General features: G+C 43.3%; 1 protein-coding gene across 2 annotated transcripts; it reads right to left on the bottom strand.

Annotated features, from left to right (window-relative positions):
- Positions 1-5,786: 5,786 nt before the first annotated feature.
- LOC126095714 (heat shock protein Hsp-12.2) lies at positions 5,787-112,567 on the bottom strand. 2 transcript variants are annotated; one of them, XM_049910464.1, is made up of 4 exons: positions 112,237-112,567; positions 54,865-54,951; positions 40,452-40,620; positions 5,787-6,230 (listed from the first exon to the last, which is right to left on the bottom strand). In XM_049910464.1, the coding sequence occupies exons 1-4, from the start codon at positions 112,419-112,421 to the stop codon at positions 6,036-6,038; spliced, it is 636 nt and encodes a 211-aa protein (XP_049766421.1). In that variant the 5' UTR covers positions 112,422-112,567; the 3' UTR covers positions 5,787-6,035. The 2 variants fall into 2 exon arrangements, with proteins under 2 accessions (XP_049766421.1, XP_049766422.1); XM_049910465.1 differs by lacking the exon at positions 54,865-54,951 and having other exon boundaries at positions 112,237-112,566.
- Between the last annotated feature and the right edge of the window lie 12,848 nt (positions 112,568-125,415).

The following is a 125,415-nucleotide window of genomic DNA, read 5'->3' as shown; positions in this document are numbered from 1 at the left end:
AACAATACCCTTGGCTGTGATCAACAGTTATGACTGAGAACAATGTACTGGGTTCTATACTTAAAAAGTCTTTGAGTGACTCACATATCTCAGAACCTACTCTGTGTGTTCAGACCTTTGTTAACACTTTTCAGGGAGCCACTGTGTTAAATGCTTTCTGGAAATATAGGGATATGTAGTCTACCTCTTTCCCTTCACCCATGATTTACAGGATTTTGTGCAAGTAAAGGAGAAGCTGAATTTTGTACAAACAATGCTTTCTAAATCCGTGCTGTATTGTGGACAGAAGTTTTTCTCTCGAAGAAATTTATTATGCTTAAACTTAGAATGTGCCTAAGACAATCTGATGTTAAGTGTATTGGTCTGTAATTTTGTGGATCTGTTATTTTATCCTTATATATGAGAGTCACCTGCGCATTTTTCCAGTCACTTGGGACTTTGGACTGGGTTAGAGATTTTTTGATAAGTGCAAGCTAAGTAAGGGGCCAATGCCTAAGATACTCCCTGTAAAATCAAAATAAAATTCCATCTGGACCTTGTGACTTGTATGATTTCAACTCTTTTGATTGTTTCTCAGTCCTAGAAATGCCTATTTCTATGTCCTCTATAGAAGAATCTGCATGATGGTCAAACAGTGATATGTCTGTATGATCTTCCAACATAAACAATTTTTTTAAAGGTGAGCTTTAAAACTTCAACTTCCCTTTTGGTGTCTTCTGTTATATACTAGATTGGTTGACTGGTGATTGCATAGATTCCTTTGACTCACTTAGCAATTTTATGTAGGAGCAGAATTTTCTTGGGTTCTGTACAGTTTTTGCATCATTCTTTTTGTAGACACATTAAGTTCTACTTACTTTTGACTGGCTACATTTCTGTAATTTTTTAAACAAAGAGTGCAACAATCTCTTGTTTGCACAGTATTTCCTGAATTTTAATATTAAACTGTGGTGGGCATTTTTCACCCTTAATCCACTTACTCAGTACATACTTCTTCAGAGAGAAATTTATGATCAATTTTAACTTTGCATGTAATTCCTGTACATTCATCATACTGGAACTAAATGATGTGCCTTCATTGTGAAATAGGATACCCACAACTTCTTATCTGCTCTTTCCAGGATAAAACCTCTCCTAGCTTCCTTGATGGGATTTATTAATTTTAGTAATCATCGTTGCTATGATATCATGATCATTAATCCCTGTCTCTGTATTGACACTATCAATAAGGTCAGACTCATCTGTAGTTACAAGTTCTAAAACATTTCCACTGTGTGTGTAGATTGTAAAACTAATTGCTGAAGGAAGTTTACAGAGAACATGTTCAAACTATTTTTTAGTCCACAGGCGTCCCAGTGTATACTTGATAGATTTAAGTTACCTCCAACTAACATTGCATGATAAAGATATTTCCAGACTACTGATAACAGACTTTCTTTGAATGATTCTACTGCTATTACAGCATAATTGGGTGGCCAGTAAAAACATTTGACAATTAACTTGTGATCACCTAGGCAAGTTACTTGCGTCCAGATAACTTTGCATGAAGATGGTATCTGCGTCCTCGGTGGCTCAGACGGATCGAGCGTCTGCCATGTAAGCAGAAGATCCTGGATTCAAGTCCCAAATGGGGCACACATTTTCAACTGTCCCCATTGATATTTACCAATCCCTGTAAGCAGCTAAAGGTCTGGATTTCGCTGTAACTTCAAATTCAATTTCATGTAACTCTGCAGTCAGTCTCACTTTTGACCTTGATAGACATAAGACTTCTTCTGTTTTGGTGGAAGTAAAGCTGTGAGGGAACATTGTGGTTCATGCTTGGATAGATCAGTCATTAGAGCACTTACCTGTGAAAGGGAAAGGTCCCAGGTTCAAGTTCTGGTTGAGCAAACAGTCTTCATCTGCCAGGAAGTTTCAAATCAGTGCACGCTTTGGTGCGGAGTGAAAATTCATTCTGTAATATTTTTGCTAATTCAACAAATACTCTTTCTCCTTTACAATAAATGTTCCATGCCTCTTTAAATATTTCAAAATCTTTTATCTCAGTTTTGAGTATAATTTGAGCATGACAGCTTTCCTGAAGCATTTGGGGACCTTGTTACAAATGTTTTGGAAATTTACTGTTAAAATCTTGGCATTCAATGTGTCTTTACTTTGTATGCAGTATGACTTCTGATGAGTGTTCCTCAGAGAACCTCACAGTATTGCCAAGTGCGAAAAAGTGTCTAAACTGTAAATCCAAAGGCCTGGGATTAAAACGTCAGTTTGTCCCAGGGTTTTTCTGACTCTTCTTACTTCTTTTACCTCTGGCAATGGTTTGTTGATATAAAAAATTCCAAATCGCAGCATGGACTACACTGAACTTTAGGTCATCATATACTGTCTGAGTAGAAAATGTTGTAGGAAGGTGATGTTATATCCTCTCCAATAAGACCACACATATGTACTGTGGTGTTCAAATAAACTTTTAATTTGAGCACAACCTCTTTATTAAATTTTTTGTGTTGCAGGCAAACAGTTCATAGTCTTCAGTTTAAAAAAATGATGCACCATGAAGGAATCTCATTGAGTTGAGTAGAATTTTCTTCAGTGACGGATCCCACTTTGAACTAAGCCCCAATGACCAATGAAGACATGCCTGGAGATGCCACTGACAGTGGTACGATACCAACCTCACTGTTGCCCGCAATAAGGCCCAACAACCAGGGCTGGTTGTCTCGAGTGCCATTTCTTTTCACAGCAGGACCCTTTTGGTTGTCATGCATGTCACCCCTACAGCACAGTGGTATATTGATGACATTCTATGCCCTGCTCTGTTGTCTTTCATGGCAAGCCATCCTGGCTTACATTTCAGTAACATGATGCCCACCCGAATACAACAAGAGTTTCTAGAGCTGTCTTTGAGCTTACCAAAACCCATCTTGGCCAGCAAGGTTGCTGGATTTCTCCTCAACTGAGAAGGTTTAGAACATTGTGGGCAGGGCACCCCAAAACGGCTTCGGATATCAAAGATCTAACATGCCAAGTAGACAGAATTTGAATTTGGCTCAATATCCCTCAGGAGGACATCTAACAGCTATCAGTCAATGCCAGACCAAATAACTGCTTGAATAAGGGCCAGAGGTGGACCATCACGTAATTGACTTGCTCAGATTGTGAAGCTCTTTCTCTTGAATAAATCATCCAATTTTTCTGAAATTTTAATAATTTGTTTGTCTATATATGTACATCACATCTTCTGATATCTGTCCCATTTGGATAATTCCATCATGGTGTATCTTTTTTTGCCTTAGAGTGAATACACTTCTCTCTCTCTCTCTCTCTCTCTCTCTCATCTCACTCCCCAACCCTTCTCTCTTTTTAATTCAAACTTAAGTGTGCTAATACAGTCAGTTGAAACTTAATAAAACTCATTAAATGGGTTTGAAGAGAAATCAGTTTCAATGTATAGCAAAGCTACAGCAGCACGTAATGACTAATTCACAGCAAAGTTTGCACTGTCATGAAACTTTCTCAGCAATTAGAATTTTGTGCAGAACCAGTACTTAACACATCGACTGTTGTGGGACCATCAGTGGACACAGTAGAGGTTCATGTCTGACACCTTGTTCTTGCCATCTGCCACATCCATCACTAAGTTTAGTAAAGTGCTGGAGTATTGTGCATTAGTTTGCTTCTCTGGATTGAGTTGATGTTGGTGAACAGAAAATCAGCTACAGTGTTTTGTTCAATGTGTTGCTCTTTGTATTTTGCAACTCTGCACTCCATCCAAAGATATATTGTACTGGACAGAGTGGAGCATCTGGCTGCCAGCAGGCACATGGCTTCAGACGTGAACCTCTGCTGTGTCTGCTGGGGGCTTTGTGGCAATATTCTTACTAATTGAGCTATCTAGACATGACTTGTGACCTACTTTCACAGCTTCAATTTTACTGGTACATCTCTCCCACTTTCTAAATTATGAATTCTTTTGCATACCTTGCTGGATATAGTCTGTATATCTTCAAACGTAGGAGACAGATACTAATAAAACTGAAGCTGTGAAGGATGGTCATCAGTCTGTTCTAGATAGCTCAGAAAGAACACTGCCCTTAAAAGACAAGGTTCTGGGTTTACATTCCCCTCACAAACACAAGTTTGATCTATTTGGTGCTGTTTATAACCTGAAGAAAATATTTATATTATATATTATAAAAGACAAGGCTGTCTTGGCAAAGCAACCATTTTAGTAGAACAGGTGATACATTAACGTAGTTATGCTCTGACTGAAGAACTAAATCCAGTTGCACCATACATTCAGTAAAACTTCACCTCCGTTTTGCACCAATTGCTAACAACCATCAGTGATAGTTCTGTTCTTCTAAGAATAAGCAGAATTAATCTGGTAAATATAACTGTCAATGTTACAATGTAGATGTAATTGCCTATGGATAGTTTGCTAATGTATTTTGTTACTCGTCCATCATATTTTGAGTTGATGCTAGTTGGGTGTGAAAAAGTGATCAAGGTAAAGAAACCATATTAAGAAGCTGGCTTCAAATGCTCATACAGCCTTCCTGGTTTACATTTTATATGGTTTCACCACTCAGCAAATCCAATCTCAGAGTGGGTCATTCACACATCATGTCTAATTTCTTCTCCAGCTGATTCACCACCCCATTTTCCAGTGATTATAGTGTCAAAATGGCACTGTACTATAATATATTTATCTCACTGAGTTCTAAGCTTCAATAAGTAATGATAATTAGATTTATATTTCAGTATTATTAAAGCCACATACTATTACAATATCCATTAGAAGTCTCTTCATGATAAAGTGGTAGATAAAATTAGAGCAGCATTGTTGTTTTTGTTGTAATTTATTGCATTTTTAACACTTAAAGTGCTAACACTTCATAAAAATATTAGTCAGTACTACACTTTAAATAAATGTGTACAAAACAAAGATGACTGGTGAGTATTTCAGTACATCTGCATTTCTAAAGTATGTAGCTAATACAAATCTGAAAACTTTTATTCTTGACTTTTTAGTGTCTTCAGGATAAAAAAAAGAAATAATTATGACAGGACCATTTTCATACAGACTCAGATAAGATTCACTTTAAAAACATGTTTTCTTTATTGTTAAAATATTTTATCAAATGCAAAAATATACTTCTTCTGTGTTTAATTTTTAGTGTTTATTTTTATGAATAATAAATATAAATTTTGTAAATTATATGAAACTTCCATTAAACTAACTAGGTATTTAATTACATTTCAGTGTTGACAATGTACTTATAAAACTCCTGAACTAAAAATGGTGATGTTTATAAATAATAACTTCGTCAATGGCCCTAACTCATTGTAAGAGCATGTAACACTTGTGACAGTGTAGTAGCAAATATGATCAAGCATGCACTAGACAGATAAAAAAAAATGGAAAAACAATGACTGAAAGAGGCACAGTCGTGTTTAACTTCACAATTATAATGAACATGTGAAGGTGAACACTATATCTGAATTATTTCTCATGATCTGAGTTGGTCTAGCTGCTTCATCCTGCCTCCCCTTTCCTCGTACAGCTTATACTCAACTGACGGCAGATACTGTGACATGTAAACATGGACAAAAATGGCGAAAAAGAATCAGTGTATTTTAAATATCTGACATCAAGTCTCAATATTCCTGTAGATTTTAAGCATATTAATATAAAGCAAATAATCATATATATTTTCAACTTCCACTTATTAATAAATTTGTGAGAAAAAAATGACAATCTGTAGGATGCAGTCAACCCACCATTTATGAAGTGTCAGGAATAATTGACTTTTATTTGAATATAGTACATCAATCAGTAGATAACATTTACATTGTAAAAATGAGACAAGCTGTTTTATTGTATAACCAGTAGCTATGGAAGATATAAAAGACACTTGTAGAATGAACTCAAATTGCAAAGTAATCTTGACGCAAGACTTGAAAGTGTCAGATGTGCTGCCCACTTAAATTTGCTGCCACTTAAAAACTGCTGCCCAGTGCCACATAGGACCTTATTGTTGAGCAATAGGGATCAGCTTTTCACCTTCTGCAAGTGCAGGAAGGGGTGCTTCAACAGTAAGCACACCATCCTTACTGAGTGATGACTTTATGCTCTCTGGGTTTGTGCCTTTTGGAAGCATAAATTCTCTGTTGTATTCCCTGTACACTGACTTGCTTTCAGTCTTCTCCTCGTGCTTGGCGTGAACCTGGAATAACAAAAAATAATGTTAATGTATTCCATTATATAATAATAGTAACACAGAGTTTGATTTGAGCTTTGTAATTTATAATTAACATCAAAAAGTTTCTGTGTGTAAAAGCGGGAAGGTGGAGGAGGGAGAGGTTGAATGCAACCCAAATGTTATAGTTAACTACAGCTATTGAGGGGAGGGGTGAGGTGGCTGTGGTTGGTAGGGCATTCCCTTCTCTGTTGAAGTATGTCATCAACTATATGTGTGTGTAGTTTATAGGGAAATGGACAGATAAATACCTCTTACTTTTGAAGCTGTAATCATGTGTAGAACAGGGCACAGGGTTCACATTATGTGGTATGGACTGATGAATGTTTTATGCAGGTTATAGGCATCAGCACAGACTAGGTACTATGCTATGGATCCTCTCCCTAAAAAGCCAGTTATCTCTGTGGCACAAAACACTAAAATGCTTGCCCAAATATTTGTGTAGTCTTAAAACAAAGATACGTTGTCAAGTGCTACAGAAGGTTGACAAAATGTGAAAATTTGCAAGTATTACTTATGAGATAGTTTTATCATTAACCAACTTCCATTCCACAAAGAACCATTTTGCACAGTGACTGTAGACTATTATAAGGAATTGACCACAGTCTCTGGCAGCTGGCTTCAGCTGGCAGAGCCTGTGGTTAAGTGTATATGAGTTGCATTTGTGTGAGTGTGTGTGTATGTTGTCCATTCTCGACAAAGGTCCTTTTGGCCTAAAGCCCACTCTCCGAGAGTCTTTTTGTTGTGCCTATCTGCAACTCGAGCATCTCTGCTATATGGTGAGTGGCAACTATCCTTTTCAATATTGTTAGTTATGTATATAGAAACTTCATCTATTTCAGGAATTATGAATCTCTAGTATTTTTGCCTGTTTTTGACACTGGTACTGGCAAGATATAGGTCTAAGGATTCCAAGATGTTCAAGAATGTTTTAACTAATTATATAAATGTGACAAAATCATGCAGGAGGCAGGCAACCATTATTATAATAATCAGTAGTACTCCATTCAGGCTGACTGGGTCACAGTGGTAAAAGTCAATCATCAGACTAGAAATGTCTTTATTGCTCATATGATGCATTTCAAAATCCAAAACTTATGCATGATGGATACATTTTGAAATGGATCATATGAGCAATAATGTCATTTCGTGCCTGATGTTTGACTTTCACCATTGCAATCCAGTCGTCCTGAATGTAGAACTACTGGCTGTTTTAATTTCAAGTTTGACATCATATAACAAATGAAAAAAGAAACTTTTTCATGTGATACAACTTCATATTAACAACTTTCGGATTTTTTTGTTTACTTGTACCATGAAACCTTAATTAATGCCAAATTTTATGATTCTAGGTCAATCAGAAGTACCCTATAGGTTTTGATGAGGGATATTGTGAGTATTAAAATATGTGACATAAATGGCCATGTCTTTCGATCGCATTGCCTTAGAAGTTTCATTATTTTACACTGCCAAGGGACTGTAGACCTCAGTATGTGACAAACTTCAACTTGATACATCTTCCTGAGAAAAAGGGTTTTTAACAGTCAGACAGATAGACAGAGTGGCAACAATCAGTTGCAATCCCATTGTTTTTTCTTTTTTGTATGTATTATTCTTGTCTGTACATTGGTAAAGTCGTATGGCATGTACTGGTGTGAGTTTGTTGGACTGTAACTCATTGAAATGCATAAAGATGGCTACTTATAGCTGATATCTGGATAGGCAAATGCAATAAAAGACCAGTGGGTTTGTGACTGATTGCTGTGTTCATAACCTTCCTTGTTATAGTTTTATCATTGGATGTACCGCAATGTTTGGTGAGTATCGTGAAAAATGCATTGCAGACAGAGAAACTGACAGGAATGACAATATTTGTGGACTATGGCCACATAATGGACATGGCTGCAGGCTATATCTGTGCTAACTGAGCCAGTACCAAGACGAAAGATATGAGGCGACTTCAGATTTGCCTTCCACTGAAAATTTTCTTTGCATGCTTTGACAAGCAGTAGAAGAAAATTACAATGACTAATGAAGTACTGTGGTTCTCATAAACTTCACCATTGTCATCTTCCATTTGATATCCACTGCTGAATAAAATCCTCATGCAGGCTTCTCCATGCCTTGTAGTTATCACTGACATGCATCCATGCTGCTCCTACATGTTTTTAAATGCCAGCTCAACTACTTTTATTTACCTTGTGGTCTCAGTCTTTTCTTATCCCTTTGACTCCAGCAAAGAACTAACTTGGTCCGTTGACCATCCATGCGCATACCCATAAAATATGTATCCCATCCACTGCCACTCCAATTTTATTTTGGTCACAGTTACATTTTCATCTCTAGTCTCTTTCACAATCTGATTGTTTTCCTGTTTCTGCTAGTAGTTCCAAACATGCTTTGCTCATTTGGTTCCATTATTTTATTTAAAAAAAGCTTGTAAATAGTCCATTGTGATGCACCCATGTCTATACACTGCTTATTTATATTAAAATCCAATTTTTTGTGGCAATATTTAATGAGTAATGTTATTTTATCCATGCTGGATCTAGTGAATCCTGTAGTCATTCAGGATTGACATTTAAAAATGCATCCTGTCACAAATACTTTTAAAAGGATTTATTTTAATCCCATTACTGCTTTCAGGCTTTCATAGTTTCAGCTGACTGGCTTTTCCAATTACATTACTGTATTTCCCACCACGACATCATCTGCTCCTACAATATGTTCCAGTAAATAGCATTTTGTCTCCTATAGATCCTTGGGATTTTTCAGGATGATGCACAAACGATTGCAGTGCAAACAGCACACACTTTCTAAACAAATCACACACATGCAAAATCTGTAGAAGTTTTTGAGAAATGCTTCAACCTTAAATGATTGTCATTAATACTAGTATTTTCACATAATGTGTTCTTTCTAAAATTCAGTGTTCAGTGTTCAGATAGTCTTAGGATCATTTCCTGTTATTTATTTTTTTTCCACTTCTACTAATGATTTGTAAATTGGGGAAAATTCCAAACTGTACCATGGTTTGGAGCACACATTAAATTGTAGATCCCTCTATGACTGGCTAGGTAGGCCTGCTCAAGTGTCTGAGGAGGAAATGGCGGACTACCTGCAACAGCATCTCCAGTAAAGTTCAGCAATGTTCAAAACAATATTCAATTGAGGACAGCTTTACATTAACTTTGCTATTTTCAAAGTCATAATATCTTTCGATGTACCAGGAGATGTAACTGAAAAAGGCACCCCATTATGCAGTAATATCTTGCAACTGCAACATATTACAACACCCCAATGATTTTTATTAATGTTGCCTGTGAATTGTAGTGTGGTAACAAAATAACTGCGTGCTACTTTCTGTCCTTGATAGTACTGCATGGCTATCTTACACTTAAACAAGAAGCATTAACTTTTTTACATCTTCTTGACAACGCTATCATTTGCGATCGAACACAAGTTCGATATGGGCAAGCACTGGGGAAGGAAACAGCAGTGGTCATTTCGAAGGAATGCAGCCAGTGTCAGCTTAATGTGATTTGGGTAAACCACAAGAAAATAACTTGGGAATTTGAGCCCTTTCCTTCATAACACGAGTCTGGTGTCGATTAATATGTCGTCCTCCTCTGATGCTTCTATTAAAAATTTCAGCGGAAAAGACTTTTTACTCAGGATGTTGCGTAAAACTGATTCCTGATTTAGTTTAATTCTTTGGATTTACCGTGGAATCAGCGCATTCCCTTGCACGATTGCCGCACGGAATAAACTTGTAAGCTGGGAGGAGTTGGAGGAGCGGCAACGGCGCCCTGCTGGGAATAGAACGAGGCAAAAATAGCGGCCAGCAACAAGAATGCCAAAGAAGCGGGCGGCGTGCTACCACAGGCTGCAGAACCTACTGCCTCCTATACCACCGTTGTAGGCCATACTCGACACCCAACGTCTGCGACATTTGGGGCGGGCGCACTGGCTAGATTGCTCCGTCGACCAAATTATCGAGTCAAAAATCGATGAACTTCGTGATTTCAGGTTTCTTTTCAAGGGGGCGTAACTATGTACAGTATTCGTGAAAACCAAGCTGACACGGCGCAGTGGCTGACGGGAGCGGCCGTAAATATTCTGCTTTTACGATCGCTCCCATCAGCCACTGCGCCGAGTGTCAACTTGGTTTGTGAGAGTACTGCAGTCAGTCAGTTGCCTGCTTGCAGCCGAGATTTCCAAACAGGCGTTCATGTGCATCCTGTTATAATACTCACGCAATAGCTACGCTCCGCCAAATGATTAACAGGAAAGCTCTCAGATGAGCTTTACAAAATATGGAACATAAAACAAGGAAATGGAATTTCAGTTGAGAGATTATTAAATAGACCATTCCACACGTTAGATTTCGATCGGAAAATACGCCGAGATAAGTTTTGCTAGTTTTATACTCGTAAAATGAGTGAAGAGAATTATGAAAAATCATCAATAATTGGTCTACACATTCAGTGTCGTGGCACACCGTGGAAACGCTCTGCGTTATCTATAGATAGATTGTTCATTCAATGGAAATGAAACATATTTGCTATAATTTTTATTAATATAATTAATTAATGACACTGCAAATCGTGTCTAAACAAACACAACACTTTCTGGTGAAGGATTGACATTAGTCTCGTAGATTGTTTTCTGCACTTTCAACAAAAATCTACATGTCATTAGCGATGATTTGCATCGTTCTGGGTGGATTAACAAAGACTCGTATTCCGATTGTTACAACGCGTCTGAACCGGGGTCGCATTTCACGTAGGCTAAGCATAGGGATCCGCACTGCGCAAGAGTCACCACCACAAAAATTAAAAATATATAACCGTAAAAAACATAGACGTCGTTATTGTGTACGGGCTCATTCAACTGAATTTTTCTGTAGACAGTTGATATGAATTACATCATCACCTCGCTTCAGGTTCCCAGTGGCGGCCGGTCAAGAGCATGGCACCTCAGGTGGCAAAAAGAATAAGTAAAGGAATTTTGGCAGTATGAAGTTAGTTCAATTTCGCAGAAAGCCTTTTTTTTTTTTTTTTTTTTTTTTTTTTTTTTTTTTTTTTTTTTTTAGTTCATGCCACCAGACAGTGATTCTGGAGTTCCTGAAGGTGGGGAAAACCATTTTCAGTTTCTTCGATATGAGATATTTTGGGAAACGTAGAAAATCTCGTAATTATGATCTGACAGGTTACTAATTCCTGACGGCATACTAAGGTCACGCGGCTATGGTGAACGCTTCAGCGGAAAATTAGAAAGACAAACAAATGTATTTACAAATACAAATATTTTTTATAAAATATATTTTTGTTGTAATACGAGGTTCATTCAGTATATAATGACCCACAGTTTTTTTTTCTCAGAACATATTTACTCTTAAGAGTTAGAGTTTTGTGATAATATCAGTCGATATTTCATTTGCGTGTATTGTTTTCTACATAGTCTACATTACGTTCTATGGCCTTACACTGGCGTTGTGTATGAACCTGTTTGTAAAAAATATTGTCCTGTGCTGTTCACTACATCCCTGACGGAAAGGCCTCTCCATTGTCTTCAAACTGCTCAAACAGTCCACATGAAATGGCTTTACTTTGAATAATCTGCCGTCTGTTGTCAGCAGTCGTGGAACCCACCTAGAGGACGCCGTTGAATGTCCTATCATTGCACACTGCTTCTTCTCATGATTCAACATGTCGGGAGGATAGGACATCCCGAACGTGGCCGATCAGGCAGCTACGTTTCTGTATTTCCTCACACTTTAACTCACTTTATCCATGGCACAATAGTACTGCTACCAACTGCATCATTACCATACAGTGCACACAAACGTTTATGGACGTTCACTCGGTTTCTTTTTCCGCAGATAGGGTTGCCAACTATCCCGTCTTTCCCTGGAATCTCTGTATTTTGGCTGTCTTTTTTGTCACATCTCGTGTCCTGTATTATTTCGAATTGATCCCGTATTTTTTTAAGTTTTGCAATGGAAATTAAAATAATTTATTTCCCATGACAATCCACGACTTTCCTTACAATGTCTGGTCCATTGGTGAACATGTAAAGTTTTCCCTTATTGGTGCAGTTGTTTAAGATTTTCCTAACTTTTTAGAACGCTCCGGCGTTAGTATAATGGAAACTTTTGATGCAGCCAAGACCCTGATTAATAAAACTGAGCAAAGAATGATTGACAGATATTTTGCTAGCGCCACAACTAAAGTTTCTAATAATTTAATTTGTTCCAGAATCAGAAAACGCATTGAAAACATATTTAGTCAAGAATTTCAAATTTGGGGATCAGTTTCCAATGCCAATAGAGGTCTGGAAGCATCTTTGCCTTTTTAAGTCCCTAGCTAAAATTTAAGCATCTTCAGAAAAAAATTGACTCAGATCAGATACGTAGATGAACAATGTCTGTATGATGAATTTTGTTATGTAAAGGATATTTTTTAAGCAAGGCGTATCCATGGTAGGCAATGCAAACAGAAGGTGGATTAACGATTTCTGTACCTTGAGAGCCAAATATGTTCAGGTTCCCAATTTGCTAAAAGCAGTTGTAATTTCGAGATACGATCAGAGGTTGCGGAAAAAAATAGCCACTATACTATCATTACTGCATCAAGTGCCCGCATCGCCGATGGGTCGCGTTCAATCTCGCGGTGGGCAATGGATTAATGTTTTGGCTCATTAGTGTTCGTTGAAACAGTATTTCAGCGACAGAAGGCATTACGAAACGAAAGCTGCTAGAATTGTTAAGACGAATGAAACCAACTATGTGCATGCCTTTGGCAACATTTTTAAATAAAATGTTTTTCTGTTCCTTGATTACCTCCCTCGCGTTGCGACCTAAGCGCAATCAGTCTGAACTGTAACATAATTAAACAAAAATATAAGTAGTATGTTTATCGAAAACTTGGAAGGTGCAGCTACAATGCTGCATAAGAGCAGCAAATGTAAAGCTTCACAGACACACGGTATGGGCCCCTATTCCCCTATTCGATTACGTTCATTTCAGGAAGAGCACCCATCCGAAGAATTACATGTTACACTCCTTAATTGCAGGAGAGCTTTTCTACCGAAAAAAAAGAACGCGAACGATTCTTCCGCCCTGGGCTCCCATTTCCAAAGAACGTGTTGAGGTCGGACCATTTCGAGGTTACTGTTTAATAAGTAATTTTGTGCGTAACGTGAACTGTTATAGGATGAGTCATGCTGTCACATGTAAGCGGATCTGTGTGGAAAACGAGCTTCATTCAGCCAAGAACGTCTGGAATTTCTGCCGAATGCCTCGTATTTCACGAATTATGATGTCCTTAGCAGTGTTAAACGAGTTTTTACTGCTTCGCGATAAGTATCTTTCGTCGGAGCAGGATTATTCTGAAACGGTGACGCGTATCCCAATTATTTAACAGAAATAATGATGTACAAGGCAACAGTAAACGGTCTGTACAAACGAATACGCAATGCATTCATGTTTCTCTAAAACGTTGCTACTCGTCGGTATAGCGCTGCGGTCGGCGATATGTGTATGTGCGCTGAGAACCTGTATCTACTGGGTACCCACGTAACGTTAAATATTCGTTCCTGTTTACGTTTATTACTATTTCTTTAAATGTCTCAGTTAATTGAAACACCTGCAGTGATTCGTTTTCTGTGCGCAAAAGCCGTGTAAGCGCTGGAAGTTCATCGAGAGGTTAGAGAATTGTACGAAAAAAAAAAAAAAAACATTTAGGCGGTCAGCGCACGACGACGATGTCTTAAAAGCGACTGTTCAGAAACAGTTGGGCAAATCAGGCAACAGATTTTTATGGGATGGAAAAAAAGTTGGTTGTTCGCTGTGATAAGTGCCTCAATATTGGAAGAAATTATGTTGAAAAGTAGATTAAGGTGCAGACGACCATGTAGTGATGAAGTCGCTTTTAGCAGTTCTGGTTGTTTAACATAAAAACAGACTCATTTTAAAGTACGCCTCGTACATTTTGCAGTATTCGCTAATAATATGAGCATCATACTTTTGATTGGTTCAGTGATCGAATGACTGCCATAGTAGATCGATCTCCCCTCCCCCCCCCTCTCTCTCTTTCTCTTTTTCTTTCTTTCTGATAAGAGAAATGCTAGCCGCATGAGCAAGTTTCTTGTCCACGACTCTTATCCCCATCTGTGTGTATTTGTAAATTACCTTTACCCATTCAGGACCCTGGAGCTATAATGGTAGGCTTAGACTAGCTACAATTTACGTACTGAAGTCAGACCTCGTACTTTCTAGTCCATGCACTAAAAGTGGAAATGGCTATCGTGACCACATTTTAATACAACATATTTCATTACATTCTTGATAAGTTCTAAGATACGACTTTTTGACGTATTTAGTGAAAGGGATTCAGTGATATTTTCTCCAGAATATTTACTGAAGTTTCGGAAGACAAACGAAGCAGTGTTATAAGTTGTCGTTACATCTTGTACATTGTTAAGTGTCTTCTAAGTCGTGTATCGAGTGCACATTACGAGAGATAGTCAATGTTTTTAATATCACCCCGAAAAATTAAGTTACGCAATTAATTTGTTTCGCTTATTTGCAAGCATGTCTGGAGTCCTGATAACTAATGAAATACCCGCGCCATAGTACCATACCAAGGCGATAGAGACGCCAAAACAAAATGGTGTAGGCCATAGATAATGTTGAATATCGTGTGGCGATTCGTCTGTCAGACCAATGCATATGGCTAAAGAAGTGGTCTGGGTAGGTCTGAGACAGCTGCAACAACAAATCTACCTTCTCCAGGACACTGCGCATTCAATCTTGTACATTGTTAAGTGTCTTCTAAGTCGTGTATCGAGTGCACATTACGAGAGATAGTCAATGTTTTTAATATCACCCCGAAAAATTAAGTTACGCAATTAATTTGTTTCGCTTACTTGCAAGCATGTCTGGAGTCCTGATAACTAATGAAATACCCGCGCCATAGTACCATACCAAGGCGATAGAGACGCCAAAACAAAATGGTGTAGGCCATAGATAATGATGAATATCGTGTGGCGATTCGTCTGTCAGACCAATGCATATGGCTAAAGAAGTGGTCTGGGTAGGTCTGAGACAGCTGCAACAACAAATCTACCTTCTCCAGGACACTGCGCATTCAAGCCGAAATTGCGAGTGTCCGTCCCGAATAGGTAATAATAATGACCTAAACAACAATGAAGATGCGTTAGGTCTTACAACGCTTGGGGTTTGTAAAATACACCGCGAGTGCGGACAGTCTTAAGTCGAACAAAAGTGAGCGCCGGAGCGAAACGCAGGACGGGGCATGAGAGGATTTATCGCCTAAGCTACCCTGAAAAATCTGCTCTGGCTGAGCATGCCTTTGGAAACGGTCCCCGGATCAAATTTTTCGACACCACTGTCGTGGCTCGCACTAACGGCTTCTGTGTCCGTGTAATTACAGAAGCCACTGAGACAAAAATCTCCAAACAGTCATCGGCCTACAGGTGACGTCGACCTATAGATCAGCGCGGCGTGGGATCCAGCGATCGGCGAACTTGAAGCTGCCACACCAAACGCCGAGTCAACGCAGGTCTTTACATGGCGATACCGTGAGCACCACTGACGTCACAGCCAGCAGCTAGAGTACACCGTCCGTCCAAAAAGTTCCGAAACTGCTTTTATTCCTTCCGTATAAGCGACATTAGCACAATATCTACGATGACAGTTTGAACTAACAACCGTAAACTACAGATGTATATTCGACTAATCAGTATGAGAAGCCCGCCCGGCTAGTCGCGCGATCTAACGCGCTGCTTCCCGATCGGGAAGGAGCGCCGGTCCCCGGCACGAATCCGCCCGTCGGATTAGTGTCGAGGTCCGGTGTGCCGGCCAGCCTGTGGATGGTTTTTAGGCCGTTTTCCATCTGCCTCGGCGAATGCGGGCTGGTTCCCCTATTCCGCCTCAGTTACCCTATGACGGCGATTGCTGCGCAAACACTGTCTCCACGGGCTGAACTGCGCATTAACCCTGGGTTCGGTGTGGGGCGGCGGTGAGGTGAGTGGACTGCTGCGGCCTGTTGTGGGCTTGTGAACCACCGAGGGCACGAAGCCTCTCCGTCGTTTCTAGGTCCCCAGTTCAATACACAAAGCTGTTGTGACACAAACTTGGAGGTATAAATAAAAGGAGTCGTCACGACGTCACAAACTTGAAGCCGACGTTCGCCATGTTAGTATCCCGAAATATTAGCTTCTGGTGGATGTGTTCTGATAAAAAATGCCAATTTGCATCATTTATAGTTGCTGTATTCGTTCTGACTTCAGTCTAAAGTGTAAAGGAATCACATTTAATTCGTAAGTGGAGTCGTTCAAGACATATTTTCTGCTTCATGCATGAATTTTAGTTGCGCTGTTTATTCATGCTGCAATGATTTAATTTCTGAAATTTGACTTTAGATTTCCTAATAGCGCTGTGGTTGAACGATATGAGAAGGAAATATTGGAAACCATCTTAGCATTTTTGGGAAGAGAACATCAGTTTCGTCATTCCGTATTAAGGGAAATGCTAAACTGCGAAAGCAGCCTTTACTTCGCTTCCTGGTTATTCAAAACGTGTAACAAAGAGACAGTTACGTTAACGAGGTCAAAAGCATCTTATTACTGGATCAAACATACCTTTAAGACCAGAAAAAGTTCTGAAAATGCTTTCCTAACACTGTCATTCACGAAAGCACTGTAATACTTTCTGTTTGAGACAACAGCTGCTTGGACACGACAGAAGTTGAGAACAAGAAGCAATTGTAAACAGTGGTCTGCTACTGTTTAGGAGTTACTAACATGGCGGCTCCGGCATCAAAGCAACATACAGGTTAAGTCTACAGCGCCACCTCCTCTTATTGTATCTACTTGGCCACAAATCGCAAGGAGCAACATCTCTTAATCAGGGGTTGAAGACATACTCCTGAATATGTTCAGGAAGGAGAAATTCCGATCTCTGCCGCATTCGGGCAACAAAAGAATTCAGTGGCGACAAATTAAAATTTGTACCAAGGCCGGGATTCGAACCTGGGTCTCCTTCTTGCTAGGCGAGGCGTTACGCGTCTGCCTTATCTTTACACAGTGGTTAGACACAGCTGCACGGACTGCCCAAACACTCCTCCCCCTCAGTCCAAATTCCCATTTGCCGCGCACTACCAAACTAGCGTCCCCTAGCCATTTTCTTTCTTATTGCTCGTCCATCACTGGAAGTCCCGCAGGAGGTCGGGCGAAGAGAACTCTCCACTGAATTATCATCTTAGCCTAAAGGTGTCTGTTCTTTCGGTCATATCCGAAAGAACAGACCCCGTTCATACGTATATATTCTCCTGAATGTTTCGAAGATCGAAAGTGTGGGGGCGAGGTATGTCCTCGCCTCTTGATCCCCGAACAAAAACAACGACGCGTGGACGCATGCCGCGAATTGATTGAAATGCAAAATGACAGTTCTTTCTGGAAAAAGTAATCACGGGTAACGATATTTTTTTGTTATCAATACGAGCCTACCACAAAGTGCCGAAATTCACATGAAGGTTCAACTATTTAACTACATAACCGACATTCAAGGCAATGTGACAGCGCGAATTGTACAACTTCCCGAAGAATGACTTCTCCGATAGTTTCACATGATTGTGTGAACATGTGCGTTGTACTCAAGTGAGGGGAGACTATGTAGAACTCATGAAGCATTAAGACTGTCATCTTAACTTTTCTGTATTTTTTATTAGCGCAGTCTCGAAACGTTTTGGTCTGATATTGGTACATAGGGGCGTACCAGCAGCCCATCTGCAGTCATTCCACTTAAGGAGTGCTTGATCGAAAGCTTGAGACATTTTAACCACTTGATGTGGCTGGAATACTGAAAACATTTTATTCAATAACAATCACTATTATCGATCGCCTGTAACGTACAAATAGAGGAGAATCGTTATATTGACATCGACTTTAAGCCACAAAGTAATTTTTAGTGCGGACATTCGCAGGATCCTCACATCGAAAGAGGCTTTTATACACAAAGTGTTTGATACTGCGGATGTACATAGATCTTCCTACGGGTATTGGCAGTCCGCGAAGACGCCTAACCCTTCCTTCTACGCTGGAGTTGCTTCCTGCCGCAGTTCCTCGTCCTTCAGCGTCGGCGGAAAGTGGGTCAGCAGCAGCAGGCTACCCCGCTAGAGTAAGCCTTCCCCTGGGAAATTGCTCGGCGGAAGGCGGCCGGTAATCTCCCTTAATGGGTCACTTGTTGCCACAGGGCGGTGACCCGGAGCGGCTGTTCTCGTCTGCAGGGCCGGCGCGTTGCAGGTAAGGCACGCAGCACAACCGGTTCCAACTCGTCCACACGCCCTATTCAGAAGTGCGCTCAACGAGAAGATCTGGTTTTTCAGTCTGTAAGCGGAAGGTGCCGCAGGCTCGGCGTCATTCATGTTTAACTGTGTTACTGCATCACACGTTGGTTTCCGCATAATGTTTCGTCGGGTTTCTGAAAAGTGGATATCCACACAAGTGACATGACAGTGATATGACGTGACAGTGCTGTGATGTGACAGTGATGTGATCCGTCCCGTCTTGGGCGATCTTGATGTCACATGGAGATCGATTCACACAAAATCACGATGTGACTCCACCAAGACCGCGATCGCCTTTATTGCTGTTGATGTCGGGGCGTACGCCAAAAATAGTGATGGAGGAGTTTTCGGCAATTCACAGAATGTTTCAGCAAACTACCGTACGAAATACAGCTACTCAACTTCCATGAGTTATTTAAGTTGTAGAAATACACTGCGTGACGCAAAAAGTGAAGTCCACAGAAGACGTGGTCGAATGTCAATGTAAAATCATACACGTACACACACTCGGAGGGTACGTAAATTATTTAAGTTGCAATTTCCTGTGACAGGTAGAACGGCCACCTGAGTACATGGGTGTTGTTCGTGTTTCATGCTGTTACCAGGCCTGCTAGGGTATATGAGGCGTCAGATGCTATCACTTTGAAGGACACGGAGATGCCGCGTACTCATTTGAGGCAGCGTTATCAGCACGTGGCACAATTTGAAAGCGGCCTTATTGTGGGTCTCCGTTTGGTCCGCTGTTCGAATCGTGCAATATCCAGATCTGTGGGCACACAGATATGAGAATGGCTCGACGCTGGACTGCATGGAAAGATGACGGTAGGTACCTGTATCTACATCTACATCTACATACATACTCCGCAATCCACCATACGGTGCTTGTCGGAGGGTACCTCGTACCACAACTAGCATCTTCTCTCCCTGTTCCACTCTCAAACAGAACGAGGGAAAAATGACTGCCTATATGCCTCTGTAAGAGCCCTAATCTGTCTTATCTTATCTTTGTGGTCTTTCTGCGAAATGTAAGTTGGCGGCAGTAAAATTGTACTGCAGTCAACCTCAAATGCTGGTTCTCTAAATTTCCTCAGTAGCGATTCACGAAAAGAACGCCTCCTTTCCTCTAGAGACTCCCACCCGAGTTCCTGAAGGATTTCCGTAACACTCGCGTGATGATCAAACCTACCGTAACAAATCTAGCAGCCCGCCTCTGAATTGCTTCTATGTCCTCCCTCAATCTGACCTGATAGGGATCCCAAACGCTCGAGCAGTACTCAAGAATAGGTCGTATTAGTGTTTTATAAGCGGTCTCCTTTACAGATGAACCACATCTTCCCAAAATTCTTCCAATGAACCGAAGACAACTATCTGCCTTCCCCACAACTGCCATTACATGCTTGTCCCACTTCATATCGCTGATCGTCAAACTCTTCGCATTTGCGCTTGCCGTCCAAGAACAAGTAAAGGACACCATTCATCACTCTGTGTCACCCCGCATCGTTGGGCGGAGAATAGCATCCGCCTGACTACGGAATTACCATCCCGTGCGTATCATGACGTTAACAACACAACACAAGCGGTCTTAGCGGTGTTACCCCTGGCGTCATAGAGTGGGGAACCATCGGCTATGACTTCAGGTCATGGCTAGTAGTGACTGAAGAGACACTGGCGGCACAACGGTAAGTCACAGACATCCTGCATCATCAAGTGTTACCTCTCATAAACAGTATCGTGGTGTCATTTTCCAACAGGACAATGCTAATTCGTACATGGCACTTGTCTGTATGAACTGTCTGCGTCATGTTGGGGTACTCCTGTGCCCCGCAAGATGCCCACATCTGTTCCCGATAAAAACAGAGTGGGACCAGCTCGGACGACAACTCCATCCCACTGTCGATATCCGGGATATCCAGGACCATTTACAACAGTTGTGGACCAGCTTGTCTCATAAAAGGATACAACGTCTTCCTCACATCCTTCCCAACCGAATCAATCCATGCATTCAGGTCAGAGGGGGTGCAACGTCAGTCTGACAAGAGAGCCCGAACTGCCGAGTACATTGTATCTTTTACTCGATTTTATAATCACTGGAGTGACATCACATTCCCTCTCAACCCACGAAGTTCAGTTTCGTTTCCACCTCCCCTTCTCGGTGCTTGACCTTTTTCGTCACGTAGTGTGTTTTGCTGTTAAAATCTACATTATTAGGCTTCGTTCACGGGGTAATTGAGATACAAGCGCCTCCTCATCTATCGTTTGATTCGTGCAGGAGGACGTGTGAACATACTTTCAGTATTATCGCTAAAAACGTGGATTTGACAGTAGGCGTTTCCAGTATTCCAGAAAACATTCAAATACTATAATTTTAGCTTTTTGATTACTGCATTATTTTATTAAAAATTCAAAACAAATACGAACAGTTATATTATACAGCAAGTGGACTTTAGGAGAGGTGGTTCACAGGCTATAAAAGTTACGTTTCCAAGGAGGGAACTTCACGACAAATTCATTTCGTTAAAGCGAAGTATTAGCAGGATACTTCAGTCCTGATGCTGGGTCTCTACCTTGGTAATGAAAGATGGGAAGGAAAAATAAGATAGAAATGTACTGAATGTATAAGATGAACAAGCATTAAAAATGTTGATCTTACTGAACACATCATGTAACAGGCACATATTCAATAAGTTTTTTGTCAGTCATGTTTGAGATGATAAATCGAACAACAAACCATAAAACGGAAAGCTTTACGAATTGGACGCCTGTAAAGAAAATCACGGTCATGGCGATAACATCAACCGCGAGAAATCCGATAATCACTTTAGGGTGACGGCTACAAGACAGCTGGCACCGGCTCGGTCACGCCCCGGCTGATTGCGAATACAACCAGTCAGGTTCCGGGAAGAATATTTCCAAGCTGGCCGGAGAAGCACGGATCGGTCACGGCAGTGATGTGTGTCTGAATCGATCCTACATGTTAACAGGTACGTGGGGAGGAATGGCCCATGACCTCACTGAAGAAGCTATCCCGCCAAGTGCCTTAAATGATGTAGGGAATTCACAGAAACGAAACATAGATCTACCTATACACCACTACTCCGAACGTCACTTTACCGTTTGGCAGAAGTTACTTCGGCTATCAGTGCCTCCCCCCATCCCCTTTGTTATTACATCTGCGAACGGCACGCGCTAAGAGAAACTAGTAAAAAGCCTTCGCTTAAGCTCTAATTTGAACCTTGCTTTTTTAGGATACAGCAAATCATTGCGTCATTTCGGCCAGTATTTTATCCAGAGCGAAACCAGTGTTCTGAACATGTTCTTCTCGTAACAGCTTAGATGATATCTTCTCTCCTGGCTACTGCTTGTCAGTCTGTGGCTCAGAGGTAAAGAGTAAGACAAGACGAGTGAAAACACCCCTCTTAATGACGGATTGCAGACTTGATCAATAAGACAACACTTCTCACGATTCAGGAACGGAGATGACACAATCCTCATTAATATTTATGGCGTGCGTCAGTTATTCGCTATCTACTGCAAACAGAAAGAAACAAAGAGGCAGAAACACAATAGGATCTCCGCCACTCCGCACAATATGTGAAAATACTTTTTCCTTGTTTTATCACTGTCGTCAGTATCAAAACAAAAAGCAATATCGAAACAACGACAAGATCGGTAAAGTTCTGGATTTGGACTTGGAAGGGACAGGGCTTATGCGAGTGATGCCAGAACAATACGCATTTCACCTTACCAGAAGATGAGCATTTAAGCAAGCGAAAGGCCTAAAAAATCTCTCATCCTTCGTTTAAAAAAAAAAAAAACGAAAAAAACTGTCCCCAATGCATAATATATTTCCACCTTTTGCTGAAAACGACGTGCATGAAAAAGTTTCTGAGATTCCTGTAAGTCACATCGACAGAGTGACGGGATGGCTCATTCAGCAAGGTCTCGGTCGATTTCTTCTGACATTGCTGAAACGAAGTAAGCATGTACTCCGCCTTTAATACCTTCGTTATAGACAGAACATTAATAGAAAAGTAATAAGGTCGGAAATTCGCTTCAGTGATAATGATCGACAGTTGAGGATTCGTTTGCAGAGAGGATTCACGAACTGCTTTACACGCTGTTATGCCTCGCTGTTTGCTAATTCAATGATGTGAAAACTTTGCAGCTTCTTTTATATTTCACAATAGTATTATTTTGCCAAAGGTGGCTCATCAATGCAATTCCCTTTCCGGAATGAGATTTTCACTCTGCAGCGGAGTGTGCGCTGATATGAAACTTCCTGGTAGATTAAAACTGTGTGCCGGACCAAGACTCGAACTCGGGACCTTTGCCTTTCGCGGGCAAGTGCTCTACCGACTGAGCTACCCAAGCACGACTCACGCCCCGTCCTCACAGCCTTACTTCTGCCAGTACCTCGTCTCCTACCTTCCAAACTTTGCAGAAGCTCTCCTGCGAACCCTGCAGAACTAGCACTCCTGAAAGAAAGGATATTGCGGAGACACGGCTTAACCAGAGCCTGGGGGATGTTTCCAGAATGAGATTTTCACTCTGCAGCGGAGTGTGCGCTGATATGAAACTTCGGTAGAGCACTTGCCCGCGAAAGGCAAAGGTCCCGAGTTCGAGTCTCGGTCCGGCACACAGTTTTAATCTGCCAGGAAGTTTCAATTCCTTTTATCGCTGGCTGTGGCCGACGCGATGATCGCGCGAATTACGTAAAATTGATAGAAAATTCAAAGTTTTCATGAAAAATCATAATTTCCAATAGGTCTCAACAGAAATGGATCAAACTTAGAAAAAGTCTTACAGTTCTGAAAACAGATGCAGAGGTACCCATTTTTCGCTTAGTTAACATGACAGGAGAATGTGCATCTAAACCATACTCCGCAAGTCATCCAACGGCATCTGCGACTGTAATTTGTTGAGCATCTCTGTACGGTTCTCGTGCCAAGAAAACGATCCCGTCACGAAACGTGCCGCCCTTCCCTGAGTCTCTTCTATCAATCCTAATCGGTAAGGATCTCAGATTGATGAACAATACTCAAGAATCCGTCGAACATGCAGCTTGTAATGCAGTTCCTTGGTGGAAGAGTCTCATTTCCTTAAGATCCTTCCTTTGGATCTCAGTCTGACATCTCCCTACTATTTGTTTTATATGGTCATTCCTCGTATGGTCACTCTGGGTAGATATCCCTAGATATTATCCAGCAATTTATTATCGATAGTGTAGTTGTGCAGTAGTGGATTTCTTTTCCCATGTATGCGCAATATGTTACATTTATTTACGTTCAGGGTCAGTTGCCACAGCGTCCATCAGTCATCAATTCTCTGCAGATCATTCTGGACGTCTTCTGGCATTGCTACCTACTCTTCGCGAAAAGTTGCTTTCTACCACCAATTTGTCTATTGTCCCCTTTTAGCTTCCTAATAGCCTTTGTAAATTTACATTTGGGTAGCGATTTTGAGTCCTGGCAACAGCATTTCACACAGTTTTATCGTTTTTTCCTATTAATGAATTTTTCAAGTATTGCACAGTTGCGTCGTCCCAGTTACAGTCCTGGCAGAGGTAGTTTCAGAGTATAAAAAAAAAAAGTTCATTCGAGATGAATGATACGAAGTTTTCTTAATGTTTGAACACGTCGATTGATCTACTCCGCTTTGTCATTTGTACCCTGCAGGTTCGGGCACGCTACTTTTGAGTGACAGCAAACGTATCACGGTGGTTATATCCTCAATCTTCCACGGTTTGGTGTGAGGGAGATCATTTATGAAGAAGGAAGAAAGGAAATGTTAACAACGCTTTCATTTTCACGTTAAGCACCAGGAACGGACACAATCGCGCAACTGAGGACAGATAGAAGCATATAAGCAATCACATTAATCTCAATTGCCTCGGAACTTAGCACATCTGAAAACATAGCACATCTCATCCTGTAATTATCATTCTTTCCCTGAAATGTTCACTTGTTTCTAGTATTTTCATAATGAACTACAATTAACTGCGTATGAATAAACTGATATCGGACGTAAAATCTTCTTTGCAAATAATCGCAATTGTTTGTACAATGAATTTTCACTCTGCAACGGAGTATGCACTGATTTAAAACTTCTTGGCAGATTAAAAATGTGTTCCCGACCGACGAGCGAACCTGGGATCTTTCCCTTTCGCCGGTGACTGCCCTATCGGCTGAGCTATCCAAGCACGTCTCACCATCCGACCTCGCAGGTTTCTTCCGCGAGTACCTCATCTCCTACGTTCACAGCAGTGTCCCGAATATTTTGTAGGTCTATTACTTCCTAAAGAAAGGAATTCCGTAATTGTATACTAGGTCACAGAACTCGGCGATGTCTGTTATCGATGAAACAACGAAAAAATGAAGCAATAAATGCGAGACCAAAAACCACACAAGCAGCAAAGACTATAATACAGTGTATCGTTGCTGATTTTATTGCCAGTTTTTCTTATTTTTGAAATTTTATTTCTGTATTTGTGTCTTAAATGGCTCGGAACCAACGAGAGAGATTTGAGCTGAATAAGAAATTGAGTATAGGAAGAAATGATGAGTGATGAGATGTATATTGATTGTTTTCTTGCTTTTGTGAAACGCCAGTTAAATTAGTTGTTGACAGGTCTAGAATTTTTTAGTGGCGACCCACACGCTGTATGCTGGCCTTCTGTGAGAACGCCACCGGTTCGCCACGCTTCAGCAGTTGTGTCCATCCGTTTAGTCAGCTGATTCACTGAGCGCGCTGACCCCAGGGCGACCCCATCTGCAGGAGAGATCGTGCGAACTACGGCCTTCCTAAGTGATACCTCACAATATGAACAGCAGAAAGACTTTTCGAACTCACCACCTCTCAAGTAGAGCCATCATTGAATGGAATGACTATAAGTAGTCGTTTTTGTGCAGTCACATATTACTGACTTTTTTTTCGCGCATTGTGATGTTGTGGAAAAAGTAACGAGGTCACTTTTCTCAGTTCTACAGAACCAACAAACTATCAGCACCCAAAATACACCAGAGAGGAGCGAGTGATGGCTTGACGTTGTTGTTACGTTATGGTTTTAAAATTGACCATTAGGCACGCGGGCTGCTGCGTCTACGTGCTTAATAGCAAGTTTACGCTCAACATATCGGACGCAGAAATAATGTGTAGTCGCTTCTTGCCTCGTCAATATGTTGCGTCTCTTCCGTCCACGACTACCACACAGTAACCTGCGAACCATTTCACCACACCACAGGCAGCTACAGTTCTGGCAACTAATTCCATCTCCCTATCCACTGGGGTCTCATACACAAGTGATTTTAGATATCCACATAGGAACTAATTAAGGGAATTCAAGTCAGGTGACCTTGAAGGCCATCAAATAGGACCTCTCCTTCCAATCCAGCGACCACGAAATACTCCCTAGTAATTAGTCTTGTCTATCTCGTTTTCTAGCACGAAAGAAAGAATGGAAATGAAAATAAATAGCATAGTACGTGTAAACTTGTACGCATGTCATTTGTAAATAAGCTGGAAAATAGTAATGCTAGACAAAGCGGTAGACAAGTTTACTCCAGTATCTCCCACCCCAGGTTCCACACCTAAAATTGTTCAGAGGAGCATTCTCTATGTCCTGTTGCATTTTTGCACGCTCTTACGGAAACACTCAGTATGTTAACTATCGGTCGTTGTGTGATGGCACTACGTAGTTTTGCTTGTGTGTGTTGCTGGCCGCTGTGGCCGAGCGGTTCTAGGCACTTCAGTCTGGAACCGCGCGACCGCTACGGGTCGCAGGTTCGAATCCTGCCTCGGGCATGGATGTGTGTGATGTCCTTTGGTTAGTTAGGTTCAAGTAGTTTTAAGTTCTAGGGACTGATGACCTCAGATGTTAAGTCCCATAGTGCTCAGAGCCATTTGAATCATTTTTATTTTTTGCTTGTGTGTGTGTGTGTGTGTTGCCGTATTGAGGTTGTTATCGGCGTGGCCGCGCCTACAAAGGGTTTAAATTTCCTTGAATAGCGCTTCCTCGTGGCATTTGTGTCTTAAAAATTACAGAATGTTCTCTTGTGGAAATACCCGCGGTTGTCGGAGATGTCACCCGATTGCATCCCCGTAAGTTGTTTGAAATACACTGAAGCACGAAATAAACTGGTATAGGCATGCTTATTCAAATACAGAGATATGTAAGCAGGCAGAATACGCAGCTGCGGTCGGCAGCGCCTATATAAGACAACGAGTGTCTGGCGCAGTTGTTAGGTCGGTTACAGCTGCTAAAATGGCAGATTATCAACATTTAAGTCAGTTTGAACGTGGTGTTATAGTTGGCGCACGAGTGATAGGACACAGCATCTCCGAGACAGCGATTAAGTGGCGATTTTTGCGTGTCGTCATTTCGCGAGTGTACCGCGAATATCAGGAATCCGCTAAAACATCAAATCTCCGACATTGCTGCGGCCGGAAAAAGATCCTTCAAGAAAGGGGCCAACGACGACTGAAGAGTATCGTTCAACGTGACAGAAGTGCACCCCTTCCGCAAATTGCCGCAGATTTCAATGCTGGGCCGTCAACGAGTGCTTGCGTGAGAAACATTCAATGAAAACTCATCGATACGGGCTTTCGGAGCCGAACGCCCATTCGTGTAACCTTAGTGATTGCATGACACAACGCTTTATACTTCACCTGGGGCCATCAACACCGACACTGAACTGCTGATGACTGGAAACATGTTGCCTTGTCGAGCGAGTCTCGTTTCAAATTGTATTGAGCGGATGGATGCGTACGGGTACGGATCCATGGACCCTGCATGTCAGCAGGGGACTGTTGGAGCTGTTTGAGGCTCTGGTGTGAGGAGAGTGCAGTTGGAGTGATACGGAAACCCCAATATGTCTAGATACGACTCTGACAGGTGACACATACGTAAGCATCCTGTCTGATCATCTGCACCTATCTATGTCTATTGTGCATTCCGACAGACTTGCGAAATTCCAGCAGGGCAATGCGACATCCTACACGTTCAGAACTGCTACAGAGTGGCTCCAGGAACACTCTTCTGAGTTTAAAAACTTCCGCTGGCCACCAAACTCCGTAGACACAAAGACACGAACATTATTGAGCATATCTGGGATGCCTTGCAAAGTGCTGTTCAGAAGAGATCTCCACCTCCTCGCAGTCTTACGGATTTATGGACACTTGGCTGCTGTGACTGGGTCCGGGGTCCGGAGTGACAAAGTAACACCACACCGGCTCCCGTCCCCGCTCACACCGTTGCCCGTGTCCCGCCACGTGGAGGCGGGCTCTATTTGTTTACATCCATTTGATATCTTTTTTTTTGTGCAGAATTAGAAAAACTTACAACTAACACAAAATCAAGTGAGATATTAATAAACAAAACGGAATTAAATATTTAGAAAGAAGGAAGGAAGAGAATTGAATAGAGAAGAGATAGGTATAATATTGCCCGTAACCTGGTTGTGGGCGGCGGCCCGGGTCTTGGAATGACCCTCAAGACGCTGGTCATCGCTCACCATGCTTTTAAGATCTACCATCCTAAAAACGAACTTAACTACTAGAGACTGGGGTACGTTAAAGCTAGAAAATAAGACCAATACCTCCATGTCCAGCCTGCTAAACTTTTTACGCTATACAATAGAGAGGTAACTGATTTTGTGCTTGGCTCAAAGTTGCTAATGAAAGGGTACTTGTGGGCCGGCCGCGGTGGTCTAGCGGTTCTGGCGCTGCAGTCCGGAACCGCGGGACTGCCACGGTCGCAGGTTCGAATCCTGCCTCGGGCATGGGTGTGTGTGATGTCCTTAGGTTAGTTAGGTTTAAGTGGTTCAAAGTTCTAGGGGACTTATGACCTAAGATGTTGAGTCCCATAGTGCTCAGAGCCATTTGAAAGGGTACTTGTGGTAAAAATAATAAAGGTAATGACGCTAACGGTTTGTGTTGAGCCTACAAGGCTGCTAGTAGAGTACATCAGGCGCGAGCACCTCCCGGCCCCGCCGACAACACGACCTGAACGGCGGTTTTCCCCAGGAAGTGCAAAATGGCTAAGCAGCCATGGCTAGAGGACAAATGTAAGGATGTGAAGGCTTATCTCACTAGGGGTAGGATAGATACTGCCTACAGGAAAATTAAAGAGACCTTTGGAGATAAGAGAACCACTTGTATGAACGTCAAGAGCTCAGATGGAAACAAAGTTCTAAGCAAAGAAGGGAAAGCAGAAAGGTGGAAGGAGTACATAGAGGGTCTATACAAGGGCAATGTACTTGAGGGCAATGTTATAGAAATGGAAGAGGATGTAGATGAAGATGAAATGGGAGATACGATACTGCGTGAAGAGTTTGATGGAGCACTGAAAAAGTCGAAACAAGGCCCCAGGAGTAGACAACATTCCATTAAAACTACTGACCGCCTTGGGAGAGCCAGGCCTAACAAAACTCTACCATCTGGTGAGCAAAATGTATGAGACAGGCGAAATACCCTCAGACTTCAAGAAGAATATAATAATTCCAATCTCAAAGAAAGCAGGCGTTGACAGATTTGAAAATTACCGAACTATCAGTTTAATAACTCACAGCTGCAAAATACTAATGCGAGTTCTTTACAGACGAATGGAAAAACTGGTAGAAGCCAACCTCGGGGAAGATCAGTTTGGATTCCGTAGAAATATGGGAACACGGGAGGCAATACTGACTCTACGACTTATTTTAGAAGCTAGATTAAGAAAAGGCAAACCTACGTTTCTAGCATTTGTAGACTTAGAGAAAGCTTTTGACAATGTTGAGTGGAATACTCTCTTTCAGATTCTGAAGGTGGCAGGGGTAAAATACAGGGAGCGAAGGGCTATTTACAATTTGTACAGAAACCAGGTGGCAGTTATAAGAGTCGAGGGGCATAAAGGGAAGCAGTGGTTGGGAAGGGAGTGAGACAGGGTTGTAGCCTCTCCCCGATGTTGTTCAATCTGTATATTGAGGAAGCAGTAAAGGAAACAAAAGAAAAATTCGGAGTAGGTATTAAAATCCATGGAGAAGATATAAAAACTTTAAGGTTCGCCGATGACATTGTAATTCTGTCAGAGACAGCAAAGGACTTGGAAGAGCAGTTGAACGGGATGGACACTGTATTGAAAGGAGGATATAAGATGAACATCAACAAAAGCAAAACGAGGATAATGGAATGTAGTCGAATTAAGTCGGGTGATGCTGAGGGAATTAGATTGGGAAATGAGACACTTAAAGTAGTAAAGGAGTTTTGCTATTTGGGGAGCAAAATAACTGAGGATGGTTGAAGTAGAGAGGATATAAAATGTAGAGTGGCAATGGCAAGGAAAGCGTTTCTGAAGAAGTATAGATTTAAGTGTCATGAAGTCGTTTCTGAAAGTATTTGTATGGAGTGTAGCCATGTATGGAAGTGAAACATGGACGATAAATAGTTTGGACAAGAGGAGAATAGAAGCTTTTGAAATGTGGTGCTACAGAAGAATGCTGAAGATTAGATGGGTAGATCACATAACTAATGAGGAGGTATTGAATAGAATTGGGGAGGAGTTTGTGGCACAACTTGACTAGAAGAAGGGATCGGTTGGTAGGACATGTTCTGAGGCATCAAGGGATCACCAATTTAGTATTGGAGGGCAGCGTGGAGGGTAAAAATCGTAGGGGGAGACCAAGAGATGAATACACTAAGCAGATTCAGAAGGATGTAGGCTGCAGTACGTACTGGGAGATGAAGAAGCTTGCACAGGATAGAGTAGCATGGAGAGCTGCATCAAACCAGTCTCTGGACTGAAGACCACAACAACAACAACAACCATAGGTATCCGTCGGGTTGGGCTCAAAAGAGAGGAACCATAATTAAGATCCTTCCATCCAGACTGTGCACTGCCTCTTAACGGAAGGCGTAGGTCCCTTGAAGAGGTACCTAGCTTTAAGCTCCTTTTAGACATGGAGGTACTGTTAACTATTTACATATTTACATAATGTAACGTAAACTAACTTACGCTAAGGGCAACACACACACCCATGCCCGAGGGAGGAAGAACCTCCGACGGAGGGGAGCCGAAGTCTCCTCTAGTCGAGAGCGCACGATGTCGAAAACGAGCTGGGCCCGCGTGTAGATCGGTGGGGAGCGCTGACCCCAGCCGGCAGTCGGCGGCCGGTGTCTCGCCTTTTATGGGCAGACAGGCAGGCAGGACCGAGTCTAGCTAGGCGCGCCCACTCCCGCTCCTCACCCCACGGGGCCCCAGCCGCGCCACGGCACAAGTGCCGAAGGCCGCGCCGTCCACACGCCAGGTGAGGCGACAACGCCTGATGTATATACGGCCGGAGGTGCAAATATGGGCCCCGCGGCCGCCTGCTACATGCACGCTTAACTACACTACTGGCCATTATAATTGGTACACCACGAAGATGACGTGCTACAGGCGCGAAATTTAACCGACAGGAAGAAGATGCTGTGATATGCAAATGATTAGCTTTTCAGAGCATTCACACAACGTTGGCGCCGGTGGCGACACCTACAACGTGCTGACATGAGCAAAGTTTCCAACCGATTTCTCATACACAAACAGCAGTCGAACGGCGTTGGCTGGTGTGATGCCTCGTGTAAGGAGGAGAACTGCGTACCATCACGTTTCCGACTTTGATAAAAGTCGGATTGTAGCGTATCGCGATTGCGGTTTATCGTATCGCGTCATTGCTGCTCGCGTTGGTCGAGATCCAATGACTGTTAGCAGAATATCGAATCGGTGGGTTCAGGAGGGTAATACGGAACGCCGTGCTATATCCGAAAGGCCTCGTATCACTAGCAATCGAGATGACAGGCATCTTATCCGCATGGCTGTAACGGATCGTGCAGCCACGTCTCGATCCCTGAGTCAACAGGTGGGGACGTTTCCAAGACAACAACCATCTGCACGAACAGTTCGACGACGTTTGTAGCAGCATGGAGTATCAGCACGGAGACCGTGGCTGCGGTTACCCTTGACGCTGCATCACAGACAGGAGCGCCTGCGATGGTGTACTCAACGACGAACCTGGGTGAACGAATGGCAAAAGTCATTTCTTCGGATGAATCCAGGTTCTGTTTACAGCATCATGATGGTCACATCCGTGTTTGGCGACATCGCGGTGAACGCACATTGGAAGCGTGTATTCGTCATCGCCATACTGGCGTGACGGTATGGGGTGACATTGGTTACACGTTTCGGTCACCTCTTGTTCGCATTGACGGCACTTTGAACAGTGGACGTTACATTTCAGATGTGTTACGACCCGTGGCTCTACCCTTCATTCTATCCCTGCGAAACCCTACATTTCAGCAGGATAATTCACGACCGCATGTTGCAGATCCTGTACGGGCCTTTCTGGATACAGAAAATGTTCGACTGCTGCCGTGGCCAGCACATTCTCCAGATCTCTCACCAATTGAAAACGTCTGGTCGATGGTGGCCGAGCAACTGGCTCGTCACACTACGCCGGTCACTACTCTTGATGAACTGTGGTATCGTGTTGAAGCTGCATGGGCAGCTGTACCTGTACACGCCATCCAAGCTCTGTTCGACTCAATGCCCAGGCCTATCAAGGCCGTTATTTCGCCCAGAGGTGGTTGTTCTGGGTACTGAATTCTCAGGATCTATGCACCCAAATTGCGTGAAAATGTAATCACATGTCAGTTCTAGTATAATATATTTGTCCAATGAATACCCGTTTATCATCTGCATTTCTTCTTGGAGTAGCAATTTTAATGGCCAGTAGTATACTTCTCTCCTCTGACGAAGAGGGGCGCTGCAGGCTCAGACCTGCAGAGAGGAATTCCGCCGAACCGATAGAATGCCCTCCACCTAGCAAAATTCACGTTCAATCAATTTGTTCCGGGATGGTCAGTTTTCAGTTACTTACCCATCTTGCCTTTCCGATTTAATTCGCGTGAGATTCTCGATTCGTTCACCACGAACACTGAAATACGCTCCTCATCAAAACGTTATGACGAGACAGATAAGATTCCATAACATATTGACAGCTCTGTGGAAATGAATGAAAGTGAGCGAGCGTGTTGCTACAGGTCTCCTAGTCGTGCAGAGCAAGTCTGAAGTCATGTGGGGTGTGATCGAGGCCCACGATAAAGACAGGCCGCGGCGTGTACGTCACGAAGGTAGCCGTGAGGTGTCTCGCTGGCTCAGCTCAGCAGACTGCGTTTCTAGACCTGTTAACTCGTAACTAGCTGTTTAGATACAGAGAACTGCACCTTCCACTGGAATCCGCTATTATGGGGTCTTATTGTTTATTAGACCTCCAACGATCGGAAGTCTATAGGCCTACTAATAATCTGACGGTTGCACTGCGGTATAACAAAATTAAAATTGTGCCGTAATGATTATCGGTTGCATGAGGCATCTTGTATGAAATGAAGACTGTTACACGTTCATTTAAAAGGCGCAAAATCGTTGTGGAGATGCTCAGTCACCTACAGTTGCAGACGCTGAAAGGGAGGCATTCTGAATCACGGTGCCGTTCACTGTTAAACGTCCGAGAGAGTACATTACAGAGGAGTCAAGCAATATAATACAAATATTTGTAAACGTATTGGGCATAACAGCGATCATAATGAACAGTAAATATAAATGTCATGTGGCTAGGGTCTCCCGTCGGGAGTGCAAGTCTTTCGATTTGACGCCAGTTCGGCGACTTGCGCGTCGATGGGGATGAAACGATGATGATTATTACAACACAACACCCAATCCTGGAGCGGAGAAAATCTCCGACCCAGCCAGGAATCGAACCCGGGCCCTTAGGATTGACATTCTGTCGCGCCGACCACTCAGCTACCGGGGCCGGACGTAATGAACGGTAATAAATATTAAATAGAACACACTTGATCGTAAAAAAACACTTTTATTCATAAGTTGTGACCGATTTCGACCCGATGTGGATCATCTTGGCCCCATACTCTAAAATTAAGCCACCTTCCATATACAATATTTTAGTTCCAATGCAGAAAACTTTTTCAATCAACTATTTGTAATTAAATTAAAAACAGTGATTCCACAGTATTCTGTACGTATTATTAAAGGGTCTATATCACTGGTAATGCTGGACAATGGTTGCGTATGTTTTCTACTGTGTATAACACGGCATGCAAGGTTAACGCTCGACGCTGAACGCCTACTTGCAACCAACGCAAATATGGACATCATTCGAGGCCGAATCGAATGCAGTACGACAGTGGCATAGCATCTTTGATCACTATCGGCAAATTGTCCGCGTCGTTAGGTAACCAGCGGCGTCCCGCAGCCCATATTTGGTGTACGCAAAGTCCTACAGAGTACAGCCACTAACGTAACTGATGCCACTGGCTGGTCAGTTATACTTCTTTTATGCTACATTACGTAAAATTATAACTGTATAACATATAAATTGTTATCTAGATATAACTTACGATAATAGACAGCGTAGTAGTAACGTTAATATTTATGCTATGCGACATATTTCACATACGTTGTATCTTGTGGCTAAAGATGACGTAAGGCGACAGGCAATGGGCTATTTAACTCTATGATGCAGTCACATAGTCAGCAGCTGACATCAGAGGATGGTATACACCGTTCCTGTTCCGTGCCGTAGTCTCCACACGTCATCACTCGGTACAGCATCGCCTAATTTATTTTTAACTTACTGTTTATCATATTTAATGTTTCCCTCTATTTTGCTGTACTCTGAATTACAGAATATTGTCCGAAGATGACCCACATCGGGTCTAAACCGGTCGCCACTTACGAATAAAAATGCTTTTTTGCGATCAACACAGCTCTGAATAATATTTTATTACGACATACTACTACCTCCTACGCAAACTTGTATCTCGCCAAAGACCATAAAGGTAAAATGGAAGAGATTCGAGCTCACACGGAGGCTCATAGATAACCGTTCTTCTCACGGTCCATTCGCAACTGGAACAGGAAAGAAGGTTGGTTGGTTGGTTGGTTTGGGGAAGGAGACCAGACAGCGTGGTCATCGGTCTTATCGGATTAGGGAAGGATTGGGAAGGAAGTCGGCCGTGCCCTTTCAGAGGAACCATCCCGGCATTTGCCTGGAGTGATTTAGGGAAATCACGGAAAACCTAAATCAGGAGGGCCGGACGCGGGATTGAACCGTCGTCCTCCCGAATCAGGAAAGAAGGGAAGTAAGAGTGATACACGAAGTACCCTTCGCCATGCATAATAAAGTTACTTGCGGGGTACAGAGGTCGACTTAGGTTACAATTATGTGCTGGACCCCAATTCGAAACTGAAGCTTTTCCGTTCTCGGGCAATACTCATACCGCGTGAGCTATTCAGGAACGAGTCAAGATTCGCCTTTACAGCTTCAGTTTTGGAAGTATCTCCCACTACGGAACTGGACTGACGTTCGGGACAACAGAGCTTAAAACCCTCGTCCAGCCATCCCAGCTGCGACTCCACGACCACTGACGGAACCAGTTGAAGCTTCCATTTCTTACTGAATTTTCAGAGCACCAATAGCACTCGTGTCTGGTTGCCCACTACGGGGCCGATCGTCCAAACAACCCACAGGTGCTATCTTCGTGATTATTTTCTTCAAAACGGCGCTTGTCACAGGACCTTAACCGGTTCGGATACCCTTCTGTATCACGACTGGTTGCTGAGATAAACGGGCTGTATCCTCAGATGGGAAACGAGCACGGTTTGGTGTTTTTAGCCTATACGTTTCTCCATGCTTGGCACGCTCCGGTTGCCCCACATTTCCCATCCACGAGAGCGCACACGCACTCACGCTCTCTCTCTCTCTCTCTCTCTCTCTCTCTCTCTCTCACACACACACACACTGACAATGCGCCGATAGAAATCTGCGCACGCACGTGCTAAGGGGCGCTTCGGCGTGCATATTCATGAGGCGTGAGTGAATGTGCCTTCGCGAACACTCCGCTTCCCTCAGCGCAGCTGCCGCCGGCAGCCGGCAAGCAGATACTACATGCGGTAACGGGCTCCTCCTTTTTAAACAGCGTGTCGCCTCTACGAAAGACGCGCAACGGCAACTGCAACGTGTTGCACGCCGAAGCTGCAACAGCATTGTTCTTGTTGTGTTCTTCATTCCGGAGACTGGTTTCATGAAGCTCTCTGTGCAAATCTATCCTGTACAAGCCCCTCCACTTCCGAATAACTATTTCAGTCTACACCTACCAATGGAAAAATGCTCCTACTGGAACACAAAAAAGCGAATATGCACCTGTTAACTAAAAGACTGCCTGAAAAGTGGGGTACTAGCTGCCTCATTAACACCTTAAATTTTTTTCCAAAAATTTTGGCATGTGACCTTATTCGCGTTTTTTTTTAACATCCAACTCACCTCTCACTCTCACAAGCTCCCATAACTGTAACTCTCTCATACCCACTAGTCCATCGCTGTAAGTCATTCTCATCCATCCAGTTCCACTTGCTCATTCTAAATGGTTCAAATGGCTGGCTCTGAACACTATGGGACTTAACAGCTGAGGTCATCAGTCCCCTAGAACTTAGAACTACTTAAACCTAACTAACCTAAGGACATCACACACATCCATGCCCGAGGCAGGATTCGAACCTGTGACCGCAGCGGTCGCGCGGTTCCAGACTGTGGCGCCTAGAACCGCTCGGCCACCCATGCCCATTCTAACTCACTCATTCAGCCCAACTTCATGTCAGTATCTCTTTGTGTCTCTCTCTGTCTCCTGTCTCAAAGCCACAGTCTACTTCATTCCGTCATACTACTACAGTCTCCTGTCACTGTAAATGTCTCACTTTTGCTCTCTCTTACTGCTACTATCTCATCCCTTGCTTCTCATTGCTGCTGTATTTTCTTACTGTCACTATTGTCTTTTCTTCGTTGTGATTGTCATAGACTGTGTCTCATTATCACTGGCTCTCACTCTACAATTGTCTCCTCCTCTCTTTCTATACCACAACCACTGTCTACTATCTTCCGATATTTCTTACTTTCCAGTCTCTTCCCAAATGCCGCGGTCTCTTTCTCTTTCAGTATAAAAAAGTGACGGTATGTCTGCGTGCTAAAATTTTTAAAAGTACTGAGGACGGTAGAATGAGGCATCTGGTAACCCGTAACCCCCCCCCCCCCCACACACACACACACACTTTTCACCCAGTCTTTTAAAACAGGGTCATATTCGTCTTTTTTGTTCTCCGATAGGAGAATTTTCCGATTGTTCCCTTCTTTTCCCTGCGACAGCAGGCCACGTTACTCATATGAAAACAATTTTATAGGTCACTAAAATTTTGATATTTTACTTATGTGGTGGTGATGATGATGATGTTTGGTTTCTGGGGCGCTCAACCGCGCGGTCATCAGGGCCCGTACAAAGTCCCAATTGTCACATAATTCAATTTTTACGCAGTCCAATCTAGCCACTGTGACAAAGGAGGAGGATGAGGACAACACAAACACCCCGTCCCCGAGCAGAGAAAATCCCCAACCGGGCCGGGAATCGAACCTGGGACCCCGTGATCCAAAGGCAGCAACGCTATCCACTAGACCACGAGCTGCGGACTTTCACTTATGTGAAACTGGAACAACATAAAACTATGATATTTTATACCTCAGACCGCGTTTTACGTGCACAAAAAATTTTGCATGTTCTGAAGAACAGTACTACATACTGGGGTTGCCAGAACTGTCTGATGATAACGGGACACTGAACAGTATATTCCTCCGTGCTACGTCACTTTATAAACTACGTTTTCGCCTCACACCGGATTTATCATGTACAAATAAGGTAAATTTGAACCACCTTACCTCCGAAACTGATACAGATATCAAGAAAATTTTCTAGGCTCTTCGAGATCGGGATCTTAGGAATATATCGAGAAAATTACAGTCATTTACTGCGCATGACCGTCTTGGAATCTGTGGCTTGGTTTTCTCAGGAGCTACCCATGAACTAAAAGGTGCCTCCATAATTTCGCTAAGATGCACCGTAGACCGCATCTGATGCAAAAAGAGCGACTCGATTTTCTGCATTTTCCTAAACTAGAGGAATATCGTAATATTCACACTTCGGCTCCATACTGTAGGACAGTTAAGTTAAGACGATCTGTACAAACGGTCCCTAGCCAAAGGGAGATCCAAAACACTTGGGCTTACCTTTCTACAAACAGAAGATGAGGCATTAGCCCCAGGAAAATACCGCTTTTATGTGCGGCGTTTTGGAATGTATTAGGTAGTACATACTGGCGCATGCGTACGTATATCATCAGAGCTTATATTAGTCGGCAGCATGACAGTCGAAAGGACAATGGGAATGACACACTTGATAGTGGCCAGATTTTGGCTGCCCCGCATGGGACACACTGTCTCCAAGTTCGTGCAGGAAACTGGGCTTAATACATCCAACTGTGTCACGGGTGCACAGCGAGTACGATTTTTGTAAAAGCTACGAGCCAAACCGTGAATCGGACGTTCACAAAAGCTACAACCCTCTTGGAAGATGTCCTGCGCAGATGTGGACGAAACGTTCGGTTTCTCCAACAAATTCTTTCGACTATGGCATAATAGCGCAGAGTATTTTAATAGAAAGTCCTAATTGTGGATGTCAAACGATTTATGTCACGCACTACTGAACTTTTACATTCAACTTACTCGCTAAGATCGGCTCTGTTGTAAGTATATTTAAGTATGCCCAGGGCCGGTTCGAGAACATTTTTCCGCACAAGCGATTTATTATTTGCCGTTTGCCTCCCCACTTTCCTCTCGTACACTTTCACCAGTGTTATATTTCGCTACTAATTGTGGCTCTGAGCACTATGGGACTTAACAGCTGTGGTCATCAGTCCCCTAGAACTTAGAACTACTTAAACCTAACTAACCTAAGGACATCACACACATCCATGCCCGAGGCAGGATTCGAACCTGCGACCGTAGCAGTCGCGCGGTTCCGGACTGCGCGCCTAGAACCGCGAGACCACCGCGGCCGGCACTAATTGTGGTATGCACAGTATACAAATCTTGCACTTGGTCGCCACAATCAGCCTGACGCCCAAAGCAGTAGCTACTAATTGTGATACGTCCTGTACAGATATATTATAGCTGCCACGCCTCTGAAGGCGTTCCAAGCGGCGCCTTGGGTCGTTTGAGCATAACGCCGGTCCTTGCTATGCCCTACCTAGTAATTTCGTATAAAACTGCGATGAACTAGGAGAACGATAACCGAACGACGGCAATGAGAATTTTAATTAAACATGATTCTGCAAAAATTGACATAACCTTGTTGCAGATAAAATCCACGATCTCTAGTTTTAAAACAGATTTGTTGTCCGACTTGACTCCATTAATTTTTTAAAATTACCGGTTTCGGTCAACAGGAATCATCCTCAGATCTGATTGTGTTGGTTACAAGAGTAAATCACCCAATCATCAGCAAAATTTACGTTGTACGTCATACAATAAAATGATTTAATGAATGTAATAAAATTTTTATTATATGACATAGCATGTTTATTCTGCTGATAGTTGGACGAGTTACTCTTGTAACCGATACAATCAGACCTGAGGATTGTTACAGTTGAACCGAAACCGGTCATTTAAAAAAAAAACAATCGGTACAATCTATTTTAAACATGAATTTTTTTTTAAGGTTGTATATAGCCTTGCAGGGATCTAAAAATAATCAATACAGGAAAGTTGCACAGAATTCCACACTGACCATTTGGCAGTCACTGTTAGTTTATTTCATTTCGAGCACTTACAATGTGTGTTCGTAACGAAAGGTATTTATCAAACGTTCTTTTTTTTCTAATGCTGTAAAGAATATAAACACAGAGATCCGCTACTAAAATTTTGTAAAAAGGTGGAAATTGTAATCTGGCTGAATACTGGCAAACGTGTGTGCTCCCATTTTCGTCAGAAAATCACTCACATCCTCCGACCACTAGCTGCGCGGGATTAGCCGAGCGGTCTCAGGCGCTGCAGTCATGGACTGTGCGGCTGGTCCCGGCGGAGGTTCGAGTCCTCCCTCGGGCATGGGTGTGTGTGTTTGTCCTTAGGATAATTTAGGTTAAGTAGTGTGTAAGCTTAGGGACTGATGACCTTAGCAGCTAAGTCCCATAAGATTTCACACACACTTGAACATTCTCCCACCACTACCTTCCCGATCTCCCTATGTTTGGTCTCCTGAAGACACCTTCTCCTAGTAAAACTTGGCGATTTGGTCTTGGGGAGAGTGCACCATGGAAAGCTTCTTCTGATATACAACTGTACCATCTTCGAATGTCTTTCGGCAACGATGTTCTCCGTCTTTCAATAGACCATTCACTTTGTATCTTTCCTTTAAGTTATAATAACTGGTAGCTCTCAAGCCTTCATAACGTGTCCTACACATTGTATCTTGCTTAGTTTCACAATATTATTTAGCAGTTCTTGTTTCTTTTTCCTCCCATGAAGGTCTTTTGCTTTTGACATTTTTAATATCCAAGATATACGCAACAGACGACGATACAAATACATTTCAAAGGGCTCAATTCGTTTTTCAGCTCTTGGGCCAAGGTACGTGAAGGAGAACAGAGAATGTGTAGCATCGAATCATTATTGTTCTCAATAGCAAACTGAGGTTTGACCTCATAAAGAACTGTCTTACGTCGAGAATTGTTTTTGGTGTGTTCAATTATGGATTTTATATCTCGCTTGAATCGCATTTTTGCTCCAATATTGGTTTACCAAATCATTGAAGAATGTGTGTGTGTGTGTGTGTGTGTGTGTGTGTGTGTGTGTGTGTGGATGGGTAGGAGGGTGGTTGTTTACTCTAGAGGTCTCCGTTAGGTACTTACCAGCAGTTTGTTGTCCACCGTCTTGACAACGATCTCCTCCGGCTGGTATTGGCTGACGTCGAAGCGCAGCTTGAGAACTTTGCTCTGGCCTTCATCCTGGATCAGGGGTGAGTTGAAGCCGTCCAGCCACGTGCGCGGGGAAGATGCGACGTCGGTCGAGGAGGTCGTGCTGCAAAATGGAACCACTATGAGCCACATGCACCACATTAAACTAATCTGAAATGTAAATTTTGTGCTGCTAATACACATTACGATTACGATTATTGCAATGTACGATGTCACTCATCACAGGATTAATCACAGTTTGGAAAAAAAGACGGCAGTACTTAGTTATGATGATGCTGGCAGGTTTGGTGTCCGTTCTGTGTTCAGATTTTCAAAGACTAGACATTCTCAGATCTCAGGTATTATTCAGCACTTTTTGTACTGTCTTCAGTGGGTTTATTTACTTTCTTCCTCGCGTGAAGCTATTAGTTGTTTATGCTGATAGCTTTAAATGTACTACCTAGTCTACAGCTTGTCAACGTTTTTGAAACTGTGGCATTTTTTCCCTTGTTTGTCGTTACACATGCATTTTGTAAGATTTGTTTCCCAAGCACAAAAAGTGTTGTAACATGTTTGGTTAAAAACAAACTACCATGCCTTGCATAAGGCTATAGGCTGACCGGATTGCAGAGAGAAAAAAACTGGGACACTTTTGTTTGTACTTTATACCTAACTTCATTACTACATTAACGCTTAGCTTCTTGTCAATTATCGTGATGTTTTGAAATCGATAATAGGCCTATGACGATGTACCAGCTGAAAACCCATAGCCAGAAAGTATCTTGATTTTGTGAATTGGAAAGGACAATGTATGTACATTACACATAAATAAAATTATTTTCTTCAGAAATAAAAAAAAGACTGATATATACTTTTTTATTGTAAAAGCCTGGATATATTTTCTGTTATGTTCAGTCACTGACCAGGTACCTAGGTACAATTTTTTAATCCTAAAAACTGTGTAATATTACTAACCAGTAACTAGATGCAAATTACATATTTCGTACTAAAATTTAAGATTTCAGACTTTTAGGACAAGTATGCATACATGACAAAAAAATTTTCAATAAACGCTGCTAACACACGCCGCATCGCTCACGTTCTTCACAAAATGAGCTTGCATATGGGTACGGTTAGGAGAAATGGTATAAGTTAACTGGTGTTCATTTATACCTCCTTTGGTTTTGGTTTTACATGTCGTGAGGGCCATAAAGTGGAAGGTCAGCAAGTTAAGGGTAGGTAATACCTGCTTTTCTTTTCAACCTATTTCTTACCCTTTCGTTAAACATAAGACGAGTTAAACCAAATGCGGTGAAAATATATATGTTTCTATGTTTTTCTTCTAGGAAACTTGTTCTTCAAAAATATTTATTTAAATGAAAAGTATTATTGAACGCATTTTGTTTCTCGATTAAAAACCTGGACAATTATGTGTCCTGAATGATTTTTTCAGGACACCAGGACATTTATATGAAAACCGGAACGTCTGGTCAGAATTCCTCTCCAATAGCTATGCGTATTAACACACGCATCACATAACTTTGTTCTGCTCAGAAACTTTGTATTTTTTTAACAATCATTGGGTACTACAAGTTAAGGAATTTTACAGAACTAAATAAAAAGCTGACACTAAAAAGTTATTATGATAACGCACTCCAAATCAAAGATTCTCATTCAAAATAATATCTTTGGAGTCTTCGTAACAGTGTAATCTTAAAAAGGAATAAAGTAATGTTCTTTGTTAGATGTGTACCGTAATCAATGGGCATGCAATGCACAAAGCAAACAGTTCGTTATTTGTAATAATATCAAGTATAAAAAAAACGTACGTGTAAGAGCCTCCTCACCTGATTTCTGCAGCCAAGTAATAAATAATTTAGCATGTGATATCGACTCGTTTCAGCTTTAAATTTTGTTCTATAGCAGTTTCGTACTTAAATATATACAGTTTCTTTATCAGTTTTCGAACGATAGGCCTAATTTTTGTCTTACATTATTTCCCAAGGTTTTCTTTGTAGCAGTTATTGCACGTATGATCAGATATTTCCAGTTAACGATTTATGAAAGTTACGGACATTCGATACACTCGTGTGAAGTATATTTATACGAAACTTTAATATAAGAAGTGTTGAGCTACAATACTCTTAAGACAGTGAACAGAACAATAGAAGAGCCATAAAGAATCGGAGTGTCACAATGGGCGATTCGTGGAGAAAGGGGATCGAATAAGTCGCTTTATTTAGGCGCAAAACCACTAAAACACTCCGACGCATGAAAAATGTATTGTCGCGTGACCTAGTAAACTTCCGTATCGACTCACTGCGTTCAACGACCCGGCCGGTACAGGCGGACTGAGCAGGTCGCACACCTCTACTCGTCATTCATCGTCTCCTTGGCCAGGGCATCTAACGAACGCTTGTGCGATGGCTCCCGGCTCTGGTCCGAGTTCATGAGTTGGAAAAAATTTTCACCATCAAGTTTTGGCCAGTATGGGGAGAACAGTTGGTGGCATGTTGCTCCCGAAACTCAGAAACACGTCAAAATTATGGATTACATACACAACCGGTCCGCTGTGTGTCAGACCGCGACGTTTATTATGATCCCTCAGTCCGATTGGAATGGTAAAGTCGGGGGCTGCCTTGGTTCTATTCAACAGCAGAAGGCTATATGCTGCAGCAGAAAACTTACACACACACGCACATACGCTCATCACAGTTACCTATACTGGGCAAATATACAGTACTCAGATTTCACGAAGATAATGTGCCCGCCCTTTTTTTTTAAAAAAAAAAGAAAAAAAAAGACGAGTCCGAAATTATCCTACCGTTTAAATTATTTTTACCTGTAAAGCGACAGGAGGGGCGCTTTAGACTACGAGCTTAACTTGGGAACACACAGCGAAATGCGAACTTGGTTGGGACAGCAGTAAGATTTTCGGCAACACAGCGGCAGATGGCAGAAAAAAAGCGCGCGCAACAGAAGGCAGACGCCGCAAGCGAGCCCGCATCTGCCTGGCCATTAATCACACGATTCGCGCGAGGGGGATAAGAGAAAAGGGAGAAAAAAGCAAGCAAGCATGGCAGCTCGAGAAGAAAGCGCGACTACCGCAACCATACAAGGGCGAATCTGTGGTTCCAAAATGTCCAAATGAGGAGTAACGCTCCGTGGACGTCGGTGTTGAGTCTAGACAATACACAAAGCTCAGAGAGCTTTCACAAAAAGGGAGTGACCGATCTAACTAACATTAATAGTCTACTAAAAGAACCAATCTCTCCCACGAAATAATAAAGAACTTTAAATTTATGTAACATCTGACACAGATACTTCAGTGTTTAATGCGTAAGACCAATACATTTTCGTTAATATACAGAAATTTCGTGAGTCACTGTAATTGAGACATCGCTGTTGTTGTGGTCATCAATGCAAAGACAGGTTCGAGGCATCCTTCCACGCTGGTCTATCCTGCGAAAGCCTTTTGTCTCTGCTTAAATATACTACTGGCCATTAAAATTGCTACACCAAGAAGAAATGCAGGTGATAAACGGGTATTTATTGGACAAATATATTATACTAGAACTGACATGTGATTACATTTTCACGCAATTTGGGTGCATAGATCCTGAGAAATCACTACCCAGAGGAACCACATCTGACCGTAATAACGGCCTTGATATGCCTGGGCATTGAGTCAAACATAGCTTGGATGGCGTGTACAGGTACAGCTGCCCATGCAGCTTCAACACGATATCACAGTTCATCAAGAGTAGTGACTGGCGTATTGTGACGGGCCAGTTACTCGGCCACCGTTGACAAGACGTTTTCAGTTGGTCAGAGATCTGGAGAATGTGCTGGCCACGGCAGCAGTCGAACATTTTCTGTATCCAGAAAGGCCCGTACAGGACCTGCAACATGCGGTCGTGCATTATCTCGCTGAAATGTAGAGTTTCGCAGGGATCGAATGAAGGGTAGAGCCACGGGTCGTAACACATCTGAAATGTAACGTCCACTGTTCAAAGTGCCGTCAATGCGAACAAGAGGTGACCGAGACATGTAACCAATGGCACCCCATATCATCACACCGGGTGACACGCCAGTATGGCGATGACGAATACACGCTTCCAATGTGCGTTCACCGCGATGTCGCCAAACACGGATGCGACCATCATGATGCTGTAAACAGAACCTGGATTCATCCGAAAAAATGATGTTTTGACATTCGCGCACCCAGGTTCATTGTCGAGTACACCATCGCAGGCGCTCCTGTCTGTGATGCAGCGTCAAGGGTAACCGCAGCTATGGTCTCCGAGCTGATAATCCATACTGCTGCAAACGTCGTCGGAATGTTCTTGCAGATGGTTGTTGTCTTGTAAACGTCCCCATCTGTTGACTCAGGGATTGAGACGTGGCTGCACTATCCGTTACAGCCATGCGGATAAGATGTAGTCATCTCGACTGCTAGTGATACGAGGCCGTTGGGATCCAGCACTGCGTTCCGTATTACCCTCCTGAACCCACCGATTCCATATTCTGCTAACGGTCATTGGATCTCGACCAATGCGAGCAGCAATGTCGCGATATGATAAACCGCAATCGCGACAGGCTACAATCCGACCTTTATCAAAGTCGGAAACGTGATGGTCCGCATTTCTCCTCCTTACACGAGGCTTCACAACAACGTTTCACCAGGCAACGCCGGTCAACTGCTGTTTGTGTATGAGAAATCGGTTGGAAACTTTGGTCATGTCAGCACGTTGTAGGTGTCGTCACCGGCGCCAACCTTGTGTGAATGCTCTGAAAAGCTAATCATTTGCATGTCACAGCATCTTCTTCCTGTCGATTAAATCTCGCGTCTGTAGTGCGTCATCTTCGTGGTGTAGCAATTTTAATGGCTAGTAGTGTACTTTGTGCTACATTCATTTGGATCTGCAAGATTTGGTCTGCTAGTACAATTTTTACCTCTTTACATTCCCCTCAAATACCAGAGTAACGACTCCTTGATGCCTCAGGATGTTCCTATAAACGTACCTCTTCTTTTAATCAAGTTGTGCCATAATATTTTTTTCTCCCCAATTCGAGTCAGTACCTTCTCCCTCAGTCGCTCGGTCTACCCATCCGATATTTATCACTGTCTTGTAATAACACATTTTTGAAGCTTCTGTTCTCTTCAAATCTTTTCCGTAGGTTCCAGACAAATGCCCCCAGTAAATGGCTCCCTAATACGCGGTTCAGTCACATTAAGGTGAACACCGTCTATGTTCGACGTCGGTGTCCGGTTATCACTCACAGAGGGCAGGTGGTAGCACTAGCAGTGGAAAGCTTACAGTGCCTGTTGGGCGACGCGGAAAACAGTGCAATCGCTGTCGTAATGCGGAAACGGAATGATTTATCTAACGTAGAAAAGGGCATGACTATTGGCTTTCGGGCCTAGGGCGGAAGCATTTCCCAATCGTTCGTTAAATGTTTGCGTGTCGCTCCGGTTAAAGTATATCGTGTATGGCAAAATGGAGCATCTAAAACCGGCACTGAGGCAACTGTGGTGCACCACGGCCCTAGTTGAGGGGTGAACAACAACTACCGATATGTGTACGGGTGAATACACGTGAGAACTCTTGAACAACTGACGATTCAGGTGACCCAAGCGGCCACCAACAGTGTCTCCTCAACGATCTTTTAGCGAACGTTGCTGCGTATGTGACTCCGCAGTAGGCGCCTGGTTCACACACGCAAGCTGACCGCTGTTCATCGGCGATGAAGGCAGTAATTTGCACGCCGATACCGAAATTGGACGTCCACTGAATGTCGACAGGTGGCCTTTCCAGATGAATCATGTTTCATGTTCCGTCGGACATATGGCCATTGGGGAGTACGGGTGAAACGTCTGAAAGCGAACACCCTCCAGCAGTTGCCGGATGAGGGAGCGTTACGGTCTGGGGAATGTTTTCGTGGCATCCCCTAGGTGACTTCGTCATTCTGCAAGGCACAATGGATCAACACCAGTAGGCATCTATGCTAGGGGATCATGTCCAGCCTTAGATGAATTTCTTTTCTCCTTGGCACGATGGCATCTACCAGCATGACAGTGCAACGTTTCACACAGGTCGCAGTATACAGGCGTGGTGCGAAGGGCACCAGGACGATTTTACCGTATTACCCTGGCCAGCAAACTCCACGGATTTAAACTCAAGCCAGAATTTGTTGGACCACCTGGACAGGGCTGCTCGCACCACGGATCCTCAATCCCCAACCGAGAAACCTAGTGCAGATGGCAACGGCACTGGGTCTGATCGGCTCCACATACCCGTTGATACCTCCGGCGATATGACTGACTCTTCCTGGACTTCCGCGCTGCTAAAGGTGGTTATTCAGGCTTTTGACAGGTGGTCACATTAGTCTTACTGCACCCTATATTTGAATATATATTCGATGTTGACAAATTTCTCATTTTCAGGAGCAGTTGCCAACTGCATTTTGTATCCTTGCTTATAAAATTGTCAATTTTTTGCACAAAAAAACCTCAGCATTGACTCAGATAATTAGGCTACATTCCATTACTGTTGATTTACTTTTTTTCGTTTCCATTCTATAACTTCTTTTCAATGCACTGTCCTTTCGTTCACGCAAGCTTCTAAGCTACTTGCCGTCTCTGATCGAATTACAATGACATCAGCAAATCTCAAAGGATTTATTTCTTCTTCATAAACTTTAAAATCTTTTGCGAACTTCTCATTGGATTTCTTTACTGTTTGCCCAGCGTATAGCTTGAATTCCGTCGGGGATGGGCTAATGCCGTATCTCACTGTCTTCTCAACGACTGTTCCCCTTTAATGTCCGTCAAGTCTTATAACTGCAGTATTGTTTCCGTACAAGTTGTAGACAGCCCGTCTCTCCCTTATTTATTGATTTTTATCTCTGATATCTTCAGAATTGCCGGAAAGAAGAATCTGCCATCCTATTGGGCAATTACCCGCCGCACAACAATAAATGTAATCTGTTGTCCATCGGTACGGTCTGCTGCCGACATCTCTTAAGCGGTTGTCTCCGAGGGCGCGGTCAAATACAGACATGTGTGTATGCAGGGACAGCACAGTGAATAAACCGTCTTCTATGCTGCAAATTCCGGTCATTTCGAGATCGTGTGTTACCTTGTATGAAAACGGAAGTTATGGTGTACCGTCAAGTGAGGTTTATAGAACTTCAATTCCAGACGTAAGCAGCATCGGTGGCTAAGTGAACATCAGTCTACAAATCCGAAGACCCAGGTCTTGATTCGGTTGGTTCTAGGAATGTGAAAAATGCGAATCGGGTCGGGGTCTGAGTTCACGTTAAACTGTACGTGAGTCTACTCAAAGGTCGGAGGAAGGCAGTGAGAAACCACGTGCAGTGGCTGGTCCATGCCCAGTAATACACTGTGGTGTCCAAACCAACCTTTCCAGAGCACCCGTCAGTCCAAAAACTTTCAAGACTGGCTTAATAAAAAAAAAATAAATAAAAAATAAATAGAAACTTTAAGGTGCTAATTTCAGTGATTGAGGTTTCTACATAGTCTCCCCTCAATTGAGTACAACGTTCAGAACGTTCATACAGTCATGCGAAAAAGTCAGAAAAGTCTTCTTTTGAGATGTTGGTTAAGTCGCATGTCACATTGGCTTGAATATCGATTATGTCGACAAAGCGTTGACCCTTGGCCATGACCCTTGGCCACAAGTTCACTATGCCTACTCGCAAATGACTGGTCGGATGCTCGACTGTTGTTTACAGTTGTTAGTTCAAGCTGCCACCGATGTTACTGCGCTGAAATCTTTATACTCCAGGAATAAAATCGATCTCTGAACTTTTTAGATTGATAAAGTAATAACAGATTCATGTAACGTACCTAAAACCGTATTTAAAGATTATTAAATTGTATGAAACAAAATTTACGATACTATTTAATGTTACATCTCCAGCACTTGATCGGAAGTACTGAAGTATCTGTGTATTAACAGACATAGGAACGAATATACCGCAACTTTTGAATGAAAGTACGCTATGTGATCAAAAGTATCCGGACACCTGGCTGAAAATGTCCTACAAGTTCGTGGCACCCTCCATCGGTAATGCTGGAATTCAGTATGGTTTTGGCCCACTCTCAGCCTTGATGACAGCTTCCACTCTCGCAGGCATACGTTCAATCAGGTGCTGGAAGATTTCTTGGGGAATGGCAGCCCATTCTTCCTGAGTGCTGCACTGAGGAGAGGTATCGATGTTGGTCGGTAGGCCTGGCACGAAGTCGGCGTTCATCCCAGAGGTGTTCTATGGCAATGAGGTCAGGACTCTGTGTAGGCCAGTCCATTAAAGGGATGGTATTGTCGTGTAACCACTCCGCCACAGGCCCTGCGTTATGAACAGGTGCTCGACCATGTTGAAAGATGCAATCGTCATCCCCGAATTGCTCTTCAGTAGTAGGAAGAAGAAGGTGCTTAAAACATCAGTGCAGGCCTGTGCTGTGATAGTGCCACGCAAAACAACAAGGGGTGCAAGCCCCCTCCATGAAAGATATGAGCACAACCTAACACCACCGCCTCTGAATTGTACTGTTGGCACTACACACGCTGGCAGATGACGTCCACCGGGCATTCGCCACACCCACGACCTGCCATCGGATCGGCACATTGTTTACCGTGATTCATCACTCCACACAACGTTTTTCCACTGTTCAATCGTCCAATGTTTACGCTCCTTACAACAAGCGAGGCGTCGTTTGGCATTTACCGGCGTGATGTGTGGCTTATGAGCAGCCGCTCGACCACGAAATCCAAGTTTTCTCACCTGCCGCCTAACTGTTATAGTACTTACAGTGGATACTGATGCAGTTTGGAATTCCTGTGTGATTGTCTGGACAGATGTCTGCCTATTACACATTACGACCCTCATCATTGTCGACGGTCTCTGTCCACAGACGAGGTCGGCCTGTACGCTTTTGCGCTGTACGTGTCCCTTCACGTTTGCACTTCACTATCACATCGGAAGCAGTGGACCTAGTGATGTTTAGGAGTGTGGAAATCTCGCGTGCAGACGTATGATACAAGTGACACCCCATCACCTGACCACGCTCGAAGTCAGTGAGTTCCGTGGAGCGCCCCATTCTGCATTCTGCTCTCTCACGATGTCTAATGACTACTGAAGTCGCCGATATGGACTACCTGGCAGTAGGTGGCAGCAAAATGCACGTAACATGGAAAACGTATGTTTTTGGGGTGTCCGGATACTTTTGATCACATAATGTACCATGACATACGTTTTGCGGAAGCCATAGGATGCAAGTACAGTATCAGAAGCGAAATTCGTACACAGCTCCTCCCAAATACCTCTAGCAAGACCTCAATTCGTGTTGACCAACAATTGAAAATACTAGGTAAATTATATTTACATTGAGTGATGAATTCCTTTTCCAGTTTCCAGCGAATGTTGCTTGAATGAGCATATTTGAAACTGCGGGCTCGTGTCAGAAGCATCTCTGCTCTCATCAGAATGTGGAATTAAGTAAAACGTGTTAAACGACATACTTAATGATGATCTACGTCAATTTTCTCCGCGATATAGGGGTCACAGTAATATGTTTAACTAATAGTAGACGGCTTCCTGAGAGATTAGCACATGTGAGTTGTCTCAACCAAAAACTGCATGAATTTATCTACGCGCCATACACAGTGGAGGATTTCCCCTATGAGTAGAATAGAATAATTTTTTTTAAGAATAGCTAAATACAGCACTTATGAATATCTTCGAATGACAGTGCGTGAAACGGGTATATTTATTGTGTGTCTGAAGGGAACTGCTTTCCTTATTGAAAGTGTGGCGGAAGTAGGGCGGCTCTGCAGGTGACCGGTTTCATGCTGCTGCTGGTCTTTCCGCAGAGGGAATTCATGGAGTGCAGACATGAAAGTAGTAAAGTGGATTATTTTTCTACACTATGATTTTCTTTTGCCCCAACGATTTGTATAGATTTAAGCCTGCACCGAACATTAAATCATCCCGTAGTCGACATGAATTTGTTCAGTGAATCGTGAGTTTTTATTATTATTTACGTGAATGCTGCGTAGGCAGCAAGTGTCAAGTGACGTTATAGGGATATGTAGGAGGTTTTGAGAGAAAAAAATGCGTAATTGATTTTAGCGATCCGCGACGAAAATCTGCAACGGGCGGCCCACTTTCAGTTTCTGGGAAGAACGCCCACTCTCCAGTTGGATGCAGACTTAAGACCTTGACGTACGTTGTCGGCAGGCTGTACGTAATTGTGGTGAGCGTTAAGATTGGAAGCGGTGAGCGTATTTGCTTTGCTTGGCTGAAGTCAGCGGGCACCGTGTCACAACATCCCGTTAGGTGTCTGACGTGATCATATGATCCAGAAGGGGAAACAAAGGCCAGCAAACAGTTTAGATAACGTCCAAGACAGACCCTGTGAACTCAGGCGTGAGTCATTTCTGTTCTGCTCACTGAATCACAATATGCCACTCTACAGAAACGAAATTTATCGCTTGTATGCAAGTCTATCGTTAACACTCGTTCTTCTTCCAGAGGACAAGGGCAGAAAATCTCCTCTCGACGCTTTCCGCTGTATTGCGATCTCCTGGTTTTATTACAATGCGTTGCTCAAGTTCTTTAATGTTAATTGTGTGTTTCACGCCAAAATTTGCGTTCGCAAACAAAATTAACGGTCACAATGTAAAGATTTATATGTTCCGGATGTGAGTAATGAAAGCAGAGACTTAAGGAAAACAATTTTGTTTTAAAAAGGTGGAAACAAAGGTAGCAATGTTAATATTCTAGTATGTAGATGAAGGAAAAAGAGAGTGTAAAGTAATTCAGAATGGAAAAAATAATGCAAAGATACAGATAAAGCCAAAACAAGTATACAAACTAGCTCATTTGGCCGAAAGTAAGGATGACTTACAACTTTTGAATGAGATACAGAAGACATTTAGCATAGATTGTAGACAAGGTTAACGAAATAATGATACTGCAGCAAAAATTTTTGATCATTTACCCGGTGATATAAAATGGCTGACAGACAGCAAAGTGAAGTAAAATTTGAAAACGAACTGATAAAATTTCCCCTTGACAATCTTTCTGTTCCGTAGCAGAATTTCTATTATTGTAATGTGTAAAAGTTGGTGGGTAGGAATTACTAACTCACATCTCCATATTAAAAGAAACTTATAAATGCTCAGCATGTTGCCGTACTCACAAATTAATTTGCAATCGAACGTAAAATGGCTCGCTCCACACCATTACGATTTATCGTGCAAAATGAGCCAGGGAACACGAAAGTAGCTAAGTAACTAAGATGAAAAATAAACAGTAGCAATAGGCAGGAGAATAATGATTCGCTAAGCATAAAATATGATGAAGAAACGTCTACATCTAACAGTGATGTGCTCTATTATCGTTATACCATTTTGATACAGTTTCAGAACTAGAAACCTTTACCAATTTCATAAAGTGTCCACACCCGTCGTCAAAGAACAAAGCGATTTTCTGGACAAGACCTTTTCCTAAGTATATTCTGATGTTATACTGTCTCTTCGCCGGCCGCGGTGGTCTAGCGGTTCTAGGCGCGCGGTCTGGAACCGCGCGGCTGCTACGGTCGCAGGTTCAAATCCTGCCTCGGGCATGGATGTGTGTGATGTCCTTAGGTTAGTTAGGTTTAAGTAGTTCTAAGTTCTAGGGGACTGATGACCACAGATGTTAAGTCCCATAGTGCTCAGAGTCATTTGAACCATTTGAACTGTCTCTTCTCCCTATTTGTTTGCCATTTTCCTTTGTTGGGGGGCCCTTTCTCCACTGGCACACTTGCCTAATATCAGCTTGTTATAATAATGCTTTCGTATTGCCTGCTTAGTGTGGACATGTGAACACTACTGACTAGCTAGGCATTCGCGGATCAACAGTACTTACATTTTTTTATTAGAGTTTATCTTGGGAAGAGTAAATCTCACAACCAGTTTTAAACTGTGAATGTCTTAACCTTTTTTTCGATTTAAAAGTCATCACCTTGATATTACTACGTAGTTAACAGCTGATTTAAGTTCAGCTAATAAGAACGCAGATACGTTTACACTGTGCTCCTCTCCTGACTTCCGCAGTTGTACTTCGAACAGTTGCTATTTAACGCATTCAAGCACGTGTATTTGTTTGTGGAGGTTAGATTTTGTAATTTAGTTTCCTAGTATTTTACCATCCACTATTACCTTTCTTTTTAAACGTATGATCTGCTGACAGCTTCTAAAAAGTTTAAACCTGTAATGCTACCGTATAACTTGAGGCTGAAACTAGAAAAAGGGAAGACATTGAATTCGCATCCGCGAGGACGGCGGTTCAAATCCACTTCCGGTCACACTAATTTAAGTTTTCCATAATTTCTCTAACTCGCCTAAGGTAAATTCCCGGACGTGTTCTCAGGAAAGTACGCGGTGTCTTTCCTTCCTCATCCTACTCTAATCCCAGGTTGTGTTTCGCCCCAAGTTACCTCGTCGACGGTAGGTGAAACCCTATCATTCCGTACATCCTTCGACTGTAAACAAACAGTATCAAATTCAAGCCAGAGAACTTATTATAGGAAATATACCGAAAAACACCATATCCCCAAACTCAAAGCGAGAGCATATACCTCATGGAACGGAGAGTGGGAAACAGCTCTATGGCAGAATGGCCGCCATTGTTGTAAGCTGCAATCTCCACCCAAAAGACCGTACTTCACGGATTGTCCTCGTAGCACCTGATGTGATTAGGATGAGTTTTAGCCACGTTAACTTCCCCAGTCGTCTTCACAGGATAGGCTATAGAGGTTCCCCTACTTTTTTATGCAACTCGACATCATATGGTGGTCTAAATGCCACACTCTTCTGTGTGAGTGGTATGGTGACCATCAGGTAACTTAGTGCAAGAAACCAAGCTAAATGAAACGTCGGTATCCCAGTGATATCACCACAATCATCCTCGCACCAAAAAGTGCAAAAAAATAACAAATTAATTATGGACTTTTTACAACATTCAAACCTTTATATAAAAACACAAGCTTTTTTGCGCTCCATACGTATAAAAAAATGAAATGACCGTGTGGCATTGATGGCAGGGAGGCCCATACCGGGAAATTCGGCCGCCGGGTAGCAAGTCTTATTCCAGGTGAAGCCACATTGGGCGACTTGCGCGTAGGTGATGATGAAATGACGAGGAGGACAACACAACACCCAGTCCACGAGTGGGGAAAATCTCCAGTCCGGCCGGTAATCGAACCCGAGCCCGCAGCGTGGGAGGCAAGCACGTTACCACTCAGATAAGCTGGCGGACTTCCATATGTATAACAGGCGGTCAAAAGATCGTTTATCCCAGGATATACAAGATATGCCGTGTTAGGGATATTGACCAGTAATCTGCGGATTGTACTGTTACACTGATGTTAATAACTTCTCGGCTTGATATTTTGTAACCACTCCGTCTACAGGCCACAAGTGGCCCATCGGGACCATCCGACCGCCATGTCATCCTCAAGGAGGATGCGGATAGGAGGGGCATGGGGTCAGGACACCGCTCTCCCGGTCGTTATGACGGTATTCTTACCGAAGCCGCTACTATTCGGTGGAGTAGCTCCTCAATTGGCATCACGAGGCTGAGTGCACCCCGAAAAATGGCAACAGGGCATGGCGGCCTGGATGGTCACCCATCCAAGTGCCGACCACGCCCGACAGCGCTTAACTTCGGTGATCTCATGGGAACCGGTGTATCCACTGCCGCAAGGCCATTGCCTTGATATTTTGTAACGATTTTTAATTTTGAAAAACGTGTAGATGCGTGTTAATTTTGGAGGGGTATTTTTTTTACTGAAAAAAAACTATCTTATATGCATGTTAAATAAAGTGTATGCTACCAGTGAAATCAGATACCTTTGGTTGTACTCCTATCGTTAAGTTCCTGTCAGAGACGGCTGTTTGGGTACGGTGCTTAAATTAACTAACGGCACATTTATAATTCGTAAACGATGGATTTTAGGACCTATGTTTATATGAGATTTTTTTCTTATTTTGGTGCAAGGAAGGTTCCTTGCGCAAAAGTTTGTAAAAGCATTTTTGAAACACACTGTACACGGACTGCAGATGGAATTAGTTCTGCCTATTTTGCGCTGCTGTGCAGAAATGGTAAACATGTGCATATACAAGCATGTAGTACACTTCATCATACTGTGACGTAGGTTGCATTCCGCCTTGCAGTTTTAGTGGCCAGCAGTGTGGCCAGAAGTACGGCCACGTGCACCAATACGCCGAATCACAGTTAAGATGGAAAAAGCAGAGGAGAGTTAGGGTAAGAGAGGTGAAGCGAGAAGCGGGCGTACCTCTTGAAGTTGGAGGAGGAGAAGAAGTCGGCCGGTGGCTCCCCCCAGGCGGTGCTGCTGCTCGTCGTCTTGGTCTCCGAGTGCTGGCTGCAAGGTTAGTCGGGTTAGTGTGTGAGAGAGAGACTGTGTGCTGTGGAGGCGCCCCAACACCGGGCAGCAGCATGCTACGAGGGCGAAACACACCGCTCACCAGGCTCACGGTGGCCGGCTGCCGTTACACGAGCGGAGAAGATCCAAGTGAGCTACTGACAGATGAAGTAATACTTGCCATTTAGGAAAGAAGGTGGCTGTAGTAGGTTGACGGTGCGCTACACGTTTCGATCATCACCCCCCTCCCCCCACCATCCCTTTTACTGTCGTTTATAAATTTTACACTTCCAAAGCCGATATTGGCATGAGACTTCCAGAATTCACTATGAAACTTTTACCGAATAAACTGAAGTAATATTCTCTTATGCAAGCCAAGAATACAATATCGAAACGTGTCGCGCATATAGAACCCAAGCCAAACACTACGTTAGGTACAATCCCAGCTGACAATATCGACCACTTGCACATTAGTTCAAATGTAGCCTACCATAATTCTCTTAAATGTCCAGGCATGAAGTTCCTTTTGTGGTTATCCGTGTCCCCTTCCTTTCCGTTTTCAATCACCAATCTCCTCTTCTCAACCAGCCTCTCTCCAAAACAAATATTAAGAAACAAGTGGAGAGGCGTTTTTCTGTACGTACAGGCTAATAAGGCACTCGGCGACTTCGCTCAAGTGAGTCAGAGAATCGAAAGAAGTGGATTGACATCGACCAACTACTTTCTCGTCGTAGTCAACTGCTAACTAGCGGATTACAGTGTGTTTAATGCCTATATCAAAGATATAAGAAGTGACACATGGAATTTGCGATCGCTCAAACGTTGTGTGTTTGATATAGTCTTATTAATGAGCGATTAGAAGCGTTGAAAACTTTGTTGTCCGCTAGCTAAGGTTGGCAGCCAATGGTAAGCCCTTAATAGTGGTCAGTGCCAATGGGCTTCTATCCATTCAACTACTGCAATGAGTCATCTGCCACTGAGTCTATTTAGAGCGCTCATATGTCTTACATTCTTATCGGCTCTTGTTGCATTAGTCTATTTGCACCATATAATAATTTGAAAAGGGTAGACCAATAGGCTTAGCTACTTATTTTATTTTATTTTTGTTACAGTGATTCTTTCGGTATCACTTTTACATTAAGGCACGAAATTATTTGCGCGTTTACTTTCAAGACAGGCATGTCCGCGATGCTGAACTGCTTCAATCAAGCAAATGTGTTACGAAGTGTGGTGTCACCGCCAGACACCACACTTGCTAGGTGGTAGCTTTTAAGTCGGCCGCGGTCCGCTAGTATACGACGGACCCGCGTGTCGCCACTGTCAGTGATTGCAGTGAGCGCCGCCACACGGCAGGTCTAGAGAGACTTCCTAGCACTCGCCCCAGTTGTACAGACGACTTTGCTAGCGAACCTACACTGACAGATACGCTCTCATTTGCCGAGACGATAGTTAGCATAGCCTTCAGCTACGCCATTTGCTACGACCTAGCAAGGCGCCATTACCAGTTTATATTGAGATATTAAAACCTGTACAGTCAAGAGCGATGTACACTAATTATGGATTAAAGTTAAGTATTCCAGCAACTACGTTCTTTTCTTACTAGACTCAACTACTTTACTGTTCCAGACCTCACGCCAGTCTGCGTGAGCTTAACGCGTGCATTTCGGCATCCTCGCATAGTGACTTGGCTGTCTTGCCAAGTCACAACACGAAGCATCTGTTTACGTTACTGAGGCAGAACCTCTTACATGAATCACAGCAACACTGCACCCTTTCCTTCTGAAATGAAGCTTACTTTTGCGGTCAGATACTGTTTAAAATTGCAACAGATTTTGTACTCAGGGCTGCCACACTTTGAAAAGATAAGATATTCAGCCCCGTTTCACTTCATGTAAATGAGGGACCATCAGCCGCTTAAATTTTACGTTATGCCATAGATGAACATATGCACTATGGGCTTTGACCACTATTTCGGTATATGAGAACCCCGTTAGCTCACCAGATACTGTTACTCATGGTATCGCTGGAGCGTTAAATGTTATTTTATGCTTGACGTCCACTACTTTGCGAAAAATCCCATTCTCTTTTCTCAATCAGAACATGACTTGATTTTATTGCACCTGATGACGCAATTAAAATGCCGCGAGTGCAGTCGCGCCTGTAAATAAAGGACGGCCTTATCTTATCAAAATGCAACTATTTAAAATCTCAGTGTTGCGTGATTAGATATGAAGTGCAATTTTTTCCACCTTATATGGTTCAGACACACCTCCATATTTTTCCTGAAATCTAGCGTCTTAGAACATTCTAAAAATAACTCGTCAGAACATGCTTGCGTGACCCAGAAACATATTAAAATTGGAGACCAGTTGAAACAAATACTAGGAAGAAGCTCAGATAACACAAAAGGACTCAGATATGCATCCACAGTAGTAAGAAGCTAGCGGTAAATAGCATTCCGGTTTCAAAGTAAGACAAATAAAAGCCTTCTGATTACAGAGTCGGTGTGTTTCGCCCATAGGATACAAGATGCTGAAAATTTGAAAACACATTAGTTCACAGCAAACCATCGTGCATCAAAGCATTAGAAGTGTAGTAAGATAATATAAGTGCTAACTACAACATCCAGAAGTCAATGGAATTTGTGTTGAGTGTTCAATGAGCCATCAGAGACATTCTCTTTTCTGTTACATCACATTCACGTTTGCCACGTCAAACATCTGCGCCATAGATAGCAAAGATTGATAATAACTTCTTTTTCCTATACCTGTAAACGTTGGTGATTTTACAGACAAATGAGTGAAAATTTGACACTTAAAATGAAGATTGCATATTTCGAATTTCAATATGGAAGAATGAGTTGCTCAGTTTCATTCACAGGAATACACTTATTTATCGTAGTAATTTCTAAAGTGACAATCTATTTTTACCCGTACTTGAGGTTTTTACAAATCTCATGACTTCAGCAAATTAATAAAATGATTGATGAGCAAGAACTGAAATCAGTCAGCTACAAAACATGTATTTCTTCTTTGGATGACTTGCATTCTTCGCTGTATCACTGCAGTTCCATGTTTCAGGTCCTTTGAACGAAAACTGGACGCATGGAGAAGACGATTCTGTTCGAGATATTAACGTTAGAATGCAAAGCTGCACCGTTATTTGGAGTCCTTTTGAAACCGTAGGCTTCCCTATAATTAGCTGGATAATTCGATTCAAAGACCGGAGGAATGCAAGAACGTACTGACTCCAATACGGGCACGGTTAGCAATACACTATGGTGTTCAAACGAACCTTTGGGTTGCTGACGGTTTTACTTATTGGCTCACCTTTATATGAAGACAAAGTATCCGTTACCAAAACATTTCTACACCCACATCTACACAGATTCTCCGCAAGCACTGTACGGCGCGTGGCGGAGGGTTTCCTGTACGACTACTAGCCATTTCCTTTCCTGTTGAACTAGCAGAGAGAGAGAGAGAGGGGTAAAAACGACTGTCCATATGCCCCCGTATGAGCCCTTACTTCTCGTATCTTATCTTCGTGGTCCCTAAGCGAAATGTACGAGGGCAGTTCAATAAGTAATGCAACACATTTTTTTTCTCGGCCAATTTTGGTTGAAAAAACCGGAAATTTCTTGTGGAATATTTTCAAACATTCCCGCTTCGTCTTGTATAGTTTCATTGACTTCCGACAGGTGGCAGCGCTGTACGGAGCTGTTAAAATGGCGTCTGTAACGGATGTGCGTTGCAAACAACGGGCAGTGATCGAGTTTCTTTTGGCGGAAAACCAGGGCATCTCAGATATTCATAGGCGCTTGCAGAATGTCTACGGTGATCTGTCAGTGGACAAAAGCACGGTGAGTCGTCGGGCAAAGCGTGTGTCATCATCGCCGCAAGTTCAAGCAAGACTGTCTGATCTCCCGCGTGCGGGCCGGCCGTGCACAGCTGTGACTCCTGCAATGGCGGAGCGTGCGAACACACTCGTTCGAGATGATCGACGGATCACCATCAAACAACTGGGTGCTCAACTTGACATCTCTGTTGGTAGTGCTGTCACAATTGTTCACCAGTTGGGATATTCAAAGGTTTGTTCCCGCTGGGTCCCTCGTTGTCTAACCGAACACCATAAAGAGCAAAGGAGAACCATCTGTGCGGAATTGCTTGCTCGTCATGTGGCTGAGGGTGACAATTTCTTGTCAAAGATTGTTACAGGCGATGAAACATGGGTTCATCACTTCGAACCTGAAACAAAACGGCAATCAATGGAGTGGCGCCACACCCACTCCCCTACAAAGAAAAAGTTTAAAGCCATACCCTCAGCCAGTAAAGTCATGGTTACAGTCTTCTGGGACGCTGAAGGGGTTATTCTGTTCGATGTCCTTCCCCATGGTCAAACGATCAACTCTGAAGTGTATTGTGCTACTCTTCAGAAATTGAAGAAACGACTTCAGCGTGTTCGTAGGCACAAAAATCTGAACGAACTTCTCCTTCTTCATGACAACGCAAGACCTCACACAAGTCTTCGCACCCGAGAGGAGCTCACAAAACTTCAGTGGACTGTTCTTCCTCATGCACCCTACAGCCCCGATCTCGCACCGTCTGATTTCCATATGTTTGGCCCAATGAAGGATGCAATCCGTGGGAGGCACTACGCGGATGATGAAGAAGTTATTGATGCAGTACGACGTTGGCTCCGACATCGACCAGTGGAATGGTACCGTGCAGGCATACAGGCCCTCATTTCAAGGTGGAGTAAGGCCGTAGCATTGAATGGAGATTACGTTGAAAAATAGTGTTGTGTAGCTAAAAGATTGGGGAATAACCTGATGTATTTCAATGCTGAATAAAACAACCCCTGTTTCAGAAAAAAAAATGTGTTGCATTACTTATTGAACTGCCCTCGTATTTTGGCGACATTAGGATCGTTCTGCAGTCAGTTTCAAATGCCGGTTTCTTTCATCTGACCTGGTACGGATACCAGACACTTGAAGCAGTACTCAAGAACAGGTCACACTAGCGTCCTGTATGAGGTCTCCTTTACAGACGAACCACTCTTTCCTAGAGTTCCCCCAATAAACCGAAGTCGACCATCTGCCTTCCCTACAACAATCCTCACGTGCTCGTTCCATTTCATATCGCTTTGCAACGTTATGCCCAGATATTTAAACAACGTGACTGTGTCAAGCAGTACACTGCTAATGCTGCATCCGAACATTAAAAGTTTGTTTTTCGTATTCATCAGCATTAACTTACATTCCCCGCATTTGGAGCTAGCTGCCATTTATTACACCAACCAGAAATTTTGTCTAAGGCATCTGATATCTCCGTACAGTCATACAACTCTGGCACCTTACCGTGCACCACAGCTTCATCAGTAAACAACCGCAGACTGCTGCCCCCCGCCCGCCAAATTATTTATGTACAACAGCGGTCCTATCACACGTCCATGGAGCACTCCTGAGGATATCCTTTTCCATTGCTGGGGTTGAATCAAATGTATTCGAATATTTTAACAAGGTGCTGGCCTAAAGCTCGTAAATATTGGAAGAAAATCATAATTTACCGTCAAGAACTGCTGACAAAATTTCCTTATTTAACAACCAGTTTCGGTCCATAGACAAACAGGTTCATAAAAACACGCCCAACATCATATTATGCGATAAAATCAATAGCATCAAATAATGAAATGCATGAACTGGTCACTGTTGAACAAAAATAAAAATTACATTTTCAGTCATAAAAATGTGCCGAACTGTGCACTCATTCGTATTATATTAACAGTCAGCGAAAACATTACGAAGTGAGGTATTCTAATATTAATCCTGACTGCTAATACAACATGAATGTGAGCAACAGTCCGCAGCTCGTGGTCGTGCGGTAGCGTTCTCGCTTCCCGCGCCCGGTTTCCCGGGTTCGATTCCCGGCGGGGTCAGGGATTTTCTCTGCCTTGTGATGACTGGGTGTTGTGTGATGTCCTTAGGTTAGTTAGGTTTAAGTCCCGTAGTGCTCAGAGCCATTTGAACAATTTCTTTTTTTTTGTGAGCAACATTTGGCAAATTTTTATGATTTACGATGTAATTTTTATTAGTTTGACGCCGTTGGTTTTATCTCCCAGTATGAAGTTGTGGATGTTTTTATGAACCTGATCCTGGTGTTTGGGCCGAAACTGAGAAACTGATTGTTCTAGCGCAGAAATTTTGTGAGCAGGCCTTGAAGGTAAATCATAACGTTCTTTAAGAATTCGAGTAATTGCCCACTTGATCGCATACTTTCACACAAGTAGAAATGCAAACTACGTTTTAAATCACCAGCATTTACCACATAACTGATATGTCAGTTTTGTGCAATAAGCTAAAGTGTGAATATAAGAAGACTGAAGTTGACACATTTTTACAAGCTATCAAAGTAAATATAGCATCGATAAGTTTACATATCTAGCTACACTTTCGCTTGTACCAAGGTCATCTGCTAAGGGGTTTGAGGCGGCAATTTTTCAGATACTACGTGTGCTCATGAAAAGCGTCCATACCTCACTCTGTAACAAAGACAAAAGCTCCAGTATCTATCTCTGGTTGACTTTCAGGTATTCTTATTTAATTATCTCCGTGCCAATATTTAGAGTCTGAAAGACGGCAAGTAGTGACTGGTTAGGATAGTATTTTAAACTTCATTTCACCTTAACTAGTTGGGAGAGCTTGCTCTAAGGTTGCAGAAAGACGAGGATGTAGCATTTCTAAGAGGACTCTGCCCACTGTAGGACTGGGTAACATAACTTTCACGTTAACGATACTAAGTATACGGAATTGGTTATGTTGTAATCATCAGGATGGAATGCCAAGCCCTTTCCGAAACACTGGGGGCCTAAGTGTTGACAGCATGAATGGGATTCGGGTCTTCTATCACAGTGGTAGCCAACTTACTTGGTGGGCGGTAGGTGGCAAGGGTTTTAAAAGTATTTTCATTAGGCTTTCGTAAAATTTTGACATAAAACTATGTGGTATGTAATTATTATTATTTGCTTTAATTTGCTCTAATTCTGCTTTATGAATTGTATAAAGTGAAGTTACTTTTTATAAACTACCATTAGTGCGGAACCAGTAGGTGGTTAGAAAATTTTACTACTGACAGAGATACAAAAGTGGTCGGTAGGTCGAAAAGGTTGAGTATCCCTTTCCTACCAGATAAAACGGAAGCAATCTGGCGAGAATGAGGTGGCTGAGAACTGTCGGCTCTCCAGACGCGTATGTTTCACTGTACCACGAGACATTTGAACCGGAGAATCGGTCTTCAGAGCTGTGCTCTCAGTAGTTTTCCAATCACGACGTCTAATGCCACCAAATAATTTATTGGGGGTATTTTAGTGTTAGCGCAAACACAAATAGTGAAGGCGGCTGTGTGATATGCAAGAGCGCCAGTGCTTACTACCAGAGATTAGAGGCGGCTCCACGTGTTGCGCTTTCACTGGGCGACTTGTGTGTGGGAGGACGTTTACGTTCGTCTTGCGAAATGAGCGCTAACCGCTGCTACGGATGACGTAATGACGGCTGTAGCCAGCCTGCTAGTGCGTGACTGCCTCTGCTTTACAGCTCGACCTGCAGCCGACAACAGCCTTCCTCCTCGAAAATGCGAGAGCAGTATGTTCTTGCACCACTTGCCTCGTAGCTAAACACGCGACTGCTTCAGGTTTTCATTTCCGCCGTAGTACGTTTTATAAGTTCAGTTAATCATAAGGAAAATTAGTTTCCACGACCCGTCTACATCCATATCTACATCTACATCCATAATCCGCAAGCCACCTGACGGTGTGTGGCGGAGGGTACCTTGAGTACCTCTATCGGTTGTCCCTTCTATTCCAGTCTCGTATTGTTCGTGGAAAGAAAGATTGTCGGTATGCCTCTGTGTGGGCTCTAATCTCTCTGATTTTATCCCCGTGGTCTCTTCGCGAGATATACGTAGGTGGGAGCAATATACTGCTTGACTCCTTGGTGAAGGTATGTTCTCGAAACTTCAACAAAATCCCATACCGAGCTACTGTGCGTCTCTCTTGCAGAGTCTTCCACTGGAGTTTATCTATCATCTCCGTAACGCTTTCGCGATTACTAAATGATCCTGTAACGAAACGCGCTGCTCTCTGTTGTATCTTCTCTCTCTCTCTTCTATCAACCCTATCTAGTATGGATCCCACACCGGTGAGCAGTATTCAAGCAGTGGGCGAACAAGTGTATTGTAACCTATTTCCTTTGTTTTCGGACTGCATTTCCTTAGGATTCTTCCAATGAATCTCGACGACGAAGTTATTAATGACGCTTTTAGGGAAGCCGTGTTCCATTTACAGGAAGCGGGCCTTATTCGAATCCACGGGAAACCTAAATTAGGTCGCCGGACTGAACCGTTATCTACACGAATGCGAGTGTAGTATGTTTACCATTACGCTACAACACTCGTTAAAAATGACACCTGAAAATGTGGCACCTTCAAAACAACTACGAGAAAAATGTTAGTATGTATTATTGAACGTGATTGTATCTTGCATCTCAGTTCCATGACTGAAATCGATTGTCTAACATCTAAGACGAAGTTAATTCCTTTTTGACCAAAACACAAGCGCTGCTAGCTGTCTTGCGTTCGTTAATTACGCAAATTTTGACAAATTAAGAAAATGTAACCTTTAACTCGGCTGAAACAAATCTATGAAGCAGTTCAGTTGCTCTTGGATTTGAATTGATTCCCTTAACATTATGTAGACTAGATTCTGAACGCTGCTCACGAACTGGAATTATTTACACGGATATCGTGCCTGCAATACAAAAGATTTTTGTTTTTGGACAACTGTGCAACATTCATCATCCACAGTTGACCGCCTAGAAACACTTTGCCAAGAGACTCTATTGTTCCGAGATTGTGTGTAATCTCTCCTCCGTAATTAGTAGAATAGTTGGTTTACAGTTATGAGGAGGGCGAGGATGTGTCACCTACATTGCTAATGATTAACGATGTAACAACACACTACGGTAGTTTTCCTAGTACCTTTGTTCAGTTAAGCTAATACCAGCGTTACCTGTACGTTTGACGTGCTGCTATCATATCCGGAGTTACCTCATAACGATCACTTTCTTTACATATAAGATCAGTGTCTTACTAGAATCCTCTAAAAACCGGAAGCAGTGAACCATTTAGGAACCGAGTGAGGATATATAATGGGCCAGGTAACCTATGGAACATTTTCGTTCTATATAGTTATACTCCTATCTGTTGCTTAAGAGTAAATAGCATTTATAGTAAAACAAACTGTCAATGTTTAATTTAGGTTTTATTCGAAAATTGTTGATTTGTAACGTGAAGCAGAGGCTTATTGTAGTAAAAGAAAAGAAAGAACACAGATTTACAACAAAATGCTAGAAAACGCAATTTCCTCAACAAAAAGGTGAAATAAAGAAACATTGTCAAACCAAAGTACATCAAATATAGCTTCACTACTTCGTCCAACTTGCGTAAAACATGTTTCTGTTATTCATAAACAATTTTCGCATTTATCGATAATAACAGGAAGCTATTGCCTTTGACCTTGATGAAAAATATTCTATCGAGTAGAAAATAACAACAATACTACTTTGCGCTTGTGCACGGAAACTGGGAAACTGTACCTCAACAAAAGTAATTGCTTTGATAAAATAAAAGAGCAGGAGTTACGCGATCAGCTAATGGTTATTACTTATACAATGCAATTTATGTTCTTTAAGGATACAAAATACGCAATGAACTAACACTGAATGATGTGCGATTCCAATTATGTATAAAACTAATAACCAAACGAAAAACTAAGACAACTCCTCGGCTCCCAGTTTTTCTCTTACACATTCATTTATGTGTCTTTCCCTACTAATGCTAGCAGTACTAATGGTAATCCGATTATTTACTACGTCATTTATGTAGTGTACCAATACTACTAAACCGTAATTTCGGTAGAGCACAACTCATAGCAGAGGAGATGCATAAGGAAGATTTTTGTATGTTTGACAACGCACGTCTGCTGCTTGCTTCTCATTTTTGGCAGTGCCTAATGGCATATTAACTTCCTATAAACTTGATAATGCGATAGTGTAGTTTCGAAACTAGTTGTGTTAAATAACACATTTTCGACAATTGTTACGTGGACCTTCAGTGTTGATCTGTCATACATCTTTACGGTAGCTACACGGCATACCGATGAAAGTAGCTTTGAATTTAATTATTATTACCAAGCGAGGTATCGCAGTGATGAGAAACTCTGAAGGACGACAGTTCAAATCTCCGTCCGGCCATCCAGATTCACGTTTTCCATAGTTTCCATAAATCGCTGAAGGCAGATGTCGGAGCGATTCTTTTGAAAGATCACGGAGGATTCTCTTCCTAATCCTTCCCCTGTATGATTTTGTGCTCCCTCTTTAATGACATCTTCGCTATAGGAGACGTTAAATCCTAATACTGCTTTTAATCGATTATAAGTCAAGGTTTTTTCGCAAAATCTCTATTCGAAAACTACAGGGTCATCTTTTATTCACATATTAAACTACTGCTGCTGAGGTCAATGTATTTATGTTGTTTAACGTACTGATGTGTGATCTTACATTTACTGAAGAAGCTTGGGCCTTTGAGGGTACGAGCAGATTTATTTTGGAGAATTCGGAAGGGCAGATTCGAAATTTCCTGATAAGCCGAAGCGCTCGATACAGTATCAACATTGCTCGAACAATGCTGTAACATTTAACTAGCGCGGTGTTAGTGCAAGGAATACGAGAGAAGCTATGAATTAGCGACCAGTACAATCTATTGCTCTGCTTGAAATTTGACAATTTTATGAAACACAGGAGGACACAAAATTTAACAAATTATCTTACAAATTCTTATTGTATTCGAACAGGTTTGCAAAACAGATTCTCAGCATGTAAGGCTAACATATACACACATTTACGGTTCTTGTTAAGTAAAGTTAACATTGAAAGGCGAAAATGTTGCCCTTCAAAAAACATTACTTGTCTGTGAACACAACTCAATGCTTGATTTGATTATGAGATACTCTAATAATTTACCACGTGAGTTGGAAATGAGAAATTCTGTCACTGTTCACGTAGTAGAATAGCGGGTAAATACATTACCACCATTTAATCAGCTTTAGAACAAAATTGTGACATTCAGGTGAAAGACGAAAGAAAATTAATCCAGAATTAAATGTCTAAAAAACAAAATAAATTATATTAAATGACTATAATTGTTTTATCACGAGAATAAATTACAGCGGCGAAATCCGTCGTGATGGTACCAAAAGACGTCACTAGATCACGGGACAAAAGAATTTTACTGAATCCCGATTGCGATTTTTATTTATACATTAGTTAGTGTTGTTGCACATGACCTGCATCCTAGAAGATACTACAGTCCGCGTTTCATAGTTGCTCAGCAGAGCATTACGGAAGGGGTGGCGGGGGAACAGTGGTACCAGCTCGGCCGTTCGCCAGGGTGTGTGCGGGGGAGGTGTAGTGAACGGGCAGCGAATTCTGTCGTGCAGCCAACCATGGAAACCTATGCCGCTGCAGTTTACCTGAATCCATTTGAATTGACTTTAAAATTGGAGAAATAAACAACAATTGTATACATTTCTGAAGGAGACGGTAAAAGTCCAGATAGGGGCCAGTGGGGTACTTACGTGTTCCCTGCAACAATGTTGTCGACGTTCACTTTGAGGTATAACGAGAACAAAAGGGGGTGCGTCAACTGCTGGTTATGTGCAGCCAGTGAGAGAGCGGTGGGTAGACGATGTGTTTGGAAACAAGAAACATAGTACCATTCTCAAGTCAGCATAGATGAGAAATCCGATATGAATTCGCCAAAAATTACCAGCGTTCTCAGGTTCCACTATAATCACAACCTCAGATATCGCAAGATATTCGGAAGAACAGCTAAATATTTCTGACAACGAAAAAATAAATTTCACAATTGTGCTACTACGATGATGGTGATGATTAAAAATGGTGATACCACAGAGGATAGGCTTGTTGTTGTTGTTGTGGTCTTCAGTCCAGAGACTGGTTTGATGCAGCTCTCCATGCTACTCTATCCTGTGCAAGGTTCTTCATCTCCCAGTACCTACTGCAACCTACATCCTTCTGAATCTGTTCAGTGTATTCATCTCTTGGTCTTCCTCTACGATTTTTACGCTCCTCGCTGCCTTCCAATACTAAATTGATTATCCCTTGATGCCTCAGAATATGCCCTACCAACCGATCCCTTCTTCTAGTCAAGTTGTGCCACAAATTGCTCTTCTCTCCAATTCTATTCAATACCTCCTCAATAGTTATGTGACCTACCCATATACAGCATTCTTCTGTAGCACCACATTTCGAAAGCTTCTATTCTCTTTTTGTCTAAATTATTTATCGTCGTCCAGGTTCCACTTCCATTCATGGCTACACTCCATACAAATACTTTCAGAAACGACTTCCTGACACTTAAATCTATACTCGATGTTAACAAATTTCTCTTCTTCAGAAACGCTTTCCTTGCTATTGCCAGTCTACATTTTATGTCCTCTCTACTTCGAGCGTCAGCAGTTAATTTCCTCCCCAAATAGCAAAACTCATTTACTACTTTAAGCCTCACATTTCCTAATCTAATTCCCGCAGCATCACCCGATTTAATTCGACTACATTCCATTATCCTCGTTTTGCTTTTGTTGATGTTCATCTTATATCTTCCTTTCAATACACTGTCCAATCCGTTCAGCTGCTCTTCCACATCCTTTGCTGTCTCTGACCGAATGACAATGTCATCGGCGAACCTTAAAGTTTTTATTTCTTCTCCATGGATTTTAATTCCTACTCCGAATTTTTCTTTCGTTTCCTTTACTGCTTGCTCAATATACAGACTGAACAATATCGGGGAGAGGCTACAACCCTGTCTCACTCCCTTCCCAACCACTGCTTCTCTTTCATGCCCCTCGACTCTTATAACTGCCATCTGGTTTCTGTACAAATTGTAAATAGCCTTTCGCTCCCTGTATTTTACCCCTGCCACCTTCAGAATTTGAAAGACAGTATTGCAGTCAACATTGTTAAAAGTTTTCTCTAAGTCTACAAAAGGTAGAAACGTAGGTTTGCCTTTTCTTAATCTAGCTTTTAAAATAAGTCGTAGAGTCAGTATTGTCTCCCGTGTTCCCATATTTCTACGGAATCCAAACTGATCTTCCCCGAGGTTGGCTTCTACCAGTTTTTCCATTCGTCTGTAAAGAACTCGCGTTAGTATTTTGTAGCTGTGAGTTATTAAACTGATAGTTCTGTAATTTTCACATCTGTCAACGCCTGCTTTCTTTGGGATTGGTATTTTTATATTCTTCTTGAAGTCTGAGGGTATTTCGCCTGTCCCATACATCTTGCTCACCAGATGGTAGAGTTTTGTTAGGCCTGGCTCTCCCAAGGCTGTCAGTAGTTCTAATGGAATGTTGTCTACTCCTGGGGCCTTGTTTCGACTTAGTAAGGAAGAAAGAGAGTAAAGAAAAAAATTAATGTAGACCATTTATTTTTATTATCTTTCTTCGTATGTTATCAAATATAGACAAGCAATAAATTGCCTAAGTTTAAAATAGGTATAATGCTAATGTTTTAGGCAGCCACTTAATGTCAAAACAGATTAGTCAGAATATGTTAAAAATAAATTTTTCTGAAGGAGACTCTTTAAAAAAAAATGGGATCGTCTCCTATTCAGGGTCGTCTTATACTTGGTTAAATCGATATTCCTTCCTGCGGTCCTCGTAATTAATTGCTGTCTGAACTCACATTACCAAATACAGCATCCCGCGTGCTGTGGTCGTGAGTCAGCAGTCTACTGCAAGCCATTGCTGCAGAAGGATGGCAGAGCCACGGATTTCTCGCGAGTTTCGGCCTCAACTTTGCGAGGCGCCGCCGCTGAGTGTCACAGTAGAGGCGCCAGACGGGCGCCGCCTTTTACCTCCTTTTGGGGCGTCGGCCGCTTTCATGAGCTGGAGATGGCTGGCAAGGGAGTCTCTTTTTAAGGACAAGGCGCGAGGCGACGTAACGGGCGCGCCTGCGCAGCTCGTTAATACTCGGAAGAACGCTGCCGCCGGACGTTCTTTTTTTTTTTTTCGCACCTTGTTGCTACAACATCCTCGCCGATAGCCGCAAATGGCCTGCATTAATTTCCATTACTGAAACCAGAAGAACGCACTGGGCCGTTTCGAAATGTCTCCTATAAATTAACGCCTCGTGTCGAAGTTGTTGCTTAACCAAGAAACATAGCGAGGCGGTTCAGCGGTTGACAAACAGGACGCGCCTTCTCGAGGAACGGGATTCCCGTTTCCCTAAGGTGATCTGAATTTAGATCTCTTGGATTTACAACTGTACACCTATTCCACAGTTTCATTTAGTTAGCGCTTTGACTACCAGTTTTTTAGGTGAAAAACATTAATGTTTGGTTACTTTGATTGAAGTCGAAGTCACAATTAACAATACGAAAAAATATTTGAAGGAGTACTTTAGAGCCAAGATCGCATTTAAATATTTATTTTGAATTCATGACCGGTTTCAACAGTACTTTGCTGTCGCCTGCGGATGTACAATACAACATAGACACAATGCATTTGTAAACATATTTTCTACGCCATTAGAAACAAAATACCTAAGTATGATATTTTAGATATAGGCAAATACCCCTTTTTCAAAATTATGTAATCTATTTTAACAATGGTCAAAGTTTAAACAGTTTGGAAATACAGGCTCTATAAGCAGGTAGATAACAACCAACCAGAATGTCATTAATAAAAATACTATTTACAATCATGTTTCCAAGCGACTATCGCCGATTACATGCGACCGCACACATGCTCGACTGGAGGACTTACAAAATATGTTTAAAAATGCGTGTATGTCATATCGCAGGTCCGAAGATGACAGCAAGGTAGTTTTGAAACCTGTCATCAATTCAAAAAGAAGTATTCAGTTCGGCTCTGAAGTATTTTTTTCAGATATTACTATCTGGAGGTAATTTCCTGACCAAAATGTCTGTAATAAATAATATGGAAAAAATATTTCACGCTTTAACATAGGTAGGCTTACCATATTTTTTGAGTCCTACCAGGGCTCATTACCATTTTTTTGGGTTGAGCCGAGGACATATTTTTGAAATCAGTTAAATCACTTTACTAGAACATTAATTTTATTTATTCAGTTGTATTTTTGAACAGACATGACCCTTTTTTAAAAAAAGGTGTTCGTGTCTGGCGTTGTACGGAAATGTATCCTCTTAGAGCAGCCAACTGCGGATCACTGTTATATCCCACCTTTGGTTTTTAAAAAAATTCCTCGCATTTGGTGACGTAATCTGTAATACAACTCTTTCCTTTATGTGCGTCAGATAATTCTCCCGTATATAGTGTCCAATAAAAACGTTTATTTTTACCGTCATTCCAATACACAATTTCAACAATTGGTATCCCTTATGCACCTTAACACTCTTTCGCTCATTGCTAAACGACGAAACGTAAAACGAATAGAGATAAAATGATCAAAAACGTGCAGACGAGTTACCTCACACACTAAAACAAAATTAACACATTGCGCCGGTTGTACTGTAAAATGCCTAAGGGAAAACTTGTGGCGGAGTCGTTATCCATCCTCCCCATAGACGTCAGAGCTTGGTCCGTTATCGGCTGAGAGAAGCGCGGTTGTAAGAGGATTAAAAACGCGATGTAAAACGTATAGGTCTAAGATTTAAGAAAAAGTCCTCACCACTCATAAAATTCTCAAACCACGGAGAGCACTAAAAAACCAGGGCTGTCTGGGCTAATCCCGGATGTATTGTAAACGTATATAAGACACACAGGAAAACAGAAACATTATAGCTGAGGTATTTCTCCAATTTTTTAATTCACATTACAAGTGTTCAATATGAGCTCCGTTTATGACGCGCAAACGTCGTTAAGTGCATGAACTTTATTGTCTGGGAAGAGGCGACAGCCACCCGCTATACAAATCCGTCCACTGGGTTGCCTGTCTCCAGGCGCGAACTAATTCTACGCGACAATGCGGAGCAAATGGTTTGTCTACATGTTCTGACACGCCTGTCGTTTCAGTGCAACTGCGCCACGGTGCGTTTTATGAATTGAATCTTGGAGAGGAGCTCCATCAACTGAACTGTCTCATCTTTCTGTACATCTTTTAGTTTACAAGCAGTCGTCTTATGAAACCCTGATAAACTAACTTGGGACACGTACGAGTACATCCCAATCGCACTGAAAATGACACCAGGAACAATTCGCATGCATTGGTACATTTATACTCTGCATTTCATTGTCGAAAGTAAGTGAGTATAAAGCCGAATTGTATAGATCTACACGTCCCGTGTCCAAATATTTCACTCTTGACTCTAAACAGCATGTCCGGAATTTCTCACTACTGTGCCAGAAAGCTTCGCTTTTTGAGAGTGTAAGTCATTCAGATACTTGTGTAAAAACTCTCAAGAGCGTATCCAACACCTGGGGTTGGAGGAGCAGGAGGGGTGGGGGCGGTGTGTGTGTGTGTGTGTGTGTGTGTGTGTGTGTGTGTGTGTGTGTGTGAGACGCAGCTCACATCAGTTTCGTGCTGATTGGCGAAATAGTGATGAGATTTCACGACGAATGGCCTCGAATACTCGCACTGCTAGTCAGTATCGTTCATGTTCTTGATTTCTTCAAGCTCATACTGAATGTTTACGTCTGTATGTCTGGTACTGTAGTATGCGAGTTTGGATTACTAAAACTTTTCTTGAGTGGAGGACGGGTGTGAAGTTACCCTCCCTGGCCTGTTCCTAGTTGGGTACGTCCTTGACCCTCCGAGACTGCTGTTATCAGCTTTGTTGCTGTACCGTTGCTTTAGTCACATTCATATCGTATCCATAGCCTCCCAGACTCATTTTGAAGTCGGAAACTATTTTCGTTCCGGGTGTAAAGTTCTACTCAAAATGAATCCATTGTGAATAAACTTCGCATCACAACTGACAGCAGAAGAGACAAGCAGAAGCTCCATAAAAGGGACCTTGTGAAATGGAGCGTCGCGCTTTCGAATATGAACAGCGCAAGCGAGAAACACTGACAAAGGGAGCGGTATTTGCCTGCGGCGTGTGTCAGGAATCGTTGTGGGAGCTCTGAAGTGCGGCTCTCATATCGTTTTTTTTTCTTGTTTATTAGGATAGACGAAACTTTCTTTCGATAATAATAACGGGGGAAAGAATCGACCGATTACGAAAACACAATAATGACAAACGAAAGATAATTTAAATATGAGGGGCGATCAAATTTTCCATTGGAGGGCGTGGCTGTAGCGTATATACGAAGTTGCGCGACTCCTATGCGAATATATAAACACCGACACATAGGAAGGGATAAATTTGGCATTCGTTTCTTTCCGAAGTGCGTGCGATAAATGCGTAAACGTGTAGCTATGACAACATACCACCAAATGCGTCCAAACATTCTTTTCTTGGCTGCCGAACAATAAACACCGGTACACATCCGACGGATAATGAAGAATGTGTATGGGGCAGCACATCTGTCAAAAACCACCGTTGTGCGACAAGGGATATTATTGCCTCAGGATAACACAAATCACTACATCACAAGTGGCGATACAGAAATTACGTTAACGCAAGTGGGAGAAACACTAGAACGCTGTCTATAGCCCTGATCTCTTCCCATGCGTTTATCACGCCTTCGGTCCATTAAAAAAGGCGACGATTTGTGCCGGACGAGGATGTGGAGCAGGCATTTACGGACCTCTTCACGCCACGGAATACTGTGTTTTACCAAACTGATAGCTTCAGCCTGGTGCGTCGGTGGCTTGATTGCCTCAATGCGATTTTGCCTGATTAGCGTACAGATTCTGAAAGGCCTTCCAATAAAAACTTTTTGATCGCCCGTTCTGTTAGAAGAGCTTAGCTCAGCCTCACATACACTACATCACCAAAAGAGTTTAGGCACAGTTCGTAAAGTGTTTTGTAGACGTTGTTGTTGCAACAAACAGTGTACGGATGGCGGTCAGCAGGTCGTGGAAAGAGCAGAATTGGCCTTTTTTAGAGCTCGCGGATATCCGGTATGACTATAAAAAGCGAGAGTGGGAAATGCAACCATTCTAAACATGGCCAAGCCGCCACTTCCAATTGAAGTGGGATGCGGAAATGAGGCGCAACGCTCACCAGGCAGTACTGACAGTGTCGTAAACACATTTTTTGTCTGCTTATACTGCTGAACGCTCTGGCAAGTCGATAATACTTTATCACCACATCTGCAAAATAACACCTAGATACCTTCCGGAACACTAAATCTTACAACCATGGGCGGTGTAATTTGGTTAACATAGCCGAACGGTCCAGACGTTATTCTGACAAATGGAGGACGTTATGTAATCTGAGGTCCACACAAAACATGATTACGATATGTGAGCCGACGCTGGTAGATTTTGGGCTGGTATAAGGGACAGTCATGAAGCTTTCATTATCACTTCGAGAAAATAAAGTTAGGAAATTCGATTTTGTTTGTATATGAATGCATTGTTTCGCGGCGATATGAATTGATAAAATTTTCTCGGGCTTCCAGCCGCGTCAGGTGGTTAAAATCCCACGAGCTTTCGACCGAGCTTACCACTTGACAATGACCGGGGAGAGCTCGGTCGAAAGTTCGTCGGATTTTAACCACCTGACGCGGTTGGAAGCGCGAGAAAATTTTATCGATTTTGTTTGTTAACGGGTATAAGTCTGCAGTCCTTGCACAAGTTGACACCCCACAAACCAATTTTTTTCCAGATGATAATTAAAACCATACGACTACCCTTGTAGACCCAAAGGACGGCTACTACGATCGTCGGTGGAACATCGTTTTTATCCATTTGGTGACAGTTATGTTACAATATGACAAGTCTCCATGTCCAAAATACTTTTATATTACAAAATTCTGACGAGGACTGGATCCACAGGCTATATGTAATTACTGAATGTAGTCATGCTTCATGTGCCTGTTAAAAATACAAATATGAGGAATGACAGCTTTAAAATATGAGGAATGACAGCTTTCAACTTTCAGGTTAAATGATTCCGGCTGCAGACGCCCATGCACCTAAAGTATCGGTGAGGTTACGATGGCTTATTCGTCTGACAGAACGGATGTGCATTGTCCGTGCAAGAATGACTCGTGCTGAATAGTTCACAGGGTAGGGATTTTGTGAAAGGGGCTGTGTGGTGTGAAAGAGGGGGGCGGGGGGGGGGGGGGATAGAGGAGGAGGATCACATTATGGAGTGGCCTTTTTTACAAACTGCAGGGTTGCTGGATGCTTCTGAATGTCAAAGTCGCATCGAACCTCTACAAAATACGCTCACTGCGTTATCGTTCTCCGTGAAGAATGGGCAATCATTTTCCACACACTATTTGCCAAAATGTTACAAGTGTGATATCGTGGATGTGTCACAAGAGTGAGCAATTAATAGTATTATAATGTCATCGTCAAACTGAAGATAATTCTCACCGTTTGCAAAGAAATTACTTATATCCATACTTTCTTCAGGGCTATGTATTTACCTTCACGGTCTGGTTTTTATTATTTTGCCTGAAAAGTTTGAGGTGTGCTAAATTCAAGTAAATATATGACTTATATACAGACAAAACATGGTAAAGATATACTAAAGTGAATTAAAGTGAAATTGCCACTTCTGTTCGTATAGAAATAGCTTTAAGTCGAGTTTATACGATCTTTCAAATTGTTAGTTAAAAGATGTGACACGTGTTACATAGCTCAGCAACGAAATATGCGCCCATTTATGTTGCACCAAAAATTAGTTCAAAAATGGTTCAAATGGCTCTGAGCACTATGGGACTTAACATCTATGGTCATCAGTGAACTAGAACTTAGAACTACTTAAACCTAACTAACCTAAGGACAGCACACAACACCCAGCCATCACGAGGCAGAGAAAATCCCAAAAATTAGTCCTACATAACACATAAGGGTAACAAGATTATTATACTGCTGTTACTACTCAGGCAGAATAATACAAAAAAGCACCGAAGTGCTCAAAAAATTGTGGTGCAAGAAGAATAAATGAAATAAGTCTTGCATAAGGGCAAAGGCGATCTTATCAGGTGGTGCAAGAGATGTGTCTGAATCGGGCGCAGGGTCAAGAGGGACACCGAAAGCTAAATGCACGATCCATTAGTAAGCTAATTATTCATCTATACTAAAAATTTCTGTAATCATAATTTTGTGTGACAAACTTGAGCCACAGTTCCATTTTATATGAGTGACAGGCATTGAAGCCCTTGTGACATATGTTTAATTGGCTCCTCTTTTATACTGCAATTATATCAGTGAATCAGTGATACTGTCAACGACTTTGCAATAAAAAAGCTCAAAAAGAAGATTTTTTGCAAATATTTTGTTAATTTTGAAATTTAATGACTAATAATATGTTTCAGTGTTGTATTGCAGACAGTAAGTTGCACATGTCGCCCGCGCTAAGACCAGTCCGGAACAAGGGTGGCGCATTATCAGAAGAGACTACATGTTCTAGGTTTCCCGCAGACAGTTCTTCTGTGGTATGACTAACAAGTGCGAAATGGCCCGGCAAATGGAAACGTGTTCCAAAGTTGAAGTGCGTGGGACAGTACGATTCTTGTGGACAAAACGTCCAAACAAAACTGCACATAGATTCACCGTGCTGTTCTGGACCAAATTCAAAGTCGGGTCCAGTGAAATAGTGCCACAATCTGACAAACGCCGGGTGATGCTGATCGGGAAGTTTATATCTTGTACATGCGATTTCCGCCTTCTCGGCAAGCTGAAAGAACATCTGGAGGGAAAGAAATTCTCCAACGATGACGACATTTACACAGCGGTTCTCGAAAGCTCCCGACGACTGTTTGTGTCTCTCAGAGCTGTACTGCAACAGTGAATGAAAGTTATTTGACGTCCCATAATATTATGTAACTTACATTTTGAAGGCCTCACCTATGTGTGGTAATAAATGAGGATTGCACAAAATCTGTTTTTGGTAAATTTTAAAACAAAATTACCGCTATATGTCAATATATTTTTTAATATTAGGACTGGTAAACCCAGCGCCAACATTAACTAAGGGGGCCGACGTAGTGTTCGCTCACAGACGTCATATACACTGAAGTGCCAAAGAAACTGGTACCCCTGCCTAATATCGTGTAAGGTCCCTCGAGCAAGCGGAAGTGCAGCAACACGATGTGGCGTAGACTCGACTAATGTCTGAAGTAGTGCTGGAGGAAATCGACACCACGAATCCTGTACGGCTGTCTATATATCCGTAAGAGTACGACGGAGTGATGATCTCTTCTGAACAGCACGTTTCAAGGAATCGCAGATATGCTGAATAATGTTCATGTCTGGGTACTTTGGCGCCAGCGGAAGTGTAAACTCTGAAGAGTGTTCCTGGAGCCACTCGTAGCAATTCTGGACGTGTTGGTTGTCGCAATGATCTGCTGGAATTGTCCAAGTCCGTCGGAATCCACAATGGATATGAATGGATGCAGGTGATGAGACGGGATGCTTAGTACGTTCCACCTATCAGAGTAGTATCTACACGTATCAGGAGTCCCATATCACTCCAACTGCACACGCCCCACGCCATTACAGAGCCTCCACCAGCTTGAACAGTCCCCTGTTGACATGCAGGGACCATGGGTTCATGAGCTTGTCTCCATATCCGTGCGCGTCCATCCGCTGGGTACAATTTGAAACGAGACTCATCCTATCAGGTAACATGTTTCCAGGCATCAACTGCCCAATGTCGGTGTTGACGGGCCCAGGCGAGGGTAAAGCTTCGTGTGATGCAGTCATCAAGGGTACACGAGTGGGCCTTCGGCTCCGAAAGCACATAGCGATGATTTTTCGTTGAATAGTTCGCACGCTGACACTTGTTCATGGCCCGGCATTGAAATCTGCAGTAATCTGCGGAAGGGCTGCACTTCTATCACGTTGAACAATTCTGTTTAGTCGCCGTTGGTTCCATTCTTGCAGGATCTTCTTCCGGCCGTAGCGATGTCGAGGATTTGATGTTTTACTACATTCCTAATATTAACGCTACACTCGTGAAATGGTTGTACGAGCAAATCCCGACTTCATCGCTACCTCGGAGATGCTGTGTTCCATCGCTAGTGCGTCGACTATACGACTATAACAGCACTCTCAAACTCACTTAAATCTTGTTAACCTGTCATTGTAGCAACAGTAACCGATCTAATAACTACACCAGACACTTTTTCTCTTAAGTAGGCGTTGCTGACCGCAGAATTGCATTCTGCCTGTTTACATATCTCTGTATTTGAATGTGCATGCATATTCCAGTTTCTTTGGCATTTCTGTGTGTAAGGGGCGATCAAAAATTTTCCGTTTGAAGTGGTTGCTGCAGTGTTTATGCTACGAAGCGCGACTCGGGTACGGGTTCATAAGCACCGACATGTAGGTGTCTTTCCGACATGCGTGCGGTAAATGCGGAAACGTGAACTATGGCGGCGTTATTACAACTGCATCCAAACAGAACCAACCTGCTGTTATTCTTTTTTTGCCTGCCGAAGGACAAACGCCGGTAGATATCCATCGGAGAACGAAGAATGCGTATGGTGCAGAATGTCCGTCGGAAACCACCCCTGAGGAGTGTTGGTCCAAGTCTCGCAGCGATCGCGTTCGACCCAAGACGCTGATCGATCTGGGAGGCCAGCTCCATCAATTACCGACAAGTGGGAGACACTCGGGGACCCGCTCTATAGTCCACATCTCTACTTATGCTATTACCACCCTTTCGTTCTCTTTAAAAAGGCCTTGAAGGGGCAACGGTTCCTGTCCGACGAGGATATGCGGCAGGCGGTTAAGGACCTTTTTTTTTTTGGAGGCTGCAGGACGTGTTGTTTTACCAAACGGGTATCTTCAACACGACGCGTCAGTGGGATGACTGCCTCACTGCTCACGGCGATGTTGCATGATTAGCATACCGATTCTGGACTGTACGTGCCTGCAAACGGAAACTTTTTGATAGCCCCTTATAGGGTTAGTCAGTTGTCAAATAAGCAAGAAAATTTCACAAAAAAGGCTAGCAACTAAAACGACTCTTCACTCCGCAGCGCACCAAGTCTCGAACCTTCGAACATTTTCCTGGTCCTAGATTTAAATCTTCCAGAAACTTTCAGAAGCTACAACATTAAAAAGATGATTGTTGTTCTTTGAATCCGAAACGACATCGAGTCGGGGAATTGGAAAAGAGGGCAGCAGTGGCTTGACCGGCCGACTAAACTGCGAAAGTGACTCAGAGGAAGTGGTCGTGACTGGGCGCCATGTAGCAGCAGCAGCAGCAGCAACGGCGGCGGCCCACCGAGGCGCCCGCTGGACGCCCGTATAAGGTGTCCCGGGCGTCGCCGCGCTGCGGCGTGGCGCGCCGCCAGAGCACCTACTGTGCTGACGCGTGGGCCGCCGAGGCCTCCGCGCCGCCCACCGTGCCCGAGCTGCCGCTGCAGCCTTCATCTCGACACACTTCCACGCGTCACGCGTTCTCTTCACCAGAGCCGCCAACGCCTCTCAAAGCTCCGGGGCCGGAAAAATACCACGCGCTTACGTCGGCGCCCATCTCCAGGATGGAACACATCTGTGGCCCGCATATACAGCGTGTCCGCAGAGAACCTCCCTGACTTCCAAATGCAACTACAGTACTGGCCATTAAAATTGCTAGACCACGATGATGACGTGCTACAGACGCGAAAGTTAACCAACAGGAAGAAGATGCTGTGATATGCAAACGGTTAGCTTTTCAGAGCATTCACGCAAGGTTGGCGTCGGTGGCGACACCTACAACGTGTGGACGTGAGGAAAGTTTCCAACCGATTTCTCATACACAAACAGCAGTTGACCGGCGTTGCCTGGTGAAACGTTGTTGTGATGACTCGCGTAAGGAGGAGAAATGCGTACCATCACGTTTCCGACTTTGATAAAGGTCGGATTGTAGCCTATCGCGATAGCGGTTTATCGTATCGCGACGTTGCTGCTCGCGTTGGTCGAGATCCAATGACTGTTAGCAGAATATGGAATCGGTGGGTTCAGGAGGGTAATAGGGAACGCCGTGCTGGATCCCAACGGCCTCGTATCACGAGCAGTCGAGATGACAGGCATCTTATCCGCATGGCTGTAACGGATCGTGCAGCCACGTCTCGATCCCTGAGTCAACAGATGGGGACGTTTTCCAGACAACAACCGTCCGCACGAACAGTTCGACGACGTTTCCAGCAGCATGGATTATCAGCTCGGAGACCATGGCTGCGGTTACCCTTGACGCTGCATCACAGACAGGAGCGCCTGCGATGGTGTACTCAACGACGAACTTGGGTGCACGAATGGCAAAACGTCATTTTTTCGGATGAATCCATGTTCTGTTTACAGCATTATGATGGTCGCATCCGTGTTTGGCGTCATCGCGGTGAATGCACATTCGAAGCGTGTATTCGTCATCGTCATACTGGCGTATCACCTGGCGTGATGGTACGGAGTGCAGATTCACTGAGCCGTTTGGTGTATCCTACTCTTGTCAGTCCAGCACTTACTCCCAATGTCCTCACTGATTTGTTAAATTCATTCCAGTCCTGCAGTTCCTGCGCTCTACTGCTCCCAGTAGTACATTGAAACTTATTCCCTCGTGTCTCAACATATACCGCATTATCCTGTCCCTTACTGTAATTACTGTTTTCCTCATATTCCTTTCTTCACCGGATCTGTGAGGACATCTCCACTTCTTATCAGCAGCCTTCTGTAATACAATAACTCAAACGTTTCGACCCTCTTCTTTTTCTGTTTTCCTACAGTTATTCGTGATTCAATTCCATATAATGCTGTGCTCTAGATGAATAGCGCTGTAACAGATTTATGTGAAAAGGCCGCTCGCGTATTCGTGGACGGAGCGGAGAGGGAGGAGGAGAGGGGGGGGGGGGGCGGTTGATTGTGCTCGGTTCCGATTTGAGCTGGGAACGTTGGCTGGAAAGTTTTTGGTTTAGCCCGGACCTTCTTTCTTACTGTAGCTGTGTTACTGTATATTACGCGAGGTTTGAACGACGGACCGGGGATGGCACCCAGGCAAATTGTACGAATCGATTAATTGTGTTTGCAAAACATTTTAACTAGGCTGAAATTAATGCTCAGCTAATGGCACTATTTCTATGTGAACCGTTCGGAATTTACGTGCGAAAACATTCACCCCTAAATAATTCCGGACTGGAGCGCCACTGATGGTTCAAATTTGGTCTACCGGTGTATCGGACCTCGGTCCAAAATAAGTTCCTGTAAAAACGTTTTTCTGTCGGAGTTTTAAAGCGCGCCGCTTCTATACACCTGGTACGCCTCCGTTCAAACTTTGCACGAAGGCAGATAAATGGATAAAGTGAAAACGATTTTTAATAAATCGCGGTTCTAGGCGCTACAGTCTGGAGCCGAGCGACCGCTACGGTCGCAGGTTTGAATCCTGCCTCGGGCATGGATGCGTGTGATGTCCTTAGGTTAGTTAGGTTTAATTAGTTCTAAGTTCTAGGCGACTGATGACCTCAGAAGTTAAGTCGCATAGTGCTCAGAGCCATTTGAACCATTTTTTTTTTATCCAGTAATCTTTACCCGTTGCCGAGATACGGTGGTTTGAAGTCGAGCAAAATGTAGCACGTAAAATTCGTTCTTACGCGAATTCAATGCGCGTAAACGGTTTAAAGTAAATCAGATATAAAAAAAGTGAATTTTTACGATGAAATTGAAAACTCGCTTTCAAAAACTACTTTGACTCCGATTGTACGTACAGAAAACATGTTTTTATGCGCACCACTTCCGTGTTTCAGACTTGAGTGAAGTTTTGTAAAAAGGTGGACTAATATGTGTAATTAATGGTCGTCCTATTATTTTGTGAAAGCTTTATCAGTTGGCACGATACAAGAAGCACGGTTCGAAAGCCAATAAAAGACCTTGGTCGTCCGAGTCAACAAAGCATTACATCGGCTGCCAAGCTATGGCGGTCTAATGTCAAAATTATGTTAGAGGAAAAGCTGGGAACGAAAAATAAAAAATGCTCCTATCATAGCACAAAAAACCGAATATGTCCTGGACATTGGTAGGAATGTAAAAGAAGGGAAGTAGCTCTTCGACTTATCTGGCAGCCTTTAAAAGACATTTAAATCAAAAGGTGTTGGCATATTCGCGCTTTTTTACAAGTGAGCTTTCTTAGCACACCTGAATCTTGCATTTTATAGGCTAAAGTCCCTGATCCTGTACCCAAAATGTAGAAGATTCGTCAGCCATAGTCAACAATATACAGGGTGAAGAAAATTCGCATACTCTGACTTCGCAGCACGCTTCCTCGCATACTAGCAATACAAAAATGTCAGTCACAAAATTTCGCCCTGCCCATATTTCCCGCAGCAAATGGCCGTTAAAGGTTGACAATCTGGCAGCACTGTAAGAACATATACGGTAACTACCTCTGTCAGCATACAGCAATAGCGCTGTGCAGTTAGTGCTGCGGACAGCGTTTTGGGTTAGCACGCAGAAGACCGAGTATTCGATTCTGTGTGGAGGCATATTTGCTTTTATTTGCTAAATATAGTCGTGTGATACGGTATCTGACGTCTTAATCTTGATTCAGCGATTACAGTGGGTTTTCTGCAAAACATTTACATTTACATACTACGAACACAGATATGGAAGTACAATCGTTTTCATTGATCAGCTTTCAAAGAAGGCTTTTGCACTCGACGCTAATTGTTTCGCACCACTGCATCTAATAGATTCCAAACCTGTTTTCTGTGTGCGCTTCCCCAATGGTCCCATCGATCAGTACCAAAATATTATTCTTGCCACGTTCAGGTCCATTACATTTCATTTGAGAGAAATATCACGTACTTTGGAAATAATTTCCAAACTCGGTTACCATTTGTATGCATTATCATAATAGAACCACTAGTTATACCTTTCAACATTGAGTCTGAAAAGCGCATGCTGTTTAGTACGTATCTCCATGCGTTACCATTGAGGGAGGGTACATAGGAAACAGGTTTTTGAATCTAGTAGAGGCAGTGGTGTGGAACAAATCGCGTCAACGACGTGCAAAAGGCTTTTCTAAAACCCAACCAATGAAAAAGATTGTATTTCCGTTTCAGTGTTTGTAGTTTTTAAGTGCAAATGTTTTGTAGGAGACCTGCTGTAGTTGATGTATGACGAGTAAGACGCAGATGCCGAACCTCACAGTCTATATTTAAGGAAGTTCAAAAATGGCTCTGAGCACTATGGGACTTAACTTCTGAGGTCATCGGTCCCCTAGAACTTAGAACTACTTAAACCTAACTAACCTAAGGACATCACACATATCCATGCCCGAGGCAGGATTCGAACCTGCGAACGTAGCGGTCGCGCGGTTCCAGACTGTAGCGCCTAGAACCGCTCGGCCATTCCGGCCGGCTTTAAGGAAGTAAAAACAAACTCTCACCCTCGTGCATGCTAAGGCAATACGCTATCCACTGCACCAACTGCACAGCATTTCTCCTGCCTGCTGATCGAGGAGTTACCGTACATGTGATAACAGTGTTGCCAGACTTCCAATCTTTAACGTCCATTTGCAGCCGAAAATGTGCGTGTGATTAAGTTTTGTGAGAGGCATTTTTGTACGCCGGGTGTGTGAAGAAGAATCGTGCTGAGAAGTCCTGTATAATATCATATGGCTGAGGATCATATGAGTAACGGCTAAAAAAGTTTTTCTGGGGGAATAAAATTTCTGAGTATGGATTAAAAGGGCGAGTACGTCAACAGGTTTTGTTTCAAATGTCTTAGAAGCTGCCAGGTGAGTCGAAATGCTAATTCCCTTGTTATACCTCCATAACTCTGCACTGCCAAGGGCATATTTGCCTTTTTGTGTTATGATTTGCTATTTGTCTTTGAAAGTAGTGATTGCTACATGTCTTATTAGTGGATGGGAGTAGTGACTATTTTATCTTGTCTCGCGTGTGGAAGCGGATCTGGCGAACGTCATTTACGCGTTTTTAAAAATGTGGCAGCCGGCCGGTGTGGCCGAGCGGTTCTAGGCGCTTCAGTCCGGAACCAGGCTGCTGCTACGGTCGCAGGTTCGAATCCTGCCTCGGGCATGGATGTGTGTGATGTCCTTAGGTTCGTTAGGTTTAATTAGTCCTAAGTCTAGGGGACTGATGACCTCAGATGTTAAGTTCCATAGTGCTTAGAGCCAAAAATGTAGCAGAGCTGAGACTGAATTCCGGTATGCCAATAAACATGTCGAGCAATTTATTAGCAATAGGTCGTGTAGTTTATCTCGCGCGCCATACTTCGCCAAAAATGCGTGGAATACGGTCACAGCAGCGATTGGGGCTTCGCGCAAAGACGAGGGATGCGCCGAGGACGAGGCAGGTGGAACAGCATATCTGCCCGAAGAAACGTTGCGCTTTAGTGATACTGCGCTTGCCCGACGGCGCCTCGGCTGATATCTCCGGGCGTAGCAGCTCTCTCGGGCGAGTGCCGGTACTGTCCGCTGGAGAGGATGCGGATAAGGAGGCCGTTATCTCCCGGGACGGCCTCTGACCGCGGCTTCTCGCAGCGCGTTTAATTCCAGCTATGACACCGCGCGCTCGCGAGCACTGTGCAGACACTGCGGGCCGCGTGGCGCGGGGCCAGGGGTAACCGGAGACCTGTGCGCCGCTTCCAATTCCGCAGCCAAGGCCGTGACATCACGGGCCGCGTTACGACACGGCGCCGCGCCACGGCAGCCGCAGAGGTGGCGCCTCGCATCGACACGTCACGTCCCAACGTGCTGCTCGCCGCTCGACGTCAGCGGCGCCGCATTTGCCAACATTTGCTCAATATAAAAGGACGAAATCTATTCATACGATTTGCTAATAACACATGAAAATTTGTGGCGGAGCGGGATTGGATCTCGTATTTCCCGCTTTTCACGAGCAGTCGCCTTAATAGCTTCGGATATCCGTGCACGATTCACAGCCAGACCCAAACTTCCAAATATCCTATTGTCACCAGAATGAGATTTTCACTCTGCACCGGAGGGTGCGCTGATATGAAACTTCCTGGCAGATTAAAACTGTGTGCCGGACCGAGACTCGAACTCGGGACCTTTGCCTTTCGCGGGCAAGTGCTCTACCATCTGAGCTACCCAAGCACGTGCCTGTGAAAGGCAAAGGTCCCGAGTTCGAGTCTCGGTCCAGCACGCAGTTTTAATCTGCCAGGAAGTTTCATATCAGCGCACACTCAGCTGCAGAGTGAAAATCTCATTCTGGAAACATCCCCCCGCCTGTGACTAAGCCATGTCTCCTCAATTATCCTTTCTTTCAGGAGTGCTAGTTCTGCAAGGTTCGCAGGAGAGCTTCTGTAAAGTTTGGAAGGTAGGAGACGAGGTACTGGCAGAAGTAAAGCTGTGGGGACGGGACGTGAGTCGTGCTTGGGTAGCTCAGCCCGCGAAAGGCAAAGTTCCGAGTTCGAATCTCGGTCCGGCACACAGGTTTAATATGCCAGGAAGTATCCTAGTGTCAATCGTCATCAGTGTCTGCTTCTTCGGACATCCTTACATTTCCAAAGGAACATCGAATACTGCTGTGCAGACATTGTAAAATACATACACTGCCCTACAGTATTTCATGCCAAAAGCAAGGCAGTCTGACGAACAAAAACAATGACTTTCCCTGTGCAAGAATCGTACTATTTATATGCGAGCAGTGTGGGACGTAAGGCACTTGGACATATGGAAATTTGGATCCGATGGTGTGTCGTGCACGTATAGCCAAAGTCGTTAAGGCAGCCACTCGCATAAAGCGGGGAATCCGGGTTAACGTCCCGCTCCGGCATAAATTTTCATATGTTGCTAGAAAATCGTATAGCCGGTGTAAAATGGTATTCGCAATTTGCGATTACATTTCATAATTTAATATGGCTGTCGATCGTCAGCAGTGTCTGTTCCTTAGGACATGCAAGAATGTCTGAAGGAACATTGAATCCTACGGTACAGACACGGTAACTGCTAAGGTCATCAGTCCCTAAGCTTACACACTACTTAACCTAAAATACCCTAAGGACAAACACACACACCCATGCCCGAGGGAGGACTCGAACCTCCGCCGGGACCAGCCGCACAGTCCATGACTGCAGCGCCTGAGACCGCTCGGCTAATCCCGTGTGGGGCTCTATTGTAAAATAAAAGTCTTGTCAGTACACGAGGGTGGTAAGTTACAAACGGCGTATCACCTACGTGGACAGCCCCAGACGTGCCAACCTTATATATAGATAGCAGTTGTTTCAAACAAATGACTATAGTAGAAAGTGCCAACATTACGAAGCTGAAGTTCGACGATGCCAACTTGTTTCGTGCTTGTTTGCCAGGCATTGGGAACGAGTTTTCAGCCAATGTGTCAGCAATGTCTGTCGTTCTGTTGCACATCGCACTCCACATAGTCATTTTCGACTGAGAAATGTGTGCTCATGAACGCCCCAAGGAAAAGGTCGTTCCACTGACGCCATGTCTGCCATCTGCTGATGTCTTTTTGCGTTTATTATGAGCGATGGTGTGTCTGAAATGTTTTACTAGGAATCTTTGATGTCAACACTGGGCGTAGCGGTTCTGACCTCCATTACAGAGACGTCAAAAGAAGAGGTGAAATGTGGGTAACGGGAGGGAAGGGGGGGGGGGCGGCAGGGGTGCCTTATGATCTTCCCATCGGATGAAAAGTCCACGGTGGCATTAGATAGAAACGTGGTGAAATTTGGTGCCAATGTGACATCGTTAATACACCTCATATGAGCGTCTGAACTCAGGATTTTTATTTCAGCATGTTTCGACATCTTACTGTTTGAAAAGTCGCCGAGCGCAAGGGTGACGTCGCAAGGCACCATGATTCTGCGCCATTACAGAGGAAGGCTGTAGGCGCCTTCGAGGTAAAGTGCGAACTTCTGCGTCGCAATGGGAGAAAATGAGAGGGTTATAAACAAAGTGACATTTTAATTGTGTTGCGCAGTGTGGATTCAAATTTGGGGGGAATCTCCTTTTTCGTTTACAACGGTAAAATACTGAGTGGCAGAATTTAACCGAGACCATACGCGATGCTAAGACGATCATCGCAATGGTCGACCAAAGGAGGTGACCACGTCAGAAATTGTGAAGAAAATCCACAATATGGAATTGGGTGACCGTCGACTGAAAGTGCGCGAGCTAGAAGGCATTTCAAATAAGGCCGTAGATCGCATACTGCATGCAGATTTGGCTGGACACGAGAAAGCTGTGCGCAAGATGGGTGCTGCAGTTACTCGCACTGGAACAAAAATAGCGTTGTGCGGATGTTTCAGTCGAGTGTTTCGCGAGTTTGCGCTGCAATAAAAAGTCGAGTTTTTCCGTTGATTCATAACCACGGGTGGATCATGGGTCCATAACTTCACACCTGAGATGAAGTAACAGCCAAAATAGTGGACTGAAAGGGGAGGATTGGCTCCGAAGAAGGTGAAGACAGCTCCACATACTGACAGTGTCATGGCGTCAGTATTTTGGGTGCGTATGTGATAATTTTCGTTGATTATTTTCAAAAAGGAAAAAAATCACTCCTGAGTATTATGTGAATTTATTGCTGCGTTTGAATGATTTAAATCAAGCAAAAATGGCTCATTTATGGAAAAAGAAAATTTTGTTTCATCACGACAATGCACCAGTTTACACCTCCATTACAAGACTTAAATCAATAACTCAAAGTTCTAATTCCTTCCTCACGCACCTTGTTCGCCAGATTTAGCCCTCTCTGATTATTTTCTGTTTCCAAACTTGAAGAAATAGCTTGGTGTTGAAAGATTTGCTAGAAATAAAGAGGTGTGGTCTGCAGTTGATGGCTGTTTTGCGGAGCAGAACGGTTCTCAACGTAAACAGGATATCGAAGCTACCGAACATCGCTGGGAAAAGTGTGGGTCCGGATCCTGTCTCACTCCATTGTCTACTACCTCCGCTCTTTCAAAGCCTTCGGTCCACAACTGCAGTCTGGTGTCTGTATAAGCCGTTTTACTTATTTTTTTAAGTCACGAACATATTTAAATGAACGAAGTAAACGTTTTCATTAAGGATGAAAATATCTTACACAGTCATGAAAGAGTGACATCAACAGTCGAAACAAGATGAACGAATGGTACGAGACCCTGTTCTGGGCGCCTCACCAAAAATCTGCTAAATTACAGAACTACACCGTATTAAGATTGCGAAGAATCAGCAGTGATCTTTTAGCTGTTTTATGGATGTTCTTTGACTCACATGATCTATATCTAAAACATATAATTTCATCGTCAGCTGCGCTTGTAGAGGAAAAATACTGAAGTACATGAAGTGATGAGTAACCAGGTCGAAAATCAGTGCTACTATTATTGTCCAGTTCTTTTTGAAAACATTTCTCGTGGAAAATATCAGTTTAATGACTTCCAAATGAAAACCAAATACCATCATCATGAAAATAGGAAAACCGCTTCAGCTGTATTAAATCCTTTTCACTGGCCTCACGACCTATTTCGTGGCATTTACAACCATATTTTCGGGTGAAAATATAAGTCAAGTCGTAATACGAGCGACACAGGACATATATGGAATACCCAACATTCGTCGTCACTTCAGAGTGACTAGACCGCTAAGGATTAATGGGTGATTCGGATACGGTCGCTAGGGTGAAGCTTTTATATTTTCGTTACCGGTTTAGTTTTCATTCTACGTTGACGACGAATGTTGGATCTTCCATACATCCCAGTGTTGCTCATTTTATGACCTGACGTATATGTTCACCTGAATGCCACGAACTGATCGTGAGTACAATAAAAAGGATTTTCATACAGCTGAAGCGATTTTCTAATTTCCAAGATGCATTTTCCCTGAATAAATAATCTTTTGCTTAAATACATCAATAAAACCGATGAGTGGAACATCCAGAAACAATATACTAATAAAGTACGGCAGAGGATCCCTAAGGTCAAAAGCTTTCTCTAAGTCTACAAATACTATAAACGTAGGTTTACCTTTCCTTAAACTATCTTCTAAGACACGTTATGGATTTGGTATTGCCGCAGGTGTTCCTACATTTCTCCGGAATCCAAACTAATCTTTTCCAAGGTTGACTGAAAGAGTCTCTTTAAAATTCTGAAGGTAGCAGGGGTAAAATACAGAGAGCGGAAGGTTATTCACAACTTGTACAGAAACTAGATGGCGGTTGTAAGAATCGAGGCGCGTGAAAGGGAAGCGGTGGTTGAGAAGAGAGGGAGACAGGATTGCAATTTATTCCCGATTCAATATGCGCATTTAACAAGCGGTAAAGGAAACTAAAGAAAAATTTTGTTTCGGAATTAAAGTTTAGGGAGAAGAAATAAGACCTTTGAGATTTACCGACATTGTAATTCTGTCACAGACAGCAAAGGAATTGGAGGAACAACTGAACGGAATAGACAGTGCCTTGAAAGGGCTACATAAGCTGAAAGTCAACAAAAGCAAAACGAGAATAATGAAATGTAATATAATAAAATCAGGGGATGCTGAGGTAATTAGGAAACGAGACACTTAAGGTAGTAGGTGAGTTTTGCTATTTGGGCAGCAGAATAATTGATGATGGCCGAAGTAGAGAGGATATGAAATGTAAACTGGCAATGGAGAAAAAAGCTTTTCTGAAGAAATGAAATTTGTTAACATCGAATGTAGATTTAAATGTTTGGAAGTCTTTTCTGAAGGTATCTGTCTTGAGGTTAGCCATGCATGTAAGTGAAACACGGACCATAAACAGTTTAGACAAGAAGAGAGTGAACGCTTTTGTAATATGGTGTTACAGAAGAAGATTATATGGGTAGATCACACAAGCCGGCCTCAGTGACCGAGCGGTTCTAGACGCTTCAGTCTAGAATCGCGCGACCGCTACGGTCGCAGGTTCGAATCGTGCCTCGGGCATGGATGTGTGTGATGTCCATAGGTTAGTTAGGTTTAAGTAATTCTAAGCTCTAGGGGACTGATGACCTCAGATGTTAAGTCCCATAGTGCTCAGACCATTTGAACCATTTTTGAGGATCACAAAAGGAGGTACTGAACAGAACTGGGGAGAACATAAATTTGTGGCACATCTTGACTAAAAGAAAGGATCCGTTGATAGGACACGTTCTAAGACATCAAGGGATCACCAATTTAAAAAGTGTGTGTGTGTGTGGGGGGGGGGGGGGGGGGATCGTAGAGGGAGTCTAAGAAATGAATACAGGTAGGAGATTCAGAAGGATGTTATAAGTTGCATAGTTATTGGGAGATTGAGCAGCATGAAGAGCTGCACGAAACCAGTCTTCCGACTGAAGTCCACAACATCATCATGATCAACAACAACAACCTCTAAGGTGCCATTCGTGAGGATGAATTGAAGCGAAGTCAAGTTAATACACTGCTTGCCGTGCGACGGAACCGCCCTTCCTCTTTGGCGAGGCCCTGTAACTCGTCGACGTAAGAGCACTATCAGTGTCACGCTGGGAGTGTACATTCGTCGTTGCTCTCCTGCTTATGTGCCGCTGCGGATGACTCACCAGCCTTCGTTCCACTTCTGCGGCTTGCACTCCCGACCGCAAGGTCCTCGGCCGTGTCGGTTTTCGCGCGATTCCTTTCTTACTCTCGAGTATCTTTCTGTCAGTTATTAGAGTCACGTTCTGCCGAGAGCAAACAGCTATCACTTTCCGCAGGCCAATATCTCAACCTGTTCCCCTTAAGTGGCACACAATCTTTCACTCAACTAAAGTAGCAAAGATATCCGTGGCAGATAAGTTCGAGGGTTATCGTGCCATCAGATTGACAGCTCATGCTTCGAAGTTGCTGACAATTATAGTATATTAGAAGGATGGATAAGAAAAATGAGTTGTTAGATGACGATAAGTTGGATGGCAAGAGAGATAAAGGCATCAAAAAGGAATTCCTTACATTGTGCTCGATAACAAAGGCAGTGCTTAATATCAAGACACTTTCACAGGATTTTTCCAACTTAGAAAGAACGTTCGACAACGTGTAATTGTGTAAGATGTTCGAAATTCTCGGAAGACATTGGTATAAGCTGCAGAGAGAGTCGGGTGTTGTACAAAAAGTACCAGAACCGAAAGAAAGTAATACGAATGGAAAACAAGATTTGGATTGAAAAGGCTGTGTGGCAGAAATATAGTCTTTCTTCTCTATTGTTTAACATGAGTATCGAAGAAGCAATGAAAGAAATAAAGGACAGGTTTAGAAGTGGGGTTAAATTCAGGGTGAAAGGATGTAAACGACATTCCTATTGTCTATGAAAGTAGAAAAGCATACGGTACCTGTTGAGCAGAATGAACAGTAATGAGTTCAGAATATGGATTTAAAGTAAAGAAAGGCGGAAGTAATTCTGAGTAGCATAAATGAGATTGGCAATAAACTTATCAAAATGTGGGACAATGTAGCAGACGATGTGAAGAAATTTTGCTACCTTGGCAGAAAAATTTCGTAAGTAATACTAATATTGTTGAGAGAATCAACCATCTCAAAACTTTACCAGTATACTGAATATATGAGACGGACGAAATAAATACAGACCTCAAGGAGACTGTAATAATCCTAATACCAAAGAGGCAGGTATGAGTTTACCGAATCAACAGATTAAGAAGCCATGATTGCAAAAACTAATACCAATTTTCTGCAGAAGAATGGAACAACTAGCACAAATAGACCCGGGCGAAGATCGGTTTGCGTTCTACACAAATGCAGGAAGATGCGAGGCAATACTGAGTCTACAACTTATCTTGGAAGACAGGCAAACCCACATCTATTCCGCAACGATGTAAAGGAGGCACTACTGACGACCACAGTCGCTTCTCGGTAAGGCAGCGCCCTGGGGCAGACGTCATGTAGTCTCGAGCAGCAAGAGCTCTCTGACACAGTTCGAGGCCTCAGCTACAGCAGTCAACATCTTCGTGTAGGACAGTGACAGTTTAAGTTTCAGATCACCTTTTAAATGTCGAACATTTACTTCAACAGGACAGTTTGTGATTTTATGCGTCAAGTCATGGCAGCTGTAAATATTCTGCCCTCTCCCGCGGCAAAGAATAGTCTAAAGTTAAATGAATCTTTTTATTCATTCCTGATATAAAGTGAACAAATATTTCAACTGTGTAGTTAAAAATGAGCCACCTCCCAGAGCACTCAAAGAACCCACAGTTGTGGCCGGACGATGTTAGTTTCGTCTGGCCGCAACACACATTTACAGCATTTGTAGATTTAAAAGATAGGCTTGACAATCTTGATCCTGTTTGCAGTTCTGAACTCGAAGGTGGAAGGTAGATAGTGAAAGGTTATCTACAACTAGTACAAAAACTAGACTGCAGTTATGGGAATCGCCGGCCGGGGTGGCCAAGCGGTTAAAGGCGCTACAGTCTGGAACCGCGCGACCGCTGCGGTCGCAGGTTCGAATCCTGCCTCGGGCATGGATGTGTGTGATGTCCTTAGGTTAGTTAGGTTTAAGTAGTTCTAAGTTCTAGGGGACTGATGACCATAGAAGTTAAGTCCCATAGTGCTCAGAGCCATTTGAACCATTTTGAAGTTATGGGAATCTACTTGAAATGGAGTGAGACAGCGTTACAGCCTATCTCCCTGTTATTCGACGTGTATATAGGACAAGCTGTTAAATATTTCAAGAAGAAATTTGGAGAAAGAATTACAGTTTCGTGAGAATAAATAAAAAAAATTACGTTTACCGATCGCATTGTAATGTTGTCAGAGACGGCAGGGAGATGAAAAATAGATTTATGGATGATCGTCTCACTGCATGGATGAGGGACTTCGGCTGATGATTATGAGAAAAAGTCCCACCACAGCTGTATCTTAAGAATGTCTTTATTCTATCACAGGACTGGTTTCGGCGGCACATTACCGCCATCCTCAGGACCCACCACTTCCAAAATAGTATTTGATTTCCTTAGCGCATTTTCTGTGGGCTCCTTGTTACTAGCTCACATGGGCCAGCTCTCATCTGGAGTCTATATTCGATACCGTGTTGTCTGCAATGCTGTGTTGGAGACAACACGGCGTCGCCTGTAGACTCCTGATGAAAGCTGGCCCATGTGAGCTAGAAACAAGGAGCCCACAAAAAATGCGCCAAGGAAATCAAATACTCTTTTGGTAGCGCTGGTGCCTGAGGATGGCGGTAACGTGCCGCCGAAACTAGTCGTGTGATAGCATAAAGATATTCTCAAGATACAGCTGTGGTTGTACTTTTTCTCATGTAGATGAAAAATATGTTGAGCAGAAAGGTCAGTTTGTTGAAAGTAGGTTAGAAGATATAAATTCAAATGTTAGGAGATTTTTCTGGAAGTATTTGTCTGAGGTGAGCCTTATAAGGAAAGAGGGGATGGAAAGGGTAATTAATGAACAGGTATTGAATTGAATTGGGGTAGGAAAGGCCTTTATCACACATACTGACTAAAGGAAGGGATCGGTTGGTGGGACAAATCCTGAGACGTTAAGGAATCGCCGATTTGATAATGGAGAGCAATATTTGGAATAACAACTGTGGAACACAGCGAGCGTAAAATTAATTTAAGTTGCAGTAGCTATGCAGACATGAAAATACTTTCTCAAGACAGAATGGCGGAGATAGCTGCATCAAACAAGTATTCGCGTTGAAGGCGACAACAACACAGCATCACCAAAAACATAATATACCATCTTTCTTGGGACCGCCAAGTTATGGGTGTTCCTTCAACTTCGTGGAGTCAGAAGAGTAAATCCTGCGATATCTTTCCTGTCGAAAACGGTATTCCTTGAACTTCATGGAGTCAGAAGAGGAAATCCTGCGATATCTTTCCTGTCGAAAACGGAGCCCATAAATCTCTTGGAAGATATCCGAAAATGGCTGACACGCGTTCCCAGTAGCAGTCGCCTTACCCCCCAGCGACTGTGCAGAGACACGGAGGAGCCGCAGGATCGCGAGCCACAAAAGACGGAAGGCGGCGCCGGCGAATCCTGCAGGCGCGACGCGCCGGGTCGATAGTTGTGGCCAAAGGAGGCCGTCGGCGCTTATTGATCCCATCCTCACACGGCACAGTCCATCAGCGGCGCGCCAGGCACCACGCGGCTACCGGAAGCCTTCTGACGCGACTGTCTGGCGCCCGCTGACACCAACTCAATCGGCCATCCGCGCGGCGCCTCACCGAGCAACCAAAACTACCCGAGGGACGATACGAAGTGTAACTAGGAAGCTTCGCACGGTAGGGCCCGAGGTGGGCAAGTCAGCACTGGTTGTTGAATGGCAGTAGTTTCCAACCTGGCAGTAATTACTCCCTGATGGTTCAAATGGCTCTGAGCACTATGGGACTTAACTTCATGGGACATCTGAGGTCATCAGTCCCCTAGAACTTTGAACTACTTACACCTAACTAACCTAAGGACAACACACACATCAATGGCCGAGGCAGGATTCGAACCTGCGACCGTAGCAACAGCGCGGTTCCGGACTGAAGCGCCTGGAACCGCTCGGCCACAGCGGCACTCCCTGAGGGCTAATAGGAAATTTTCTGAGGCGTAAAACCAAAACGGTTCGATTATGACTCGGTCCCAAACACTAAAATATTTTAAAGGGATCATTAACATTATCACTGTTTCGTCAGACTGTAATTCTAGTTACATAAACTGCCAATAATTATATCTTTTGTCAAATACTAGCGTGATCGCCTGAGACCTTGTGGTGCGGTTTATAGTTTCTGAAACTGATCAAATGGTTCAAATGGCTCTGAGCACTATGGGACTCAACTGCTGAGGTCATTAGTCCCCTAGAACTTAGAACTAGTTAAACCTAACTAACCTAAGGACATCACACACACCCATGCCCGAGGCAGGATTCGAACCTGCGACCGTAGCGGTCTTGCGGTTCCAGACTGCAGCGCCTTTAACCGCACGGCCACTTCGGCCGGCTGAAACTGATCTATGGCCATTATCTTCCTCACACAATCTAGACACCACACACGTACTTTTTACTTTGTACCACACATCTATGATAGTAAAACTGAGACGTATACGCCACATATGTTTAAATACGTTCTCTGAGTTGTAGGCAATTCCGAAACGGATCAGAAATTGTTTCATTATTCACTTCGCAACAGATAAATGGAACCAGGTGACAGCGCAACGCATTAGTAACTATGCAATCACACTGCTATAAGGCCTACAGAATATTATTATTATTACTGTTAGCGGCAGTGGTCGGATAAGAAGTATTGGCAGTTGTAAAGTTTCCGCCAGTTCAGAAGTAAGAGTCTGGCAATCAAGTCATTTACAAACAGTAAATATAATCCAGACATTTTGACTTGGTTGATTTTAAATGGAGCTGCAGAGTGTCGATAGGGAGAGGAGTGTTGCAGAAAAAAATGTTCAAATGTGTGTCAAATCTTATGGGACTTAATTGCTAAGGTCACAGTCCCTAAGCTTACACTCTACTTAATCTAAATTATCCTAAGGACAAATACACACACCCGTGCCCGAGGGAGGACTCGAATCTCCGCCGGAATCAGCCTTCCTTCCTTACATTATTCTATTAAAAAAGATGATCATAAATAAACTGTACCAACTATCTCATTCACCCATTTGTTCGTGATTTAATGAAACACCTACAAAAACTAAATATTTTTCTTAGATTATTTTAAAAATAAAAGTGTACAGAAAAAAATTCTCTTGCTTTCCGAAATTTACAGAAGCCTCCTGCGAAACTTACAGCACTAGCTCTCATGGAGAAAGTACTGAGCCGGCCGGTGTGGCCGAGCGGTTCTAGGCGCTTCAGTCTGGAACCACGCGACCGCTGCTGTCGCAGGTTCTAATCCTGCCTCGGGCATTGATGTGTGTGATGTCTTTAGGTTAATTAGGTTTAAATAGTTCTAAGTTATAGGGGACTGATGACCTTAGATGTTAAATTCCATAGTGCTCAGAGCCAAGTTTTCATCTACCAGAAAGTTTCATGTTTTTAGTTGTTACTGAAAGTTTATGTTTAATGTTTTTCGAGACAAAATCTAGCAACTGAAATATGAATCAAACGAGTAGAATTTATTTCTTTAGATGCTAGTGATGATATTCACCCGCCTGGATAGCCGCGCGCATTAGCACGCTGGTTCTGGCTTTCTGTGAGACACGCCGACCCCGAGTCGAAACCGCCCGGCGGATTAACGACGAGGGCTGGTGAGCCGGCCAGCCTGCATGTAGTTTTTAAGCGGTTTTCTACAACCGAGTAGGTGAATTCCGGGCTGATACTATATTCGCCTCACTTACTCGATTCGCAGGCATTTAGAAAACTTTCGGACTCTTTCACTCGGGATGACAAAATGGTTCAAATGGCTCTAAGCACTAAGGGACTTAACATCTGAGGCCATCAGTACCCTAGACTTAGAACTACGTAAACATAACTAACCTAAGGATATCACGCACATCCATGCCCGAGGCAGGATTCGAACCTGCGACCATGGTTCCGGACTGAAGCGCCTAGAACCGCTCGGCCACAGCGGTCGGCACTCGGGAAACACTACACGCCGGCAGTTGAGGTACACAAATTCCGTCCCGGGAGGAGAAGGCATGGCCACGGGAAGGAGATCCCGCCTTCCTCTGCCACTAACGTTGCCCAGTACAGTAATTAAGATGCCTACCCCCGTGAAGATACTGGAGAAAAGCCGGGAAAAGGAAGGTCAGTGATGATACCGATACAAGTCAGTCTGCTAATATAAGCCTACAAGCTTTCGCGACCGTTGTCATTGAGGACACTATCTTTTGAGTCGTTACGCTGCCTCATATTCCTCTTCAGTGCTCAACGTTTCGATCCCTCTGCTGGAATCATCCTCAGGTTCCACTAGTCTTCCTGGATGGCCACAACACTTCGAAGGTATATGTTGCATTTCAGGAACAGACATGTGATTTAGACGGTTCAGGCACATTAATGTGACCGGCTGTCAGAGCCTGAGTAACCAGCTTCTGCATCGTGGACCTCTGTCAGACGCGCAGCAAGAGAGAGTGTGGTTAAAAAATTGGTTCAAATGGCTCTGAGCACTATGGGACTTAACTTCTGAGGTCATCAGTCCCCTAGAACTTAAAACTACTTAAACCTAACTAACCTAAGGACATCACACACATCCATGCCCGAGGGAGGATTCGAACCTGCGACCGTAGCGGCCGCGCGGTTCCAGACTGAAGCGCCTAAAACCGCTCGGCCACAGCGGCTGGCCAGGCACGTACACTACGTGCTGTGTGACATGTTGCAATGTCCTGCTGATAGATGCAGGAGGTAGGGGAAAAAACAAACTGGAGGTACGGGTTGGCATGATCCCCATGGGTAGATGCGTACTTGAGTAGATGCATTGTGCCTTCCAGAATAATGAGATCACCCAGAGAATCCCACAGAAACATTCGGCAGACCATAACGCTCCCTCCTCCAGCCTGGACCCTTTTGACCATTGTTCCAGGGTGTTTGCTTTCAGACGTTTCGCGCCATAGAGCATAGATTCAACTGAAAAGGCCATCTGTGTCCATGCAGTAGTCGTCCTGCTACGGTATTGCCGTGCAAAATCCAGCCTTCGTCACCTATGAACAGCAGTCAGCATGGGTGCATGAATCAGGCGTCTGCTGCGGAGGCCCATACGTCAACAACGTTCGCTGAAAGGTCATTGAGGGGACACTGTTGGTAGCCGCTTGGGTCAGCTGATCCGTCAGCTGCTCAAGAGTTCCACGTCTGTTCACCCGTACACGTCTCCGTACTTGTTGTTCACCCCTCATCTAGAGCCGTGGTCCACCACAGTTGCCTCTGCATCGGTTTTGGAGAGTGACATTTTGTCATGCAAACGGCAAGAGAACATTTTACAAACTTAGCTGTTTCGGAAATGATTACACCCATGTCCCGAAAGTCAATGATCATATCATTTTCGACATCAGAGAAATCAGTCCATTTCTACATTTCGAGAAAGACTGCACTGTTTTCAGCGTTCACCCGAACGCTTTATGTATCCTCCACTGTTAGTGCTGCCGCTTGCCGTCTGTGAGTGGTTACTGCACGTTGAGTTCGAACATAGGCGTTGGTAACATTAATGTCACTGGACCGCGTATTAACTCTTCTCTGTGCACTTATCGCGTTACTCTCCACGAAAATAGGAGCATCGGGCCAAGCGCAGAGATGGAATCGTTCGCCGAGAAGGGGAATTACTGACTTCGGCCGTGATGAATTCGCATCAGCATGTAATCATAGCGGTTTCACAACATCACAGTACCATTTTGAAGCCAAATAAATTTTCGTAGCTTTTCCCTTATGCAGTGATGATGATAGTGGTGATTACGTGTGTCTATACATGGTGTAACAGTTCTTTCACCACGGCCAACGTGAATGGCTGCTTTTTTTCTCTCGTTGTAGTATTCCATCTTTGAAGAGAGTGTGGGCTACTGGACTTGGCCTGAAAACCTTACTGCCGCGATCTCGATGCAGACTGCGGCGTTGAGCCCACGGGACATGGCACAACACACGGTCAGCTCGGCCGGAGCACAAATTTTATAGCTCGCCGGCTGCCAGGGAATGTCTCTTGCGTCAGCTGCTGTGGATGCAACAGCAGAGCGGCGCCGGGACCGCCGGCCGTGCACCTGCCTGCTCCGCATGGGCGCCAGAACGTTCTGGAGCAGACGGTCTATTCTCAGCGCGTCGCCGGACGCCGGTCGCCACAGACGCCCAACACCTTGAGTCAGCGCCCAGAGCGTTCTCCCCTCCCCCATTCCTCCCCCCCCCCACCTCCGTCTAATGGCGGCCGGCGTCGCTGGCGTCGCGACGCTGCCAGCTATCTCTCCCGCTGCGTCTGCGTTGCCAAGCGACCAGCCGAAGAACCCATCCACAGTCAGGTGTCTCCACGGCTACATCGCGCTGACGTCACCGGCATGTCGAGCCTACCTTCACCTCCACGAGGTTCTACACCTATACTCCGGAACCCATTCTTAAGCCGTTTGCACAGGGAGCGTGCATTCGAACGTCGAGCTTGCCGAGTTTCTGACGTCATAGCGTGGAATAGCACGTTGGGGAGACTTTCCGAACGCGCAGAGTAATTTATCTTTACAATCATTTCTTAACAGTTTCGTGCAGCTACATACCGAAGCTTCCCCGACTTTTAGTTTCCGGTTACCAGCACTTCCACAGAGCATTAACGGAATGTGAACACTTATTTCCACTGCCGAAAGAGTCCTTTAATCTTTCCTTCACCCGCGCTTCGATATCTCTGAGAGCTTAATGGCAGAAGAATTTACACTTGTGGACGGTACATTCGTAGCTGAAGCCGTTATCTCAACCGGAATGTTTCGGAGAAGAGTGCCTACGCATAGGGCAGTTTATCTTTAAAAGATTGCAGGTTGATGTCAGGGAGTGGTTCCACTTCGTAAAAGCCCAACAGCCACGAAAGCGAAAACGATCGTAAATGTATAACCAGACGGAGAAAAGTAGTGGGTAGAATGTTGATAAAATGTCATTTCTATCCCAGGAGACCTAACTACGAGCACAGAGTTGTGGAACTGCGTTGGTATGTGAGCGCTGATCCAAACTGACTACCGAAGATGATCGAAAGTGTAAAAAAAGAGGAGACCAAGAGTTCCTATTGATCTACCTACTCATGCAACACTATTTTAGAAATTGTGAACGTTGGATGACGGAGAAGTGCTGCGGCATTGATCCACTCGTTGAAAGCAACCCTCTAAATTTTATTTACGTCTTATAGGAGCAACAGTTTACACTGCTGCTGCTGCTACAATTAGCTGGTTTAAGTAAAAACAATTGTAATGGAGAATAACTAATCGTTTCGCGTCTTTACATCAGCGGTCCACAACCTCCCTGAGACCATTACCCGCCCCCTCCCTCTCTTTCCCTGTCCAACGCCCCCCCCCCCCCTCCCGCTCTGCCATTATCTGTTGGCTACATTAGCTTCTAACTACACTTGAGAATGAAAAAGTATTTTCTTTGAATGTTGCATTTTAGAAATGATGAAAGATAAATGATACATAGTTTTTGTGCGTGTTTTATTAAACCATTAAATAATGTGTCGATGAGACAGTTGATTCTGCTCATTTTCAACATTTTTTATAGAATGATGTAGAAATTCCCAGTGCATTGCTAGTGCTACACACAACTCCTTCTCAGAAAAGAAAGCTAACTGTTCACACTGAGGGTAGACACTTGTTACAAAACATGCTTCCTCTGGAGCACTCCAATCCTTAGTGACACTTGCTTCACCCACACTCTACACCCCTATCCAAAATCAACTAAATTAAAATGAGTGAATTATACTTAACCATATTCTTTGTAAATCACTGCCCGCGGGATTAGCCGAGCGGTCTGAGGAGCTGCAGTCATGGACTGTGCGGCTGGTCCCGGCGGAGGTTCGAGTCCTCCCTCGGGCATGGGTGTGTGTGTTTGTACCTAGGATAATTTAGGTTAAGTAGTGTGTAAGGTTAGGGACTGATGACCTTAGCAGTTAAGTCCCATAACATCTGACACAAATTTGAAATTTTAATTTTTTGTAAATCACTTGATTGCTGGAATTCTGACTTCCGAACTGGTAGAACTTGGCGAAGACTTCAGGTTGGCAAAGCACTGTGTCCTATCTACTACCACCACTACAGCTAACAATGCTAATGAAGCAATTTAAAGTCTTTTCTGCAACTACACAGGACTCGTAGAAGGCATTTACATGATGTATTTAAGCGTTTGTAAAGTGTAATCTCAATTTTACTCTCTTAGGTGATCCGAATAAAGTTTGGAGTATGTGACAAAGATGATGCTCCGACATTCGTAACCTCCACCACACTGTACCATGATAACTTACGTAATTAGTATTACAGTGGTACGATGTAGTGATAATAGTAATACTCTTTTAAAAATAATTTCGTTTTATAACCGTAACACAATTGTTTTTACTCTTCAGAAAATTATATTTTACCTCTCAGGGGGTAATTACCCCCAGATTGGCAACCACTGCTCAACAGCTAGTTTGTTCATGAACTTAATTTGTTTCACCGACGCTCCTTCAAGAAATAAATTATTCAACTTTTGAAGCTGAAGCCTGCAGAAAGACGATAATTTATCGAAGTTTATAATAGTGCTGTATTAACGTCCTCCTGGCGACAAAGATATTATTAGAGGCCGAGCACAAGCTCGGATTGATTTAACGATGGTAAAGGATCTCGGTCGTGCCCTTTCAAATGAACAATCCCTGCAACTCCCTGGAGCGATTTAGGGAAATCACGGAAAACCTAAATCAGGATGGTCAGACGCGGATTTGAATCTCGTCCTCCCGACTGCGAGTCCCGCGTGCTAAAAATTGTGTATATCGCTCGGTTGTAGTCGTTTAGGGCGTGTGTGATGTATGGCTAGGGCCTCCTGAATCCATCGATTCCAAATTCGCGTAATAGTCGTTGGATACCCAACGTCGCGTACAGCAAGATAGCAGAACGATGTATCACTATCTGTCTACCATCCAATCGCTGTGTGACTCGGACACATGCTGGTAAATATTTCTGCTTCTTACACGAGAGACGAAACGATCTTCTATAACCGCTGCATAATCTTTCCTTATATAGAGAATGTAGACGGCGTCATTGCCACCTATATCGTTGAGCCGAAATGTCAATCAGCCGGCCGGAGTGGCCGAGCGGTTCTAGGCGCTACAGTCTGGAACCGCGCGACCGCTACGGTCGCAGGTTCGAATCCTGCCTCGGGCATGGATGTGTGTGATGTCCTTAGGTTAGTTAGTTCTAGGGGACTGATGACCTTGGCAGTTAAGTCCCATAGTGCTCAGAGCCATTTGAACCATTTCGGAATGTCAATCGTTTGCATATCGAAGCATGTACTTCACTTCGTGGCTATTTCACGGTTTTGGCATGCCGCCTTCACGGTATTGCAAGTTTTATGGTTACGAGGCTACAGAAATAGCTACGGAAAGCTATGAATACGGAAAGCGGTACGACTGGTCTGGTGCCTTCACACGTGTTGATAAATTCAGGAAAGAACGGATGAAGATGGCGTCGATTTTAAACATTCACCGCCTGTCATTGGAGCTGAAGTGTTATGTTTGGACCTTGAGTTTCAGCTTTCGGGCGCTTGAGTGGCATTCAGACAGCGCTGAATAAATGACGCATAGGTGGGCTGCCAAGTGCAACGAGTATATAGAACGCACGACAACTAGCGCGGCCTCGTAACGCCTCCTACGCAACTCGTGAAATATCGCCGTCACAGGCCTCTGACTAATGTCCTCGAATGGCGTGCGCGCCCGTTTCTAGACCTCCCTGTCCCGTCCCTACTCAGACGCCGCTAACATGACACCTTTCCCCGCTCGTAAACTAGAAGCGATTACAAGCGAAGTAGGACGGCATTAAATCTCGCATCTGAATATCTCTTCACGTAGCCACTCTCCGACAGCGACCTACTAGCGATCAGACGGTCGCAATAAGAACATACGCTCATGACCAGTTGTGCAATAAGTGCGGGACAAGCCAATGGACAGCTTCAGTGGGGGTGTTACGAGAGAGGACACAGCAGTGAACATTTCACCTGTTGCAGAACGCAACACATGGCCTTTGCTAAAGAGCATAAAACTAACAGAAGTGACTACAAATCCACGCTGAAGTGCCCACTGCTTAAAACTGTGTAAATTCGCAATCTATCCTAAGCGAATAAAAAGCACTAATTGCAAAACACATCGTAAATACAGATGTTGGACTGTTCCCATGAACAAATCTATCACGTCACCAAACAGTCCTCTGTTGTTGTAATATTACTTTTTTCTTTTCGTGTTTTAACCTTTCGAAGAATTTAGTTTCGTATACTGTACAGGAAAACAAGTGGGACTATGCAGAATGAAGAGCGCAACCGGTCCCGAAGGTGTTCCACTTCTCCTTTTCTTTTTTCATTCATTACCCTACCGATTTAACACCTTTTCTTGCTCGTCTTCGTGTTGCGAGTTTTCCCTTATGACTGGAAAAGACTACAGCTCACTCCTCTTTGTAGAAGGGTTAAAGGAACGGAAAACGGTATCAAAGACCAAAATCTCTATCGTTCATCTGATGCAGGCTCGAAGAAGATATTTTAAGCTCGAAAATTATGACGTTCGTCGAGGAAAAGAAGATTCTGTCTTTATAAATCAGCATAGGTTCAGGAATTACTAGTCGTGTGAAAACTGCTCGATTTTTTAAACAAACAAGAACTTAAAAATGACAGTTGTAGGTAGATATGGTCTTCTTCGATTTTCTAAAAGGTTTGAAGACTGTTCTACATCGTTAACTGATGGCAAAGATATGGAGATGTGGATGATCTTGGAACTGGGGTATGGTCCAAAGAAGCTTTGACCGTTAGATTCAAAATGGTTCAAATGGTTCTGAGCACTATGGGATTTAACTTCTTAGGTCATCAGTCCCCTAGAACTTAGAACTACTTAAACCTAACTAACCTAAGGGCATCACACACATCCATGCCCGAGGCAGGATTCGAACCTGCGACCGTAACGGTCGCGCGGTTCCAGACTGTAGCGCCTAGAACCGCTCGGCCATCCCGGCCGGCTGACCGTCAGAACTGAGTGTGTTCTATTGTGCGACAAATGTTCAACAGAAGACCAGTCGTTTTCTTTACGTTAGGCTCCACAACCACTAAAAAATCAAAGATTGGAACCGTGTTTTCCCACAAAATGAAAAATTTAATTAACATCCATTAATGGCGTATTTCGCGTTTTAAATCATTGTCCAATGGTGCTAGCCTTTAGATTCACGCCACCGACATTTCTGCGCTGACTGCGATTGCGTTTTTACATACAGATGGACCAACCGACACTTTAACACGGGCATACGTCCACTAACGTAACGAATATGAAGTAATTTCGATTGACGTATACGTAAGCCAAAACGAACATGTCATCAGCGCCGTAAGGGTGTAGAGATGCATCTTTGTGCTATTACCACTTGACAGTAGCTTAAAACATTTAATAGTCGTTAGGCGGACTGTAGTAATTTTTGACAATAAGTTCGGTGCTACCGTGGAACCAGCCTTTTAACTTTCAACACGTTTGCCGACAGACAAGTAAGCAGACCTGCGTTGGAGGTATTCTCATATGGGTGGGGGGGGGGGGGGGTGTTCACGGGGAATGAAATGGGTCGTACAGTTGAATGACCTACCGTCTGATTATATAGTTATTCGCTTATCGAACCCCACACGCAAACGTGTCTTTAAGCAAGATCCCTCGCATCCGGAGTCAGAAAAAGGGCATGAGGAACACTCAATAGCACATAAACGTACTCGTATGGTGTCCCAATTCAGCTTACCGCAGTCCTATCGATAACAGACATCACCTACTCACAGGGGGACACATGGACACAGCTACAACCGCACTCCATGAGTAGGCGTGGCGATCGACAGGTCACGAGCCAGGAAGGATCATGGAAGCTATGCCACTGCACGTCACAGTTATCATGGCGAAACAGGGATGCTACAGGCTGCCTCTGATTATGTTGCTTAAGAGTGGAAAACAAATTCCACACCGATGCGTGTGCGGTTTCATTCAGAGAAATGAACAGCGTTGGGAGTGGAGGTGAACGGACAGCGGCGTCCCACGCCAGCGGGGACAGGGCCGGCTTGCAGAATACGGCACGTTGCCCTGCCTTGCCCACGGCCGCAAGGCGCCTCACTTCCGCCATGACGTCACCGCCCAGTAAGGCACTGACTGCTTCTCGCGGACCGCCGGCCGGAGCTAGCGTTGCAGTCCGGACCGTGCGCAACGCCTCCCGTCCAATTCAGATAGCTACCACACTTCTCAAGGAACGTGGAAAATGGTTTCCACGCATCGCTGGTTTCCAGAAACTACTGTGTATCATCAATCTAGATCGCATTCACACGGCGAACTGGGCCGGGCTGGCGACATTCGCAATGCATACTATTTCCGGCAGTAACAGGCGGAGCTACACATGACTTACAGTAGATACATCAAACATATACAGTCTCTTTTTGTCAAAAGTTGTACTGCATATATTAATCGACCTTCCCTACTGTGTCAAGAGCTCTCAAAATGAAATAAAAAGTATTTCGTACTTGCTTTTTTAATTTAAAAAAAAAATGAGAAGCTGTTGCAGTATTTCGATGCGATAAAGGGTACAGGTGTTAACCAATAAACCGATAACGAAATATTAGTGGCCTCAATGTTGCATGAGTCATGACGTCTACTGTTTATGCATTGATCATCTCTGACAGGGCGCGAGCGTCTGTGTGTGTGTTTCGGTAAACATCCTCGCCAGATGGAAATACAGTAAAAGCCACGCAACAGCTGCCGTGTAGCAGCCATTATTTGTTTGCAATTTCCAGTTTATGGAATGTAGTGGCAGTGGAATGTGGTTCAGATAGAAACCGCAAGTTGTAGTAGTTTATTTACAGTGAACAGGTGTCCACAAATAATATGGCAAATTACTCATTTATAAATTTTGAAGCTATTCTTGAGAGATTATCGACAATTTTTGTGTTGAATTTCTAACAAAATATTCGCCAAAAGAATTTCCGTTTTAGAGTATGATGTGAAGTTCCTGCTGAATGTGTTACTTCATGTCTGCATTGGTACAAAACGGGTCTGCTTCAACACTGCATCCTTTCCTGTCTATGACAATATCATGTGTAGCCAAAAGCATCTATGTGACCTGCTACGTTGATGGATGTTTCCGTTTCTTTACTCAGTAGTCTCCATTCATTAATCATTCCGTATGCGCATTCAACAAATCTTATTGCTCTGGAATGCATATGATTTATAAACTTTTCGTATAGTACAAACACTTTTGCCGGCCGGAGTGGCCGAGCGGTTCTAGGCGCTACAGTCTGAAACCGCGCAACCGCTACGGCGGAGGTTCGAATCCTGCCTCGGGCATGGATGTGTGTGGTGTCCTTAGGTTAGTTAGGTTTAATTAGTTCTAGGTTCTAGGAGACTGATGACCTCAGAAGTTAAGTCCCATAGTACTCAGAGCCATTTTTTCAAATACTTTTAATGAAAATGTCTTCTCAAAGTCTCTAACAACGGGATGCTATATCTACCGAAACTACTTACGGCAGTTCATAATGCATTCCCTGAAATTTTGTTGGTGGAAGTATTAAAAGCTTCGCATTCCTCTGTTTTCCACACAATTTGTCTGAACAAGCCTTACTGTAAAATTTGGGGTTGGCGTCACCAGCTGTTTTGAGTACAATAGAATAATGGTGCTCATTTTAGATCATGCTTCCAGAATTCCATCTCTACATCCTACGCAGTTATGAAGCATTTGGCTGCCTGTTCGTTTAAATTGGGAAACAATTGGCGTTCGTGAATTAACTGGAGCAAGATAAACAAGTTGCTTTCACCACTAACAATACTGTCGACACTCCTACTTGGAATTATGATCGTAGGTGTATGATGGAACATTTCAGAAGATACCTTGGAAAAATATCGTCGAAAGATTTTGTTAGACTAACGTAAAAGATTTAGTCCGTCTGTTATCATGGATTTGTTATTTATTTGTTTATTGTTTATTTAGCGTATGGGTACATCACTGAAAATTACTATTTACAGTTATCTCACATCACCAACTAATACTCAATCCACGAATGTGGTCTATCGATCCCTCCGCATTTACCAGGAACTCTACTGGATCATCAGCAAAAGCTCTCTGAGGACGTTCTTGAAATACGTGATGAATATGCTTTTCATTACCACACTCGCAACCACTTTGTACAGAAAATTGGCACACTTGCTACTGCTGGTTCTTATTCGATTAAGAACACACAAGATCTTGCGTGACAATTCAAAACCAAATGGCTTGGTCGACATGCACGGCGTCTTCAATTGTTCCGGAGTACCATTTATCTGCTGCCATTACTAATATTACAGCCGTTGCCAACAAACATTCCTCAAGTTTCCAGGGTGGCTGGCGAGAGCGAAGAATTTCTTTACTGATGATTGGAACGTCTGCCTGAATTTTTTTTACTCCCGTACAAGTTCACTTTCCCGACACAGAATTAGAGGTGGTATGTGGCTGAGTGTGGATAGCTATAAAATAGGCGAGGTCTGATTGTACCGCGTATGATATGCATGACACGGTTGAGTTGTGTGCCAAGACCTCTAATTACCCTGCACGTGGTACTAAACGAGTAATATATACCAGTAAGCAGACAATCATCGAGCTCTCCTGGTAAATACTACGTCAGAACATTGGTCTCTAGCAATAGGCAACCGAAAATCCAAATTTTTTATGTGGATTTATTTTTACTTTAATAAATACAGCAATCAAGCACTTTTGTATAGCTTTGTTTTTTTCCACGACGCTTTTAGGACTTTCACCCCTCTTCAATACATTTACACATATCTTCATCAATACAAAGTTTTTGATGACTGCATTTTGAATGCTGCAGCTGCATTTTCGTCTTTTAATTACAACTCCTTTTTTCGCTTTATATTCATAGCACATATACTTTTAGCTTCACTGATGAACCGCAACACCTGCCCAGGCACCAATTAATGCTTAAGTTCAAGCGCCCAGTTAGATCCGAAGGGTGGCCTGTTCTCAACGGGAAGAGGATATCGTGTGTCGCTAAAAATTTTGCGCTGTTGCATTTTAAATACGACTTACAAATTACGTGCGCGAATTCGGTAGGCTGTTTGCAGCGTAATTAACGCTCATTGCGTTGCAGCTGCCGTTGCTCATATACAGGCGCGAAGTTCTCATTGTTGCAAGTATCAGAAGTCGTTTTTGGTGTGCGATTAATACTGTTAAGACTAATGGCAGTGTGATACTTCAGTGAATATCCGTTATCGACTTGTTCGATACTTCGTGTTAGGCTAGCGAAATAAGTGAGAAGAAGACCTATGAAGTATGAGAAATGGAGGTTTTATAATTCTTCATTGTATTTTCTAAGAAAGATTCACTCTGACGCAAGTACCCAGTGCATGATTTGATATAAAGACGCGAAACTCCTGACGAGCTCCACCAGGGAAAAAGAATTCCAGTTGCTTCGCGTCCGTCGTGATTGCACAGTGACTAAGAAACAGGACCCGTGTGGGGGACAACCAGGACTCATATCCTCGTCATCGTATTGATACCGGTTCTGTGTAGATTCCCGAAATGCTGAGATGGTTCATTACACAAGGCTAACGTTGTATTCCTTTCCATATTTGTCCATCTAGAGCAGGGCACCAGTGACCTAGATGTCGACGTAAGGTTTGGCCATAACCTGGCTTAATTTTACAGTTGATCCACAGCTGTCATGTTAGATGTGAACTGGCCTGTAGAAACTGTGTCAAGACCTCTCTTCGCTTCGCTTTTAATATCACTGGAACATTACTCAGCTCCCCTGCACTTTTCACGTCACTTAAGCCAGTCTTTCGTCTGTTACAATCGCACGCCCGCAGCAATGGTGGCTCCTTCATGCTAGCTTCTCCACGAACAGTTTGTCGCCAGGAGAAAACAAGCAATGCACCATAACGCTACAAAATGTTCGTATCTGCTAGTTTCCCAGTCGGGCGAAAGATTGCACTACTTACGAATTCACGAAAGAATTCTTGTAAACGATTTACCCATCTTTTCATGACCAACAGACGTTCTTGATTGGCACTATTCATTTTCAGCACACAGATTTTCGTTTCTCGCAGATTCGAAAGAGTTAAAATTGTGGAAAATACGATCACAATAAATTTAGCCCTTCTATCAGTTATGATAATATCATCTACCTGGGAAGCTACTGGAAAAAGCGATAGTGGCTATTGAAAGGGATGAGTGATCTTTTGTTACAGTTCCTGTGAAAGTTTTAGTTTTTATTTATAATCGCATGAATTGTTGATAGTTATTTTGAGAAACAGTGAGTTCATTTAACTGAGTGTGGCTCACATTGAACACTAAGCTGAAAATCAGCCATGCATCTCAGGAGCAACTCAAAGCAGGCATAACTGCTGATTTACTGGTACAAAAATAATCATAAAATGTGGTCACATAGCAAGTTGATCGATATTTCCGTCGCGGCTACGCTTTTATACCTGTGTGTATAAAATACGATGCACTTGTTACAACCTGAACACCGGCTTCAAATTTTGGAGACATATGTTCATTGAAAGATTTCAGGGGCTCCAGTGATAATTGTTTAGAAAGCTAAAAAAACTCTGTTCCTACCTGGTAACGAAAAGGATTTTGTTCGTAATTTTATACCACAGCGGTATTCAAAACTACATCTCTAATATTACAATTATTGCCAAAGAAATCATAGGTAAAGACTCATGCGTCGAATGCAATTAAAAATGATTCAAGAAGACAATTATTAAACTGTGTAAGATATGTTTTCAGAAATTCATTTGTCTTCCTGAATTTACATGTGCAGATAACTTAATTAGATCGCGTTGGTTGACATTTTAAATTACTTTTTTTTATCACGGAGTTCTTGTCGTTAAAGTGCTTTCATTGTGAATTACAATTTCCTCGGAATACTTGCAACAGTGAACAACCCTCATTCGATAGCTTTACCGAGGATGAGGAGTCATCAAACGCGCATTTATTCTTTGCTCCCTTTCTATAATACTGTTGCCGTATAGGGCTAGCACTTACAGAGAGCCGGCCGGGGTGGCCGAGCGGTTCTAGGGGCTTCAGTCCGGAACCGCGCGACTGCTACGGTCGCAGGTTCGAATCCTGCCTTGTGCGTGGATGTGTGAGATGTCCTTAGGTTAGTTAGGTTTAAGTAGTTGTAAGTTCTAGGGGACTGATGACTTTAGATGTTAAGTCCTATAGTGCTCTGAGTCATTTGAACTTACAGACACCCTCTTTCGTCGCTAATTATCGATGCAAAACAGGCAAGAAGAAAGATTACTCTAAATGAGAAAGCGTGGCGGAAATGTTTTCGGAAACAGTGTCACGACTTATGCAGATCAGTAGTGAGACTCCCATTTAATCGAGACCCTTAACTTACGTCGATGAAATTGATTTACCCCAGTAATTGTGTTTGCCAGTAGATAACTGATACGGTCTTGCTTTTCTCTTATTTTTAATTCATATTTGCATGCGATGTAGCAAAAGCTTCCTGGGAGGAATAATTTTCCCTTGATAGTGTAATTAAAAATCTCTTTCATCACAGCATCTAACAGCTGTTTTCCTTATCTCTATCCCCCGAACTGATACGTTACACTTTCATGTCAGTCTGCGAGGTTTTATTGGATACCTCTTCTTAAATGGAGATATCCGGATTCGTGCAAAGTGTCTGTGAAGACTTTTTAATCACCGTGCCGGCTGCGGTGGTCTAGCGGTTCTAGGTGCTCAGTCCGGAACCGCGCGACTGCTACGGTCGCAGGTTCGAATCCTGCCTCGGGCATGGATGTTTGTAATGTCCTTAGGTTAGTTAGGTTTAAGTAGTTCTAAGTTCTAGGGGACTGATGACCTTAGAAGTTAAGTCCCATAGTGCTCAGAGCCATTTGAACCATTAATCACCGTGAATGTTTAAGTTACTTTTTTCCAAACTTGCTGCCAGTATCTTCTATCTCCGTTTTTTGAGTAGTCTGATGTTCCGCGCCGAAAAGCGGGTAATTAGTTAAATGGGAGTAAACGTAGTTTGCCTTTGTAAGTTCAAAAAAAGGTGACATCACGGGTAGTTCAAAGTCACATGCCGGGTTCACTGGGAAAAAATCAGAAGAACCATTACCATGTTACCTGCCAACAACTTATGCTAGAAGGCGTCTACTGAGACACTGAATGTGGCTTGATATACAAATTTCCGCAATAATCGAAGGCTGCGTTTTTCTTCCCTTATAAGGTCCGCATTCAGCGTGCGGTAGCTGCGAGTTTGGCCTGTATTTTATTGTACATTTTTTATGCCCTCCCCTCCCATTGAAGGCAGCTTCCGCTGCGACAGGGGGCAGACTGTGGAACGCCCCTGCGGGCGACGAGCAAAAAGTGAGCCGCCGCCGTCGCCGCCCCCGCACTTCCGGTCTGCTCTGCCCCTCTACTTCAAACAGCGGCCGCCTCTGTCGGCAACAGGAAATTGAATTTTCACCGCACACCGCAAGAATAACCCCACGTAAGTCCTGTGGGCAAACCATGTACTGTAATCACAGCAGTCACGAGTACACCTTGGAGATAAACATTAGCTCTCTTTCTAAATCTGTATCCCGCAAGCTAGCTCAGGATATATCGTGGAAAGTATTTCGTGTGTCGTCGTCGTTTCCCTCGTTTCCTGTTCCAGCCGTGAACGGTGCGCAGGGAAATAAAAGTATTATGTTACGCCTCTGTGTGATCTCGTAAGCCTGTAATTTTGTCTTCGCGACCTTTTAGTGAAATTCACGCAGGAGGAAGGAATACATTGGTTGACTCTTCTGGGCTCGTGCACTCGCAGAATTTCAACAGTTAACACCATGATGCATGACCCTCTCTTGGGAGTATGATTAAGTCGGGTGAACGTCTCAGAGACGCTTTCGCGCTTACTAATCTATCCTCGACAGAAGCGTGATAATCATCTGTAACATTCTTCGTGGGGTGACTACACTTCTGGGGACTCTCCCATTGAAGCTCTTCTTGCCATCTGCATTTCCTACCAATGGTTTTGTGTAGTCGTTTCACTTTAAATCTCTCCGTGCTTATACTCCCAGATACGTAACGGATACGACTGCTTCCAGTATCTAATCACCAACCATGTAAACAAACACTAACTGTTATTTCTGCCTATTTATGCACAACACGTAACATTTGTCTATACCGGTCAACCGTCAATCCTCGCACCAAACGTCGATCGCCTGCACTTCTTCCTCAACTTCTGTCGTATCTACAGACATACTCCCCAAGCCTTTGTGCGATGCACGGTGATGGACTCGCTGTGTTAATGTTAGTCACATTCTTTCCTGTTCCACTAACAAACGGAGCGAGCGAATGACAGTCTGTATGCTTCCGTACGAGTCATGGTTCTTCTCTTCTTGTCTTCACGGTCCTTGAAGCCAGATAAACGTCGGTGGCAGCAGGATAGTTCTGAAGTCAGCCGCGCATGCCAGTTCTCTCTCCAAACTTACTCAACAGTGTTTCGAGACTTTTCTAAATATATTAGTGCGTTTCGCGAGCAATCTCTTGCGAGCTTCCGATATTCTCCACTAGGTCATTCATATTATTTTGTGTTGAAAATTAATAGGCTACTCTTATGAGCAACGATAATTATGCCGGATCTAACAGTCTGTGGAGGTGGCATTCACAGTTACTCAGACTTTGTTATCTACCCAGACTGATATAGAGCGGAAGGTGTAGAAGTTAGTGTCCGTCCCACGTCTGGTGTTATAGGGGCAAATGTTCCTTAGAAGGATAATATAGCAAGAATCACCAGTGCCCAAAGAGTCATGGGTGATGCACGAACCACGCGAAACCCTGGAAGCAGAATACTTGCACGAGGAGTTGAACACGTCTTCTCCCGTATACAAATCCAGTAACTTAACAAGTGTGCAACCTCACTTTTTCCATAGAAACCCAGCAAAGATCTGACAACAGTATTTCATTTCCAGAAAATCATTAGTTAGTCACGCTCACTTAAAACCAATATACATTTAGAGGACACCAATTTTAAAATAATTAACAGCACTACATAAGCCTACTTTCAGAAGTAAGTTGTTTAGAGCGCTTACTTTCCGTGATAGAAGTTTGTAAATGCCGAAGAAGCCAGTTGAAGTGTTCAAGTAACTATAATTTCGACAATTGGAACACGTACAACACAAAACAACTAACTGCTTATTAAAACATTACTATAATCCATACTCTGTATCACCGGACCCTTGCGTTAACGGCAATACAATCCCAGAACATAACTAAAGAGTTTCTTTTTTAATTCAATAGTAAAAGTAAACTGAAGCACCTTGCAGTAGCTCTTCTGGAACAATAAACACGAAACAAATAACATGAAAGTTTTGATGCTGTCTGCCGTTCACAGAATTTATGTGTTCCACACATTTCATATGAAATGCTTACCGTAACTTCAACTCTTATAGTTCGTGACTGTAAAGTCTCAAGCGAGCAACGAAATCATCTGTTAGTCTGTTACTAAAGCACCGGCGCGCTTCGTTAAGAATAATACGAGAGGTAACTAGAAATACCGAATAAAATAGAAAGGAAAATCTCTCCGGTGGCTCACTGAACAGTTAACAGAGTTTAGTACTTGACTTAATTACAATGCGAATCGTGCACTGACCTGGTTGTGCTCTTCGTGAAGAAGTTGGACTCCCGGTTCATCAGTTCGGACCTGAATCGCGCCATCTCTTCCTCCATTTTGCGCATCTCGGCGTCAAATCTTTCGCGGATGCTGCTGAATTCTGTGTCAATGACGCTGAAGTCTCCCAGCTTGATGGGGATATTCCTCTTCACGCCGTCCGCCATTGTTCTTGTCGTAGGAGGTGAGTCACACGCGGCAGATGAGACTAGCAAAAAAATTTAAGCGTGAAGTGCGAGTAGCCGGTTGCTAGCGTTCACACTCAACCACACTGTGTGCTGCCTTCCAGCGATATACCGCGCCCGCCCCGAGGAACTTAGTTAAATACCTCAGCTGCGACAGCTGCGCCTCTAGCGGCAGCCGCCGGAACCGGGGCGCAGTGACGTAGCAATCGATAGTCGCAGGTCGACGGAGCCACATATGGAAAGTGTCGAACGCAAGGAGAAACAGGTTTCAGAGGGGCGTGGAGGCACATGCGTTGCGTTACCAATGCCGTAGGTCGCTGCCACGTGGCAACCAGAAATGCAACGCTTTTTGGTGCGATCTCTGGCACGTTCTCGTCCAGGTGTCGACGCGAGGGTGGCACCGCTGACGTAGCGGCTGCTGCTGGCGTGGGTTGGCGCCAACACATCGCCAGCGTCATGACTAATATGTTTCTTTTTGGCTGCTAGCAGTGTATCCGTGTTCAAGCCACAGAATGGTCAACGGCTCGTGGAGTCCGACTAATTATGTAGGTTATCAACTGATAACGACCATTACTGGTTACGTAAATACACCTCCAATATTACCAAATTTGTCAATGCGGACTAGAATGTATAACGAGTGGTACTCATTTTTTCTACACCACAAGCAATAGACTTCGGAGAAACAAAACGATGATAGAAAGCTTTTATAGCATGAGGAGTTAAATAAAAACAAATTCTGCAGCGTACTTACATTTGAACCTGCTCACAGTAGTCGTCTTACTCTCCTTACATGATTGTTACCTCCTTACACTTTCCTCCACTACCAAATTGTAGGTTTCTTGGTGTTCAGTATTTCTCCCATCAACCAATTTCTTTCTTTAGTGAACCTGTAAGAAAAATTTCTTTTCTCGCCAGATTGGTTTAGTACCTCCTGATTACATGTCCGATTCTTACGTCTACATCAGCGTTCTTCTGTAGCACCATACTTCAAAAACTTCTATGCTATATTCCAATTAACTTAAGAAAAGACTTCCTACCATTAAAATATACCCTTGATGTTAACCACGTTCCCTTTTCCAGAAATGCTTTTCTTGCTATTGAAAGTTTGTATTTTATATCGTCTCTTCGTCCTATATCGGTGTCTCATTAATGCATTTTAGCACTTGTGCGAGTGACGAAGATCAGTTGTTGTTTGTATATCTCATTATCTTTATTATTCCTGGCAAGCCGAGGTCATTGAAAGGAGCATTTCTGTTACGAGAATGTCATACATTGGTTTTTGAAAACTATAAGAAAAATAACACGAAAGAGAAGATGAGAAAGTGAGTAAGTGTGAGAAACTCGCAGGAAAGGATGTCATCTTTTAAATTTTATTAGCATCTTCTTTGGTAGCTACGTTCCTTTCGTTTGTTCATTATGCTCTCGTGTTCCTTTGTTTTCCTTGGTTCAAGATTATAAAAAAAACTGACACAAATAATTCTTGTAAAAAAATGAACTTTGAACGTCTTCATCTCTCTCAGGCGGAAGAAAATAATAGAAAACGCAAATTACATCCGATGATAGACTGACAGGATAAAAACTGAACGCCGGCCGTTGTAGCCGTGCGGTTCTCGGCACTTCAGTCTGGAACCGCGCTGCTTCTACGGTCGCAGGTTCCAATTCTGCCTCGGGCATGGATGTGTGTGATGTCCTTAGGTTAGTTAGTTTTAAATAGTTCTAAGTCTAGGGGACTGATGACCTCAGATGTTAAGGCTCATATTGCTCAGAGCCATTTGAACCATTTTGAACAAAATGAACAGTGTTAAAATTAAACACGAATATATGTGACGTGGTTTATGTAGGTTATAAAGGATGTCTCAAGAGGTGCACTATAACTTTGATGTACAATAGCATCCAAACTAATTGAGACATTCTCACTATGTTTGGCTTATGTGACGCACAAACTCACAAAGTTTTGATTGTGTGTGTCGTGAGTGAAGGATGATGACAACGGTTCGCCGGCCTGTATGGCCGAGCGGTTCTAGGCGCTTCAGTCTGGAACTGCGCGACCGCAACGGTCGCAGGTTCGAATCCTGCCTCGGGCATGGGTGTGTGTGATGTCCTTAGGTTAGTTAGGTTTAAGTTGTTCTAAGTTGTAGGGGACTATGACCTTAGATCTTAAGACCAATAGTGCTCAGAGCCATTTGAACCATTTTTTTTTTTTACACCGGTTCAAGAAAAATCTCAGTGTGTCGAATCGAACACACTGGTTCAAATGAACTTCCAAACACGGTATAGGAAGCAACCACCCTTGTAGACGTCGACACGTCGGCGGTACAAGAATTTTATCGAGACAACAAATGTTGATGTGAAGCATCATACTGGACGACCTGGACCAAGTGAAGCCGACACAGAGCGGATGCGGTTGGCTTTTCAACGTTCAGTGCGGAAGTCTGTCTGGACTCGTGTCGAAGGAGCAGTAAACCCCCAGGGCGAGCGTGCACCGGGTCCTTCGGAAACGTTTAAAGATGCATTCATACCGATTACAACTGTTGCACGTATCGAAAGCATACCACAAGACACTACGGGTGCAAATCTCTGTGGACGTCCTTCACTGTTTAGACGAGGATGGAGTTTTCTATCCAACCTAGCATTTTGTGACGAGGCAACATTCCACGTGTGTGTAAGGTAAACAAATACAATATTCGCATCTGAGGCACAGCCAGTCCGCGTACTGTGATGAAAGAAGCACGTGACAGCTCGCAAGTTAATAGGTGGTGTTGTTTGACGGTTTATCGCATTATGGGACCATTTTTTCTCAGAAAAACAATTAACTACAAGAAAAGTTCTCCAACAAGATGGTATACCGGCACAATGAGCTCAGAATGTGCGAGATGATCTGCACCAAGTGTTTGCAAATTGTTGGATTGGCATGGCCGATTCAATTCACTGGCCTCCTATGTCGCCTGACATCACAGCGATGGGCTTGTTTCTATGAGGGCACGTCCAGGACAGAGTCTACCAAACGCCTGTCAACGACATTAATGATTTAAACAGCTGAATCGTTGCTGCCATTCCCACAATCGTTGTACATATGTTACACCGAGTGTGGACAGAGTTCGAATACAGACTGGATGTTGTGCGTGCCACAAAAATTAAATTAAATAAAATCTTTGTGAGACAGAGTGTTACGCAAGCCAGGCGTGGTGTTAATTAGTTTGGATGCCATAACACATTAACGTTGTACCATACCATTTGACACGCCTTGTACTTCTCATGTCTTCAGCCACGTCGCGACTGTAAACTAGGAATAAAATAGAATTTAGCTTTTAATACACGTACATTAATAAGGAAAAGCATAAAAATATACTAAGGAAAAGTAACGTAGGCCCGCATCTCGTGGTCGTGCGGTAGCGTTCTCGCTTCCCACGCCCGGGTTCCCGGGTTCGATTCCCGGCGGGGTCAGGGATTTTCTCTGCCTCGTGATGGCTGGGTGTTGTGTGCTGTCCTTAGGTTAGTTAGGTTTAAGTATTTCTAAGTTCTAGGGGACTGATGACCATAGCAGTTAAGTCCCATAGTGCTCAGAGCCAAAGTAACGTAACAGCAGACGACTGAACGATACTGCAACACACCGTTCTGGCCACAGGTGAGCCAGTTGGGGCCGACTGACCGCCGAGTCATCCATTCGTCCATGAACCAATGGCGTCATGTGAATGCTTTCTGGGGGGGGGGGGGGGGGGGGGAGGGGAGGGGGTCAGCACACCGCACGCGCACTTCCAACCGTTAGCAGACCTGGTGCCACTGCTACTCAGTAAAATATCTCTTCAGCTGGCATCACGAGGCTGTGTGCACCCCATTCCAATCCTTCCATTAAGGAAAACTTCCTGGCAGTACCAAGAATCGCACCCATGTCTTACACATGGTGGTCAACCATGCCGACCTTTCAGCTATGGAGGTGGACTCTGGTGTGTAGGTTCTCAGCTTGGAGGTAATAGTTATGAGTCCTTACGATGAAAGAAACTTTCCAGGTTCGGCAGGAGAGATGGGAGAGTCAGTTTCAGTCTTGGATTCAAGGGAGTGTCATGGGGGTCTTCACCCCTCCGAAGAAATATTGCTTAAACTACTTATATGCCTTCACATACTGGTGAGCCAACATATGGTGAACTAAGAGTCTAGAAAATGGCAAAAAATTCCTACTTGCAATAGTTTGCTTGAGAGATGGGCTGGTGGACAGACTGGCTACAGAAAACATCCCAGCCAGTTAAAGTCTGAGTCTGGCAGTATCTTCTGCAATCAACGAGTTCTTCATGTTCATGAAACAAAGAAGTTGAGTAAGACGAGACAGAGAGAGAAAGACCTTCCACTAAGGGAAAAAAAGTAGCACAAAGATTGAACTTTCTCAAGCAGCATTCTTCCCCCCCCCCCCTCCCCCCACTCTCCACCCCTGTTTACACCCATGCATAGCCGAATTTTGCAAAGTTGTAGTCACGTTGAGGGAAGCAAGCACTTGTCGATATGTTTAGTGACGAGTGAGTTAATGAGTTTTCTCTGTCGCTCGGCCAAGGCCAAGACGGCAGCGCTGACGCATGCCTTGAACAGAATCAACAGATTACGTAATAATCTTATGTAAAATTAAATGTTTAGATATTATTACAAAATTTGGCCAGGTTATGTAAAACTAAGCTAATGTCAAACGTTTCGAGACTCAGCATGATCAAATAATTATTTTTTTTATAAAATCCAGTTTTACACAATTTTAAAAAGCGCATAATGCTAAACTCAAAAAGTTGAAATATGGTTCAGCTGGATATAAAACAGTTTGCAGAGGTTTTCATGAAGGTACTTCTCATATTTTATTAATTATTCCACTTTTTTCGAAATCTTAAAAGCACATAATACTGAATTGAGAGAGTCTTTACTAATTTCCATAATTATGGAAGGCATGATGTCAGCAAATATTCTGGCTAACCAAATAATGCTATAAATTGCAGAGAACTGTCAAAGTTGTAATGTTAATTTCCTTTATTACTTAATGACAAGTTTCGAGCCTAAGCTCATTATCAAAACATCCAATAAGCTAGGCATTAACTTGAATGAAGCTCAGGCCAGCGCTACTTTATACAAAAGATGTGTTTAGCTACAATGAAAATTCATGCGGCTGTAGTAATGTATGTTAATAACTAGGTTACTGGATGATTTGATAAAGAGCTTAGACTTGAAACTAGTCATCAAATAGTAAAGGAAATTAATATTACAACTTTGACGATTCTCTGCTATTTATTGGATAATTTGGTTAGGGATCCAATTAAACAGAAAACATATGGTAGAAGTTTTCATGAAACTATCGCCTTTACTTTTTAAATTATTAAGTAACAACCAATTTTCGTGTCAAAAATTGTAAAAGCGAGTTAGATTAAATTATCTTAGTATATAAGATACAAAGCTAGAGATACAAAGCTAGAAAGACAGGACTGCAATTTTTATAAGTAATAATCAAACTGTACGAACTTTCATTATGATTTTACAATTTAATAAAGGTACAGAAAATTAGAAAGAGGCACTTCAGAGGCCATTATCTACCTCCGGTTCTGTTTTAAAAATTCTGGAGGTTAAGGCTCAAAAGTTATTGGGCTGAGGATTTGGTACAATATAAACAGGGCATTGCTTTACCTACAAAAAATTGCGACAGTTGTAGATCATGAACTAGCAACGATATAGTCAAAAATGATGCTGGGTGAGCACTGTTGCCGGCACTGGAAGATATTGTGTAGTGTTTCTTTCGCCATCCGCGGGGGGGGGGGGGGGGTTACTTGATCGTTGACAGCCATATGGAACGTGTCAGGTGCTGCTGCAGAATGTGGCGCCATTCTGTCTGCGTCCGTGTCAGCTAGCCTCGGATGGAGTTAATAATGAATGTAATAATTGTTTCCGACCGAATGAGATATCTCGTATATCTTGTGAAGTTGTGATAAAGTGAAATTCCTTGGATTAATAAATTAACTGGACATCCTCCGTTTAGTTTTCGATGTCCTATTTCCTGTGTCGCCCGCTATATTTTAGAAAACCGCCCGGCAAGTGTCTGGATTATTCTCCACTTTTAAGACGAGTAATTAACTTTATGTAATTAGGAACAAAAAGCAAAAATTGTCTCTGAACTGTGTCAAGTGCTGAATACGATAGAACACGATGAATGATATGCCAAAATAATTCTTTTTCGTGTGAACTTTTGTCAAAATATATAGCTCAACTGAACGACAGTAGACTTTTATTTATCACTGTTGGTCCTTCTGCGTTATTCGTAGAGAGTTAGAACATTTTATTTAGTTTCGTCGAAGTGAATAGTGGACCTTGGACTGAAGACTATGAATAGCATTTTCTCCATCGCTTCCTGGCTGTTCACACAAGTACTTTTCAGGTCCTTGTAAAAGGCTATGGTAGCAGAAAATCACACAAGACTACCAACATTTCAACAGTAAAAAACTAAATGAACAAACCAAATATTTTTACCTGCTGCCCCACAATTTCCATAATGCTAAGTGAAGTACTGGTAATGCTGAGTGCACACTTCAATTTTGTGTTGTCCAAACTGTGTAGAACTGAATGGAAAAGTAAATAGAGTCGGATTTTTAGTAAACAGAACCATAGTAGACAATATAGCAATATCAGAAGGAACTTCGAGCAGAATCACAAGTTTAGTCCTAAAAATATTAGAAAGATATAAAACCCATACAGCGGAAGCATTTGCATCTACTTCTAGTCACGCAGATGAAGAGAGAGAGAATACTTCTATGAGAGCCTGAAAGAAACCTGTGAAAATGGAAGGTATTTTTTTCCATAAATTCGTAATTAGTGACTTAAATGCCAAAGTTGGAACACACAAGGAAGGTAATTCAGTTAATGGCAAATATAGAATAGATGAAAGAAATGAGAGAGGTCAGAGATTGGTTGAATTTGGAGAATACACGAAAACACCCATTATGAATACGGTTTCAAGAAGCATTCTAGTCACATTGATTGGCGACTCCATGTTGTCCTGTGCACTACGACCAGATAACAGGTATACTTGAAAAAAGAGACAGCATTGGTCGTATATTTTTTACTATCGCAAAATCGATTTTCTGTCACTGAGTGACCATCTTCAGTGCTATATTGTATAACTTAAATTAGGATGCACTGTTGTCACTAAGCTTACGGCAGTCACATAGACTGAGGTCGCTGTTTACTTGCACTTGTTCAGCAGACCTCGCTGTCAACAGACCGAGGTCTGCTGAACAAGTGCAAGTAAACAGCGACCTCAGTCTATGTGATTGCCGTAAGCTTAGTGACAACAGTGCATCCTAATTTAAGTTATACAATATAGCACTGAAGATTGTCACTCAGTGACAGAAAATCGATTTTGCGATAGTAAAAAATATACGACCAATGCTGTCTCTTTTTTCAAGTATTCTAGTCACAAATGAAGGGGTTGTAAATTTAAGGTGACAAATAAGATATACTTCATTCTTACTCCTCCCCCCTCCTCCCCAGAGGGCTTTATCGTGAGTTTGTGCATAACGCACAAGGGGCGCCGAACTATTGCGGCCACCTCTTCCTACCTCGGCTGCATTTCCTTCTCGATGCCATTCCCTCCCTGTCCTTACTCCTTCCCTCTGTCCCCTCCTACCCCTCTCTCAATGTCCTTGCTTATGTTGGCCTGGCTATCCTCCAGCTTTCTGCTACTCCTTAGGGTTCTGTCCCTCTTGGTTCTTTCTCACCTTTCCTTCCCGCGTTTTTGGTCCCACTTTGGGGTTTGACCTCTTCTTCTAAATTTTGTCTCTGTAGTATTCAACCAGCTGGAGAAGAATACCTTACATAGCGTCTTCAGAGTGTGGCCTTACTGTCTCTTCCATCTTTTCCTCTACACTGTTGTTGTTGAATGCTATATAGCCACCATGGTAGCCAGTATGTGTGATGAGGTCATTTGGTAGCCTTTTGGTTGAACCCCCTTACAACACAAGGATCACACCTCTGGTACCTGAGATGTTACTTCCCCATGTATGTCTACAAGTGGCTGCTTGTCATTCTAGAGCATTAGAATTTCTGGCAACAGCAATCATGCCAGATGGCCATTGCTGTGGTTGGGTTGCGTCCACAGGGAGAGCCCCTGATCTGAATAGGTGGTATCAGGGAGGACACTTTGCGTATGAAACGTATTAAGGTCCAAAAAGCTGTCCATTCTTCTATGGCTACCTCATCAGTTGGGAATGGATCCTTTAATGCTGCTTCTTATGATCCTGCAGCCTTCGCTTCCCTGACTACCTCCTGGGAGGAAGGCCAGGCTAGCCTCCTTGGGGTGAAACCCTTTCCCCTGGTCTGCTCCAGGTCTGACAGGAACACTTCCACTGCCACCAAGTCATTATTTTTGGTCGAAACTATTGAAGACAAGGTTGGCGAAGCGGACTCTCTGAGTAAGAAGTGGTCAGGGTCACTGTTAATCAAAACTTCGTCTACCATTTAATCTGCAGCCGTTCATGCCTGTGACCATTCTGCCGACGTCCCAATGTACGTTACTCCTCGCCCTTCTTTGAATATGTTTCACAGTGTCATATCTAATAGGGATCTCATCCTTCAAACTAACTGGGAACTTTGGGCCAATCTGGAATGGCAGGGTGTTCATTTAGTTTTGCACATTCAGAAAGGCCATAAGGACAGTTGCATCTATAACAGCGCCTTTATTCTAGCATTTGAGCGAAATATCCTCCCAGAGACGGTCGAGATTGTGATTTAATGGTTTGATGTGAAGCCTTATATCCCACCACCCACCAGGTGATTTTGGTGTTTGCGTTTTTGGGCACATGTCTCCCAATTGTACAGCAGACCCTCTATGCAATAAATGTGGATGCCCACTCCTTGAGGAGAGCTCCTGTGTTCTGTTGCCTGTATGTGTTAATTCTCATGACCATCACTCTCCACACTCGCCAGATTTTATGAGAAGGAAAAGTAGATACTGGAGAATGAGTCCCTTGATCGTTTATCCTACACTGAAGCTTATCAGAAAATCACTGTCTTCACCCTGTGTCCATGACATCTAACTTTGCTTCAGTCATGTACTTTCCCCCTCTTCACCTCTCCTTATCCACCTCTCCTCTCCCCCTTCCCTGTGGTTCACACATCCTCCCCTCCAGGTGCCACTCTCCCTACTACCTAGCCAGATAACTGTCTCCCCTGCTGGTGATGGGGTCTCCTCCTGAGACCCTTCCACTGGCACCTTCCAGACCAGAGGCCTGCTGCCACACATTGATTGCAGGACCCACTGCCCATGCAGCCCAAGGTCGAACTCTCCCTCTCTCTCTCTTAGTTCCAAATCTCACTGAAGCCTGCTCTCTCTATGGGCCCTCCCCCCTTGACCTATGAAAGAGAAGAAGAAACATAAGTCCTGAGACAATGCACCTCCAATGCTCCCAGAGATGCCAACGCCCCCCACACAACCTGAGTCTGACCTCTTATTTATGGACGTCACTCTATCCTAGTTGGTGATGGATGGAAACGTGGCCCTGTGGCCAGCTTAGGCATATTCGCATCCCATCTCAATCCCCATTCTGTACTTATTCAATGGAATTGTAATGGATACTACCGTCACCTCTGGAGTTGCAGTACCTTATTTCCTTTTTCTCTGCAGCTTGTATCATTCTATAGGAATCTCATTTTACTCATGCTCACTCACAGACGATTTGTGTGTTCTGTGCTTTCTATTGGAACCAGATCAAGCCAACTGAGGGCTTCCAGTGGCGTTTGTAAGTTGGTCCACGTGGGTGTTTCTGTACATGGATCCCCTTCATAGCACATTGGAAATGGTTGCTGTCCAGGTCCACTTGAGCTCTGCGGTCATGGTTTGAGATCTCTGTCTCTTTCATGAGAGGCCACCTATGCCAACTGTCCTCCTTCAGCAACACTTCCCCCTTCCTCTCCTCGGGGATTTTAACGCCCATGGTCCCTTGTGAGGAAGTGCTTTATTGTTTAACTGGGCGTCTCTTCGTATATCCATTTCTCATCGACCAAGATCTGTGCCTTCTTAATGATAGTTCCCTTACCCATTTTAGTGCCAATTGTGACATTTGCTCTTCCATTGATCTTTCCCCTCCCCCTTCTTCCTTCGTTATGCTGGTCGTTGCACGATGACCTCTGCAATAGCGACCAATCCCTATTATTTCCTCGTTTCTTTCTCAATTCCTGAGGACCAGATTATCCCGCTAGGCTTCCTGTCTCGCGAATTGGCCTCTCTGTATCTCTCAGGTCGTGTTTACTCACTCTCTGTCAGGTTGTATTGTTGAAGTCGTCTATTCTGTGTCTGATACGATTAATTGCGACGACAGCATTGCCATCCCCTGCTCGACATGCCCTTCTCACTGCTAGTCAATCCTCTGGCAGAGCACGGTAATTGCCATCCACATCCATCATCACCATAGAGCCTTGCAATGCCTTAAGTGACACCTATCCTCTGCCAGTCTTATTACCTTTAAATCCCTTGATGCCAAATTGTGTTACTTAATCAAACAGAGTAAGTGGGTGTGTTGGGAATGCTTTGGCTCCTCCTTGGTTCTTCTGTCCCTTTTTTGCAGATGTGGGCTACACTCTACACCCTCCAAGTTTGCCAATGACTGTCTTCCATCCCAGACCTTGCCCTCCCAGGTTGCCAATCTATAGATCCATCCGTTAGCGTGGAACACGTTCTGACCAATTTTGCAACAGCATCAGCGTCAGTCTCCTATCTAGCTGTCCTCCTTCTCTGGAAACAACATGCTGAATTTTCCCACTTATGTTTTATTCCTTGTCAGATGGAATCCTACAATGAACTTTTTACTAAATGGGTACTTCTTCTGGTCCTCTCCTCTTTCAGTGATGTAGCTATGGCATGATTCCATCCATAACCAATTGCTTCATCACCTCAGTCCTCCACAATGCCAATATTTTCTCTGGTTTTTAACCGTCTTTGGCTCCAAGATGTTTTCCCTTTCTCAATAGAAGACCAGTATTGTGGTTGTGTCCTTAGGCCCAGTGAGGATCTATCATCCCTTGATAGCTACCAGCTGGTCAGTCTGACCAACGTCCCCTGCAAGTTATTTGAATAGATGTTGGGTTGTTTGCTCTGTTGGTCCTCGAATCTTGGGACCTTTAGTCTGCTTACTAATGTGGCTTTCTGGGGGGACAGTCCCTGATCGACCATGGATTTTAGATGGAAATCGCAGTTCAACAGGCCCTTTCTTAGCGTCGCCATCTTGCCACAGTTATCTTTGATCGTTGTAAGACCTACAACATGGCTTGATGCCATCACATCTTTCTTACACTCCATGAGTGTGGTGTTTGGAGGCCCCTCCACGTTTTTATTCGCAAGTTCCTGTCCCACCGGTCCTTCTGAGATCGAGTTGGCACCATTCTCTAGTCTCCACAGACCCAACAGAATGGCGTTCCATGTAGTTCCATATTATGTGTCCACTTCCCCTCATCACTATTAATAGACTCATGGCCTCTGTTGAACTGTTGATCTACCCTGCTTTGAATGTGAATGATTTCCGTAACTGGGCTAATTCCCACTCAGTGCCCTCTGCAGAGTGACCTCTCCAGGATGCAATACAGTACTCTTCTAAGTGGACTCTCTCATATGTTTTTCAATTCTTTCTCTTTAAATCGTGGGTATGTTACTGTCACTGTGCTATGGTCCATTACAATCCGGAGCTCTACTTTGATGTCCAATGCCTGATTGCGGTCCCTTAGTTCCACTTCTTGAGCCTTCTTTTTTATAAAAGCTTACTTGGTTGCCCCGTATACGTTTTCTGAATATTCGCTGTTTCCGCAATGTCCTTCACTTCCTTGCCCACATTTTTTTGAGTGTGGATCGGTAGACGCTTCGCCATCTTTATGCCTTAGTTTGTCCTGTCTGGACTGCAATTTCAAGTTTGTGGCTCAGCTGCTTCTTCCACACTGCTCCTCTCGGACCCTGTCCACCATTGTTGTATTCGTTTGGTCACTGGTGCCTTTTGCACTAGCTCTGTTGATAGTCTTTTGGATGACTTTGGGATACCGCCCCCTTTTGATCACCGTCATGGGCAGCACCTCTGCCTCTCTCTGCCTGCTGTCGTCCCTCACCACCCACCCGCCTCCTCTTATTTATTCTTCCTGCCACTCCCACGTTCCTTCTGCCTTTTTATTTGCCTGTTTTGCTTTCCAATTGACTGGACTGTGGTGTTGTTGTTGTTATTCCCTTAATTTCTGCCACGCTGGATCGTAGGACTGATGACCTCGCTATTTGGTCCCCTCTCAAAAATGGCTCTGAGCACTATGGGACTCAACTGCTGAGGTCATTAGTCCCCTAGAACTTAGAACTAGTTAAACCTAACTAACCTAAGGACATCACAAACATCCATGCCCGAGGCAGGATTCGAACCTGCGACCGTAGCGGTCTTGCGGTTCCAGACTGCAGCGCCTTTAACCGCATGGCCACTTCGGCCGGCTTGGTCCCCTCTCTCCTCCCCTCCCATCCCCTAGTCAACTAACCAATCATTCTTACCAAACTTCGAAATGTTAAAGATGTCTCTGTGCTGAATAGGTTCTATACAAAAAGTGACCATTGATTAACAACCGTAAGTATGCTTGAATTTATTTACAGTGTGTTTGCCTCTTATTGAACAAGAACAAGATTTGAAATGAATGCAAAAGCTGAAAGCAGGAAACTAATTTAACGAAAAATATAAATTTTAAATTTCAAGAATCATGAAGAAAAAGAAGTATTTTAAGAAATAATTAGGAGAAAATTAAATGAATATGAAGCAGAAGTAGTAACAAAGGTATGAATGGCAATATATGAAGTGGGAGATTTGAGTAAATCTCAAAACCAACGAAAGAAGCTGACAAAACAATACGTTTCACGGACAAGAGAAGAGAAATGGAAGTATGGACAAGAGAAGACAAATGGAAGAAGAAACAGACAAGGATAAGAATATACAGAACTGTGGAAGTAAGG

This window comes from Schistocerca cancellata, chromosome 8, assembly GCF_023864275.1.
Source record: "Schistocerca cancellata isolate TAMUIC-IGC-003103 chromosome 8, iqSchCanc2.1, whole genome shotgun sequence".
NCBI classification, from domain to species: Eukaryota; Metazoa; Arthropoda; class Insecta; order Orthoptera; family Acrididae; genus Schistocerca; species Schistocerca cancellata.
Note: the sequence above shows the minus strand (reverse complement) of the source record. Positions and strands in the feature narration are given on the sequence as shown.

Coding starts and splice junctions, on each gene's coding strand:
- LOC126095714 (XM_049910464.1), bottom strand. CDS start 112,421: ATGGCGGACGGCGTGAAGAGGAATATCCCCATCAAGCTGGGAGACTTC. Junction 40,621..54,864: donor TCCTCCTCCAACTTCAAGAG/GTACGCCCGCTT, acceptor TCCATTTTGCAG/CACGACCTCCTCGACCGACG. Junction 6,231..40,451: donor CGGTGGACAACAAACTGCTG/GTAAGTACCTAA, acceptor TTGTTATTCCAG/GTTCACGCCAAGCACGAGGA.